At 41.9% G+C, this 144,179-nt stretch overlaps 1 protein-coding gene across 1 annotated transcript; it reads left to right on the top strand.

Annotated features, from left to right (window-relative positions):
• Positions 1–49,099: 49,099 nt before the first annotated feature.
• Positions 49,100–140,049, top strand: LOC121611046 (glutamate receptor ionotropic, kainate 3). The gene is made up of 16 exons (XM_041943411.1): positions 49,100–49,214; positions 98,988–99,161; positions 99,383–99,640; positions 99,748–99,929; positions 102,560–102,613; positions 106,029–106,199; positions 108,185–108,328; positions 112,252–112,359; positions 114,509–114,622; positions 118,572–118,775; positions 124,937–125,160; positions 129,135–129,253; positions 134,542–134,759; positions 138,380–138,605; positions 138,853–139,103; positions 139,851–140,049. The coding sequence occupies exons 1-16, from the start codon at positions 49,100–49,102 to the stop codon at positions 140,043–140,045; spliced, it is 2,757 nt and encodes a 918-aa protein (XP_041799345.1). The 3' UTR covers positions 140,046–140,049.
• The last annotated feature ends 4,130 nt before the right edge of the window (positions 140,050–144,179 follow it).

Here is a 144,179-nt window from a genome sequence, read left to right as displayed (position 1 = left end):
GGTTTTATAATGTTGCACTTGAAAGGGTTTTTTCTGATATACACACGCCACAAGAGTGATAATAAATGCCAAGCGCATAAGAGTGGATGTGTGAGTTTAAGCACCGCATGTTCTCATGCGTGAATTCATTTGTTCACATGCCGCCTTCAAACGGAGCTGTTGTATTCTTGACATTTGGAGCCCTCGATGCGATGTGCCAGGCATTCAGGTGGTAAGTGGCAGGGACACCGTTGCTACATGACAACAAAAACTGGTCCCGTTTCGTAAAAGGTGAGTGATTTGTGATTGTCGTGGTTTTCCGCAATTCAGCGTCAAGCTGGGATCAAGAAGAAATAGAAAGTAACGTCTCTAGGGTGGGTTTCTCAGAACTCCTGAACCGGGAGCTAGAAGAAAGTCCACTTCACTCAGAAAAAGTTAATATCTGTTGAAGTTCAAAAGGACAACAGTTCAACATCACCCTACTGTGTACATAGAGGCTCCATTAGCATCTGTGCAACAAGCATCCGAATGGATAAACTACTGAAAAATCTTGCAATATAATCCAATGGCCCCACAACAACACTTGTTATCAAGATGTATATAGATAAATGTTAAAGATGTCTTTAACGTGGACTCCGTCCTCGTCACACTCCCTTCGCCCGTTTGTGACAGATACGTCATGCCCACAAGGCTCTAAAGTTGTGGTTGAGTCAAAGGGAGTCCACACAAGATAATTTCTGGCAGAGTTTATGAAAACTAAAGTTATATATAGATGTGCTGTGAAGGTGTTGAAGCTGCGAACGAAGGTGATACAGAGTGGATGTCAGCTGTAGGAAGGGAGAGACGGAGTGAGCACTCTGGACTGCTTTTATAGCCTGGAAGGCCCAGGTGAACCAGATCAGCCGTTAACACTTCCATAATAGCCTTGATGCTGAAGTTGGCCAGGACCGCCTCCAAGACAATGGGAGGGGCCTCACTTATCTACTTACATACATCCACTGGTCTCACACTGGAAGATACAAGAACCCTCAAACCTTGTGCACACGTATAAGGACATTTTCGTCCGTGTTTGGACCTCTCGTTCACACATAAATGGCATTTTAAGTCACTAAAATGCCTCAATTTGTGCATGCCCATTGCTGTTTTGTGTAATGAGCATGAGTCCGAGACAACAACAATGGTGGACGACCAGTTCATTTATGTTTGACTAGCACCAGTGTAAGTCCTTTGTCAGCACTGTTAGGTCGAATTACAAGTTTACAACTCAACTTAGCAGGTTTTGGACCATTTTCTTTCAACAGAATAAGCTCACGTTACATAATAAGGATGTTCTTCTCTGTTTGACAAATCATTGATGCAGACTTTCTTTTAAATAAAGGGGAAAATATCCGTAGTGGACAGGGCCTAAGAGAAACCCTCTGTCTCTGTGTGCATACGTAGCTACCACATCCGAGTGACAGTTGCAGAGTCATGGAAAGGTAGTGGCCAGTTCTCCACTCTGGGCCCCTCTCATTAGACTGCAGCTGCAGCACATTAAGAGCAGATAAATTACTCATCTGCCATGTGGTGAGATCTAATCACGACCACGCATCCTCTGGAAGCCTTTCTATCGTTAGCTCTCCCCGGGTTCTTCCTCACACCTTGTTTGGCTCATCATCCCATCATAAACCTAAATTTACTATCCTTAGCCGCACTTAGAGAAGTTACCTTGCAGCAACTGATCCTTTAACCCAGTTGGGTTTAAATTCTTTTCTTTTATGTCTCACCATTCCTGTATTCAAAATATTGCGATCACCTTGCAGTGATGAATGCGATTCTTAATATATTGCAGTTAAGGTCCACAAGGGACGGTGCTAAAGGTGATATTCCCAGGCGCACACGTTCACTTAATGCCACTAAAAGTGACTGCTGTGCAGGTAGGAGCCATGATGCGAAGCAGATAAACAGTGATTACGCTCAATGTGATAAATGAAAGGGCAGCTCGCCAATGTGAGGAGTTTTACTCACCATAGATCACAATTTGTAAGTGCTGCTTGTTCTGGATGCCAGTGTAGAGTGGAAGCCAGCTCTTTCTCATTCAATCAATACGATTTTATGCAGTTGTATGCTACATTTAATAGGCGACTGCAAAGCAAAACACCTGGATTCTGAGGACATACGAAACATTTTCAGGACGCACTACCTTAATGATGGCATCTGTCATATCATGGCGTAGGACGGGAGGATATTGTGTGTTTTTCATCTCTCATGGGTGATCAAACACTTTGACCTCTTTACCTCCTTTCAAGTAAAACCACATCATTTATCTGACCTTGTTGCTTTTGATTTCATTGTATGCATGTATGCATAATAAAATGTGGTACATTTGTTACAGATTAAACTCACAAGGGTATTTGTAACTTAACCCCCACCAGCCACAAAGAAATACGCTATACATGTGTCTGGGTCTGTATGTATGCCTTTTTTACTCAATGTTACTCAAAGATAGCTAACCAAGCTGCTCCTGACTTGAATAATGAATTTTTATGTGGAGCAGAAAAAGCACTCAACTGGATGCAGCCACAAGGACTTGAATTCCTACATTTTTCAGTTACTGCAGCTAATCTTGATTGACAAGATAGATGTTTAACAAATAATGAGTGCTTGGTTGTAAAGGGTGCCTTAAAAAAACATAAGCCTTCACCTCAAATTATTCTTTTTTAGCTGTGTGCGATAATGTAGTTATGTACAACATGTGTTTCTCATTTAGAAACATGGCCATGACATGTCTGCATGGCAGATATGAAGAGAGAGCCAGGAGATGGTTAGCTTAGCTATGATCATGTTTCTAAGCTAACCGGCTACTATCTGCAGACCCCATCGTGTCCCAGTGTCCCTTCTTCCATATTTCATTATAGCATCATCATGCCCATGATACCCATCATTTAAAAGTTATTCTCAGTGTATCAAAAAGCAGAAAATAAAGTCCTGAGCTTTTTGTTGAAGATGCTTCAAGTTGCCATCGCGGGGTTCCACCTGTGTTCTGCCTAAATGCAAATCTAAAGATGGCTCAGCCGACTCAGCGTCTCCGTCTTCGTAAAGTTATGAATGCAGTAAGATTATGTTGTGTGAGAGATCCTGACCCGCCGTGCATCGTGGAATGAGACATAGACATTGTGAGTTCACGTTTTTGCTTGAAATCACATCACATTAACACCATCAGCAAACAGCGGGACGCACCCGGCTCTCACTGCTGGACACGGATGCTGTTTTCCTGGGGCAGTGCTCCAAAGAGTCGTTAGCGAGGACTGACCTGATCATCTGGTTTTTCCATCTATTCATTTAGGGACTTCTTCTCTATTTTTCCCGAAAACACTACCTACCACCATATGACTCTTGTTTGTTTGACAACTTAAAGTTTCTACAAAACAATGCTCAGAAACAAAAAGAGGAAAAGTTAATTTCCCAAAATGTCTAAGTATCACTTTAACAAAGCAGCAATCAAAATGACAAACCACCTCAGAATCCAACAACAGGTGAAAGGAAATCCCTGCTTTGATCCAGTGAATAATCACATTTACATTACAGGTGAGCGTTCCAACTGAGGAATGAGAACCTTTGAAAAGATTCAACCACTTGAGGTCAATGCCACATAAATACCTCATTTGTATCAGTTTAGTGGGAGGGTTCAGCCGTCACCCACTTTTCTATCTGTCGTATCTGCTCGTCATCGGAGGAATGCAAAGTCGGCGCCTTCGCGATTCCACCTGGAATCATAATTTAATTTATTCTCTTTTTCATGCACCTTAAAGATCTGTATGAAAGAAAGGAGTAAGTGTTGAGGCCGGTGATGATCAGAGAGAAATCCCCCACCAGTGCCGTACTGTTTACTCTGCCTGGCCATAACCAGAGCCCTTCCCTCCAGAGAAGGAAAGAGGCTGTGAATCCTCTTTGATGTAGCTGACAAGTCTGAGTCAGTAATGAGGCTGATTTTGTCCTTACGGGAACACCACCTGTTTGAATTCAGCCAACGTGGGTCAGCCGTAGCTCCGGATGCCCCTCTCTGAATTCACAATATTTACTTGAGTAATTATTAATACCTCACAGAGGTGGGGGAATCTAACAAAAACACATCCTTTCTTCACTCAGGCGACAATTTGAAGTATTAAATGCTGGGTTTTCAGCTGACGGTTCAGTAAAATGTTAGAAACAAGAACAAACCCGCACTTCAAATGTATTCTTTGTACTTCTTATCTTTCTGCTTCCAGGATTCTTTGTTTGTTTCTGACAACTGCAGTATCATTTGTTGTTTTATTTCAATAATTGTTGGATTGGGGAGGGGTGGGGGTGCATGAAAGGCGTCTTTGTATGTTGCGAAGATATTCCAAAATAATCTCAAACAAGACAGGAACCATTAGACATTGTTTGCCATGGAAATTAATCAGGCTTTGTTTATCGAAAGAACATCTTAATGTCTTATTCTCTTTGAAATAATGAACTGAAACAAGATGAAAACAAGTTAATTTCTAATCCATTCCCCGTTTCGCATTGCCCTATTACCCTTGAGTATTAGCAAGTTTTTTGTTCTTGTAATTCCAGAAAACAACAAAACTGCTTTTGCTACTTTCAATTATTTCTGTGCTTATTTTTATTTATTTATTTTTTTTGTTGGTTTATATTGTTACAGTGCACCAGTGATATATATGCTAATATATTTCAGATACTGAATTATGAGCATTACAGTGTACCACAGAAACATGGTGTTTTATTAGACTGTAGCCTTGACTTCTGTATTGTGGATTTCTTGGAATACAACCACCAGCCTGACATTAAACTCACATTAAAGGTGATCAGGTGACTTTTATTTGTTAACACCTGTGGGTTATTTGGTTTAGTTCTCACATTTTATTATCTTTTTTCTGGATTGTGCCTCACCGTGTATCAATTCATCGCATAAATGTGTTTTGGAAAACTACTTTCACACCGTCACCTACCCCCAATATGTCCAAAAGTACAAAAAGATGGATTTTGACAGGTGCGTTTTTAAAATTGATTTATTTGACTAGACACAATGGGCTTTGTGCCAGAACCATGTGTAGAAGACTTCTGCATTCAGGCAAACACTGAGGGTTCGTCTTAAGAGTTCTTGTGTCTCCCATGAGGGACACGGAGCATTGCAGTCCTATAACACTGCAGGGCTCAGGATGGATATTTTACAAAAAAAAAAAAGATGAAATTCATGCAGCAGAGCCACAGATATCGCCTTTTGTATGTCATGCATACTTCTTCTCCAGTCGTCAACAGTTTGGTCCCTTTCTGTCCTTTTTAAGCATTCATACATTTTATTTCACATGTGTTATTTAATATGCACTGTTCTACGGAACAGAGGGATAAATTGAAGACGTTGCATTTGCCATTGCTAACCATGCATTTTCAGTCCCATTTGTCCTTTTACTACAAAATACATTTTGAGAGGTTACGATTCAGGTGTGTTATTCTAGTATTCTGTTAGTGTGGCCTTGAGCCGCCTGCATCAAGCAAACATGAGGAGTTATAGAGGTGTAGTGAACGCCACTCTCTCGAGCTCTAGTTCTTCAGTTCTTCAGTTCCAAAATTGAATAAGCATTTCATCGTGCATCTGCAGAATGAGACTGCATTGCTATGGTATCTCAGGTGACCCACACCAGGTAACTCACCGTTTAAAAAAACGTGGCCCGTGTGCAGAGGGAGTTGTGTCAGCACTTTGGCTTTGGCTTTGCCAAACTGTTGAGCTGCAATGACACAATGGATGTAAGAAATTGCCATTGACTGCTCTCAACCAAAATAGCGAAATGTCTCTTCATAAAAGGCTACTTGGCATTATGAGTCGAACCATATCTGCAGGTATACGTCCACTCACCTTTCGTTAACCTTCCGTCATTGTTTTATGACAGTGGCTTTTAGTGGGTAAGCTTGACATGAAAAAAAGCTGAAGTGACATCTCGGCAGCATAAAGGTGTTCTGCTTAAATGAAAGCTGACTGCTCATATTCACTTATTGTGCTGTCAGAAAGAGGTTTGTTTTGTTTCCTTTTTCCTGTCAGTGCCTTTGGTTTCCTGTGTGCTTCATCTCTGCACTGTCACCTGGTTGTTGGGGGGTTTTTAGCTGATATAAATAGCTGCACTTTCTGCAGCTGTGTGTATTGTTACTCAGTGTTGCTGTCAGAGCCTGTTTACGCCACAAAAAGCCTCCTCCTAAGGTCTGCGGTCCTCATACTGTCACATGTGATTGGCCGTCTACTGCTCGATGGCCCATTCTGCCAACATGCTGCGGAGGGAGGGAGGAGCCGCGAAACCCCAGAAGCACCAGCAGTCACTGTCATCTGCGGGCCTGACTCTGGGCTTAGTGAATAACCGAAGGTAAAGATTGATAGATGACATGAACAGAATGTTGTAGGGGAGATGGGGGTTGCTGACAGAATATGCTTCAGATTGGAGAGGTCCTGAGAGGGCTAGCTTGACTTCAACCACACATGACTAACTGCCCCGAAGGCAGGTAGAGAAAAGGCCCTGTCATAGTCTATTACTGTATCTCGGCTCTCGAGGCAACATTACAGCTACACAGCAAACACATCTGCGCCTCCTGCACTGGGCTGAGGAGAGAGAGCTTGAAGTATCTGTGCTAGTTCAACTAAAATATGAGTTGTACTGCTTGTTAAATCACATGCAACACGCGTTCACTTGCATCCCATGAGTAAAGTGTGTGACTCTGCTCTGCCTAAGACACGTTTATCATGAAAATCAATAGGGCGCACTGTTAAAACCACTGGGAGTGAAAGCAATCACATCATCACCCTGAAGAATTCAACATAACAATGGTGCCAAGCTAGACGTGGCAACGGTGGAAAGAAAAGGACAGTTTACTACAGGTCGGACCAATATGTTGGGATGCACAGCTGAAATAAAAAGGCACATTTTCACAGGATTTTATTCATACGAGCCAATCTGCTTCAAGAGATGCGCCCTACGATGCTGTGAGCTGCATCAACAGCACTCAGCTGAGCTCCACTGCAACAACCCCGCTGACAGCACTTACGCACTCATCTCGCTGCAAGGTGCATGTGTAATCCGTGTTCAGTGACGGCATTAGTCACATTTTAATCTTTGCTGTATGAATGAGGAAGCGCATGTTTGTGTGTGTGTGTGTGTGTGTGTGTGTTTTCCCTAATCTCCCTCTTTGACTCCTACTACTATGTTAATTGAAAGAATGCAACTTTGGCAAAAATAAGGGTTTTTGGCAGAATATGTTTGTACATTGTTAAGATGTCCAATACGATAGGGCTCTCCAATTACCGTGGCTCTGGCCCAGGAAAATGGATCTTTAGTTGTTTGGAAATATTCCAGGATCTTCATTATGTAAATTTGTCACATCTGGATTCTAGCACCATCTATTGGCGGCTATGTGGGTTACAACGTCTCTTAAACGTATTTCCTGGTGCGTGCAGACTGAATTGATCATCCATGACCATTCGATTGTGGCTCACTGCAACTACTAAGCGAATACATTTGTCTATCAAAGACAGCTGACTTACAAAACCCCACATGGGCACTATTACAGGACCAGTCAGCTGTCTGCCTGAGGGTGTGCCTCAGGTGTAGCTCTCGGTGAAAATGAAGACCCTTCTGATAGTGATGCTCTGACTGACTAGTCGCCAATCAAAACGGGTTGATTTTATCTAAATGATGGGACTGAGGGTCTCCCCGAACTCTGATCTGCCGTCTTGTCAAGCAGAACGAGAGGCTGGCATCAGCATGAAACACTTTACCTCAGCTGGCTGTAGCATGTGTGCTGCACAGCCTGTCATGAAAAAGCTACTGACAGCTGCTGAGGTCCAGAAGTTGTGAATAACCTCATAATAAATCAAATGGGCTAATATCATTATGATATGTTAAGAAACTGATCTACTATAAGCACCGTTTTGTGCATTAATGCAATGTTGCACATGCAATGTGTTTATTATTTGCGAAGGAGGACTGTATGCATGCTCAGCAGTAACGTAATGTAATTGACCATTGATTGTGACCATTGTTCTACAAAACTGATACCCCAGAGGTATCAATCAGAAGTCACAACAGGTTTTTAATGAGATGTGGCTGAAACCTCTGGACCTCTGCACTTTGAGCTCAGATTTTTTTCAATCAAACTGCTGCTTCTAAGGTTTTGAACATTCACACTCAAACTAAGAAGCTGACTATGAATTTTCAATACATTAAGTCAGTCATTATCAATCGCTATGTTGATTAGTTGTAATCGTTAGGATTTCAGTCCTGGTTGATTTGGTGACACCTGTGGTTACTGGTCGTAACAGCAAGTGTGGTTTAATACTACAGCAAACACACGTTGAGCAGCTACTTTGTCAGAGGTACAACAGCAGACTGCGGAGCCACAGAGGGAGAAAAAACACACAGAGAGCTTGAAATGCTTACACTTGCACACAAGATACGATTCATTCCCACGTTTCGGTTAATTCGTGGCTATAAGATAAGTGAATATACTATCTACCAGCTGTTTATAAAATCAACCTGACATAAATTCTTCATCAAACGAACACTCAGGCTGTCAACACACAGTCTGCCCAACATTAGTAACATGGCACATATTCACTGAAGAGTTTGCTGAAAGACCTGTTTTCTGACAACTTGCCAGACAGTCATATACTGATTATACTGACCTTCTGCCTTAGAGGTAAATTAGGGATAGTTAAAAATGATGCAAAGTTACGGTAAAGGTCCAAGATTAATGCATGGACATGATTAATTTAGAAAGTAGCAGGCCAAATCCATAGACAAAGGCTAAGAGTGAGTGAATGCTGTTCTATTTAAAGGATAACTTTAGTTTTTTACAACCTGGACCTTATTTGTAGCATTAAATACGACCATTTACTCACCCAGACAACTTTGGTGGCATTTGGAGTCGTTTTGAAGAAATTAGCCCCAGAGGAGCTCGGGGCTGAAGAATGAGCCCGTGGTGGCATGTTATCGATATCTGGCGTCTCTAGACAACTACCTCTGACGTGGATGATGTCATTACCGAACGCCGGGCGCTGCGAGCAGCCAGCCACAACACGGCTAACTCTGCTGCGGTCGGCTACAAATACGCAATAACGAACCAGATCTGTGCCAAACTACAGCTAAACTAGCCAACCGCCGGCTCAGAGGGGAATTGCACCAGCATATCATAACAAAATATTGGAATATGAACGAGTTTCGAGGCTGCGCATGGATGCCCCAAGTACTCGCATTATACGGATATACGTGCCACTCCTCTGGGCTAATTTCTTCAAAACGACTCCAAATGCCACCAAAGTTGACTGAGTAAGTGGTCGTATTTAATGCTACAAATAAGGTCAAGGTTGTAAAAAAACGAAAGTTATCCTTTAAGTAGCTAACAGTGTTCAGTGAATCTGTGGGCATACTGTAGTTGCGTGTTGCTATTCTACACATGCGTTCAATGTAGTGTTATCTTGTGCAAACAAATTAACGAAAAAGAAGCAACTAAATAGCAATTGGAGCGCTCAACATGGCCTCGATATTTATTTATTCCCCCTCAACAGCCACTCCAGGGCCTCGCAGCAGAGCAACGAATGAATCTGCTGACAGCCTAGCCAAACAAACTCATGTTGTGTAGTCAGGAAACCAGTGAAAAAAAATAATTGCAACCACAATCTGATTTCATGCTGGCATTAGTAGTTTTCCACACAACAGGAGAACACAATAACAGGAGCTAAGAATGGCCATTTCTTGATTTGTGGGACGTTTTTAAAGTTTTGCTTCGCAGTCACACACACGTTACACTTCTTGCGACTGCTTCATAATAGGGGACTCCCTGTGTCTTGCGAGTTAAATACTTTTATTGTGAACAGTAATTTAATACAGCTGTAATTCGGCTGTAGGAGAGCGAAGCTGCTCATGCGGTGTGCCATGGGTGCAGACATGACGAGAACTTCGCAAGCTCATGAACAAGGAACAAAAAGGAACAAAAAAAAATCCTGCAAGACTTCTCAGAAACCTGATTCTTTGTTGTTTGACATATCATGATAAATGTATTCGACAGGCACCGATCCAGTTTGACCTCGAGGCTACAGTGCCCTCACGTGTGGACCAGTTCGTCTTCCTCAGTCAGTCAACAGATGAATCTTTTTCAAACTGATTTAAAGAGTAACGAGACAGAACGGAAACTTTTTGGGGGGAGTTTAAAAGTGATCGATGTCTCCGTGATCATCGTTATTACACCTCCACGTATTTCTTTATCCGCATGGGTGCGTTTCACTGATCCATGAAGTGGTCATTCAAGTGTCACTCCATGAATAGGAGGCTGATCAAGCGGAGGCTGTTGTCATGGCAACTACCAGGGGAACACAGGTAAGGGCATGGATGATTGCCTGAACTGAAGAGTGCTTGATGAGAGGTAGGGGCCACTGTACAATCACGGCTCAGTGAGTCAGGTTTTATGTGACAGAAAAAAAAGGACATTTGGGATGGTGCAGGAGCAATTCCCAAATGTCTAAAAATCACTGGTGATTTGTCTGATTGACCAACCAGATCTGCCTGTCTTCACACCTTTTGACAGTTCTATCTGTACTCTCACAGGACTTGGACATTGATGGTTTGATGTGCAGGTCTTGCTGGATAGTCAGCAGAAGCTGTTGAAAACACTGCGCGGCTGCCGCATAGATCTTTAACGGTGGCCCTCTGTTTCAAGCCGTGATATTTTCTCTCCTCTGATGCCTATTTTGAAGTGTTAGATTTTTCTTTCCACTCTTGACATTAACCTTGCACAAGGTGTTCCTCTAGACTTTGTGTGAATCATGAGGATGCTGCCTCATGTAAGATTATGGCTCTAATAGTCCTCTACAGATGCCCCATTATTGATTCTCACATAGGGCAAATAGTCAGCTTAATGTACCAAGCCAGTGGAGCAAAACTGACATCATCCAGCCGTGGCCCCCTTTCCCAGCATGGCACATAGAGATAAATGTTCTTCTAAACAAAGCAGCTTATTTTTGAGCCTTACCCCCTGGCTGATGGATTAATTGTAGTAAATAAAATTGTCTTTCTTCTTGGTATTGATTGCACAGAGTGTTTTCACAGAGGCTGTACGTGTGAGCTCCAGCATCTGTTAGCATCTGCATGCCCAAATGCCAAGAAATGAAGCTTTTATCTTTTTTTTTTTTTTTTTTTTTTTGCAGGGCCCTGCGTGAAGTCTTATGATCATGCTGCGGTGTCAGGTGTTGTCTTGGTGAAAACTGTACAACAGGCACTTAAAGTCAAAGGCAGCCTTGTGAGAAAGAAAAGAGATCAGTGGCTGAAATAAAGAGCGAGACAGCTGCGTTTGTCACAAGGGGTGTGAAAGATTTGGAGTGTCCATGGAAATTGGGGTCTCACTTTAATGCCATCAGCTCACTGAAAGCTGCGAAGGAGGTTTCCATGTTAGTCCTCGTCCATCTACGTTTACATAGAATAATATTCCGCTTTTAATCGGATAAATATTCCCTGTCATTTGTCCTCGTTGAGCTGTATGCCTTTTTTTTCCTGTGCAACTACACTGATGTTTAAACTGGAGTCAAGTTCCTTGTGTGTCCACACATACTTATCCATTAAAGCCAATTTTGATTCTGATATAAACACCTCATACAGAATAAGCATGCCCAAACCAATTGCAGAGAGTAAACGTAAAATGCGTGGGGACACTTCCAAAAAAATGGCGGTTTCCAAGCTGAACTGGACCTCTGTGGACAGTTTTTGTACAAACTCTTAAAGAATGAATGAGTGTCATTAGGGGCCTGGATGGCAGGAAAATACTACGTTACACCTGTTCAAACAAGAACACAAAAAAATGAACGACTTGGGAAAGACGGAAGCGTTGAGTAAGGCGACTTCCTACTTTTGTGTATGTCACGCAGCTGTTCCCATAAAATACGTCAGAGTGTGCAAACATCAGAGCGTATTACATCACATCCCATGTAAGCAGTTCTTTGCAGAGCAACAAAAGTGTGCATGTGTCTATTAATAATGATGTGCCCATCCACTGCATCGCTGCGTTTATTTGCACTCAAGTGACCAGGTTACTCAAAGAAATAAGGTTCTGCATGTAGCTGGGGAAAGCACTTACTGTATTAACCTGGTTACCATCAATCAGAGCTTTGCCCCTCCCCCGACCTTACTTTGAAAACATCACTTTTTTAAAACTGTGTTTCTGTTAAAGACGCAGCTTCCTGCCTTTTCTTTTTCTTTTTCGAAGGCAGGGTTTTTGTGTCGTGTCGGAGCGGACCGACAAATGTTCAGCGGTGGAAACAGACTTCTTCTTATTTAGACTTCTGGAAGCTGCTTTGTGGCACTCTCAGTTCCGGATGGAATCTTTTTAAATACAAGGACCTATTGCATCGTGAAATGATCTCTTCCTTCATCCACCTGCTCCTCTATTACTTTCTCCGTCTGCGGTCTTTTGCCATGCTTGTGCATTGTTGTAAAAAGCCAATTAGAAACCTGGTTACCTGTACTGTGTACTCAGCCAAGGACTCTGCTTTGTTCAGGAGAATTCAGGTTTTTCTGACCCTCATTGCAGAAACCACGTTTCTTGTTTACATGACATTTAAGAAATCAGCTTACTGGAGAAAGCAGATTTAAACATTATTACTTAAGTGCTTGCAAAAACACTGCATGTATGGATATATCTATGCACGCTATCTACTGTATCTTACTTTTTCTTTCTCATTATATGTTCTGTAGCTCACTAAATCTCTTATTCCCTCTCTTCCTGTCTCTGTATCTATTTATCTAAATGAGTGTAGGCAGAAGATGTCCAGTATACATTATTCAGTAATTCATTTTGTAAATGATCTTTCAGCAGTGTACAGTATTCACATATTATTTTGTCCCCCTTGGGAAATGTGCTTTAACCTCATACACATAAGCTTTCCACCTACTGCTCCTAACCTAGTAAAGCAGGAAATCTAATCATGGCTCCCCATACTGGGAGGTCTTTCCATTAAACTATTGACAATACTATCATCCAATTAGTGCTTACATTTAATTATCGATTTCACATTACAAATACCCTAACCTTCCATTTACATGTAAACAAATGGGGCTCACAGAACATATTTCATCAGCGCTGGAGAGCCGTGGATCATTTAAGTAATATAAATATTAACGACGCAGTTTCTATTTTAAGCATCAACAAGTGCACGCTAAGTGCACACAATGGTAAATACACACATCCAGAAGCGGCCATGCATATTCATGTCATCCCGCTGGGCATTCATTACTAGTCCTGCTAGATATGTATTCATAAGCGGGAGATGCATAGAGGCATGTATGTGTGCTTATATGAGTGAGGGTGTGTTCGTGAAGAACAAATGATACGAATCCCCGAATCAGTTTAGTTTAAAATGTGCTGTGGAAACACTTCTTTTAAAATAAGCAGTTTTGTTATTTTATAGCTGAGAATAAAACTGCCAGATAATCATCTTTTTCTCATATTTTGAAAATACTGAATTGCCTTTAGGCAAACATCTTAACAAATCCAACGTCTTGACTCCTCTACACTGCAGAGCAGCATCCAGAAAATCTCATGCCTTTCCCATATAACCAGACATCCAGTATATATGGATGCTGTGACTCAGCATGAACCTATAATCAATATTTTTATAATAACAGTGTATGAAATGCCAGTGGAAAAGCAATGTGACAAACATAGATAAACATAGAATTACAACCTGAGTGTGCAGCTTCCCTCAGCTTGAATTGGTTCACTCTCACCACTGTGGAGCATTTAGCAGCTAAATAGCCACACATTTCCCTCAGGAGTTGGTAGAGACCAAAAGCAGAGCTAAAAGCGATTGAGTACTGGACTTAAATTCACCAGCTGGTGAGCAACACGATGCCAAATGGATGTTAACGTTGCCTCCATCCAGTAGTGAGCTTCGGCCCTCGTTGTCAATCTTCCTGCCTTGTTTATTCTCTCAGGGTCTGGAAATGCGTGAATCTATTTTCCTTTCTCCATTCAATGATCCTCCATTATGTTCCCTCTTTTAACTCAAGGATTACGCTGTAGCTTCTCTGAGTCATTTCTCACATCACGCTGTATAGAACAGTCAGCCAGGAACAATACTCATAAGTAATTTTTTTTGTTTGTTTGCAGCATCAGAGGACATGTTTCAGCAACAATTGCCGGTGCTGATGTCAGTGGATGAATCTAACCGCACATTTTCAGCGTGGGCAAACGCAGTCGGCTCTGCTCAGCCGGCTCCCGTCGACACTTGTCTTTCTAAATGGTTTCAGCGACGGGGGCTACATTTGACTCTGCTTTGCTTGCCCCTTCATTCACTTTTACAGTTACTGCTGGAGAGTTGGGGTCCCACTGTGCGCTCGGTCCTGGCATGACATGATTTCTTCCACTTCAGGGGCACTGGCGCAGTTAAAGAGGATTTAGCATTTGGCGTGGTGTTGCATTTAGTGTCCACAGGTGAGAAAAGAAGCTGTGTGACATCTGTCTGTCCCCCTTTTGGTGAGATGGAAGCTTGTGTTGTTTTACAGTGTATTTCTTTGCTTCTTCTTGGCCCTCACACGGGTGTGCAGTGACATCAGCACTGTTGCATCCGGACACCTACTTGCTTTTCAGCATGATTGTGTGACACCTGCAGACTCATTTGGGTTAGAGTCTCTCCTAAATAGTCAAGGGTTGTGGTGTCATAGCCTGATGCTTTCATTCTAAGTAAAAGTGGGTGCCATCATTGTGTGTGAGCCTAAGAATCAATAGAGATGTGATGATTGGCCCAAGCCTACATGATGAAAGAGACGAATGATTAAACACTATGTTTCTCCTTCTGGTATTGACTTGATGCTGGCTAGGGCTGGATCTTGTGTAAAAAAATACAATACCAGTACCAGTCAGTTTTTTCAGTTTTAACACAAAGAAGATGAGCAATTTAGCCTAGTTCCCTTTTATCTTGCGTGAAGACATCAACAGCTGTGCCTTGTCCGCTTGAGCAGAAGACGCTGGTGTCCTTGTGAACAAGATGCAGCTGTCCATCCTGATATTGATCAAGATCCTTTATCCTGTTGCTTGTATCCACAGTTTTTTTTCCCAGAATAAACCCTCTGCATGTTATGAATGCATTTTTACATGCCAAAGGCGAGTAGTGTAACAATACATTCAAACTTTTTGGTGGCATCTCGGCACACTGAACGGACAATTTGCCGCGCTCGACTTCACCACACCACGGACTGTATGGGTTGTAGCTGCTGCAGGACTGGCCCAATCACACATTGCATTAATTAAAGAACACCTGCAGCGATTGGCTGACTTCTAGATTTGCGTACGAAAAGGGTCAAGGTATCGTTTGACTGGAGAAGTTTTGATACTAATGGGTGCTGATGGTATTTTGGTGGATACCTTAAAGGTTTGGGATGAATCTACAGCTGGTACAAGCAGACAGGCTAGCCACCGTAATGACTGATCAACTTTTCTTTTGTGTTGTACAGTAGAAAGTGGTTCGGTCTGCACAGCCTGTCAGGTAACCACAGCCATGCTCATAGAAGTATGATTACACTGTGTAACATTTGTTCTTTTTTAGTTGCAATTTCCTGCACCAGATATTGACTTCCTCTACTCAATCACTCATCCACGCTTTCATCCATTTATCACTTTTTTGTTAATTAGAAAAAAAAGATCATAGTGTGATATATAATTCTATTAGACACATCACGAGCCTTGTTTGAAAGCAATTAGAAACAAACAAATGTTAAGGTTTTGATGTTTACTTTCTGAGCATGTGATATCTAAGTATTAAGCAATAAGAAAAACATACTATTTTTACAATTTTTTAATGAAATACATGACAGCCTCTTTGACTTTCTTTCACAGGCAAGATCATACTATACTATGGAATTTCTACTGTATGATCTATTTTCTACAGCTAGACATGCAAGCTAAGGAGTCAAAACAATGCAAATTGGAATTGGAATTGTCTGGAATTGCATCCTCTGTTATTTTGCATATATCAATGTTAATATCCACCATGCAGAATAGTAAATAAATAGTAACTATTTCTGTGGATCTGTGCCGTAGCCCTGTGAATGTGCAGACCAGTGTTTCAATGGGCGAAAAGGGAGGGCGGGAAGAAGAAATGTCTGTTTGCGTGACAGGGTAGCAGTAGATCTCCTGACTATTCATTTGTTATCATTTGTAAGTCCAGTTTAATGAAAGTGGTCGTAATCCCGTGGTTATGCTTGGAGCTAATGCATCCCGTTTGGCCTCCTTCTCTCCAGGCAAACCCGGAGGTGTCAGACTTCATCCACTCCCGTCCTGCCGGAGGGGATATCACCCAGTTTGATAAATGATGAATTCCTGAAGGATCGCCTCCAGTCAGTCAGCAGACAGAAAATAGCTCACAGCTCACATGACAAATGTTACCCTACCCACACTCTCTATTTGACCCTAGGAAAGATGGACAGCCTGCCTTGTTATTTTTCCTCTATATTTCTTAAACAACACGCTCAACCGTCAGTAATGCTAACAATTACCATGTCCACCCACCAAATGGGTACATTTGCAGGGGACAGATTTAATTCCTTTAACATACGCGTGAATTGATTGTTAGCTGCAGAATCATTAATTAAAGCACGGGACATTTCCTGGCAAGCTGCACATTGATGGAGAGCAGATCATTAGTGGCCCTTTGGGTCCTTTTAATATACTCTTCTGACAGTGGGCAATTCAGCTGTGACTTGAGTAGGAGGACCCAACCCGCAAATCAACCTTGTTGACCTGTAATTTGCTGTGGGTTGGGTATCAGCGCCACTAGATATAAGGATACACCCTCTGGTTTTTCCTGTAAGCTAGTTGCAACTGTTGTGAAATTGTTGGAAGCCTTTATGCAGTATAATTACAATCCACATTTATAATTATTCTTAAAACTCTGGAGAAATCAACATATAACTGATTTCTGTATTTCTAATTTAAATGAGCAGAATGAACTATAAGCAAGCACAATACAATCTCGATGCAACTGAATTACTCATATCTCATTATCTGCCTGCATTTCCTCAGCCCAAGTTGCGTTGGAAACAAGTTGGTTTTGACAGGCGAGTCGCTGTGTTAGTTCAACAGCAACGATCACCAATCCTGAAATCAATTGTGTCCTTATCTTCCCGCTTGTAAGTATCAGCAACTTGATAGATTTTCAGGGTATTTCTTGTAATTAAAAGGTGTGAACAGGACCCTTACGCTGGCAAGGTTTTGCATTTCTAACGACCTCCTTTTTCAGAGCTCACCTCCTGGTGGCAAGCCGCAGTGTCGAACTCACCTTGATCACATAAAACAACAGGCTAGTAAGATGCCACATTAAAGCGAGTGCTGCCACACATAGCACATTGTAAAAGGCCAGTGATCTTTGCAAGAAGGAAGTGCTCACACTCCACTGGCTGTGAACTCAGAATGATGGGGAAAATGACATGCTTTCTGAAAGCACCATCTTTGAACGCTCACAAAAAGGGAAAAGAAGCGATGAATCAATAGGTTGCTTATTCTTAAGGGGATGTCTCTGTGGGGCAAACATTTGGTGGCGGCTGCTCCCTCGTGGCTTCGAGGCTTTGGGTCACAAATCAAATTAAGCTCTCGATTGCATCTTCAACCAGCATTGATTTCCCCGGGTCCTCGGATGACCACAATTCAATGCCTGGTCCCTGATTAAACATCGGTGGCATGTTTGACAAAGTAGTGGAGGTTATCTCCTGATCACCACTGGCACCGCTGGGATCCAAAGCTGATTTTTAAGTGGTGAGTTGACCGAGAAGCTTCTTATTAACCAGCCAACCTCTGACATACAGTAGAGGGTGAGGACTTCCAGTGATCTTGATACAATTACAGTCAGAATCAAATGATGAACGGGATGAAGAATCCTAATTTATGCCTCCAGAAAAATGAATTTGAAACTACTGTTGCAGATTAAAGTTTAAGTGACCAGTGACCCTGATCAGTCACATCCATCACACATAATGGATTGAGATAACATTTAAGGTAGGAGCCTTTGATGGTCAAATAAGGGGGGGAAATGTACTTTGGTGTCCATTCTATGCATAATCACATAATACCAGATCATAAAAAGCCTGTGGGCTAGTTTTACATCATGAAGGCAACGATTTGCCTTCAATGATTTTTCTCCAGCTCAAATGATGTTGGTCAAACCTGGTTTCTGTCCATGGCTTTGAACACTCACGGGTGAAGCCAAAACAGCAGGTCACCCAGGCTTTTGGCCCATTTCGTCCTGAACGGAAGAGCCATTTTATCCTTTGAAGCCAAATTAAAACACCAGTTAAAAGTACTGTGAAATATTTGAGAGCAGCTTCAGTAGACAGCATTATTTGTTCCTATCACCTGCCCACGACAGGTGCTTCTGATCCCAGAATTTCAGTCCAAGCCTGCTGTGGACGAGGTTTAAACACTGAAACGCTGAGGCGGAAATTTGATTCATTAATATGATGCCATTTTTATTGCTACTGCCTTTTGAAAAAAGAATGAAACACATATAGATCGACCAGAACAGAAGAGGCTTGCACCATTTAGCATTTCACAGCCAGGCCAGCGTCCAGTATTATTTGGTATCTTGCTGAACACCCAAATAAAATGTGCAGTAAGGAGTTTTTCCCCTCAAGGAGGATGTAAACGGATGGGGTGCTCTGGTAGAGTGGATTTGGGGGAGCCAGCCGAGGCTGACTAATCAGAGGGTGCTTGGGAGAGCATTAAGACAGACGTGTGGAGGGGAAATGTGACACCTGGAAATTACACAATGTAATGGAATCAGCCAAGTGGTAAATGTAGCTTTTAAATAGGTTTTGTGTTCTCCATTAACTTGCCAGACACTGATTGGTCCTGACAGCAAGGGAAAGTGACGGTCAGCATGCTGCCCCCTCCCTCCAGTACAGCCTCTGCTGCATGTGCGCACTGTAGTGCAGACACGCACACACCTCTCGCTGAGGGACACAAAGTTCTTTGTAGTTAGCGATGGCTTCTGGAGCCAAATGGAAATCTGGCAGGAGCTGGGAACAGGTGACCACGGCACGGCGGCTGCAGTTACGCTCAGTTGCATCCTTTTGTGGTTATGGCTGTACATGCAGGGTTGTAGCCAAATCAGCTCCATCTCCACTTCCTCCACTTCTATTTGAAGTGATCGCTTTGTGTTTGAATTATATCTGTTTGAACTGGATTCGCGTATAGTGTAGCACTGGTTCAAATTACATTTAACACATTTTTACATAATATATAAATATAATGAATCATGCTTTTGGGTGTTTTGTGGCCATTCTGTTTACAGATTACATTTCTCAGGCAAAGGAATAATGTTTTGTTATGTATCAGTACTGCAGAACTCTAATTTCTTAATGAGTTTTCTGATTTAATTTCCTGCCAGGGATGGATTGGATGGATTGGCGTCGGCTGAGTTTGATCATATTTCATTGTTAGAACAAAGAGGAATGATATGACTAACATTCTGGTATCATTTCATAGACTTATTATAAAAATATTTGCGGAGTAATGTCTTGCTTTTGATCTTGCACGGAAGACATTTGAATTCTCATCACTTTTTACAAAAGGAAATATGAACTTTAATGACATCACAGGTAGTGGATATTTTCCATTTTCAAGAGAGAAGAAAGCTGTTTTAAGCTACAAGCACCTTGTTGAGCGTTACCCAGGGCAGCACCTGATATTTGAGAGCCTGGGTGCCCGCTGTCAACATCTGTGGTGACTCAAAGCCATGCTTAGCCTACATGTGATGATGTTATCAACTTAAGATGTTTGTCCTTTTACAATCCAGCTTTTTCAAGTTTGTGTTCCACTTAAAGTGGAAGCTAGCAAGTAATAATAATTACATATAATTTCATCAGCACTTGCATAGATGTTTATCATGATGTGCCATTTATTATTACCAAACCAAATATAAAACCGTGCCCCACGTGTCTGAATTCAGTACTGATTTGTCTATATGCATCAGTTTGTCGTCTTTAAGGCTGATGTTTAGGCTGAGGCCTATGAGTCATAGGCTGTAACGCTTGCAGCTCTTTCTGACAGATCTGCAAGAAAAATGCTGCATCCGTGGCATCCATGGTGTTGAACGGCGGCCTCGGTAGGTGTGCACGTGCGTGGGCGTGCGGTCCATTGAAGGTTTTGGGGTTTTGGAAATATGGTCACCCGAAAGTTAGGCTAATTAGTTTCCATTCAGAACGAAGGGAGTTAGCTTAGCTTCCTAAAATTAGCACTGATTGAACTAGATGCTACCTATTAATGTCATTTCAATGCCTGCTGAGTCATGTGAGGCAGTTCCTATACACTCAGTGCTATTTCTTAGATGGGTTGCAATCATTGCAGAAAAAACAACTAAAAGTTGGAAAAACAACCAGCATATAAAGACTACACACTGATTTCTTCTCAAAAATAAATATTAATTCCAGTTTGGCTCTCATAGACAGAGGCCCCACCTAGAAACTGCTGTTTTATTATGCCATGTTCAATGCAAATTGACTTAATGAGTCTACCAAAGGCAGACAGTAAAACACTTAGCATGTAAAACGGCACACAACACATTAAGATACGCTATACTTGGTTATTTACCTAAGTTTCTATGTCATTATTATGCACAACTGCCAAAAATGTAAGTGGGGGCAGTGAGTGCTGTTTGCCTTGCCTTTGCTCTGAGCTCTTACATGTTCACCAACATGTGGGAGTATGAACTGGCTCAAGGGGGCCCACACAGTGCCATGAAGCTCATAAGCCTCAGCCTTCATACGAACCCTGCAGTCCTTTCAATGCAAATGAGAGAGGAGAAGAGAGGAGGGCTTAGTTGGGTATGTTCAGTATCTGCCTCCCTGCTTTTGCATTTCAAATGAATAAATGATAAAAGCCCACTTTTTAGTCAGTCGGTGACTGTCCTCTCTCACTCTCTTTCCCTTTTCATTTACTGAGCTGAGCTCCCTCACTCTCTCCACCCCTCATCCCATCCTTCCTCTCATTCTGAGTTTACTGTGACTTTCCCTCTACTGCTTGGTTTTCCTCCCTCTTTTGAATCTGAAGTTGTTTTTGCATAATATCTAAAGCTCATATTAAACAGCTAATTTGACCAGTCGTCGGAATCTTTATTCTAGCAATTAACTGCATTTATTTGAGGGCCTCTGAGGTTTACAGCTAGCCATCAAAGAAAGAAAGAAAAAACTGCGAAAGTAAATCCTCACTGAAGCTAACAGTGGTCTGTTCAGCTGAGCCATTCTTAGAAAAGTAGGTTTTCACTGTGGATCCGTTGCAACAGGCATGAGCTGCCCTTTCTAGCATCGTTTCCACCTCTGCTCTTTTGACTTTGCAGCCCTGTGATAAATGCTATAGTTGGTGTGCATCGAAATAATGGGCCATTACTACTTCTCTTTCTGAGGAACACTGGAGGCCCGTAATGCTAGAATAGTGGGAGGGTATGATAGAAAGCGTCCCCAACCTCATGGGATGTGGGGGTGGAAAAGAGTATGTTGAAGTCAAACACCAATTACTGCAGGCACTGAACTCTGGATAATCCACAGTGAAAGAAATACTTGTAAAAAGTGCAGCAAATCTGTAGCCTCTAATATCATCGCATCATTGGTGAGTATTGCAAGATTTGCAGATTACCACAAATAAAACTGCTGTGTAAGAATTACTGTACAGTTAGTAATCCAAGTCGCTGTGACTTTTTGAGGCTTGTTCTTGTGGTGGAATTCGTTTATGCACTATGCACTGAGGATTTTGGAAAGTTCCTGGCACTGACACCATTGCAATAACAGGATACTTTAATAGTGTGTGTCCCGAGAATACTCAGGTCATGGATAAATATCAGGAAATCTTAGGTCACATGTCATGCCACATTCGCAAGAAGAACACCATGCAAGGAACATGACCTCAGGTGAACTGATGGGAGCCGTTATAATGTTGAGAGTGATAAATGTCCCTGACTGGGCATCTTCCCAAAATGAGTGGGTGTCGGTCACGTCTGCACAGTGTGAGTATAAACATGTCTGCAAAAGTATGTAATCGAATGAAGACGAGATAGGTCTGCTACATCTTCTCACATTCAGTAACATTCTCCATCTTACTGTGAGTTTGATGAGGGTTAAAATCAGTTCAGCCTCAGCGGAGAGACTCGTCCAGTGTGTATGAAGGTGTGGGCAGGAGGTTACCAAAAGAGGAGGGGAGGAGGAGTTGCCTTATTTACATGTCATGTCTTGTTAGCTGGCTTGCTAATGTTAGTCTCAGGTGAGCCTTCAGGATGTGTGATTCCTGCACCTACGCTGTGAGGACGGGGCCACTGAAGTGCACCTGCAGTCACAGGTGCTAACGTCACGCCAGCTGTTTAAGGTGGCTTTTTATGGTCCTCCGGCTCGCTCGGCCTCCAAAATGTCGGCCTGTCAATGCATAATGTCTCAAATTGTATTTCTGCTTGTATATAGAAGATGTGACATGTGGAAGCTTTGGAGCTGTTTAAAGCATCTTTTCGCAGAGGTAGGCTGAGTAACAAAACTGATGCCACCAGTAACTTAACTAATTACTTTTCGTGCTGAGTAATTAGAAATGCCAGCAGTCTTATAAATGACTAATATGTAATAAAAAAAAATAAAATAACTGACACTACCATGTGAGTCGGCCCCGGGCAGACTGAGGCAAAAACAGGACTGTGCAAACTGAGAGACTGGAGGGGAATAATAGAAAGGACTGGAGTTGCTGTTGAGTTCAGAGATCAAGACACACACACACACATTCGCTGCATATGTTGCTGTCAAATTCATGCAAGTCTAAAATTCACCTCACATTCTGACTGAACACTCCTGTGGGGCACTGTGGGCACAATGAGACCACTATGTACATTCTTCCAATGCCAACACTGTGTAGAATGTAAAAAAAATATTAGCAGTAAGACCAGTTGGAGCACACCCTGAGAAACACTTCTATTTTCTTTTCTACTGAAATCTTGAGCCTCGGTTGCGTGAAGGTGACACTGAAAAGAAGCTGCATCGCTGTGAATCCTTGGTGATACTTTATTTACAGTTCATCCCCCAGAGACTCAATGAACACTTACAGCATGACATTCTCTGTACTCGTAACCCGAGACGCTGCTCTGTATAAAACATTACTTTTTGATGATTTCCTCCATTTCTAGTGAAATGGAAATGTATGATAGTGCGCTGATAAACCACTCCTGACTCTGTGCGTACCAGTTGAGAAAGCTTGGAAAATTATTCAGAATTTGAAAAAAAAAAACAAAAAATTGAAGCAACTCAGATATTTTTGCGGACCAGAGAGTCGACAATAAGAGCATAAAGTCAGATATTGCACTCTAAAATGCAAAACAAGACTTCAGAATCTGACTTTTTTCACTGGCGTCAACACGAGAATGAACACAGTAAGAGTTCTAAACTACTTGTTACGCTCATGGTGAAGTTAAGACTTTAACTTTTTGCGACACGAGAAATTTAATTTCGGCTGCAGACGGGGTTTTGCGAGCAGAAAAATCTGGGACAAATTCATCCATTATTAATCCGGCTTTTATTTCCACACTTTCTCATTTGATTATCTGCTTTCTGAAATGGCAGCGCTCATTTGCCTTCATATATCAATAATTCAGAATCCATCCTGGTGTTCAGACACAGATACTTTCACCCTCGCGGTGTTGCGTAACAGCAGCTTTGTTTCACTGTCGCATTCGGAGTCCACAAGCGTATTTCCTGTCCAAATCCTCTGTGTGTTGTTCTCAGGATTTTCTTTTTTTTTTTTTTTGGAAACAACCGATTGCACTAAAATATAGAAAATGTTCACGTCGGAGGCGACGTCGTGTTCATGACTGAAACACATTAAAGCATTATGAGCGTGTAGAGAGGAAAGGGTCTGACTCATCCTGAGCGGAGACGGTTCTGAAGACAGAACACAAACAGTGATGCATTAGTCAAAGGTATTTCGCTTTAAAGAGAGACTTGTCTTGTTTTGCTGCATCTTACAGTATTTTCAGGATTCAGGAGTTCTTTAGGTCTGAGGCAGCTGCATTATTGTACAAAAACATCTGTGGCCTCGCAAAACTCGAGCTCGCCGCACTCAACCCACAGTCTCAGCTGCGGCTGCTCGTGTTTTCTGCCCTCACAATGCTATGTGAGTAGAAATTCTATTAGGCTCAACATTTACCGCATTTAATCTTTAATGAGACTGGTTCAAATTTTATCACATTTCCCTTTTCCCGAGCATCAGTCAGAATCGTTCACGCCTTGTGGAAATTCTGAAGCCACGATGCGAGACGGGTCTTATCGGGGAAGACAGATGGGATTGTTGATAGTTGACAGACATGCTGATATCGGATTTTGGTTTTATCTCCAATCACTTCATAGGGTGGAAAGCCTGACAGCGTGCATCTTCAAAGCGACCAAAGGCCAGAAACACACGCCGCGCGCAGGCAGATGGAGAGGCTGTGTTTTTAATAACCTCAGTGCCACCGCGGCCCGGCAATGATGCCAGACACAGGGGTGCCAGCGAGGGACGCCGCACTGTGGTGCCTTCTTGGCTCGCACATCTGTAAGGCGGCAAATGTGATAACGGCTTTTCTAGCATTAAAAAAATGACAGTATGGTAGGAGGGGCACTCGTGCTTTGGAACTTGCTCTTTTTGTTTGCTTTGAAATGTTAATGTCTCCTTTACATGTCGGCAGATTTAAATGCAACAGTCAGATACGGGGTCGCGAGTTTGCGTGCCTTTGAGGTTTCTTAATTTGACCACAGCTAAATGCAGCATTCCTGAAGGCTACAGTATGGGTGAAGTTCATATAGTAAGGCAGGCTCCTTTGTTTATTATTCACTCACATGCTGCCGCCTACAAGTAAACACAGTCAACGTCAGGTCAGAGCCAGTTATCTTAAGCAGCAAAGCTCAATCCACGAGACGTCCCCGCAGCTGGACTTGACATCTCACGAGCTTCGGCAAAGCTGCTTTGACTGTCTCCCTGACAGTTACAGTAAGAGCCACAGCTGACCGCAGAGCATTAATGTGAACTGATCTGGTCTCTTAGCGGCGCCCTGGATTCTGTCAGCAGTCATGCTCGCTCTTCATTAGCATTATGAATCACTGCCTAGGTTCGTCACACTGGTGCTCTAATGACTCACTGCTGCGGAGGTTAGCCTACGTTAGCACAACTGATCGTTGCCTCAACGAAACCTGGAAGCTTCCTCTGCTGCGCTTTTTAAAAAAGATAATACAATAAATCACACACGCTGAGACACTTGTGCTCCACCGTGCAGCATATTGCAGTTAAGGATTGAAATGAAGAGAACTGTAGAGAAAAGAACTGACTATTGACTGGCCATTGATAAATAATGTATTACTCTACAGCGCAATTTGATGTGAATTGCAGAATGGCCGTGATGAGGTTCTCAATGTTTAATGGGAACAGTGTTTAAAAGTGTTGATAGAGTACAGCTACACAAATGGTCTGGTAATTATTTGCAGCCATTGGCACTGAGCTCTGCATTAATTTGAGAGACAAACTGAGAGCATGAGAGCTCTCCCTCATGCTCTCAGTTTGTCTACGGTATGGTAAAAGTACACATACTACAGTTTAGAGTGTTGAACTCAGCCCGAGGCATCTGCAACAGGTCTACATGTTTGTATATATAATTGCACTTTAGTGCTAAATTTCTCATATATTCTTTTTTTTTCATTGCCGGTTCTGATCATGCCGCAACACACTCAAAGCTTGGAGTGCATAAAACATTTAATATATACCCACGGCGGCTCTCAGGTGTAGCTGAATACAAACTATGATACAGTATGTCTGTCATACATATAATATACTGTATAATACAGAATGTTCTGCATTAGTTTTATACATGAACCATATCGACATCCTGCAGCATCTCTGTCAAATGGGACGTGAGCAGGATGTGTCATGCACACTGCAGACCTGAGCGTCAGAATGGTAGCTTTCTTCTCCACTTTTTTTTTTGCTTTTCATTTTATCATTATTAAATGTAGACTCATCGTAGAAAGATAGGGCTGGCAGGAGCAGTGCCGCAGTGAATGAAGGAGAAAGGTAGTGTGTCCCGGGCGTTAGCTCATTTCAGAAAGCTAACATTGGCTAATTAGCACTACATACAAACTGCAGCTGAGGCTGATGGGACTTTCATTCGTGTTGCATGCACTTGGTCATGAAGACTTGAAATCTTGACTTGATGATGATGCTCTAGGAAGGATCACCAAAGGGTCACAAACCACAAACATCAACCCCTCAGATGCATCGGGGGAAAACAAGTCATGGGATCCCCGTAGTTACTACAATTCATCCTTTGGTGATCGTGAACATCGTGAACAATCCATCTAATAGCGGTTAAGATATTTCACTTGTGTGGGCATCCTCAGAGCCATACCGCCTTTGTGGCTAAATACGAGTAGGTGTGACATTCAGGAAGATAACTTAATATTATCGTCTTTCCTTCATCTAGTATGTCTCTCACACAGGTTTCTGCTCGCCCACTGCTGCCTGAATCCCCAGCGCAGTGGGGGAAGCGACAAATTTGCCAGCTCCATTGTTTTGACCGAGTCACCCCTACCTAAAAAACACAGTGAACGACTGCAGTACAACCTACCCCTAAATATAACAGAAGACTGTTGACGAGCAGCGGGGAACCTCAGGCTCAATCCATGCACATCTGTCAGGCAGGTTTGAGCAAATGCACGCTGCATTATTAATGACGTAGCGCTTAGGGAAAAGCTGGAGGCCAAGCCTAGGGACGACATCTGTCAAAGAGTAGCACATCTCTTTCTAGGCTAAGGTACTTCAGTCCAGACTGGCTTGAGGGGATGACAAGTGTGTGTGGGTGTGTTGTGTGGGCGCACGAGAGGGATTTCTTCTAAGTTGACCTTCAATTTCCATAACCTTTATTTATCACCCATTCTTCCTGCTAATTTTCTTACATTACTATTCTTTCTCATAGTGCGGTTGTACGCAGCTTTGTTAGACAACACACTTGAGGCTATTTTAGAGCTCATTAGTTTAATTGGCAATAAACTGCAATTATTTCTGCAGCTGCAAACTGCATTTCTGAGCTACTACAAACAGCGAATTGAAAAGAACGTTGGACCAGAGAATGAAAAGAACGCCAGCGCCGGCTTCCCTGGATTTCTCCCTCTCCGTCCTGCATGGCTGTAAGAAGAGATAATAATTACTGCTGAGGGGGTTGGCAAGTTCACCTTAAAAGTTCCCCTGCACCAAAGGAGTCAATTTCTTCTCCCCTGCTTTAATAATAATGCATTTGTGGACTTGTCTGTGGCTTTCCATGACTCAATAAAAAATAGATGAATAAATAATAAGCTCAATTGAAAGCACTTGGTAGACATTCATGCTCCAGCTTCTTCTCCCTTACACAGAAACCTCCCTATTCCCTGCTCACATGCATTATTCATGCGTTTAGGAATGCAAGTGTGTGGTTGGAAGCCTGAATGATGATAGGGAATTGTACACACAAATAAATCACAACAGGTATACAGAAAGCACACTATTTTCTTAGATTTCGGGGCTTTATCTGTTTAATCTTATCATTACGACCTTTTGAAAATCCGGAGTCAAAAACAGTACACATGCGGTATGGTGCATGATAACATCTAGCGTAGAAGCAGTGCTTGTACTTACAATACAGATCTTCACCAGCACTTAACAGAAAGCTGGGAAATGGTAGCATATTATCTCAAGGAAAAATGAAGGTGGAAAGAGGCAATCACATTAGTGGCGAAGGTGGACTAACTAAAAGATCAAAACTCATTTGAGGCCGGTTAATAGCCACCTACCCAACTGTATAATGTACCACAAAGAAGTACAAGGTCTGGTTCAAGCCTGGTGTGTCAGAGGCTGTGCAATTAACCTCCGTGAATGAGTGTTTACTAAGAAGGGATGAATGGGTTTTGTGTGTGTGTGTGTGCGGGTGTGTGCATTTTTCTCAGCACTTGTTTTTCATGTGCGCATGTGTGAGTCTATCTCTCAGGCAATGGGACCTTGGACAGCAGAGTAATTGATTCAGAGAATCTTCAAATCAATTCTTGGACAGCTGGGGCCAAGGAGATTAGAAGTGAAGCACAGGCGGCCCAGAGTGCAGTCAGACAGGCCCCAGAGCAAACAGTAATCTCAGGATTATAGACCTGGGGGAGATGTACCTGTTTTCTCTCATTTCGTTCCCTCTTGCTCTCCCAGCAGTGACAGTCTATATTCACCGCTAACCGCTTTCCCCTAAAAGGCTGCACTCCCTTCTTCCATCTGTAGGGCTTCACAATAAAAAGGTGGCTAAAAGCTCGCGCTGACGTCGAAGGTAAGATTTCAATTTGAGTATGTGAACACAAGGCGATTGGGGGTGGATGCAGACTGGCTGATATACATTGCCAGATGACTTTTGACCTTTCTATTCTCTGCATTTTCCTCAGATGGAGCTCATTGCAAAAGTAGCCAAGTCAGAGGCAAGTGGAGATTATCTGGCCCTGTGGCCCAAAGGAACCACTTAACCTAATGAAGTAAATAAGGTAATGCGTTCAAAGGTCATTTGTATAATTGTTTTGGTCGGACTGAGCGCAGACGAATGATGCAGACCTTTGTCCCGTGGCTGAAATATATCTCACTGCTCCTTCCAATTGATTGGATTAAATCACAAGAGTAAATCTGTCAGCTTAATGGTGGAAAAATTGGCCTTAGAAAGAGGTAAAGAGGAGTAATTTTAAAAAGAGCTCGAGAACAGACAGCACCACAGGCTGCAGCTGACACAAAATAAACCCTTATAACTTGCTCTATGTGTCATATTTACTGTTTGACTTCTGGCTGCTTTTGTAATTCTGCCTCTGAGCAGCCATGAGAAATACAGTATAGAAACCCCTAATTAACTGGAGCTCGCAAGGTCCTCTGAATGCATCTTTGCGTTCACAAAATATGTGTTAATATGAGAGGGAAAGAAAACCCAAATCCATTATGCCATCTGCAGTATTTTCCAAAACTTTAATTGTTTCTCAGGGGATTTTAATGAACAATGCCACAGCTGAAGATAACGTGGTGGGGCAGCGCACACTCACCAATCACTCACGCAAGGTATTCTCAGACTGAAATGAAACAGCCATGCGTTTTTTCCCCTCATTACCAAGTTTAATATTCAGGGAATCCGCACTGTCTGAGCGAAAGTATTTAAAACTTTAGGTATTAAAAATGTTGCTTAATATCTCCGACAAATGAGGAGTAAATACACTTTGACAATGACTCACAGCGTATTTTGCTTATGACCATTTTAATAAGCTGTAGGACAACTGTTTACTTCCAAGACATGGGGGCAGCTCTGGAATAAAGAGATAACATGTTTGCAAAACAACAGAATGCACAGCGGTACAATTGAGCTGACACTACCAAATGAGCGGTTACCATAATGTCGTATACTCTTCTGGGAACAGTGAGTCACTCATGCTTGACTTATCAGTCTGTTCATCAAGCCACCTCATGTTACCCGTCCATTTGGCGCCACACCATCAAAAACAGCTTTTATTTTGACATGTTGGACATTAATTCTGAAAAGAGGCTTTGGAGATCTCTTGTCTTTACCAGCGCTGAAACGATTAGCTGATAAATCAAACAGTTGATCAGCAGGAAAAACAACAATCTAGTGACAGAATAATTCAATCATTTGCCGGTTTCAGCTTCTCAAATGAGAGGATTTTCTGTGTTTCTCTATTTTTCTATCAGTATTAAGTGAGTATCTTGATTTTTGACTCTTCTTTGTTAGTAATTTGAAGTTGCCACCAGCTCTGGCACAACAGCCAAAAAAACTAATCCATCTGGTAACATTAGTGGCAGCCGCAATCTACATATATCTGAAACTGCCTTTTCTTTGAGAAATTTGAGATCAGACCCGGGGTCCTCGGAGTAGCTTCTGTGAAAAGCTCAAATTGAAAATGTTCTGTGTGAGGAGATTAGAAGAGGAACAATAGCTGGAGGACGGATATCTCAGTCAGCATATTCCTGCTGGAGGGAGTTCAAATGATGCCCTGTAACGGGATGAGACTTCTGTCAGCTGTGTGGTCACATTGATGAGAACGGTGGCTCACAAAACACTCCGTCAAGGGCTTGACAGGCTCTTAAGGTGATTACCGGCTGATTAGCATTACAGTAATCACGAGATGATTCCTGATATGGAGGCGACTGTTGCCCCGCAGTTCACCACCTCAGCAGAAGCCTCGTTTGTGGCCAGTGAGCGAGATGAAGCCGGGCAGATGAGAAATCCTCTGACCGTGTTCATTGCGGGACGGAACATGATGAACTCAACTTACTTCGAAGCACTGTCATAATGCATTCTGAAGCCTGTCCCTCAGGCTGACATTAGAGCCTACTGAATTACTGATCCTGGCTAATTTACTGTTGCTATGTTTATAAGCAGGAAGCAGATCTTTCAAAGCAATAGTTGTCATTGGTTTTACCTAAGATTGCTTCGCTCGGGGCTCTGTGAGGATGCGATGAGGCACAGTTGTGCTTTGAGCTAAATGCTATTGTTAGCATGATAACATGCTCAGAATGACAATGCTAAAAAACTGATGTTTAGCAGCTATGTTGACCATATTTGTGTGTTAGCATGATAATAAAGACTAAACACAAAGTACAGCTGAGGCTGATCATCCATCCAATTGTTTTCGTGACACATTTCTCAGTACCTAACAGTACCTAATAACCAAAGCCATTAGGATACATCCTCTAGGGACCATGAATGTGTGTACAACATTTTACGCCAATGCATCAAATAGTCATTGAGATATTATAGTTGTATAGTTGTGGTCCGTGCAACTGACCGGCACTGCCATCCCGAGAGCCACTTGACAATGCCCGACATGTCTGTGAGATCGAAACATTGCCCGGCTAAATTAAATTTGCTTGGAGCTTTCAGTGCAGTGTGCAGATCTTTTGTCTGTCTTTTGCATCCCTAGAGCCACGCCACTGGCATGGCTAAGAAAACAGATGATGTCTCACCTTTAACTCAGTGTAAGACTCAAGCAACAGAAAACTACATGCCTCACACACACACAGAGCATGACAATATATGCAAATCTCCTTGCAGATTGTACTGTTGGAATGGTAATATCCTGCAGTCTGAAGACAGCCAGGAGTCCTCGGATTGGCATTTTCCATTTGTGTGGTGGTGAAAGGGGGGAATCAAGAGATGATGGTGCAGTGGTAGAGTCTTTGAGGGGCATTTGCTTGGATTATTCCAGAAATCAGATGTAGAAAAAGCGGGGAAAGAAGGGCAGCAGGGGGTTGCGAGTGGGCACTGGTTGCAATGCACCACTGTGTCTGCGCAGTGATCCAAAACCGGGAGGGATCGGATCAGGAGGAGAAATTAGAAGAGCTCCTCGCAAAGCTTTCCACTGGGAGCCTGAGGTTTGACACAACCATGCGATTTTTATACTTGTCAGAATGCGTAGCAGATGCATGACATGTAAATCAAACTGGCAACGAAACACAGCCAGTGGGCAGTGAAGGCAAGTGAGGTCTGGAGTTACCCTAAAATATCTGAAAGTGTTATCAGGGAATAGATTTTGAATGAGTGTGCCATTGTGGCTGCTGGAGGAGCTCTATTACTCTCCACAAGAAAAAAAAACTGTCGGGGGGTTGAAATTCCTGCCTCACTTCTCTAACATTGCCAGTGGCAGTGAAAAAATCAATAACTCCAAAATAAGACTGCTGTTCCTCCAAATCCTCTATTATTACTCCCACGTCACCAATAACTACTGCAATCACTGTCCTTAGCCACACTGCCTCGGATAATCTGATATACTGTCCAAAATAACCCACAACTGCACATGTACTCTTTTTAGACCCAGGGAGGAGTTCACTCAGGGAAAACAGTGTTATCTACAGTACACTACTCATTCACTTCCCTGGGAACATGCTGAAACACAAACAGAGCAAAAGTACAGTAAATCTTGTAAATCTGATTGCTGCTGAGTGTTCTCTGGCTGACATTCGCCGTCTTTAATCAGGGTCCTGGAGCAGAGCGACCGCTTGGCCCCGGCTGGAGCTGTTTCAGTCACATCACATTGTGCAGGAGTGTGGCGGCCCCGGTTTTCACCATGCATATGCTCGCTGGCAGAACCTCCACAGCGGAAATCTGCGAGGATTTCTGCTGGAGCCGAGAAGTGGAAGCAGTTCAAACAATGTGGACAAAAACTGCTCTGCGCCCTCTCATGCTCATCATAACTCCATCTCCCAGCTATAATGTATACCGTGAAAGAACTCTAAGATATGATAGCAAATTCAGTGCATCATTTTGTGCCAGTCTTTTAACTTTTTTTTCCTCGTCCGCGTTCTCCCAACCTCCTGTCTGCAGCGCTGTTTTTATACAGCATGTATCCCAGAATGACTTTCTACATGGCCAGACAAGACACCTGAACTTTTATTCAGTCGGTGTGGTTGAAAAGAGTGATAGCAAAACAGCAAAAGTAATAAAGTGAAAATGTTTCAGGTCACAACAAGGTGAGTTGCACCCATTACTCAAAGACCTGCCCTTCATCTGTAATGGATTTCTTCCTGAATAATTGCTGAACATGGAGCAACAAGGTACATCTAGAAAGAGACCCTTGCTCGCCAACAACAAAACCTGATGTTTACATTTCTGTTTTTTTTTTTTTTTTATTATCCAACTCCAATGTAGCTGCACTCAGTGTGATGTCACATGGTCCATGGTTGACCAGTTAGCCACAACCAGGCAAGAAAAGTGACACAAATAGCATGACTGATACACTAAAAGGATTTTTAGATGGATTTTATTTGGAAAAAAAGATCAAATATACTTGATTAACGAGAAAATGATTTGTTCATTTGATACTGCCCCCTTTGTTCTGGAAATATGCCTTGTTTGTTTGACAAATCCTCTCAGAAATACGCATGCCTGTGAGATCTGAACGCTCCTCGCCACATTTGATTTCAGGAGTTCCTTATGCATTCATGCAGCCCCTTTTCCAATTTTCAGGACAGGGAGCACATTAGCGTGATTAGCAGGTGGCCCCAAATGTTGATTAATGTGATTTGATACAGGGAGACAATCCTGCCTGACGCCTAATATTTAGCTGATCCAAAAGACAATGGACATTAATTATCGTCGCTGCTAATGCTTCTGGCATGAAATGTTCTCATTACCTTATTCCCATCTAATTTAACACCAGGAAAGGCAGAGAGAGGGGGACAGATTTAGTGAGCATGAGAAAATATTATTAGATAGATAGATAGATAGATAGATAGATAGATAGATAGATAGATAGATAGATAGATAGATAGATAGATTGGCTGCAGTATTAGCTGTGTTAGCAATTTCTTCATGTTTTCTGGAAGCCCATCACATCAAACATGCTCCATTATAACTTCAACAAGGTAGAATTACTACACCTGCTGACTACAGGCACTCACTGAAATAACATTAGCTCTGTGACTTGGTTAAAAAAATCATCTTCTTAATGTTTCCAGCTGACTCTTATTAAAATCAAAACCCTGCAAGATAATCTTAATATTCGCTCAGAAAAGACTCAGTGCTTTAGCTATATGTACCAGGTAAAAAGACAAAAGTATCCTCTGTGTCGGATGAAACTTACAGACGACATTGAAATCAAGGAGCAGCATTGTTCTTGTATTCCAAGGTGGAGCTAGTTAGCCCTAGTATCCAAAGCTAGTAAATAGTAAAGAGCATTACCCTGATGCCCTAAGCTGATACAGTGCTACCTGGGAACGGTGTTACGCTCACTCTCATGCAGATGATGTGTCATTCACTGAGCGAGGAAGGTCACCTGTAACCCTACATACTGCATTGACCTGAATATAAGGGGATACTTTTTTTTCTGGGGAGCTTTGAAACAGCGAGGATCATCTTTTATGCAAGGACTGGACAAATACACGTTCACACGATCAAATATTCTTTTTGAATGGAGACAAAGTGCTGGTGTAACAACAGCTGCAACGGAGAATGCTGCATTATGGGTTGTTTGCAGCCTTGATATTACTATGCTCGCATCTGTTTTGCATAGACATTTTTTTAATATTAAGTCAGCCCGAAAAGTGTTTCGTTTGCCCATTTTAACCTACAGAGGAGAAACACACTGAATCATCCAGCAGCCGAGGATCATCACAGATGATGAGGAGCTCAAAAAGACAAAAATGCATCAGGGTTGTCTCATATACGGGCTGATACGGTAGTATATGGTGGTGTTAAAGGCTCATTTCTTTAACTTTTAGCTCTATTTTTGTTATTTTAAGGTGATACAAAAGGCACAAGCTCTTTGGATAGTGAGTCTTGGTAGAACTCCATCAACATGTGGACAAATCTGAAGCTTGACAGACCTCTGTGCCTCATTATGTCAGCAAAGCAAAGATTGGACAATCAGTGCTTGGGGGAGGGGTTTGATTAACTGCTGACTAACAAAACCTGGGTTTTTTTTCGTTTTTTTTTTTTGCTGATGAGGAGAGAAACTGATGGACATTTGTCCATTATGATATAAAACACTGACACTGAAAGGCTTCAGGTAACATTCTTTGCTGTCTTTGAACAGACTCATTGCTCAGACCTGGTGCTTACACAGCCTGCATTGAGATTCTTCACACCACACCGCTAAGAGAAATTTCAAACACTTGCACCATTTTTACTCTATGAAGGCTTCAATTTAGTGATCGAGGACATATTTTGAGCCTGTAACACAAGACCTTTTGTTCTGTTGAAGTGAGATAACCGATCCTTAGGCAGAGCTCAGAAACTGCCTCTCCTCAAGATGATAGAAGAGCTGCGCAATGCCTCCCTATCCAGCATTCAATGGGAAAACAATAAACAAGCCTGGGGGGGGGGGGGGACAGAGAGATTGATAGGCGTGCAGTTCTGATCACTCAACCAACAGAAGCTCACTTTACCGGTTCTGCGCTTTATGCACATTTGTGTTTATGAAATTGCGATCGATTGTTTCAATTACATGCACGGTTAGACCATGGCGTTGTCACAATTGATGTGCTACTCTGAGTCAACCTTTGTAAAAAATCATTCAAGTTGTAAGTGGTGTAAAAACTTCTTTTTCAGACTATTTTTTTTTTCCATTGCATCCCACTGCAGTCTGAAACTCTGCAGCAACACAACCTCTGCATTAGACTACGGTGGAAAATATGGAAACGTACCCGACAACAAAGCTTTAATCTTCGTCCGACTCTCATCTATGGACACAAGCTTTGGGTAGTGACCATGAGAAAAAGACCACGGGTGAGAAGAAGCTGAAATTAGGTTTCTCTGAAGGGTGGCCTGGCTCTTTCCCCATGTCAGAGAAACAAGTTCAGTGATCTGAAAAGACCTTTGAGTCAAACCACTATTTCTCCACATTGAAAGCAGCCACCTAATGTAGCACCTGGTAAAAAAGTATCAGTGGTCGGCCACCTCTTGTAAGAGGTGTTACTGGAGCTCATGACTCACCGGAGAGACTATATGTCATGGAACTAACAGTGTTCAGAACATGAACAACACAGGATCCTGAAGATGAAATCAGTGAATAACTAGCAGCATTGATTGGATGAGTTGCTTTTAGAGCTGGAGCTCTCCTTACTGGGGATTTAAAGCAGCATCGCGAGCTAAGCCATGATAAGACCGCTCATTGAGTCCCCAAAGGCCACAGAAACAGTCATGACGCTAATTTGTTGCAGATAGGTGGGTGTTGTGGGACAAACCTCATAAACATAAACAGTGCTTTCTGGCCACCTTGTTACAGAACAGAACAAACTGCCGACCCCGGTCTTAACATCCCAGTGTAATGGATGTAATGCAGCAGATTACTGATGGCAGTTTGGACCACCTCAGTATTTCTAGGAGTTATGGTGGAATTGAATGAATCTGCAACACAAAACACAATCTATGTCCAGTGGAAACTTTCAGTGTCAATGCAAGAAGCGGTTTTCCTTTACGTAGCACTCAGCACGTCATCGCTCAATGTTGTGGCTACAGGGTTGGCGATTGAACAGTGATCAAAATCTTTGAACTAAACCAAATAAAAGATTCAAAGTTTTTCTTCTACTTGGTATCCACTTTCTACCACAGGCCCAGATCATTGTTTTAGTTTTTTTTTAGTCTCGATCACTGTTTTTTGGACTTTTTTTATCCATTATATTTATTTCATTTTGTGTTATTTTTAACATTTTATTGTTTAACGGGTGCAATTCGTGCAAATTACGATTTATTGCAGTCTATTTTCATTTTTACTTTTTATTTGTGCTGTTTTCATCTTGCTCCATGAAGCACTTTGTGCTGCATATTTGTATGAAAATTAGAAATAAAGTCGGGTTGAGTTGCCATTGAAAACAGAAGACAGTTGACTTGGGGAAAGGCCCGACTGGGATGAACACCAAAAACAGATGTCCTGCTTTGGCTGTGGATGATTCAGATGTGATGATTCAAAGTGCGATATGCCTAATAAGTTTAAAGCCTCCTCTACGAGTGTTTTCCCAAATTCTGCTGTTGCCATTTTATCGCTCTCCACACAGTGGTTGATGGCATTTGAGTAAAGCAATGCCATCCCTTCTCAAATTAAGCTTGAAGAGACAAATGTTTAGTGTTGTGTCTCCCTACAGAGCTAAACTAAGTGCTGCTGCTTTCTGTGTGAGCGCACACTTAAATGTAATCATTGCACCCTCCAACATGGCCACACATCTTCAAACACTACCAACAGCAGGAAGACAAAGAGAATTTTAATTACACACAATAAAACCAATGCATTTTGTCGAGTTGCTCAGGTAACAGGTAATCTGCTGTTAATTGTCAACAAATATATAACACAGAACACAACATAATGCATAAGAAATACATACACATTTACATTTATCTCCCTTTTTTAAACCTTTATATATTTTCTGCTGTTGTGATGCTTTATGTGCAGCCCTTTGAGACATACTTGAGAGATATCAGGCTATAATAAACTGTGACTTGACTTGACTTACGCTAACCCAACATGACCTCACATAAAACGATGTATATCAGTGACAGCGGGACATATAACCCGGAATCTCTCAGACTGGCTTTGGGTGGTAATAATGAGAATGATGACTGTAACAGACTTTGGGTTAATGCATCGCTCGTTGAGCATTCTTTCATTTTTTTTGTCTGTTTTCTGTATGTACTTGTTGTTTTTAAGCCATTTTAAATAAACAAAATAATCAGCTTTTGTGCAGGACTTCTTGTTTCATTATTTAGTAGCTGGAGAGACCTTTGAGACTCTACGTGTAATTAAGGCCAATAAATTAAACTCGACTAGATGGGAAAGCCCTCCTGGGCCACCTTGATGTTCGGCATGCTGTGATCTCTCCCCTGCTGCCCTGTTTCTTTACATAGTTATAGTGCACAGACAAAAAAGTTAAACATCACATGCATCCCATGAGGAAAATAAAGTTGCTGCCAACTCATTTGTCCTTTCCCACAGCATACAACCCACCCTCCCTTGCCCCCTCCCTCCATTTACTGAGGTAGCGCTGAGGTGTTGATTGAAATTCCATTGACTGTACAGTACACAAATCCCTGGCCTCTAATCCCCATAATTCCACCATATTGTATTGTCATTAACCACTCACTGGCTGGTAAATACAAATCCTTTCACCTTTCGCTTTGCAGTCCATGGATAATTGCTGTATCCTTTCCTCAGAAGCGTTCCCATGGGGAGAACCGAGCTTCACACAGGAAACAGGCGCACTTGTGCTTGACACTGTAATACGGAGCTGCAGCATGCTGGAGCTTGCTTGGCAGCGCCTTGTACAGGTCTGCCATCGCTGACAGTGCAGACACAGTGGCTAATTAGACCTTTGCAACCTCCCACTGGTGAAACACTTAAACGTCTGGTCTTTGAGTTGAGGCTCCGATCTTTAAGGCTGCTCTCTGGTGGAGCCGCTGTTTGGTGCTCTGTGGTTATTTAACAAAATGCTCACTTGAAACTGAGGCTCCACCAGTCTGACAGTAGAGACATACAGCACATACAAATACAACATGGGGAAAGAAAAAAAAAATGATGGATTGTTAAATTAATGCTTGAGAAGGTGAAAAATGTGCTCACAACAAACCACTAGAGAAGTGGTTTAGAGTCTTCTTGTCAACAGCAATAAACCAGTTACTATGTCATTTCACAGGATATCAGCGATTGGGTAAGAAAAGGAATGAGCAACATCGTGCATCATCAACAAATTTACATTCTTGTCAGGTCACTCCCTCTTATTGACTATGCAAGTAAAGGAGGAGCACTCGGTTGAACTATTTCCCACAGGGCTTTCAGGGGATGTCGCCATGAACAATATAGGTTAATTAATTCTCATGAGACTTGTGCTGGTCTCTGATAGCTGTTCAGAGGGATTTATGTAACAGCAGAGCATAGATATGAGGACCAGATCTCCAGCAACAGGAGCATTAGCAGAAGCAACTCCTTTCATCTCCTGTCTAGATGACACAGAAATATTCTTAAATTCCATGTTCTTTACATCCTGCAGTAATTTGTCTGTAAGCTTATTGATCTGTTGTGGCAGGAAGGTTTGGAGCACATTCAGACAGCCTCCCTGAAATGAACAAATTATAGCTCAAATGCAGCTTTCAACCATCAGCGGCGCTTAAAAAAAAAGTGGTTTTGTCTTGAGTGACAACTCTGCGCTGTCAGTGTAATTGTAACGATGACTGAAGTAACCTGCTGTTTTCACACTGTCACGCTGTTTCTCTGACAAAGCGTCATATGGTGCTTTCAAGATGTGATTCACAATGCTGCAAGGGCATTATGAAAGTTGCATAAAAGTGTAATTAAATATGACTGTAATGCTGCGATTTTATTGGCCAAACTACGCATGTATTTGATGCATAAAGTACATCCTCGATTCCAAAAACATGGAGACGCTGTGAGAAACATAAATAATACAGAATGTGATAATTTGTTAATCCTTTATGACATGTATGCAATTGAAAACAGCAAAGAGACAGTATATTTAATGTTCTTCCTCATCAGCTTCATTGATTTTTATAAATATATGTTTTTTTCTGAATTTGATGCAGCAACACATTGCAAAGAAGTTGGGACAGGAGCAACAAAAGACTGGGAAAGTTGTGGAACGCTCCAAAAACACCTGTTTGGATCATTCCACAGGTAAACAGGTTGATTGGTAACACGTGATAGTATCATGATTGAGTATGAAAGGAGCATCCTGGAAAGGCTCAGCTGTTCACAAGCGAGCATGGAGCGAGGGTCACCACTTTGGGAACACATGATTACGTTGCTGGTAAACACAGTTTACCAGTTTGTTTGCAAATGATATTTACATGATTTCTAATCATTCTTTTTAAAAATGAATGAACTCAAACCTGATGCCTGTCCTATAGGTGTCCTCTGGCTGCAGGACTGCACTGCTATCAGTACATAAGCTTTTTAGTGATGCTGTAGCTTAGTTGTTTCTGATTTGCCTTCAGGTCAGTCGTCTTGCAGATTCAGATCCGTTTCACTCTCAACAGTCTTTCTAATAAAAGGCAATCCAAGTAAGGACTTCCACTGGAAATCGACTCCTGTATTTAAACCCTCTATAGTGATTTTTTTTCTGGTCATTGAAACCGATGGAGCTGATTTAACTCACCATCATCAACTCACTGGGGTGTTTGGATGGACGCTGTTTGGTTCCTCCTCTTGGTCTTGATTACAGTAAAGTCTAATATAACTGCTTTTCTCTCCTGTCATTCACCTTGTGGCCCCTTAGATTTCTCTTGCAAACCCCAAGCTGGGAAACGCTGGCTTGCACTATAGCTATAATGTACTTCATTAGAGGCAAACAGAGACAAGACATACAACATTAGTGATTATACAAAGGTCCATTAATTAACCATTGATCACATGTTAGCACTTTCCCATCATAGCTGCACAAGTACACTTTCAAACTAACACATAAAGCAGTGACATTTTCCACGTCGGCTTCAATGAGATCACCGTAACTCTGTAATGGATTTGGAATTACATTCCAGCCCTCCATTAAACAGAATCAACGTCAAACGATAACCACACTGATGTGTGGAAAATGATTTGAAGAAAGTGCTTTTGATGTTTTCAGCACCACGCAGATAACATCACATGCAGTGATCCGGCAGATAGAGTCTGAGTGAGACTGACTCCTGTAACTCAATATATGCAAATGTCAGCCAGGCAAGGTTCACTTGTAGCGATTATCCATGTACAAGATCTTTGATTAAGCCAGCACAGTGCAGTGTGCATTGATTGTAAAGAGCACGTTCCCAACGACCCCTGTCTCTCATTACAGTTTTTTTTAAAACCCAGTCTGTGATTACTTCAGCGAGTGCCGTGGTCATTTCTCCTCTGTGTTTATTGTATCCAGTCATAATCAGTCAAGCAATAAATAGGTGTTCCATACCTAAACACGTGCATGCCTTGTAACACTTAGATGTCGAATAAATCTTCTATGAGTGATGTTTTGATGGTAAGTGTAAAACAAACAACAAAAAAAAGCAATATTTCTAAACTTCTTATCGAAACCTCACTACACCTTCATTGTTTCATCGCCATCCTGTTATCTCAACAGATGTATCCCAAAGGTCTCTTTAATCCGCTCTGGAAAATTGGTCTCATATCACTCAGGATATTAAGAAATTCTGGAGGGAAGAAAGTGAGCGAATGGGAAACCTGTTGGTGCAACGCTGCACATTCTTGAGCTCATTCTTTGCATTATCCACCCTCGTGCGGATCTGATAAACCGGCGAAATAACTGAGCTCCTCTTGCAACATTTTTAATTGAGCAGAATCTGGCGTGTGCATGTTTCCCGACGTGAGCGGCGTAATAAAACTGATTCGAAAGAGGATAAATACAAACTTATGTGTATTCTTTAAATACCAATAAAATGTTGCTTTCTGCTTGCTCATCTGCAGTGTTTTCTTAAAAAAAATATATATATATAGATTTATGTTTTAGATCTTGACATGTTGGTCAAAGCCGGCTGTGAAGCAATCGCGCCTCGACATGTTCCTCGACTCGAGTGTGACAAGAGGGACTTGCCCAACACGAAACTGCGAGTGACATGCTGCTGGTCGGTGTGTGTGCTTCACTTCACACTCATCTGCTCCCACGATGATGGACAGCGCGCACACACATTCGTCTCCACGGGGAGGGATGTTCCAGGCATAGGCCGTACAAGACATAAATGATCCACGGTGCCCGAGGAATATGTTAGAGTGGGTTCATTCATTCATGTTGTCAGCGCTCAATCTCTGCTATTCTCTTTCTTCAAAAAAAAAAAGAAAAAAGAAAAAGGCTTCAGCTCCCCTGCTGCCTTTCAGCTTCTGTAAGCATTCCACGGCTTTGCTGCACATTATTTTTAAACTCCTTATCGTACATAACACAAAGGATAATCCCTGACTCACATCAACAAATACCATAGTGTGAGTTTATCTCGTAAGATTAATAAACATGTTTTTTTTTTCTTTATGATTTGGGGAAGCTGGTTCCTTGTACAACACCGGAGTGAATGTAATCGCTCAAGACTCCAGCAGAGACATTAATGCAGGAGAGCATGTGCACTTTGTAACATAATTAAAAGTTGTCGAGGGGTAGGGACTGCTGCAGGGTGCAATTACTCATAACTGCCAATGTGATAACATGAAAGTCTGCGGATCGCTGTATTGTGCACAAACGCAAACACGTTTCAAATTAGCGAGACGCTCGCTTTCACAGGTCGTCTGGGTGCGCGTGCTCGTGTGTCCGCTTGTTTCTGCACACGCATACGAAGGCGGCACCTAGGGGGGGGGGCACTCCTGTTTTTAGGCTGCGATCCTGCGTGACCCTCCTGACCCTCCCTCTCCTCTTTGACCAACTCCTGTGGCGTTGTCAACCAAGAATCAGAAACTCAAGGTCCCTCTCGCCACACACAAAAACACAGGAAATATATCGTGCTCGCTCTTGTTTCAAAATATTTGACAAGCGTATGTGTCTGCAGCATCAAAGTTAAACCAATGGCAAGCCCACGAGAGTATAATCGTGTACAAAAATCGCTGATTCTCAGAGCTCGCACGCTCTGCAAACACCTGTGCTTTCATGATATCCACTTTATGTTGCGGCAGATTTTTTAACGGGCCATTGATTTGGCCGACGCAAACGAAAACAAGGTGTAAATGCATTCTAAACCATTTATAATGCAGTTTTGAAGCCACTAAGCCTGTCTGGATTGGATGCTGCATATAATTAATTTCTCATTGTTTGTGTTAGACAGGGGTCATCGAGGTTAATTGAGTCTTACTTCAAAATTCTGGCTGGGAGCCACACGTGCAGTCTTTAATGTATATTCATTTTAATTAATATAAAGGGAGTATGCAGCCAGCCTCGCAAAGCCTAATGATGGGCAAACGCTGTGTAAACAACAACAAAGGCTGGCCCGGTTCAACTGCCTGCACAATTTTAGCTGACATAGCGTCTAATCGCGCTGAGCCTGTCACCGCCGCTCCCTTTTCGTCACTGATAGATAGGCTACTCGTGTGAACTGAGTGGAGAGTGAAGATAACCTCCGAAGCGAAGCCTTGTGGGGATTGGCTGCTGGAGTGTTCGCGAGGCATGTCATGATACCGGCCTCTCACTCCGCCTCCTTTGAAGCACTGAACGAACTCTCCGGAGATGGTAAACATACTTAAAGGATGCTTTCGCTGATGGCTGACCAATAGTTCTGCTCTAAAACCACCATAATTATGTTTTTATTTACACATATTCACATTATGCAACCTTGCAAACCCGATACTCTGCATGAAGCGCAGCACAGCCGTGAGTCCACCTCTCAGGAAGAAAATCTGCATGAGTTTGTTCCAGATGATAAAGAAACATATCAGCTCCGTGTGACATCAGTGTTTGATGCCTTTTTAATGTTGACCGAAGGGTTACAGTCATGCTTTAAATCATTTTTCCAGCAAAGCTACAAACTTCCTGCAACTCCAGCTTCTCAAATGTGGAGACTTGCAGCTTTACTTCGTCTTATATGATAGAAAGGTAAATATGATTGTGTTCTGGAGTGTCACCTTGGAGTTTTTCAGGTGTAAATGTGTAAAACCTTATAAATACATGCAAATGTCACGTTCAGCTGCTACATACCGCCGGATGAAGCAAGAGCTCAAACAAACCAAAAAAAGAAAACCAACACATCCAAGGCATGACAACAGCTATGCAAATAATATGACCTCAGCGCGGGAGAACGACAGCGTCCTGGTCGCGACTGCGTTCTGATGACAGCCTGAGTGTAGGTCAGGACCAGCGATGCACACGGTGCACGCAGGGTCAAGAACAATCAGAGAGTTTTGCGAGAAAATTAATCACTCCTTGATTGCACTCCATAGGTTCTCCAACAGAAGCGTTCAAGTGAGACTGTAATCCGCCAGCTTGTCTGCTTGACCTTAAAGGTTTGCTTGGACGTGAAGGACCCGTCACTCGAGAGCTGAGCGACGTTGGATTTGGTTGTGGCGGCAGCGATGTTCTCGATTTGACAGGCTCACGTTAGCATCTTTGGAATCATCGTGTTTTTTTTTTTTTTCACTCCAAATATAGAAGTGTTGATTTAAAGGTCACAAACTGTGGCTTGGATTTTTTTTTCTTTATTCATGCAGACAAACTGCTTCATAATGTCAAGCTGGCATTCAGTAGTTACTGAAGGTAGACGGTGGGAATGACGAGGGCCATAACTCTAATAATTCAATTGATGAATCAGGTTGGTCGGGAATCTATTATTACCCTGCACCTTTCTCATCTATAACCAGTGGCTGAACCCCGCTAGCAGTCATTTCCCATCTCACAGACTGTCTGGATGACTGATCAGGGTTGTGATTGTCTACCCTCTCCCCAACATACCGCCGCCACATACGTCAGCAGCAGCACATACATCTTGAGCAGTCTCTAACTCCGAGCCACGGCAGCATAGAGCCCCAGTAAACGTTGCAATCAGCGCCGGAATTGGGCCAATTCCTCATAACCTTGTCTGCACATGGCACCTCGCCTTGAATCATAAGAGCGCAGGGGCTGTAGCGAGTGTTCAATCTGTCAGCAAAGCAGCTATGTTGCCCCAGTGCAGCTGAAGAGGGTAAATCGACATTTAATTATCTGTGTCTAACCACAAACGCTGCATGGGCGTTGTAGACCTGACGTAATGGAGTCGCCACAAACCCTGTCATGGCAGCTATGTGTACAACCAGCAGCTATATGACGCTGCAGCTTGTTTCATGAGGTGTGAGGCATTCTGTGCTCTGCCTGACAGCGGACAGGTATTCTGAGCAGCTTTGAGAAATGTTTTAATGCGATGAAGACACAGGGGCCTAAACGAAAGAGCAAAATATAAAATAAGACATCTCAAGTGTCCTTTATTCGGCTCACAATGCATTTTTTTTTATCCCGAACATCAAGCTTCTCTACCTCCAAACCCATTTTTGATTTCTCACTCTTTTCTCTTCTAAGAAATCAATGCAAGTCCCTCATAGTTTGAAAAGTTGACTCTGTGGCCTTTTGATGAAACAATCATCTGTTCCCTTAACAAAGCTAAAGCTCCGCCATCAAAAAAGTGAACCCCATCAGAAAGGCTTGAAAAAGGGCTTCTAATTTATAACCACAGACTGAGACTCAGAGATGGGTTCCTATTGACCCATTGTTGAGGGGAGACGTTCGATCTTCGGCATTATATTCAGTCTGGTGGCAGAGTTCTTTATGTTTCTCTTGAAGAGAAAAGCAAAATCAATGGTGAAAATGTTTCACATGATTCATTTTTAAGGCTCAATCGAAGCGCCGCAATTTTTCCAAATAATTATGAACAATCTTACATCTTGGATTGCACATCTTCTCCAGCCAATCAGAGGTGTGTAAGCAAGTCGTGAAAGGCGCCGTGTGGAAATTGATTGTCCTCTTTCTCCTCTCTCACAATCCTCAAAAAAATAAATAAATAAAAAAATGCACTGATCAATCCCGTCAACTAAGTACACAGCTTGTCAGTGTCTCCAGCTCCGCAGTGGAGGCTTCGTTTTTTTTTTTTTGTTGGAGCTATTAGTTATGACCAACTTGCCAGACGAGGCATTGATCACTGACCGGCTGTAAATGCAACAGCAATCATTTCACGGGGGAAAAGAATGGCTGATGGTGCTGCTGTAAATGTGCGACCTGCTTAAAAAGTGAATTACTTTTTAATTTACTCAAGTAGAGACTCAGTTATTTCAGCAGCGATTTGATGCTGTTAACAATAGACCTCTGCCTCTGTCCTTCTGTGGGTCTTTCTGCTTCAGCTAGGCCTTGCAGAGCCACATCAGCGGCATATGAAGAAGATTTTACAACCATTACTACCATGCTTTTTTTTTTTTTTTTTTTTTCAATGGGAAAGCTATTCGAACGTATCCTGGAAGAAGTGTGTGGCCTGTTTCGTTCAGATGAAAGTGATGCTGCAGTTGTTTTTCTGAGCTGAATTTTGATTCATGTTGCGCAGCTGGTGACTGACATCAGTTCAAAATTTGAGTGTCAGTGTGCAAACACGCCTACTTTTGCTGTTGAATAAGAACAAAAAGATTCTGTCTTTTTATTTCAGACAGTGGTGGAAAGTACCTAAGTACATTTACTCAAGTGTTGTGCTGTGTAGGCGCAGAATTCAAGGTACCATTTGATGCTCCTCTTAACCTGCATGACAATTCTGAAAGAAATACAAAGAAATACTATAAGACTTACTCACAGCTGGAGTTAATGCTTACATTTCAGATTGACTTCAGGTTTTTACATTCAAAACACTGGATACGCTTAAAGAAACACAAAAATGCATTGTTACATATTAAATATGTGTCCCCAGTCTTTTGGCCTCTTCCATTCTCATCGAATTTTGGTTGTATATTTTTTTCCGGCAATATGTTTTTTTTAATTCTATTGCGGCAATATATATTTTTCTTTTATATTTTTTTATAGCTGTTGTATAAAATGTACATATATATAGTCAACTTTTATTTTGTATTTTTCTATTCTGTTGTTATTCCTACTGCTATTGTCTGCTGCACTGTAACACTCCAATTTCCCCGGCTGGGGATGAATAAAGTCTTATCTTATCTTATCTTACATGGGGGACTGTTTCAGAAGTCTGTGAGCTGTTATCAATTCCAACAAAGAGACATTTCTCCTCTAAACTTGTCAAATAGTTTAATTTAAATAACCGCTTGAGGCTCAAAGAGGTCAAATTTTCCAATATTTAAAAAAAGCAAAAGACTGAAAAGGAAGAATTTAAATTTGTGCAGCAGAACCATCCTCGCCCATTAATCGCCTCACGACCAGTCAGATTTATCTTGTGACCCTTTGGAGGGGGCTGACCCCTCGGCTGGTAACCTCTGAACTAAACTGCTGTTATTAAAGTAGTTAAAACTAGCTCCACCTTGAGCAGGTACAATAATAATCTAACCATGTATTATGTAATAAAATAACACTCATATGGCGTATTTTTCTGCAGAATGAGTCAGTTTACTGATGGTTGATGATTATACTTATGTATGTTTTTGAATGCAGGACTTTCACTTTTAATTTGATGATTTAACATTGTTTTATTAGTACTTCCTCCTGACTGAAGGGTCTGAATACTTCTTCCAGATTTCAGACTGTAGGTACATGACATGTTGATGACGTGACACAAACGCTGCTCTGGTCTCTTCTAATAACCGTCCTGGCTCCACTTCCTGCCGCTGCCAAAGTGCATCTCTGCTGTTTCTTGTAATGGCGGGAGACATCGTAACATATGGCACTTCTTACAATGACAAAGAGTGAACGGGAGGCGAAGCTGATGGCTGCATGGCGACTGAATGCCAGCTGCTGTAAGAAACACAAACAATTAAAATCCAGTTTGCTGTAGCAGCGACTCAAAATGTAGAAACTTAACTGAGACACTACATCTTGTGCTTCACATTTCCTCCCTTCGTGTCACAGTGGGGAACTCTTCCTGCTCCGGGGCCTGACTCCCTCCAGTTATCAGCCCAGGTGATTGAGAGCACAGACCGCCATCTCTCTATAGAGGGCACCCACAGACCCAGAATGTCTTGTTTGCTAGAGCTGTGTACATTTTGTATTTGAAAGAGCAGCAAGTCAATGAATCTCGATAATGCGAGAGCCGGGCCACATAACTCACGTTGATAGTCCTTACATTGTGCCAAGAGGCGATAAATCTGCTCTGGGAGACATGAATATGCAGTGGCAGTCAGTCTGGCTTGTTCTTGCTCGCATGCCCCCTGATGCACAGTTTATTCCTCTCCCCCATTCTAAACAGAAAAATAAAACCAATGAGCCGCTGCGGTATCTCATCAACGGTGTTCTATTAAGCACAAAGAAAAGTAGCAGTGCATTTTTCAGAATATGCTTAAAAATTGCGAATCATTAATGTAAAACAAAAATATTACAATTTGTGGTGTTGGCTTAGGAATATAAAATCGAACGTGCCACTACTCTTATTATTATTTGTGATATCTATCTATCTATCTATCTATCTATCTATCTATCTATCTATCTGCATACTAGAAATGTTTCAAAGAGTTACAAATGATCCCAGAGGCTGCAGCTTTCATCTTTCCAAAGTTAATTTCAGCCTTTTGATGATGCCACAAGTTTCAGTTGTGGGTTTAAGGCCAAATGCATGAAATCTGTACCATAAACAGGTGATCCGATACCTCCAGCCTGTGCTGTGCCTCCTCCACTGCAGTGGTGAGAGAGAGCCACGAGCAGCACTCCCTCCATGTGATTGTATGTGTAACCTGCAGCTTGTATTTGACGGCTCTTGGTAAAGGCGTGAAAAATGAACAGCCAGATTCCAGGCAGCGAGCAGTTACGGGGGGTTTAATGTACTCATTGACACAGACGGAATGTCTCAAATAACAGCGATAAGAAGTCTGCTTTGTCAATGGCCCAATCCTCAGCTGACACTTATTTCCCTCGTGCAAATAATTCATCCCATTCACAACATTGTAGGCAGCCGGGGGGGTGGGGGGCTTGCCATCTTTTTCTGCTTGAGGCAAAGAAAAAAATTGCAAATTTCCATCGCAGCGCAGTAAATCAGAAAGAAATCTGCATCTGTAACACCGCTGAGGACACAAAAAACGCAAAAATCGTGATACAAAATGTTATGAAATTAACGGACAACATAATGCACGTGTGTGTGCCACAGCAGCGGGAAAAGTGGAGAACCAGGTCATTACTCGGATCCCTCTCACCTGCATAAAATACTTCTTGGACATAGTTGACAAGTATGCGTAACGACGCGTGCCTCTAGTGGCACCGTGGAAGGAGGGTCGTCAGACGCACGCAGATGCGCGGCTTTCCATCCAGAGCAAACTAGGAGATTTTTTAAATGAACACTGTCTGACAAAGAGGCTTTTTTTGGGGACAGATTTGGACGTTCTTCAACAACCAGCCTCGTGCCATCGCCGTGCGCAACTGGAGAGGAGCGTCGCGGAGCGGCTTTTCCACCTTCACAAAGTATCTCAGTGCCATTTGAACAGTTTTCACGACCGGAACGAGGGGCTGGAGTGGTTCAACTGCAATAAGCATTTTCTGAATGTCTCAAGTGCGCCTTTCCTCTGCACCCATCGCGCAACGCGTTTCTCTGTGTGTCTTACGGGCGACAGGATCGTTCGAGGCGACCCAAAGTTCCGCAGGCGCAGTTCTCCTCCTCCACAGCGGTGCGGGAGTCAGGCTCGGCTGTTGCCGTGGTGCTTGCCAGTAGACAGATAGCATCGGCGGTAGGAGGGGATACAGAGACTCCTGCAGGCTAATTGTAGCAGCCTGCGTTCGCAGGTGTATCACCGATCCGCCTGTGAGGGACTGGGGGGCTTCATCCTGATCGAGCGGCGCTCAGACTTGTGAGTAACAAATAAAATAAAATAAACAAGAGAGAAAAACCCGGAGAGAATGTTGCACCAACTACAATGAGCGCAAATTTGTCGCAGACGCCAAAATCCATATATGCTCCGCCGAATCCAGTTTTGATGAGCAATTCTGAGCCGTCTTTGGAATTTTAAAAAGTGGATCCCGCGACTTTACAACCATGCGAAACACTTGGCTGTCTCCCCGGAGTGCGATTTGGGAATACTGGACATCGCTGATTGCGTGTCTCTTTTGGATTCACTACTCTTACGGGATGCCTCATGTTATTCGAATAGGTAAGTTGCCCACATTTCCATTTACATTCACGCACGCACGCACACACGTTTGTATCATAACCTTGAAAGTTGCTCCAGCATCCCGCGCGTTCCCAGCGGCAGCCGCGAGTTTTGGGGGTAAATGAGCAGTCCCTTTCATTTTCGCCTCATCCGGGCGGTGTGTGAATGTGACTTAAACGAGGGGCAAAGCGGCGGGCGACAAGAGCGCCGTGCATTATCGCAGACGATTGCCTGTAAAATTGAGGATGCCTCCTCCACTCAGAGAGCGCGCAATGAAATACTGCGGGTCAGCGTGACCTCCATGCACTCTGCTTTGTCTGTTCCATTTTCTGCAGCCGGCATGTTGAGTCACCAGCTGAATTCAGGCTCGCTGCCATGCCTTCTGGGAGGAAGTTTGAGCTTTTAAGGACGGTCTGTTCAATTAAAAGCAACAGCATCGAATTAAGAGGCAGAAAGTTTCAACGCAATGCTCCACTTTGTCCAGGGGATGTAAGCTCATGTTATCACGGCAAGCAGAGCAAAGCGCACACACGCAGCCTGCTCAAAGTTGCCTTCCTCCTCGCCTTCCACATATGTGAGACGCAAAAAGCAGGAGCGGCGTTCGTGCCGCCTTGTTCCAACCTCTGCGACGTGAGAATTGTCATTCCGGGGGGGGGGGGGGGGGTGCTGGCGATGCGATGAAACATTTTGCGCCGCCAAGAGACAGGAGCAGAATGAAGATCAATAAGGTTTTTGTCATGAGGCAAATCGTTTTTGACATTTGGCGGAGTGCCATGCAGGACAATTGCTCAAAATGGCACTGGCCCCACATTAACATACCTACAACGGCCGGAGTGCAGGCGGGGAGCGAGAGCGTCTTAATGGCACAGAGCTTTTTGTCTTCTCGGTCTAAATGATGGCTGAAAGTGGATGAATGGTAGAAAATTGCATGTTCTATATGCTGCAGCCGTCTAACAGAGGCAAATGGCCATTCCCCAAAACCAGGTGTCTCCTGGAGGACATATCTGCAAATCCCCCACATGCCACTTTGATTTTGTAGCACATAATTCCCGTCCAGCTCAGTGGGTGGTCATCGAGAAGCTGCATCAATTCAAATTAAAGTTGTGAGACTTTGGTGAAGTCTAGAGCTCTGTAACCTTGACTGACAGGCTGCCGAGCCTTTTGGATATTTGACATGAATTCTAAAAGAGAGATTGAACAGAAAGAGAATAAAGGCTGCATGAGGATGTTTAGTGCTGAGCATCGACGCAGCTGTCCGGCAGGCCCAGGATGTCCCTGTGATTGACTGCTGCGCTCTGAGGGGCCCTGACTTCTCTGACATTGCTTTGTGTGGACTTTGGTGATGTCTTAGAAACTGCATAAATCCTCTCTAAAGCTCTCTTTCTGCTGATGTGAACTGATATCGTTTGGTCAAAGGGACATCTTTTCCCTTTTTCTTTTTTTTTTTTCACTGTGGCAGCAGCTCAGATGAAGACCTGAAATAGACTTGACAGGCTTTGTTTTTAAAAATGTCAAAGTGCTGAGACAAATTTACCTTGAAATGTGCTACAGTCGCACTATTGCTTTTTATAGAATCTATCATTGCTTGTGGTGCAGGAGCAGTTTTTTGGTTTTTGAGTGTGTGTGTGTGTGTGTGTGTGTTCCTGAGATTGTATTTTGACAAGCTGAGAAGAGGGACATGCAGGAGAGGGCTGCTGAATTTGCCTCAATGGCAAAAAAAAAATAAAGATAAAATCAAAATCAAAAGGCTTGCATCTTCATGTGATCTTTTGAAGCTGAGTGTTCATGTAAAACGGCCATGTGTGCGCCCCTTTTACTTCACCCGCTTACAAAATAGGCTTGTGTGAAAATAAGAAATATGTCATAATGTGCTGTAAAAGGCCAAAATTTCATTTTGTTTTAATCATGAATAAGCTGCATAAAATATGCAGTGTGTGTATTATCGAAGGCATACTGTAGTATTCTCCGTCAGAGGATGTCGTTATTCAAAGTGTGTTGACTCGTTTAGGGACGAGCGCTCTTTTGAGTGGGTGTGTAGTGGACATTTTTGTCCCCCTTTTGTTTTGTTTTTTTTTGTAATTTGGTACTTGGTGTGCAAGTGAGTGTGCGCTCTGTGTCACAGCCACCCCGCTAAAAACCAACAGAGGGCTCTCTTATAGTCTGTGCACGGCGGCCAACGTCGCTCCTCAGCGCTGGTTACCAACACAAACAAACCAGTGAGGATCATCGAGGTGGGCGGTGGTATTCGAGCATGGCGCTCTCTGTGTCTGCTCTTGGTTTGGTGGCCTGTGCACTTCTCCAAGCACACCATCTGGGTAATGGTGGGCATCCAAGGTAGAGTTGTTGCCATTGATTTTAGTGCTTTTACAGTGCGCTGCTCTAAGTTGAGGCCAGATGGTCGCGCCGTCTCATTCTGCAGCTTTTATTTGTTGGAGGGAATAAAAGACTACTCCTCCTGTATTTGTCCTCTTACCCGCTGTGCTTCTCTTTAGTCTCCCTCCGCCTGCCTTTCGTAATTTTTTTTTTTTCCACCTGACATGTTTTTGCAACCTCTCATCTCATCTAGGAGCCATTTCAGCTGATAATGCCCTGTTGTTATAATAAAGATGAAAGTGCTGGAGGATGTGGACGGGATTTTTCTCTCAGAAGATAGCATGCGTCCACCAGCGCACTCTGTATGTTTGCCAACATGGAGATCAGATGCATATTGCAGCATTTCATCGAATGTGATAATTGCTTTTTGTGCTTTGTTCTGTACATTGACATGAGCTCTTTTTAATGTGTCATGCGTTTTGGGTTTACTAACTGCTTGTCTGTTTCCTGCGTCGTTGTCTCTTAAATGTCCTCTCTGGTGGAGGATAAACATACTGTCTACTATAATCCTGGCGTGCAGCATTCTATCTGCACAAATCATTCATTTCCCTACATGCGTTGCTTTCTTCTCCCTCAGATAGGGAGCGCCCGATTTGGAAATTTGATCAGGTGAAAACGCATTCACACAGGTGCATAATATATCTGTCATTAAAGCATTCAGTAATGACAGATTATTGTGCGTTTTCTCTTTCATCTGTGGATTGATGAAACTAATTCATCATTTGTTGTCTCTCCTCTGCCTCAGCGAGGTTATTCACTGCCTGACAGGGATTTATTGAATAATCAATTACTTTATCTACCTAATACTTAAAGCACTTAATCAGTGCCAGTTAATCAATCTCCCTCATGATTTCATGTTGATTTCATTTCCTTAGCTCCACGCTCGGCCCCTACAGCACCTGGTCACATGCCTTTCTCATTTAGCTCTCCCTAAAATGCTTTGGGCGGCCACGACTGCAGACTTAATTATTGTGCGTGAAACAGCGTGGACGCTCAAACGTGAGCTGACAAACGTGCAGCACTCGGAGCTGCATGCAGTGTGACCACTCATGAGCTTCAGCGGGATAAATCAGGTTTGTGGTCACCACTTTGGTGGGAGTCTGGGAGCGCAGAGCCACTTCAGAGGCTTGTCTTTATCCCCACGCCAGCAGCAGAGAGAGACTGAGAAGTTTTCATGTGATTAGCTCTTCTAGCGAGCTACAGAGAGTGCATTCGCCCCGAGATCCTCCTCGCCGGCGTTTGTGCAAATGTCTCATCTGAAATGACTCAGACATATTTCAAGAGGCCGCAAAAAGCTGTAATGGTACTTTGCAGTTCTGCTTTTAACAAAGTCAAACCCAAAGGAGCGCTTGTATTGAGAATCACCCACAGGAGGATGGTGTGGCTGGCAGAGAGAGGGAAGGGGAGGACATTTGGATAAAAAGAGTTGATGGCAAACAACAATGTGGAGAGATGTTGCATCAAAAGTTGGATCAAATTAAGATGGCCATCAGTTGCTGAGTGCAAATGAATATTTCATTTTCATCTAAATTTAATCTCTCCCCAGACGGAGAGAGGAAGCAGGGAGAAGCCTGCTGGTGGAGGTTTGGGTCCGGGGAGTTGTCGTGGTGAATATGAACAAAGGCTGGTAGAGGTCGCAGAAGAATTGGACACAGGGAGAAGCCTCTTTGATGTGTAATTCCATTATCTGTTAGCGAAGGCAGAGATTGAAGGGGGAGGAACGCAGCGGCTGTTTTACCTGCGCCGACACACTCCCCTTCATCCACTTCTATAAACATGAGCGGATAAATGTGCAGCAAGAGAAGCTGCAGAGCTGTCTTAGCTTCCACACACACGCACACACACATACGGACACACACTGAAGCCATACTCCATCCACAACATTTTCCAAAACATATGTCTGGTCTCACTGGGCCTCTTGTACACAATCCAATTCCATTCTCTCTGTCAGCACACTCACGGCTCGTCATTAGCTTCAATCTCGCTGATGAGAAACGGCAGATGTTCGTTTTGTTGAGCAGGGAGGCCCGTCTCCGAACGTGCCGTCCTCCGTGCTCGCCTGTGATCCTCTTTCGACGCGTCGGAAAGGAACACTACTTCCACAAACAAATACGTGCTCCGGGCGCGCCACACTCTGCCTTTTCTGAGGCCCGCTTTTAAATGAAGTCAGCAAAGCCCGTCAACACGTATTCAACCCAGCGTGAGTGGAAGTCAGAGTGTGTTAAATAAACAGTGTGTTTGTGTCTCAGACAAGCTGTAAGAAATGTGCTCATAATGTGTCTGATCACTAACACTAACAAGACTTAACTGCGTCAAGGAAGTGCAGGTACTTAGCTCCTTGTTCAGTCACACATAATAATGATCATCCAATAATCCAAGCCACTAGGGGCTAATAGAGCGGATCTACCAACCAGTAAGATAATCCTGTGACACAGCAGGGCCCTATCTAGCCCCAGCTAGCCTAGCCTAGCCGCTGCTAACACACCAGATGGTGTTTTCATATCGTACTACAAAGTGGGTGCTCCGCAGTGAAAGGTCTGCTGCAAGCATATGCTTCTGATGCCTATTGAAATAAATAAGGTGCTGAGTTCCTTATGACTATGAATGCCATCTTTTTCATTCAAAAAATGAGGAAATCACTTTGCTGTACAGATGCCAGATGTTATTTTGCAGGCAGTATTTTATTGGCTGTCTTTTGTGACCGTTCGGGGATGGGACAGGAGCTTAAAGGATCAGTTTACCCAAATTACAAAAGAAACCCACCATGTTTTCTTATTTATCAGTGCTACAACGCCTGCATGGCCTTTGTGGCACAACATGTGCTTTGGTTTGGAGGTATCGCCTCTGAGATTTATGCTTCCACCCCAGAACAATGGAGGTGAGTGGAATTTTGAACATTTTGCACATAAGACACTTTAAACAGTTTCCATACGGACAGTTTCTATGCTGGAAAAATGTTCCAATAAAAACTGTTTGCAGTGATTATCCAGAGTGTTTCTTCGTCATTTTTTAATTATGTCACCAAATTCCCTCTTTTTTCCTCCTTTATGTTGGGATGTGGAGGCAGAGATCTCATAGGTTCATGATAATCTATTTATTTATTCAGCACTTTTTCAGAACAGTCAACAAAGTGCTTTAAATATGAGGATTCAGAGAGACCAAAACAATAAGAAAATGACAACAGACAAACAACACTGACATAAAATCAATACAGGAAATGATAAGAAATGAAAAAGGGAGGAAACTAGAAAGCCAAATTAAAAAAAAGTAAACAACAACAAGTGAGGCTCTTCTCGAAAGTGTGTCAAACACTTTGAGATTGGAAGACGCAGGGAAAACAAAAATGATCTGCACGGCTCCACACCATGAGAGCGACCCTTCAACTATCTCCCCACAACTCAACGTAGAGATGTCCGTCAGAAACAGCGGCCTGATTGATCCGGTCCGGCGTCCCCCCTGCAGCCCCCGGGGGGACTCGGCGTCATTAAAGCAGGACGTGCGCCTTTCGGATTTGACAGCGTTTTGAAATTCATGGCATATCAACAGCGGCCATTTCCCTGTGAATGTTTCTGTACCAAGGCAATGAATCAAATTTCATGCTCGAGCCATTTGTCTTTATTATGTGCCCTTGTCCTTTCCATTTGACTCTCCCATCTCAGCCCTCCTCGGGGCTCTGCAGGGAAAGTGGAATAACACCGAAACAGAACAAAGCCTGATCATCTCTCGCTCAGGTTCATGCTAGCAATATAACATTGTTAATTAGACTGATTTTGTCGGCGGCAATTTGGTGATTATTTTTTTTACATTTCAGCACGGGGCGTAATTTGTCTTCGCTTTTACACGCACACGCTGTGTACAGTATGATGGCAAACCACGCACATGCACACACACACACACACACACACACCACGGGCGCTGCAAGCACCGCAGCAAAAGAGACAGAGTGAGGGAGAAAGAGCGAGGGCGGTTACATAGACGAAGCTAGGGGACTCTTATTTAGCTTGTTAATTAGCTTGAACCTTTTGATCCCAATTTTAAAACCCGCCACGTTGCAATGCTGGTGCCTTTTGTGTGTTGCCCCAAGCCAGATAAAACTAAGCTTTATTCCTGCGCCTTTCAAACACTGTGGCATTCACCGGAGCGGCATTAGCTCTGCTTTCCCACCCTGCGTTAGCGTCGCCCTTATCTGTTCCCAGGCGCTCCGTGTAAACTTGGTCACCTCTGACACCTCGGTTACATACTGTTACGCACTTGCATTATAATAACAAGACCTTTTTCTTCTCGCTGCTTCAGAGCGATCGGGAATTGGCAGTGGAGGTATCAGCTGCAATGCACAGGTTTAAATCCTATTTAACTTGGGCTAAGGACAATGAATGGAGGGTGACACCGTTTCATTCTGCCCTTTTAATCAAGCTCTCATTGTTATAAATGTCAGGTCTTGGTTGTGTGATTCCCCTCAAATTGCTGTTCCATGACTGTGTGCGCATGAGTGCGAGGGAGAGAAGAGAGGAAGCGCGAGTACGTGCATGACAAGGGGATGTATAAGGGGAGCTGGCATAGAATCCCTGGAGCGTAGGGGTAGAGCAGGAGTTACTAATCAACTGTGAGAGAGTAGGCTGAAGAAGACTCACCCTCTATTTTCCCCCCGGAGAGACGAAGGAGGAACAGATAAGACAAACCTCTTCAGGCCAAAACCACTACAAATGAATGGCTATCACCAAAAATATCAGGGGGGGAAACAGAGATCTTTTCCTCTACACTCTGCCTCACACATCTTCCTCCCCCCTCCCCTCTTTCTTTCTCACCCCGGCAGTAACAAATGCGACCGCAGGAAGTGCATAAGACTCGGGGGTTACCTCTCTAGCCCGTGTGCTCATCCCTCCACTGATGGAAAGCCAGGAGGTCGAAAGCCAATGTCAATTTAGTTAACACGGCCAATACCCAGAAGATTCCACTCAGCGCTCGCGCCGCGTGCGGGCGGGGCTGCACAGGGCGGCCCCTCCTGTCTCAGCGAGTGTTTTACCGGCTGCCGATCTACCGTCCAGGTCGCCCCCGGAGAGCAGCGCGGTTAGCCGCAAAACGCTCCCCCGTGACTCATCCCGAAGACAGCTTGTCTGCATGTGACCAGCTTCAGATATATGGAACAAGGCAGAGATTATCAGACGGGGCGGCGAGGGGAGGGGAGGATGTGGGCGGTTTGAGGCCGGCACTACATCTTTTAGCAAAGCTATTAGTGATGCTTGTATGAATTAGGGCCTCAAATGTGGAGCCAGGCAAGGTGGCAGCATAATGTCCTGCAGGTTTTCACCCTTCCAGATGACTGGCTGTCATAGTAACCAGAGCTCACGTCGCTGGCGAACTGGACCGCGATTGGTGGAGATTACAGCGTGTGATTAGTCTATCATCCAAGCAGCAGGCTTTTTTTTTTTTAAAGCAGTTCTCTATCACAGAAAGTTAATGAAAAATTAGGCCTCTGATTTTGTTCCTAAATCATGTTTTCCACTCTCAAGTGCCTGTTTCTTCACTGCCAGCCTCAAGTGGTTTTTCCTTATTTCAGTGATCAGCCTTGTGTGTTTTTTTTTTCACATTGTGACTGAAAACTTTTTAAAAACTTCAATATTTTTCCAGAATGTGGGAATTTCTTAGAGCTCACACATCATCATTTAATCATACATTTAACCATACCTCTGTTAACCATAAATTAGAATATAATTAGATTGCTGATTATAATTATAAATCGAGTATATACGTTTTCCAGACATCATGAGGCTAAATCAGCCACTGTACTTTTTTCCTTGTCCTCCTTAGTATTAATTGTGTTAGTTTATCAATGTTTACAGGCCAAAACTCGAGATGCAACACTTCTGGAGAGAAAAAGAAAATGGAACTTCACATAATCCCTCCTTCTTTAACCCCTCAGCCCCAGAGTTGTGTTTACACTTGTCCAGAGAAAGAAAGGAGAATTAATTCTGTGAAAGCCGAATAACACCGGGCAGACTACGAGCGGTGCTCCTAATTGCTTTTTCACCAAGAGTGAAAATAATACCATGAAATTTGCCTGCGCCAAAATAATCTGCAATCAGCAAGTATTATCTGGTTTGATGAAAAGGATCAACTGAAGTAACGCTGCAATAATCATATGCAAATTTAATGAGACATCTGCAGCGTATTAGGCTGATTATTTTCATTGGCAAAGCAAACAATGCATGTCCTCCTTGCCTGCCGTTTTAGTCAGAAATCCCACAAGACATTAACATCAGATATCATCGAGCGTCTTTAAAAACACATTAGCAGTATCCATCTATAATATTTTCAACCTGCAGACTGTTTAATGTCTGCAGCAGTTAACAGTGGTTGGGTGTGTGGGAGTCTGCAAAACCTCATCGCCTGTAATAGATGCTAATGTGACTGCAGGTAAAACAAAAATGTTAAAGTCTTTAGTGAGTCACAACAAGGAGGAGAAAAATATCCTGTCATTGTAATTACACGTCTAGACTTGAAAGTCTATTAAGAAAATTTAGAGTGCAACACAGTTAAGAAATGTCAATATTGTAAATGCCTTGAAAGGTCAATTAGAAATGTCACAAACTGTCTGCAAGTGGGACCACAGTTTCTAATGGTGGTAAATAAAGACATCTAGAACTATCATGCAGCTATTACACCTCTTACATTCATTTCTACCGTACATATATGATGCAAATTTCAATTCCCAGATTTTCTCTTCTTTTGGTTTTGTTTAAACAGCCAAATTGCTGTTCACACTTTCGCTCAAGACTTTCATTTCTGAGCTTATTTTCAATTTACACCAGGGAGCATTTGTCGGCTTGACTGGTGCTCGGAGAAATTGATAGCCATCAGAACATTGACCACATTTAAGATAATTGGCATCACGCTGGCATCAGAGAATTAATGCTCAGTTAATGTCCTGCTCAGCCTCCCTCCGCACTGTTCACATATGGATCGCCTGTCTGCCGGAGGGGTAATTACTCCAAATGTGGTTAAATGTTCCCACTGTATGGCGAGCGCAGGCTGCAATACACTGAATTTAAAAAAAAAAAAAGAGCAATCTCTTAATGAAGCAATTTAAAATAGTATAGACAAGTCAGTCAACAGGAAATGCTTCTTTTAAGACATCAGTTCAGGAAAAATATCAGAGTTTATTGCTACAGCGTCATTCACGTCATCATAAACTGAATCCTGTTTCTGGCTGTTGGTCACTATACGTCTTACAGCGGGTATTTGACATTTATTGTAACATTATTATACATGAATTAACCAATTTGTCAAAACAAAGATATCTAGAGAGGAAAGAGTTGGTGTTTTAATCGATTAGCCAACAGAAAATGTGGCTAATCAATTTTGCTGTGTGTCTTCTAACATTTTGGGGGTTTTGGACCATTGATTGGACAAAGAAAGTCATCAGGAAATTTAGGAAATTCCAATGGGAACTGACATTTTATAATCAATAACCGAGAAAATAACAGCTACTTAAAAAAACAAACAAACAATGAAAATAATCTTTGCTGCCCAAAAGATCAACGATAAAGCTATTTGTTTACTTGCAGCTCTAATTTTAAAATTAAAGTAGAGCATCACTTTGATTCAGAATCCAACACAAAGGCTTGGAAGTGTCTCAATAGAGCGTTTTATATTGTGAGAATTCAGTGTTTTCCTTTGTTAGATGTGCGTACAGTATGTCTGTGTACTCAGCGTGGTGGAAAATCAGAGATTTAACCACAGGAGAAGGAGGGATGACTTTAAAAGGGAGGAATATTATCTTTTCTTTGCCTCTATCGGGGCCTTGAGGAGACCAATGGGCAATCAGCAGGGTTTGTGAAATGGATTTCCAGTCTGTAATGATGGCTGGCCCAGACAGATCAGAGACGGTCTTTGTCAATATTCTGCCTATGCACTGGAGGACAGTACGAGATGACAGCATGAGCCTGGTGTGTGTGTGTGTGTTGCTTTACAAGTGCAGCCTATTAGTGTATGGAGCCTCTCTAGCCACTGTCAAACTTAAAACAGAGGACAGGGGGAGGTATTACGTCCAATTACGTGCTGTGGTGCATCTGTGAAGTCTGAGCACTATCAAGCTGCCAGGCTGTCAGACTTTAGTCTGTTTATTAATTCATTTTTGTTTCACATTATACGTGGCGTGGCGATAGAAAGGGAGCCCCCTCTTCCCTGTTTCTTGTCTCCTACGTCTATTACCCGTCATCCTATCCTTGAAAAAAGAAATAACCATTTATTCGAAGTCGTGTTCTTTTAAGAGGGTAAAAGATAAGCTTTTGTTTGGTTTTCATTCACTTGCTCTTCCTCTTTTCTTACCAGACAGAAGATGTGACTCCGCTAACATATGCTCATTGTGTTAATCCCTCGCCACGGTAAAATGAGAACTCCCTTCTCTCACCTTTCTTGACCCGTACCCCTTCTGTCTCCTCAGCACGCTGTATTACAAGACTTACATTTCAATTTCCAAGCCCAATCACAGGGGTCTCACGAGGTGCTGGCTGGAAAGCAATTGAGCCTCATTCAATCCGTTCCCCCCGTGTTTCCAATCCATTTATGATTTTTTTTAGGGATTTTAAATGGCTTGAATAAACCGCTTGCAGGACCAAAAGTTTTTTCTTTCTTTTCCTTTCTTTTGTCTTTTTTCACACCTCATTTGATTGCACCCACCAGCCACCTTTGCCTCCATCCAGTGCTTCCCTGGTCATCTATGCACCTTGATTTGAGAGTCGAACATGGGGGCTGGGGGTGGAAATAACAGCACATGGAAATGGGCTGGTGATTGCCTTCCTCCCAGCATGGTGATGGAGGGCTTGAGTGATCGCGCCCCTCAAGCCCCTCCTTGGTGGTTGATTAGCTGTGGAGCCCTGGAGCTCCGGAGTGACACACTAGCTCATCAGACCGCACTCAGCCTGTGAGGAACCCCCTTGATTGCGCAGTGCTTCATAATTGTCCCCCATTCTGTGTCAGTGTCCGGTGCCGCCTCATCTTCGTGTCAGAAAATGTGCCACGCAATGCTCGACTTTTCCTGTCGCTTTTCAGAATGCACACACTTGAAATGTTTCCACATGAAAGGGATATGTCACAGAAATTTCATTCATCGGGGAGATTCAAATTACTAACAGGTGACAACATGTAATGCTCTTCGAGGCGTTCAGTGCATCGCATTCAACATACAGCTTGAATATTCTTAAAATGTGCCATCTCTTTCAGGCAAAAAATGATGTCTTTGTCACAATTTACAATGAGTGGAAAATGAAAAGGTCCATTATAGATGCTGGTCAAAGGAATGCTGTATTGTATGAATGCAAAGTTGAACTGAATTGGCGACTGCAGAAATGCGAGACAACATTTATGTCAAGGAGTGTCTCTTCTTTCTCCCTCTCTCTGTCTGCCAGCACTAGCAGCTGCAAATGGGCCCAGTGTAATGTCTTTTTTAGTAAGGCAATTGGAAAAGAATTGCCATCATGGCATTTATAATCATTGAGTTGGTAGACATGATTGAAAGTTAAAGCAGTCAGAATGGAGAACTCTGAGGGTTCTGGCTGGGATATTGATTCATATAGCTTATGTGGGTGAGCTTCCAGAGGTGTGGAACTCATCAAATCATAAACTGTATTAATTATTTTTATGTCCTAGCAGCAGCCTCTGGTGACACTTGGATTTCTTCAAGTTGAGGCTCATGCCCTCGCCGTGCTGATCAGCCTGCAAAAAACACTGGCTGACGTTAGTTTGAAGTGTTTGGGATGGACAGCTGAGGCTTAGCACCCAACATGTTCTGGAATCAAAGCTTGATACATACATGTAAACATGCAAAATGTACATATGTCACAAATTCAAGAGAAAAGCAAAACAAAAGCATTTTGTACACACTCGAGTGCAAATATGCAGGAAAGTGCAAAGCGTTCACAGAGGACACGGTGCTTGACAGGACCAAAGAGGTCAGGACAGAATCCAGCATCCTGATAGACTGAGGCAAGATCTTCCAGAGTCTCTCTGTGCTGGACTTGCAGCTACAGAGGTGTTTGCCTGAAACTTGAATAGTCTGTTCTGGGGTACGGGTGTAAGTCCTCCTGAGTGAGGAGTGGAGATCCGATGGAAGGCTCGGCCGAGTGTGCCGCCCTCTGTAGGCATCTAGGCTCCTGAACTGAGCAATTCCCATACTGGCCGTAATGCCCCCCCCCCCCCCGTTAGGATGATCCCACAGCACCAGAGCAGAAGGTGGTTAGGACCCCAAGAGAAACCTGAATTTCTTAAACTGTCCAAGGTGGTGAAGGTGTTTCCTTTCTCTCAGTATATGTGGACGATGCCAGATTCTCGTTGATGTAGACTCCAAGGTACCTGAAGGTGCTCGCCTTCTCCACGAGTGCTTCTTCAATTGTTAGGGGTGTAAAGCTTATCTGCTGAGCTTCAGTCAGAGTTGGTTGGCAACAGCCACCTCTTCCATATAGGCCTTCTCATCATCGCAGATCCAGCCTATCACTATTGTGTCATCAGCAAACTTGACGATGGAGTTGGATCCGTGTCCTGACCACACGGCCGTGTATGTATGGGGTTAAGTACACAACCTTGAGGGGTACCTATTTTTTATTTTTGCCTCTGGTGAAAGGCCCAGCACGTCTGCCATGTCTGTTCCGCTCACCAGATAGCTGAGATGACCTCCAGCCACTCAGCTCAGCAGCTTCCTTTCACTCATCCAAGACACATGAAATGACATCTCTCTGCTGGCTCGGCTCCTAGAAGCCATTCCCCGCCTTCAAGGCGCATGCAGCACCTACGGAGTAAAACATCAAATGTAAAAGACGAACGCTGTGTTTTATAGAATAACTTGACCGGTGTCTGTGATGTGTGCAATTGCATTTAACCGCATGCCAGCTTTTATCTTTTTTTTTTTTTTTTTTTACCAAAGAACTGGTGACTGCAGCCACAGGCCTATTCATGTCCAGACTTTCTACTCACCAAATAGGCTTTTTCCTGTTGTCAAGCTTTGGATAAAATCACTCACTAGTGTCTGTTGGGGCATTCGCCTTCTTTTATTCTTATTTCCCTAATGCCACAAGTAAAAGCATGGCATTTGATAGCTTACTTTCGCTCTGGGTTTGTGGAATTTTCTTTCTATTTTAGCATATTTGCTTTATTCAACCATTACAGTTTCAGTGATTCCACCTGCCTCGTGTTTACCAGACTTGAAGCATAAAACAAGACTTCCCTTTGTGTTTCTTTGATAGAGATTATAGTGTCACAGCTCTCGATTGAAATAGGACTCAGTGTCACCCTTGTGCAGGGTGATAGACTTTACAGTGCTGCAGGAGACTTGTTTTGAAAAGTAAATCCTCCATCATATTCAGCTCAAGCATTTACATAAGAAGTAGAGGGCTGAAGCAGATGAGTGGCTTGTCGTACCGTTACACATTTGTTCAGTCAGGAAATGAGTCAAAGTGTTCGCGGCGCGTCAAACGGGACGCCTCAGAGAAAATATTGGCTTTGTCAAGGGTCCCTGAAGAGTGCTGTAACCAGGGTAAAAATTACATGTTGGTTTACACCAGCTCTCCTTAGGTGTCTGTGTTTGTAATGGTCTGAGCATGCAACAGGAAGACAATGTAGATAGAGTAAGTGATAGTGCTGCATTTTTGCACAAACTGGCTGCGGAACTCCTATTTTTCTTCGTATTAGTCAAATGATTTAGGTCACGTCAATGATGCCTGGGGATCAATTTAACAGCTTTTTGTTTGATTCCGTTGCCCTTTTCATACCTACCTCTTTGTGTGACACATCTGAACGTGTGCTGTTTAATTGGCAGGGGACGCGTCAGAGCACACCTTTGTGATCTCAGGGCTCCTGATGATTCTGATGAAAATCTTTTAACAACTGAATCACTTGCACTCATGTTGCACAAAGTCAGTATACGGCCTCCATTTTGGGTTATTGCCGGGGCGGAGACGCGTCAAGGTGAGGTCAAGAGGCGAAAGTTGAGCTCGAGTGCGCGGACAGCTGCTGATCAATCTGAGCCTCTGCACGCTCTGTTTGAACAGCCGAGCAAATTGAGGGTAAACTTTTAACTTTTAGTGCAGTACATTGTGAAGTGTTGACCAAAGGGAATGAGGGAAACTTCCTGCAAATCCAGATAAGACAAGCGATGCCTTTTGCACTTTATCACAAACTGGGACAGAAGAGCAGTGTTCACAGAGTCTTATCACATCCTCAAGCCTCAGCACCTCGTCTGGTCCGTGTTGGTGTAGAACAGCACAAAATAAGGTTGGTATTTAAAATCGGTTTGGAGATTAATTAACAAACATGCTTTGTCGATTCCAGTTACTGATTCTTTGTGGAGTACGATGGCTCTTCATCATGCATGCTGGAAGCTGGATGGCATAGTGACGACTTGCATATGATGCAGTTCTTATTGTTGTTGGTTGTGGCTGCTGCCATTCATGGCAAAAATGGACATAAAGAATAAAGCTCTATTCATGTTGCTTCTCATTTTATTTACTGTATATAAATTTGGATGGTGTGCCATAGCTGATATGATTCCTTGCCTTATTTTGGACTCTCCAGTTCTGTCTGTTCCCTCAAGGGTCAGAACTATTCACAGCTGGTACAGATTGCCAAATTGGCACAAACGTGAAAATTTGCCACCTTGAGCAAATGGCCTGATGCATTGAAACGAACTGATTTTGGAACTCTGGTTTTAAATGCTGGCGTAACTGAGCCCAGAGAGGGGTTATCTTGATAACGCGCCGGACAATTTGCGTTTTCATGCAAACTGCAGAAAGGGTCGCGTGTCACATTCATCTCAACAGATCAGCTCAGTGCGGGTGCTGCTGTTAAATCATTCCCCCTCTATGTGGATGCATTAAACTGCAGAGTGAGCAGTCACTAACGTAGATGACTACAAGGAGCTGCGACAGGAAGTATTGTGTTTGCATTAACATATGCTCAACTGCATCAGACCTCATTACAGCTCTGAGCAGAGCAGATGTGAAAACATTAAGCCTGCTTCCTCTAGAAATGCTGCCTGATTGTTGATGGGTATTAGTCGGCATTTGGTTGATATGATAGGGGAATCACAAAATATCTTGTTATCTATGTCGAACTGTCTGCTCAACATGACTATGATTTGTGTTTTTAACTTATTTGGCTTTATTTTATGGCTCAAACACAGTGGAACTAATAAGCATAATAAGAGGTGCTGCTTAGCTTGGTAACATGTTGGATATTTGAAATGTTTGCTTAATTGATTCATACTTGCGAAAATATCAATAATATCCGGCCTTGATTTTTGAAACATTGCTCTATGCTTGTTTGAATACACGTTTTCGTTTTCAGTTATAATGGATGCAGTGGAACAGGATGAAACATGACTCCTAAGCCCCATGTTCACCCTCAGAGTATTCCTCCTTTATGGGCTGAATAATATGTAATACCTTGAAAAGCTGCACACCTTCCTGGTAATGTGTCACCGCTGGAGACAGATACACTAACCTCAGTTCAAAGTAAGGCATGTCATTTTGTTGACAAGCTCTAGCTGGCTGCCGGTGAGCATGCATGTGCCTGGGAAGACATGCGATTCCGCATTCTCTCTCAGAAAAATCAGCATTGTGACAGGGGGTCTGTCAGCACCGTGTGCTCGGCTCGCTTAAGTGGAGCATCTAGATGTGGCGGAAATCAAAGGCCAAGTAATGACAGAGCTGATGCAACGTTGAAAACAGAAACAGTTGCTTATGCACACTAATATTACAGACGCAGTGAAGAAGACGCTTGGTTTCTCGACAAAATGTATTGCGTGAGTCCTTGAGAAAAAAGTGTTGAATGCACTTCCTCATAGATACACCTGTTCACCAAAGTACAGGCACACTGGGTGATTTGACCTGCAGGCCTAGCTGGCAACTGATGGTGATATTTTCAAAAAATGATAACCATCTTTGCTATATTAACCTAAACGTACTCTTTTTTTATGGTTTCATGCTTGGCTTCTCCTTTATGTTTTATGGCTTAAGTGCATTAACATTTGAATCCTACCTCTTGAATTAAGCAGGAGCGTGTATTGTGTCACAAAAATCACAAAAAAATATCTCTAGGATCATCTTAATTACTTTGCCCAAGGGCGTTGTGTTTTTTTGCAAGTGAAATTACAACTCCTTCAGGCTACATCAGTGACCTCCTGGTTGCAAACCCACTTGGCTGACCTCATCTCCAGGCGTTAAGCCACATGAATGTTGAGCGGCAAAGCACTGCCTGGTGGTGATACTGTGCATTATGGCCTTGCCCCTTCCAATGCAAAAGGTCAGCGTTGACGCACATGCGGCGTTACCCTACCTAGCGTTTCCCAGACAACATTCTAATTTCATAAACTCTCTGGAGCTACAAGGAATGCGGGAATCAATAGATGCTGCTATCGGCGTGTTGGCATTGTGATTAACTCGTCCAGAGGCCCGAGATACCACACACTGAATATGTGTGTGTATGCTGCAGGTCAGGAAAATATGGGGGCCATTTGTTTCCTGCGCTGAATTTGGTTCAGGAGCAGGAAGCCAGCGCTGCAGCTGCTGGTTATTAACTTGTTGCAACTCAACATCTTTTTAAAGCTGAACCTGACTTTACGCCCCTTGCAGCCACTTTCAGTTAAAGCCCCCCTGGTGCTTTGTCGTTCATCATCCAGCAGAGTGTAAACATTATCACTTGAACGTATTTATTATTAAAGTCTAATTACACCCACTGTTTCAGCCTGCATATCTCCACCGAATGCACAATTTTTAGAAATGACCTTCAATTAAATTCCTGCCCGTAATGTCAATGTATCTCCAAATGTAATCAGTGTAAAGTTTGCTCAAATATAAGAGGGAAGTGATAGTCCTCTTCACTCTGCTTTCTCCCTAATTAACAAAGGGGGTGTGCATTACATTCGCTCTCATATCACCTCATGGTTGTCATGCTCTTTGACAGTGTTTAATTGAAAAAGGCTGCCTGTAAACTTCTTACCAACTTTATGATCAGCATTGATCATAGAGTGTGTTGATGTGAAGTGAAACCAAAAATTACACACTATACTCACACAGTATGAGAGTGTCCATTACTGATCTCTCTCTCTCTCTTTCCTCTCCTTCTTTAAAACACACACACACACACACACACACACACACACTCATTCAGATAAGACATTTGTGTTTTCCAGGCTATATTCTCACATCAGGCAAGGATGAATATGAGACAAGTCATCCATTATAAGAACTTGATTGGTTCTGTAGTGGCAAATATCACAGCCCCGTTTAATACTATCACCACACACTCTCATGCGCGCGCACACACACACACACACACCTCAGTGCTGCCTGGCCCAGCCTCTTTCATAATTTTCTTGTCAAGCATGGCAGACAGACTAATGTGAGAGGGCAAGCACAGAGTAAACAGTGGACAGATTTTAGATGTATCGCTGTAATGGAGTAATTACCCGTCAGTGAGTGACTGCACAGGCCTGGTTGAACAGAATCAAAAGGAATCTTCAAATAAGGTATTAAATTTTAATTACTTGCATCATTTGGAAGCTAAGTTTGTTAAAGCACAAGTAAGTTCTTTTTTTTTTCACCTTGATGCTCTCCCACCATCTATCCCCAAAATGACTATTACATAAGGTTATGAATACACACATCCTAATATTTTAATGCATCAGCTGACAATACAGTGACGAACATTAAATTTTTTGATTAATTAACTGTTAAAACCAATTCGGGCTTTTGATCCGGAGACGGTTCAGCCCAAGTGACATCTCGTCTTGTAAGTAATTTAATTGGGAGATGAGGGTCGCAGTGATAGTCAAACTCATGAAAGAGCAACTTAGCAGCCCATTTTTAATGGAAAAAATGCATCCAAACTGTCATTGTAACAACATATATCTTCAGATGATAATACATTTATCTACCATACCATTTGTCTGGCCGACTGTTTGTATCATGTTAACTATCCCTATAATATTTTGGGGCAAATGAATGAATTGGAAATTGGATTTTTTTTTATGACATTAGATCTTTGTGATCAAGTACTTTGGCTTCAGGTGTTTCATTTTCTGGATGAAACAATTCTGTCTGGTGGTTTTTTCAGTGAATTTATTATTTCACTATTTATATGGTTTTAATGTGATAAAAGAATATGACACACTGTTATAGAGAGTTTTACAGGCCCACACAGGCCACGAAGCAAGTACCCCCATAGCAAAGCAGTTGTCAGGATTTTGGTCAAAACCACTGATGGAAAATTATTGCAAAATAGAATCCATGATGAAAACGATGGAGTCAGTAACCGTGTGGCAGATTTTCATCTGTGTTTTTCTTTTCGTTGGGAGGCACGCACTGGGAAGCATGGAATCACTCTGATGTTCACAGTTTGTGGCTGCCGCTGTACTGCAAAAAGAATTATTAGATTTAATAGTATGTAGGGGAGAGAAAAGCAATGAATAAATAAGAGGTTATACAGTGGTGCAATTCAAATTAGCCTTGGATTCAATTTGTCGATGGAATGGTAATAGCGAGGCCACAGAGAGGAGGCTGGAAATGGTGTGTGATTTGATTTCCCTCACTCGCTTGCGTCACACCATGCTAATTTGTGTTTCATGCTCTGCAAATGCAAACCGCAAATTTTCTCCCTCTCAAACCTGGTGCAGAATTTGATGTTTTTGTTTGTGAGTGCTTAATTTATTTTTTTATTTGGTTACTATAAAAGCATTAACCTGAAATGCTGGTTTTGGTAATAATGGCGAGAGCTGAACAGCTGTTTAGTAGTCCTTCACAAGAGGCACTTCCAGCCCAAGTGATGGCTCACGTTTTATTTTCAGGATGTCCGCGTAGCCTTGTGGCTCTCTTCAAAGACAACAACAAAAAAAGTGTGAGAATAAAAAAAGCACCGTGTAAATGGCCCGCCTAATGACTCTCAGCAGGACTACTCCTTGTATCTTTTATGAGCCAGGAAGAAAGGCGTGCATCATTATACAGTGCCCATCTGAAATCCACCAGCAGCGTGATGCTCAACGAAAAAGAATCCCCTCCTGGCAAATTGGGCATAATGGGACACATTAGCGTATCGTTAGCCTGTTAGCGTGCCTGGAGGTCAGACGCTGGCTGCCAAATTCCTGCTGCTGTCGAAAAAGAAGAGCTGGCTCTGGACGTCTTTTCATTCATTTGTGAACAGATAAAACACTGCAGACATGCCGATGTGAGATTCTGGGCATTTCATCTGGATTCAGTAGAGATAGGGAATAATAAATGCATTCACATTTATTGTGTCAAGAATAGACAATTGACCAGCTCAGCGCCGATATTCAGAAACGTCTCTCGAGCTAATTGCTCATTCCTCGGAGAAGCAGCTTAGTTCCTCACACTTAAATTTATGCAATGGAAAAGTCTCCTGTATGCATTAGGAGCAAATGTATTACTTGGTCTCTCACCTGGAATAGACAGTATTCAGTATGAAGAAAATCAGTGTAAGTCTTTGGCAATAATGTTAGGTGATGGAAAAGGTAACTGGAGCAAGATGACTGTGTTAAGGAGGAATATGCTTCTTGCTGCATCTATTCTTGGACTCCCTTGCGGAGACACACTACAGGTGTGCTTTGTTTAAAATGTCACCATTTAGAGCTCAGCAAATGTGAGTCTATTGCAGAACAAGAGAGGCTGTTGAAGATGCCCATCCCATCAATCAAAGCAAATAATATATATTCAGAGGTGCTAGTGGGGAGTTCAGTGTACGTCCTGAATAAGTTTGCTTTTTTTTTTGCATTTAGCCTTCTCATAAGGTTATAAGATAAAAATCCTCATGCTGTAAAGTCAAGCAGAGTGAAGGGTGGGAACTACACCTTAAAACTGTCAGTAATTTGTGACGGAGCACAAAGGATTTACATCACCAACGTCGATTATGGGACAGATAGGCAGAGATTTATCGGACGATGGATGGAAGCCACAGCAACAGATGATGTGGATGACGGTGGAGAAAGAGAGAGGGAGACATAGCTGTGGTCAGGGGGAGGTTAATAAGGAGAAAGAGAGAAAAAAGTAATGAGAGCTGTCACAGTAGCAGTCACCTAGTGTCATCTGTCACTCACTGTATGGTGCAACGTTGATGGGACTGAATCCCAAAACATCATCTAATTTGACTCACCTTCAAAATGATCTGCGCCATCAGAGGCATCCTACGCGGCATTAAGGGAAAATGATTCCTGAATGGTAAAACAAATGACCTGCAGCAGCACCGTAAGGCGGTACAGAGAAGGAGACGCTTTGATTTCCAAGGAGTGGCAAGAAGCGTTTCTATGCATCGCTGTGCAATCTAGTCAGGGGTGAAAGGTGGGAGAGTGGGGGATTGTAAGCCTAACAAGTGCAGGGGCTCGTCAGCAAATAATGGGAAAGTCATCTGTGAGAGATGACTATCAATTAAAGGCACTTAAGGCGGTAATGATCAGCAAAGAGATCCTAATGAGGATATGTGAAGGTGGGATCACATCTCTGGAAGTCAAGTGCGGTGTTAAGATTCCAGCGGTACGCTAAAAGCCATGAATGCACACAGGCCCACTCATCACACTATCGAGGTCATTAGACGCTGTAATCAACTTAGCTAGCACTATTTCAGGGAGAAACAAAGTTGCTTTGCTTTAAAGCGGCAATGGGAAGCCATGTGCCGTGGTACAGCAGGTGATTACACTAATTAGTTCCTTCTGTCAGCTAGAAGGCATGCTAATCAGTGAAATCGCCCCGCGTCGTGTTTTGCTGGAATGAATACCTGCACACTCTCGGCCATTCCCTGTCACACGGTTGCTTATCCCTGCCTCTAATAAAGATTTGGAGGCAATGATCGGTTTACTTTTGGCTGCTGCAGCATCTACTGATTCAAAACAATGGTGCATTCAAAAATGCATGGACCACCACCAAACAATAAACCTAGGATCTAGATATCATATCTGCTGTGCACAATATGCTTCAAGCTTTAATAAAGCCTTTAAAAAAAGAACCATTTTTCATGAGTCTTAGCCACAGAAGCGTTGCCAAAGCCTAATGGGAATATTGAACACTAACAACTGTTTAATATCTGTTAACACTTCAGGAATCAATATTTATTACGTGAAAGTGGTCGCTCACAAGGCTGAACTCCAAATGTACTTGTTTAGTTCCTTTTAGCTCATTGTTTTGCGATCAGCCCTTTTATTGTGCAGCCCCCTCTAACTGCTCTCAGCAAACCAATTCCAGGATAATAATCAGCTGTTCTCTTCAAAAAGAAAAGGGCAAGCTAACTCTGCACCAACATGACAACGCTAGCAACCAGCTAGCATCTAGCGAGTGAAGGGCTTTAATCAGATACTTCTCTCAGGCCAAAGAAGAAAGAAAATAGCAAGAAACATTACTATAAATGCTTTGCTCCGTGTTTGCTGGATGTGAAAAGCAATTGTTTGCACATTAGCTTCAAGATTTATGACATTGGGGACCTCTTGTGGTAACAGCAAGAAGACACTGTGGTCGACAGCAATGCATGCCACCACTGCACCTCCCTAACTACCTACCTAGATTTGGTGGAGGTGGACAACTTTTAACATAATGTTAGTAGTGTTTTCAGGTTTGGATTGCCCCTTAAAATTGCTTGTTGTTGCATTCCAGATGTGTGATTTTAGTTGCCTAACTGCCTTTTCCTTTCCTTCTTTTGACAATAATAATGTGATGTATATAAACACATTTATTTCAGTTAGAAACCTGCATCAGTAAATGAGTGGTGTAGACACTGGCCCGGCTCTGTCTTGGCTTCAGGAAGAGAACATTGTCTGGGCAGGAAAGAGCATGATACCTCTGACACCGCAAACCCTCTCAGCACCTCTGGATATTTGATTATCTCCGTAGAAACTTGCTCACTGATGACCCCCATTACCTACCTGGCACACAGGTCAGGCACATATTGCGTCAAATAAAATGTACTTCCTGACAATCTCACACACAAGGCCACAGAAAAGAGAGAGAGCAGAGAGGCTGGAAGAGGGTCCTCGACAACAATGCAACCATCTGTGCATCCATAGCTCGATTCAATCATGGGCTGCACTGCTACATAGTCTATTATCCCAGATTTATCTCCACACACATCTGTGTAATAAATCTGTGTCATAAATTTTTTGAAATATTTATTTGTACTTCGGGCATTGGAAGCAGCTGACATCCTGAATTGCAAATGTAATTTCCTCCCCACTTCACTCGGCTCTCCACTCGATCACATTCGGTATTGAAAAGTTCTAAAAACATACAAGGATTTCTAATAATACACATCTTTATTATGCAAAGGGATGTCGCCACATGGTTTTTGACACTGCAGGAGGTAAACAGTGGATTTATAGACGCAATGGTGTGTTCCGCTGCAATGATCCTGCATAATCTACTTTAATACAGACCACACATACAGCCCAAAGCTAAACCAAGCTTGAATGGTGCATTCAGGCATCCCTGTAAGTAATACATCTTACAGCATGGTCAGGACGTTACTCAACCTGAGACAGAATGAAAAAACCATTGGAGCAAACAGTACAGTGAGTTTTTAAGTTTGTTTTTTTTATTAACTTTTACCAAGTTAATGTCCATTACTTTGATAGCAAATGTGTTTTTCTGTTGTGCCTGGGTTGTTCCCTGCGGTGGCTTTTTTCCAGTGGTCGGATTTGGGCTTTAGACTCGATTTCCAAGTGACTGATGACCTCCTGAAAATCAAAAACCGTGTAAAGACAACGTGGCCAAGCGATTTCTGTGAATTTGCGACTGAAGCAATGGAGCATGGGATCCTGAGGAGTGCAAATTATTCCGCTTGTGTCCTCCAAATCCGGGCAAAGCACAGCTCCATTTGCATTGGAGGATCGATACTGACAGATGCTGGAGTTTGGAGGCTGAGACTGAAATTGATATTTGAGATTTTAAATAATCTAATAAGGACTGATACACTCATTGTTTTTACATGAACGCATAAACATTTTTTTAATGAGAATCCCAGAAATTTGTTTTTTAAAAGCAGCGTGACCAAGATACATAATAAGTAACTGATATGATAACTATGGTAACTGATGTATCTGTTAAGCTAATATTATTAGCTGTGTTATTGGGTGTACTGTCTCTTCTAAGGATTTTGTAGCAGACTACACACTGCACATACTGTTTTTCCTATCAAGCTCGATATTTCATGCTTTGTTTCCAGCAACCACTACAGTTGTTTTGCCAAATTGACCAGAACAGAAATTTCCAGGATAAACGCTAAATACTAATCTAAATACAGAGGACAGCTCTACTTACACTGTCCACATGACTCATTAGACTGCATATTTCTAACCTGCAGTGTCGCCCCATTTGTGAAATTTGGGTCACACTGGACACAGGCAACAGCATGCTGGCATGTAATTGGCCGGACCTGTGAGGGCGGCGTCTGCGATCAAGAGCTGATTGTGTCCATGTGAGAAAATGCTCTCCTCTTGGTTTTTCATCTGATGTATCAGCAGGCGTGAGCTTCTGCCATGCGCAGACAACAGTACGTCAAATGCCAACGCTTTGCTCTTCGAGGTATGGATTGTAAATCTATAGGAAACCTTGTGTGGATGCTGGCATCATTTCAGGCAGTTCGTTTTCAAGACCAATACTTGTGTTAATGAGAGCGAGCCCCCCTGAGAAAAATAGAAAGCGTGATTTCGTAGATGCCAGAAACTGTAATTTCTCAACCACGAATATCATTTTAATAGTGGTGTTTTTCACCCCGTTTCCCTTGGCAAAGCAGAAGCGTGACTGAGTATGTCTGTGTCATTTGGCCACGTGGGTGTTTTGGAATAGAGTGCAAGCTTTCACATACTTTGCAGGTTATTTTTTCATTCGCTCAGCTGTGTCAAGAAAATGGTGAAAACACATGCTGTACATCAGTCGGGCTATTATGCTTCTCCCGTAACAAAAATATTTTGGGCACGGCCCTCCACGGCTCACAGTAAAGCTCATTGTCATTCTCATCTGCCTGTCATCTTAATGGTAAATAAGACTTTTCTGTTCAGCTCAGTTTGCTTCGCATCCATGTTAGCTCCCCAGTCATCATTCATCAAACAAAAGCTCAAGCCATGCTGTGTATCATTCTGTTGCATGCTGCATGATACAGTCCCACACAATTGCAAAACTTAAAGGGCCAGTATGAAGGATTTAAGGGCGATCTTTTGGCAGAAATGCGATATAATGTCCATAATTATGTTTTCACTGGTGTATAATCACCTGAAAATAAGAGTTGAGGTGTTTTCATTACCTTAGAATGAGCTCTTTGTATCTACAGAGGGAGCGGGTCATCTTCTACATTGTCTGCCATGTTGCACCAAACACTGGCTCTAGAGGGCACCATCATGTTTTTGAGGCATGCTTGGAAAAGGAGGGGTTAGGGGTATTCAGATGGTTGCAATCTGCAACCTCACAGCTAGTTGCAACTCAATCGTGCACACAGGTTCTTTGAGGTATTGTGTGGTGTGAATGATGGCACAGCAAATGTTGAAATAGCAGAAAAAAAGAATCATGCTGGATTGGATGAGTTCCTGAACACAGCTTCATAGCATTTGTTATGTACAGCTGGTGGTTTAAGACATTTGTCCCTTAAGGTGGAAGCCAGTTAGCTTTGCTTGTGAATACACTTGCCGTTATTGGCAGCACCAGCACACTCACTTCGTCCCACATCTGTGAAAGGAGGGGGTCCAGTCTCTTTTCAAGGGTCCAGTGGTGAAGATGGAAAATGACCAGACTGTCAAAGCTCACAGCAATGAGTAGCTCTGTAACCTCAACGCTCTGTACATCACCCAATGGTTCTAATCGAGAGCAGAGACTCAGGAAGTCATGTAGGGAGTGCTCAAATCACAGATGAGACTAAGCAATGGCTAACAATGTCGACAGCACCCAACCTGCTTCACCGTTTATGTGTTACTACAAAGAACTTCTACTGCATGAAATGAACATCAGGATGAATCTTTCCTGCATGTAGCTTGGCAGAGTAAACAGTATGGTGGCCTACGGAGACTTCAAATCCCCTAACAGGACTCCAGTGGTATCATACACTGTCCAAGAAACTGAACTGCAGTCGTGGCCCCCGCATCAGGCTCTCTACAGAAGTCCCCAGCACCGTCCCACACCTGCCAGGGACAGGCCTTCCTGCGGTTGCCTCTCCTCTTCCTCCTCCCACTGGCAGCAGAGCAGGCGGTAATTAATTTCAACATTTTAACTGGGAGGCAAAACGCTAGCGTCCTGGGACCGAGGCGTGTGCCACCAGCCTACATTCTGGATTCAAGGGATTAGGATAATTAGCCCCCGAAAGAGTGGGCAGACAGATGGAGAGAGGAGATGGTGGCACCTCGTGGCCAGGGAGGCTGATCCTTTCTGTTCTTTCCCCTAGTTCTGGAAGCAAAGAAGCTGTAAACAATAGTTTTCTTACCGAGAAAGAGTAAAAAGGAAAAAAAAAACAAAGAAAGAAAAAACCTAAACACAAACAGATTGCCAAATACTTTTGCCTCAGGATAATCCATCTGAAATGTCTTTTTTTTTCCATACAGCACATCGCTTTGGAAACATTTCAAACTGGACTCCTCTGCCGTGGAAAACTTTCTGTGCGAACTCCGAACACACAAGAATGCGGCGTATGCGATGTTTGCTTGCGATCGTGGGCGTCCGCTTATGTGCGCAAATGTAAGAAAGCCCTGCTATTTCTCAAAACGGGTGGCTGCTAATGTGTGTGATGGCTGGCCAGGGTGTTTTGACAGCAGCTCTGCTCTCTGCTCTGCTCAGCCTCCAGGATCCCTCAGTCACTTAATGAAAAAGAGAGTGGACTTGTTGCAAGTCACTGATGCAGAAAACAGATTAACTCAGCTGGGCTGTACTTTCCCAATATCATGTACAACAAAAGCATCAACTGAAGTGGTGGGCATGAGGGGGGGAAAGCACTAGAGGGGTCGAGGACAGGAAGGGGAGTTGATGCAAGGAAGGTATGGCTACATACTGGATACTGGATCCTGGATATAGTATATACTGGATATTTGGGTTGGCCGATCCAATTGAAATGGATATCAAACATGAAGTTAACACAGGTTTTATTCAGTTATAGTTTAAATTGGCTCAGAGTCACTCACTGCCATGTACCACAGCATTTGTAGTATTAGTGGATTTGTAATTCCTGTCCTTGGACGACCTTTTATACAAATACATACAGCTCAGGAAAGCACACACAAAACAACAGACCCTACTGCTCACCAATGACTACATGCCGGATTTCTGTTTTAAAATCGTTTCAGCTTGAGTTTAAATTGATCCCATGATCTGTCCAGAGGAGGTTTTACTGAAGGGCACCTTCAGTTCCCCTTTGGGTTACTCAGCCAGAAGCCTGAAGAGGGTTCATCATGTCACTGCAGTACCTTCGGAGCTTGGCTGTGTTTATTTATGAAAGTTCGAACCTGCATTATTTTTTTTACCCACAGGGGGCAGCGCAACAAGCTGCAAACACTAACACAGAGTTGCGTATTTACACGTCCGGCAGCAGCATAAACATTCACGTCACGTTTCTCGTCACTTGGAGAAAGTAAATGCCCTAATGAGTGATATGATCAGAGTGATGAGTGATTATTCTCTGGGTTTATCATTACTAGCAATACCTTTTACATTACACATAGTAATCTGATACACTGGAAATATAGAAATATTGATTAGTGCAGCTAAAGCACCTGAGAAAACGTTAGCTTCCTATCTAAAATATTGACTCATGGCCCATTCCTTGTATATAAATGATAGAGTATAACATAGAAGGGATAGTAATGCACACTCACAGCCCTTGTCTTTGCCTTCAAATTCTCCCTTGGCATACTGTTGCAGCATCACTGACAACACTAATGTTACACACCTCCCAACATGCCTTAATGATTTCTTGCACTAAGAGCTTTGGCTATATCTTTCCTCCCCGAGTGTAGTGCTTTTTTTTGTTTTCTCTCACTCTCTCTCTCTCTCCTCATGAGAAGCACAAGGAAAAATAAGTGACAGTTAGCTCCGGAGACTCCAGCACAGTGGTGCACTATGTCTGAGGCTGGCATCTGACAGACCGCAATAGGGGGTCTGCAATTGTGAATAGGCTCGACTTGTGAGTGGGGCTGGCAGTGAAGGAGGGGAGTAGCAGTACAGTGAAGGCTTTTGACAGGTAGACAGCAGGTGTGAGTAAAAAGGATATACTTGTTCCCGCGCAGAGTGGGCTGCATCGCTCCAAGTGCTACTGATCTTGTTTTCTTTTTAATTGGCGGGCTGTTTGTGAATCAGTCACGTGGGCCGTGACGTGCGCACTGTGGCCCGGCCCTCGCTCTGCTCCATTCATAATAAGGTGATAAATCCACGTGTTCTTCCGGTTGCAGTGGTGTGCTTTGTAGACTTCAAGTTGCACTTTTAAAATGTCAGAGTTTGATGTTCAGCAGTAATTGTGGCAACACGGTGCAATCACTCCCAGTCTTTCAACTGTATTGGAAAAAGCAGTGAATGAAAAACTGCCTTTGAGGTCACCTCATTGAAGTGCTACTGTTTCCATTCTGTAGACTCGTGTAATTAGAGTTCACTCCAGAGTTAACAGCTTCACATGAATTAATTCCTGTCCAACTTTACTCTTAATCACGCTGACCTTCAGTTTGAAATGAATTCATGAGCACAGCAGCTACTTCAGTGTAAAATAGCACTTAATTGTCAGTCTTGAGAATGTGACAGGCATTTTGAGAGAGCTACAAGGATTATGTGTTAACCCATTTACAGTAAGAATATGTCTCATAGATAAACTGCGCTTTGATTTGTACAACAATGCTGAACATGGCATGAATATTCACTCTCTTTAAGTGCAAAATAAGTGCTGACCCAAGCGTTTTCCTGTCTTAATTTTGTTTTGCACGACTACTCTCAAAGGCAAATAAAATCTGCTGTTCGTGTCAAATTTCATAGAGTAAGTTTGCAGGAGATACTAAGGCTAAATGTGGGTCACCAGAAGGCGAGAGAGGTGCATGCTGAGTCAGCTTAATTGTTCAGCATCTCTTAAGGTTTGACGAGGAAGAAGGTAAAACTTTTCATGCCTGTGTACACAAGATTTAAGTCAGATAGACTCGTAGGGAAAGATGGCAACACTAGATTTTTATCAGGACACGTGGCGAAAACATGATCATTTAACATGCAGTGTAACATACCAATCATAAATCACCTGCAGGGAGATGAACAACATCTAGAGAGCATGCATCATTTTCATATGCTCTAGCCTAAATTTAGTTATTTTCATCTTTTGGGAAATGCATAGAGGCTGCTTCTTTGTCTTAACAACAACACCTGGCAGAACAAGATAGACCCTGCAGATTTTCCACAGCAGACCATAGTTTGAAAGAAGAATAATTATGTCCAAATTACCTGGTAAGCAATCATTTAATTCTCCTTGTCACATTGAATAAGGATTAATTTGCGGGCAAATATTACACAATGAATTATTGAATAACTCATCTCCCAAGCCGAATTAATCTTGAGGATTGATGGCGTGGATGTAACCTGCGATCGGGGTAACATATTTCACGAGTCGTTGGTGGCGCGCTACGCATTCACAAGGGCATTACCGTTACAGGAGACGACTTGATTTCGACTGACTGTCCCCGTTTGAATCCAGGTTATGTAAACAAACAGGCGAGTAAGCGGAATTATGATTGCACAGTCAGTCAGCTTTTTAATTAGGTCTGTTAACGGATTATGACAGTGCCTGAAACATTACGCATCACATGTAATGACTCATGAACGATTCCTTCTGGATTCCCCCAGACGCCCGGAATGATTTAGAGCGGCGTCCTTTAAAAGTTGACAGTGAGGCTCCCTTGATGTTTGGGATCTGGACGCGGTGATGCACAGCAGTTACGCATCTGTACAACTTGATTTTCTGCGGTCTGCCACGGCCCCTCAGAAAACTGTAACAGGATATTACGGACAAGGTAGAGCAGTTCATATTTAAGTTTCCTGAAACATCTTAGCGCTTCGGGCTGTCTCTGCTTTGAATGACAAAATAGGTCCTTGACTGCATCCGCTCACTGGCTTTACAGTATCTCCGCTTTCACGTTTCAAGTACTGCCGGTGGAGTGACTGTTACTAAACTAGTGCCGCGTGAAAGTCTTTAAGGATGCAAGTGTATTACGGTTGTTTCTCTGTGTGCTCGTCTCTCTTCTCGCCACACTGTTGGCTCTCTTTAGGCCTGGCGTTATGCTTGCTTTGGTCTCTTGATCCCATGAGTACCCTTGAGATTGGCTAGGCGGATTTAGTAGTTGCCTTCTGGCATATGGCCTTTATTATACTGTGTTAGATTGGCAGAAGAAAACAATTGCACTTTTCTCTTTGTGTGTTGCAGGCTATAGGGCAGGGTCCCACCAAGTTTGAAGGGTGTCAGCAATAAATACCAGCAGCATTCACCATCCTCCCACAGTACAACCCTGTGCTCTGGAAATGACTTCTATATTCTACTAATGCGTGTTGCCAAACATGCTTTGAGGAGAAATGTTATAGTGCCTGGATTAAGTTCCCTGGCAACGTTATTTTAATATAGGAGGTGCTACATTTATGGTGGGCGTGTAAAGCCAAGACATTAATCCTGCCTGTGGTTAGATTTCTGCAACAAAAGCACTTAGATTGTATCCTGGGAGTTTTTGACCACTGATAGCGCCACGGAGCCACCGTCTTGTTTGCGTCGTGCATGTGCACGAGGACACAAATGCACACATGCAAGCACGCCGGCGGCGCGTATCACATTGGTTGAATGCAATATAGTTTTTGGTGGCGACGAGCCAAACAATGTACAGAATCCTTTTTCATGAGGAAAGAAAAGCTTTAGACCTCAAGGATAAACAAATAGAAGTTGTTTACAGGAAAACTCCTCAGGACACCCTTAAGTTTAGTGGCAAACTACGGTTTGGATTAGATTTTAATTAACACGTGTTTTGTGCTTGAAGTCACTATTGACTTTTTCAGTATTTAAATGAAACATAGATCCTTCCCTAACCTTCACCAAGCGCTTAGAGCGCCTAAACGTAAGCACAAAACGTTGAATTAACCTTTAATTTCTGCCGCCGCAAAACAAACGATAAATGTTTCAGGTGATTTCGGTGACTTGGCAGATACTTTGCAGGCTGATAAAAAATGTTGCTGCATCACATTTCATGAAAACGAATTTGCTGCTGCACATTAGTGCATATAAATGTAATTTTCATGGAAGAGGGCTACTGTGGCGTCTGCTCTCGTGCTCCTGTAACTTCATCCTGTCTCTTAGTAGCATTAATATTTCTATTCTATCTAATCTTTGTAATTATTAAAAATATCTGGATTAAGCTCTCCTTCCTTTTCATCGTGATGCATTCTGTACGACCTGGACAAGCTGCAGCCTCTGCAGTTCAAATAATGGCACAAATACATACTCGGTTTGTCGAGTAACAGCAGCTATAGAAAAGCTTGAGTGTGAGAAGGGGAAGTATGAGATTAAAAACATGACCTTGATTTGACACCAAGCCACAAGGATTGTGGTGGCCAGACAGAAATCGCAGCGTGTGCAGTTATTTTTGAAACCTTTTATTAGCAAGAGCCTCATAAGGAAAAGCTGCGAGCCAGGTGGTTTCAGCGGGTAATGAACTTGTCAGCTCTGAGGTTTAAGAGTTTGTTGGCTTTGTCGTTTTTTGTTGTTATTCAATTCAGCACCTTGGTCGCTCTTCCCTCCCGACTGATTTCTCAAGTCTCCGCTCGGCCGCTTGTTTTGCACCAGGAACACATTTTAGCTTCTCCCATTGGGCCCAAGCTATCGAATTGCCTCTCGTTCAAAATAAATAATCTGCTCCCATAATGCTCCTAGTGTGTATTCCCACAAATGCTAAGCAGCCAAAATGCCGTTGTAGCGAGGGGATTTTCTATTCTTTTTCAACAGCCCATCAATAGTATTAGGCCTGCCAGATAAAAGCACTGAGACTTGACTGCATAAGAAGGTGAGGTTAGTACGAGGTATGGATTTGCCTCAGTCCTTTTTCACTTCATTTGAGATTTTGTGCCTTTTTCATTTGGCTGAGGAAAATGCCATCGGCTCAGGTAGCATACATCGCTCTGCAGCGGGAGGGATGGAGTTTCATGACACCTATGTGACTGTAAGTGCCCGATCATGTAGAAACAACCCAATGTACTACCATTTCACTCTGAAGGGGCTGAAAATAAAGGAACACTATTACACCTACAATACACGGCACCATTAAAACATTGTTAATAATACTGACTAATATGGTAATTATGTAAAGTACATTAAAGATATCATGAGCAGGTATGTACAGTACATGCTTCTAAATGGAGTTTATTGTTATTATTACATGACTTATTAATTAGCATATATTTTAATGATCAATAGAATAGTTGAATTAACTCTTTTAGGGCACATCCTTATTGTTGTATCATTCTAAACTGAATATATTTGGGTTTTGGACTGTTGGTTGGACACAACAAGGTATTTGATGATCACCTGTAGCTCCAGAGATTAGTAATGGAAGTTTTTCATTATTTTTCGACATTTTATTGGCCCAACGAATAAGAAATTAATCAACAGAATAATTAAATTTAATAATGCAAAATAATTATTAGCTGCAACTTCATTCACATCACCTTTCCTGCTTATTAAACAACAACAAACTAAATTTACTGTGTATGGAATTAAACAAAACGCTGGCTCAGGTGAGAAACAGTTGCAACGTTATGATCAGAAATGATGGACAGCCCTAAGTGAGCACTTAGACAAGGTCATGAACATAATAACGGCTTTGGAGCAAAATAAAAATCATAGTACAGAATCAGGTTTATTAAAAGTTATCATACTCATGTTCCAAAAATTATAAGAGAATATGTAGAGCTCAAATGCCTTATAAACATCCAAGGGCAAGGCAGTTCAGACCTCCCTCTCCCCAGCAAACATTTTCCAGCTCCTCCTGCGGGATCCTGCGGCGTTCCCAGGCCAGATACGATATATAATCCCTCCAGCATGTTCTGGGGCTGCCCTGGGGTGTCGTACCAGTTGGACGTGCCCGGAAAACCTCCAAGGGGAAGCGCCAAGGAGGCCTCCCGATTGGATGCCTGAACCACCTCAACCGGCTCCTTTCAATGCGAAGGAGCAGCGCTCCGAGCTCCCTCCGGATGTCTCCTCACCCTATCTCTAAGGGTGAGCGCAGCCACCCCGTGGAGGGAACTCATTTCAGCCGCTTGAATCCGGATCTTGCTCTTTCAGTCACTGCCCATCGGTAAGGGTTGGGATATTGATTGACTGGTAAATCGACAGCTTTGCCTTCTGGCTCAGCTCTCTCTTCACCACGCATTCTTGCTCGTGACTTCTGACGCCACGCCATCATGCTCCAAGACCCCAAGATACTTGAACTCCTTTGCATGGGGCAGCAGCTCACTCCGAAACCCGGGAGGAGCAATCCACCGTTTTCCTGCAGGGAACCATGGCCTCAGATTTAGAGGTGCCGCAACAATAAACAGCCATTCTAAATGTATATATCATAGTAAATGTATTCAGCATACAGTTTCTAGGCTCAAAGTTTTCTGAGGTCTGATGGAAAATCATTATTTCTCTTCAGACAGGTTGGTATTTCCCCTGCGTTTTTCAGGCGAATGACCAGACATGATGCACCGCCTGTTTTACAGGCGATTCACAAGCTGCACACATGTTACGTGTTCTTTCAGCAGCAAAGCGTTGGCTGATTGTCAGTGCTCCACACGGAGCTGCTTTAGCGGGGTGCCGTGTCCATGTCAGGGATCAAAGCAAGCAGTGAAGACAAGTTATGCTGGGCAACGTGTGTGACCATCGCTCGGAGGGCGAGGGTGGAGGAAGCGATGTGAGGAAAGAAAGCTGCTGCGGCGGTCAGGAAACGTCTGCGAAGACCCGGCGCCGCTGTCGGGATTCCAGCCCTCGACTCTGCCTTTCCAATCAAACATCATCCGTGTTAATTTGCAAAAGTTCGGTCTGATAAGGATGGACATCAACAGGAAAACGCTTTACAATTTCATCTCTCAGGTTATCCAACACAAACAGAGGTTTGTCAAGAGAGTCTGACCTTCATAAACATGTCACACAAGGTTGTTTTGACACATGAGCTGCTCGGAGAAAAAGGCTCCTGAATTATTGTTTTGGGAAGATGGACTGTCTTCAATTCCAGATAACTTCAGTGACCTTCAGGCTAGAACTGGATATGTAATGTAGTAAAAAAAAAAAAAAAAAATGAAGTATGACTTGTAAGGGGGTTTCCGTGTATATGAAGTAGAGATGAATACACGGGATGCTAAAAGGCTATAAAGCATATAGTGCAGCATCTCGGTTTCAAGGACACACTCAGCTGACAATCTGATATTTTTGGTGTATTTAATACGGGAAAACAAATGAAAAATCTTTTTTCCACAGCATTGCTTTAGGACTTTATCAGTGCCTGTGTAATGAAACACATGCTTAATGGGTTTGTTTAAAATGTCCTAATGGTGTTCTTGGTCTGTGTCCAAAGATACTCAGAAAGGCAATACAGGAATAATTTAGACATTTAACTTTGGGCCGTATATTTTTGTCAAGGGCACTGATCTCATTAGAATTATTCCCTTATGCCGCTGACTGACGTTTCTTTTCCTGCTTTGGCTTTTTGACTCACACGTGTTTCTTTGATTTCGATTCCACCGCGATCGATGGCGCGAGGGAACTTGGCACCGCGAACAAAGATCAGCGATGAGACTCGTTGCACCTGTCAGAGTTGACCAGATCAGGTAATGAGGAAAGTCCCACAGGATGTTAACGAAGCCATTAAGCACTCGTGTGTGAAAGTGTGAGGAAGCCGGCGCGTTAAATCGTAGGGGCCGAATTAAAATTCACTGCACATGGCACTGAAATGTAAATATCCTGCCTTTGCGAGGATGAGCTGGCCTCCTTCTCCGTGCTCTAATCGGCTTTGAAAAGACGGTGCAAAGTGCTGAGGAATAATGCTTGTGCTCTGTGATAAAACAGGCAGCTTTTATTATAAACCTACAATAGTCGAGCCATGTTTGAAAAAGAACTAAAATATAAGCCGCGCGCATTTTGTTCTCCACACTGAGAATAAATGGCTCTCAGTCAGGACACGGCGCGTACGCAACAGTTTTATCACACAATGTCTCTCGTCTTATCGTTTCATTTTGTCTTAACAAACCCCCAGAACGACTCTGATGTGTTGGAAGCTGTAGACTGGGATGTTTATTTTAACAAGTAGGATGTGAAAAAGAGATCATCTCTATCTGTGTGACTCAAATACAGACCTATCTCGCCTTATCTGTTTCATGAAACTACATGACCGGCCACGGGATGGGTGTTTATAGTGTAGGCTGTCAATCACATTAATGCAGTCAAACGTGTTTATTTACATGCGCTCATGAGGGAACGTGCTTTGTAGTTGATCATTAGGGTTATTTTCTTGCAGTCTGGGGCTTTAAATATGACAGATTTCGGTGTCTTAAAATGAAAAAAAATAGTCCCCCTGTCGTAACTTAAATTTAGATTCTATGAATGTCGAATTTCGTTCAGAAGGTATCAGTTAATGTCCCTCGGTTGACTGGTCCCAGACATTCATTGCTCCGCGCTCTCCGCTAATCCTCATGAGTACATGGCCCTTGTACGTGCCCTGAGGGGAGTAATCTCCCTCCTCATACCACCAGAAAAGTTGGAGAACGTGGATAAAAACCAGGCCGCCCAGGGCTTCAATTCAGATTGGTCTTGTTCCAGGGGATGGGAGCGCTCCCGCGGACACGGCAAATTTCCGTTTGAGTGCCTCCTCTTCCAGAAAGTAGCCAGAGGTGTCCCAAATGATCCGACCTGCACCTCCCCCTCATTTGTCTACATTAACTTTGCATGTGTGGTCCGTCCAACAATAAGTGGGGCAGATTTATATTTAGCCACGTCTGCAATGACTTTGAAAAAAAAGGGTGACGCTTGTCTTCAGACCTTTATCGACCCCTCAGCTCGAGGTCCTTCTTCCTCTCTGTAGCATACATTTGAGCTCTATTTTTATTGTTGACATTGATCAAGTTTATTGCAAATTTTGAAATATCTTCCTGTTTGTCAGTATTTGGGTTACAGTCGAGCTCCATGTGGCGTTTCCGTCTTGCAGCCGAAACTGCAAGAACAGCCTTAGATGTTTACTGCCTTTTACAAAAGTAAGACAAGAGATCATAAAAGATACTTATGTCCTGTTTTCATTACGCCTTTGGCAAAAGACACTAATTTCTGTGGGTGGGGGACGATAATAGCACTGTCAAAGAGTTTTATACGTAGCTGAACTCAAACTCTTGTTCTAATTATGTTAAGCATTAAAGCAACTAAGTGGTTGTCAAAACTGCACAGTAATAAGGTGGCCTAAATTAAACAACGTCTTTCCATTTTAGTATGGACTTTGAAGCAGCTTGCAGGGGTAAACACAAGCCTTGATATTAATTGCACCTTTGGTTGTAAAATCGATGTCAATTACGCCGCGCGGTTTTTGTGACACGCAGTCGTTATCTAACCTTTCACATCCGACTGTGGCGCTTTCACCCTCGGGATAAGTCAATCGCTCGGCAACAGGTTTGTGACAGTAAAATTAAAAGGCCCTTCCAAAGTGCCACTAATGAAAATGAAGCCCTGGAGCGCCCGAGTGACTCGTCACGAGGATTATGAACATAAAACTCTACGGTGAAGCCTCGCGGTGGAAGAATATTCCACTCAGCCGTCAGTGCCGCTGTTTCACTGACACTCATCACAATGTATTGATTGCGACATAAAATGCAGGATGCCGTAAAGAATGAATGAAAGACTTCAAAGTGATGCTTCAAATTGTTCCTCGGATAAATTCCTTTTTCAGGGACTTCAAGCTTTAATTACCGGCTATTTCTGATCAGAACGACAAACTAAGATGGAAAGATATTAAACTCTGATGGACGTTTGAGAATAAAAAGTAATGTTTGATAAGTGTGTTTTGCATAGAACAGCGAACAGGTTGAAAACTGTCCTGCATTAAGAAACACAAGCGGCTGCGCTTGATGAGATGCAACCCAGGCCAGTTAGCAGAGGCGTTGCACTGGGTCGTGTCTACATGGAAACTCTAGATTTGAGAAAGCTGACTTATTATTTTGAGGTGTTTCATCATTTTCAGTTTCCGGTTGCAGCTTTAGGCAACAAAATTACTTGGTTGAGTTTAGGAAAAGATTGTGGTTTTGGGTCAAAATGATAAGTCAACGTTCGCTAAGGGTTTCACATGGGACACAAACAGCATCTTTCTGGCAGGAAGGCCTGAAGGCAGATGCTTCAAAATATGATGTAAAAATGTGTACAAATCTGGCTGGAGTTTCACAAATCTAGGGTTACCATCTATATATGAGTCCTTATCAACCGCCAAAACACTGCAAATATATATATATATATATATATATATAAAGATGTTACAACTATGTAAAGTTACCACAGCAACAGTCATTTTATCATCTGTTCCTTGGAAATGCCCTGTTCATGCTACAGTGTAATCTACCAGGAAGCTGAGCTTGCATGTATTTAATTGGCCAGCGTGGCACGTTTCCATATATTTGTCATATTACGATGCAAAAAAAAAGTGGAGCCACGTTCTTCTTTTTTGCTCAGCAGCTCTGTGTGTTTTTATTGTTCATTCTTATGTTTTTTTTTTTTGCCAAAGCCCTCTGTGGTGGCACCCCCGCTGTGACAACACCGTGGTCTCGCTGGAATGAAGGAAGGTGCTGCATTTTTCCACACAGCGCTGTTGACTGTGTGAGCAGGGTCTCGCTCTGCTGAGACGCTCAGCGAGATCTCGGCGTTTCGCCTGCCCAGCAGATCGAGCCCGCTTTGGGGGTGTCGGCTGGGAAAGAGGGACACAGCCGTTTGTTTTATGGTGTTTTCAGACCAATCTTAAACAAATAATACTGCACTGTCCTGCAAAGACTATCGTTTGTTTAACGTCTGCTTGATGGTTTGTTGTTGTTTTTTTTGCACATTGTGAGGATTTGAGTGCACAGAGTGAAGAATAAAATGTTTCGTGCTTCGATTTGTGTTTTCTTTAGAAGCCCAGGGGAAAGCCCTCAGTCATTAGTCGCTTGCTAAAATAGTCCTGCCAGTTTCTGAGAACATACTGTATTTAGCCTTATCAAGCATAATAATGGTCTGTCACTCTTTCTTCATGTTATGTAAGGTTTTCTCAGTGTTGTTGCACAAATAATGTTGTCATGCATAAATTATTGATTTGACTGGCGTTTTTTTTTCTTCCCCCCATTCATAGCTGATGAAAAACAGTGACATCACTTCCATTGTGGCCAGAGGTGCTTGAAAGTGTCCACACATGCAACAGAGAGCCAGCAGGTTTCTGCGCTGTGTGATTTAGTGCTGAGTTACCATTTAAAAGTCAACTGTTGCAAGGTCAGGTTTTTAAAAAAGTTCGAGGGCTTTTACAATTTTTGGCCATGAATATTACTGACAGTATTATGGTGTGTTGAGACAGCAGGACAGGGTATACATGGCTCCACAGCTGGTATGTGTGAACAAGGCACAATATCATGCTGCAGTGAGATAAAAGAGATTTTTTGTAGTTAATTAGCCTGATTAGATGTTCAGTTGTATTACATATCCAAGTTGGGAATGTGGGTTCAACATATATACTCATTAAACACAATTTAGCTTACTTGTACACAAGTTTAGAGGCATTGTATTGCATTTTGATAAGACAAAACGTGCACAGCAAAGTATGTGTACTGTATTTTGAAACCAGAGAAAGAAGAGGCAGTCATAGCGTAGCTGTGAGTGAGCTTATTTGGGGTCAAATCAAATCAAATAGCTTATTGACAAATGTAGCCAACAAGAAATATTTTAGTCTTTTTTTTTTTTATGTAAGTCCGCTTCATAGTCCACACACGCATTAGTGAAGATGCACCTTCGGCTGTTATTTATGTGCCGCGTGGAGCTTTTCCCTGCCGTTGGCCACCTTTATGTCCCACTATGACAAAGTGCCAGGGCTGCAGGTCTGCATATTCTCCGCCACCATATGGGGACAAAGAAGGTGGCAGCGGGTGAGGAGATAGATGGGGAGGGGATGGTGATGGACACAGGTAGCTTGGCACAGCTCAGAGCCCCCGTCCACCTGGCATTAGTCACCATTGTCTCGCTCCCTGTTTTCCTGGCACAGCCTGTGATTGAACTGGCGGTGAGGTGAGGATTTGGCATAGGGAGGGTTTTACCTCCGTGATCACAATAGGCTACAGACGGGGGAGGTGGCTGTTTGTATCATGCATTGTGAAACAGGATTGTCTAATGAAGGTTCACTGTGCATTGTGCAAGGTTTCTGGAAAGGGATTTGTGGTTTGTAAAAGGGCATCTGAGTCCCGCTGCTTGGTTCGGCTAATCAATTCTGTGTCCTCGCTGGGTTGTCCCACAATTGTCCTCATACAGTAGGAGGCAGTTTCTCTTTTCTGGAGGATCTAATTGACACAGTTTTTATAGCATACAGGGAGAAAGACATACCCATTATTTCTAGTTTAGTTTAGAAGGGGAAAAAAGGGTATTTTCATTGCAAGCACGCCCCGACACCCCTAATCATGACCGGGGTGCCCTGTATGGTGCAGAGCACAGGCTCCCGCCCTGACAGATTATCCGGTGTGAATGTTTGGGAATGATAATGAGATCAAAACACCTCACTAAGCTGGGAAGAGAGGGTGGAGACTGGAGAGGGAGAGGGAGCGAGGCAAAGCGTGCAGGGGAGAGGGTGAGCGATAGCTGCGATAAATTGCAGAAGCAGAACCACTTGAGCATAAAATTAGATTTTACAAATGTGTTGTTACCTGACAGTCCTCTGACAGAGGAGATATCACAACATTATAGGGCTGCATGAGTACTACTAATCGTATCAAATAAATAAGAATGCCTCTCAGCTGTGATCGAGCTGGATGGAGATTCAATGTGGACAGTGAGTTAGAGGGAGAAATAACATAATTAAAACAGCCTTTCTCATTATGGACTCAAACATTAGAAGCCCAAATTCAATTTATATGATAATACATTATGCTCTGTAAAAGCTGTACACATTACGACACATTTATCTAAATGCAATGACACTTAAAACACTGTCACTGGTTGCTGATTTCACGTTTTGAGAAAAGCTTTTGCAGTTTGTGAATAACCATTTTCTAATGTCTAATATTTCTCTCCTCGATGGGTATTTTCTGTAATATTTACATGGTAAAGCTTCAGGAACAAAACAGCGGGTCAAGGACACTTTTGCAGGACAAATACTTGATGCTAAGTTGGCTTGAACCTGCATTATCTGCCCCGTCTACTGCTAGAAGCTCCTGCTGCTATCAATTACCGCTACGTGATATCGATACGGATCTCTTTGCTTTGTATCCAGGAAAATACACTGACGCCTTAAACATACATTTACTATACGCACAACTCGTCAGAGTAATCAACATAAACAGCCATTCTACGTAATGGATTGCTACGAGGCTGAGCTTTTAAGGAAACAATTCCTTGCCATGTTACTGGTGGTACAAATAGTAAGTTAAATACATCATTAAGAGAACAATGAATCAGTCTGAATGATGAATGGAAGCTCTAATTCCAGTCGGCTTAGCAGAGAGACAGCGTGTGTGAGAGACAAGCCACCGAGGCAAGCTTTATCTACAGTAAGCTCCAAGAAGAAATACAGTTGTGTGTGTGTGTGTGTGTGCGCGCAAGTGTGTGTGTGAACCTGCTGCAGATGTGTTGCACTGTGAATAAATATACAGGGGGTTTTATTCCCCGAGGTGCTAAATCTACGGGGAACTATTATTTTACCTGATGTTTATTGCTTGAGATTTCAAATAGATGACGATGGTCATACCTGTTATCGTGCAATGGTCCTCACACTAATAACGTCAATAATAATCTGTTGTGAGACACTTTCATGTGTGCAGGATGGTAGCAGTTGGTGTCATGTTTTTTCAAGTGCTGAATCTTGCATTTGGAATAAGTTTTTCACATACTATGAGCGCACCACCAGTCATTTCAACCTTCGGAAATTAAGACCAGATGCCACAAATCTTGATAAATTTGCGTGTGTTTGCGTCAAAAAGCTAAACTTAGAGTGTTTTTCTGTATCATTTGAGGCTGTGAGTTGTAATTTATAAATGGTTTTGATTTTTAATGTTTGTGCCACTATCAAAGATGAGGTTCAGGCCACTGTTCAGTGTTTTTACACTCCAATCTTTAAGTATAGACTAGATATTGTGAAGATCAATTAGATAACACAAACCAAAATGCACATTTTTCATAGTTTAATTGCCCAAACAGTCATTGAGGAGCCGTAAAAGCAACTGCTCAACCCCTGGTTACACAGAGTCACAACTAAACCCTGTTTTTCTCAGCAGATCTCTGGTACAGTAGGCCTCAGTGATCCATACACTGTCAAGGTTATGAATAATAATAACAACCAAAGTAACCTATAACCCTTTTTCTCACTGCCGTGGTTCAAGCTGCTAATATGAAGGGCCGTTTGTCACGGCTAATTTGACTTTTAATATTCCCGTTCAGGTTTCATTAGCCCATTTGACCATTAGCCCATGAAAAATAGGATCTTAGATGAATTAAATGAGACTTTTGGTATCAATTGAATTAATCAGCTGCTATATTAACTGTATTTACCAGGTATCAGTAAATAGTAACACATTTATTAAATCTAAATCGACTAAAGTAAACAGATAATAGTTAACAAGCTGAATGAAAACTGGTGGAAAGTGATATCTGACGATTTTAAATTAAAAAAAGACGTATTATAGAATTATATGGCAGAGTGCTATTGACATTTAATATTGTGAGCAGAATCCAGCAGTGCTGTTACAGCATGTTCCCTCTGACTTTTAAATGTGTCACTTTTAAAGCAGAATTCCTATGTACAGCTCTGTTTAGAGCTTGATATGAAGGTTTAATTATTTTAACAGGGATTAAACAGCATTAATAAGACCTGAACATTAAGTCATCGCTGACAGTTTTTTTCTTAATGTGATGTGTTTTGTTTGGCTTAAACTAAATAAACCAACAGTGCATGCTTTCAGTACTTCAGCAATGCAAGAAGAACACACATACAAACAAATGAAATTAAAATGTAATTATTCATTTCATTTAAAAGGTCATTCACACTCTTAATATTCATTTGTGGCTTTTTGCAATTAACGTGTGTGCAAACATTAGCGTGAGCACGGACCCGTCAGCGGCTATCACCCTCATCACACCTTCAACCAGTGTCAGCAGCAGAGACGTTTAGAATCCAGCAGGTAACGCTTTGATCGAGCCAGTAAACACAGCCGGGTGTGTACATATACCACACTAACATACAGCTGATCACACAACCTACAGGCCTGAGTGGCAACATAAGTTAAATTTCCATTCATTTTTCCCCCAGACAGTGCAAGGCGTGGATAGTTAAGGAGCTCTCCTGGTTGAACGGCTGTGTTGGAAAGCATCTGGCTGTACATTTGAGATAGAAGTTAACTACAACTCCCAAGGTGCATTACAGCAATATTCATCCAATCAGCTAGATCAAAACTCTGTGACTCTGGGCATTGCTAACAGAGGCTAACGATGACAGTGTCGAGGAAGCTAAACTACAACGATGAGGCGCTTTGATTCAAGCCTCTGCCTGGCTTCTTCTCTATGGCGATGGAGGCTGAGGCTCATGGGTAGTGTAGTACTTTGACCTGTCCATCATACCAAAATGAATGATTAAAACTGGTGCCCATAACATGAACCTTTGCGATTGTTGCATTATAGAGGGGAGCCTATGTTAAGCAATACTGAAGATATTGTTGAGAGAATACTAAATGGGAAAAAACAGAAGCTGTTCCCAACACACAACTATATGTAGGTGTTTCATTTCTGCATGCACGCCTCATATGTGTTCAACTATAATCTTCTTCTGAGATTTAAACATTAATCTGTTAAGATTTTAGATCATTAGTTTAGCAGACTATTCACCGGAGTGATTAATTATCCAATCATCTATGCTCCTTTCTTCATGATCGGGGTTACAGGCTGATTGGAGCAATAGGAGAGAGACATGGAAACAGCCTGAGCAGGTCGCCGATCCTCTGCGAAGCTACAGCAACACGCAGACAAACACATTCACACCAACACCTACAGGGAATTCTAGAGGCTTAGATTCACATGACCTGCATGTGTTTGAACTGAGGAAACAAGCGGTGGGGAACCAAAGCGCATATGGGAAGACGAACCACAGCTAAGATCAAACCAAGTACCTTCTTGCTGTGAGGTGACTTTGCTAACTAATGAGCCAACATGCTGCCAGACACCATTAATTAAGCCGCACCGTCAATTTCCTCCCATGATTCTTATCATTGATTAAATGTAACAGATTCCTGGCTTGCTTCTTTTGCTACATGTGGCACAAAATGCAGTATTGGCCAGCTTAACCACTGGTCTCGGTATTGTATAACAGTCCCATGTGTTGTGTTGTTACCCGTAATTATGGAGGAACATATTCTTCCCGAAATTGGCTGCGTTTCCGAATGTTCATGGTGGTTTGTGCGTGTGCTTTGTGCAGGTCATTGTTTGCTGCCATCATTGTGAAACTGAGTGCTGTTGCACATCCAGGGAGACAGGAAGCTATTCACAGGGAGATTGGGAATCCCACCAGTGAAAAGAAAGTACAAAAGAGCAACGCTCAGAAATGCAGTGGGCGAGCACACATGTATCCAAGAGCATAATGAGCTACTTTCATTGTTGGGCTTCTGCAATGGTTTGTCTGGCAGCAAGGACTTTTTTTTAACAAGCTCAATGTATCATACGATGGAGGGCAATAAAAATAAAATATGCATGTACTCCTTCTACCTCTCAACCTACCTGGTGGGTTATGGGTCTATATTGTATTTATATGCAGATAATTATTATCTTTTTTGGAGCTTGAAATGTCGTTTTTATCATATTTAGCCAATCACATCTTGTTTGTTTTTTTTTTCTTTTTAAATCAGGTTTTAGTCGATTTAAAGTTTGGGCATTTTGATCTTTAAAGAAAACTGTGGCTGTTTTAGTCTAGTTTTAGTCAATTTAAACTGCTGACATTTTAGCATTTTCAGTCAGATTATATTGAATATTTCAGTCAATCTGGTCGAGCCAAAACCAATAATAAAAGCAATGCATTTGTTTTGCATCGTCTCCGTCGTCTCAGTGATGGAAAAAAAAAGTAGTTTTTGTTAAACGAAGTCAACACCACTTGGTGCTATGGGAAAGTATTTTCATTAAACAGCACGTCCCATTTGTTGCTGATTTCAACTAAAACAGGCCACCCAAAACATTGGGTTACACAGGTGAAGACAGACGAGTAATGAAATCATATTCTGTGTTGTTGTGAAGCTGTTCGCGACTACAAGGTCAGGTTCTTGCTTAGCAGAAAATAACAGAGAGGTCATTGATCTTACCTGTCTCCTGTACAAATTCCATGTTCCACAAGGGCAATGGAATCACAGTTCTTGCCTCAGTGAGAGACGATACCAAAAAAAAAGGACCTTGCTTTGCTTTTAAATTGTAAGTACTGCATTTATTTTGAGCGTGCATATACTTGGGAAGGAGGAATGCAAAGTAGGACGTGAGAAGGGATCTTTCAGTTAAAAATCAAAACCTTGATGCATTCCCTGAGACAATCGATGCCTATCTGCTAATGTTGTGTGATTAACACATGATATTAAGTTACACATCTTCACCATCAACTAGTTGCTTATTAGCTTGCATGTTAGTAGCATATCGGCTCTTTATTAGTCATTACAAAGCACTTATTAATGCCTTACTCTGCAGGACCTTAACCTACAATGCATGATGCTGCATTAAGAGTTTTCTTTCAATTCTCTCCTAATTACTGCTTATTGATAGTAAGTAAGGAAGTCATTGTACATGATTTACCATCATAAGAACATAACCCTTAATAACCCCTTAACCCCCAGAACAAGGCATTAAAAAGTGCTTCATCATGGCTAATAAATAATTAGTGATTATAAAGCACTTATGGATGCTAATAAAGCAGCTAGTTGATGGTGTGCATGTAAAGTGTGAGCTTTCATTCTTAGCAACATTACATGGCAAAAAAACAGACTTCTTCAATCTTGGATTCAAGCCCAAAGAATCACAGTTGGCAGTGACAATCGTGGTTATAAAAACAACATCCTCGATCCGACCACACAGTCGCTTTGAGAGTCAAAGTTAAGTTCAATTAAATTAAAGTTCAATTCAACACTGCCTACATTCAGTTTGGATAAAGACTTAATTCAGACAATGAGAGGAAAATGCAATGTGTTTCTCCAACTGTTGAATGAACTTCACACATCTCATACAGCAGGGATTAAATCTCCTCACTGTCTCGTCTTCTTTCGCAAAACAGGAAATCAGAAAATCAGTATGTGTGCGGCAAAGCAGAGCTTGGCAGCGTTAACCGCAGTCTGACTTCCACGCTGGGCAACGTATACGTGTAGCATAATGTTAAAGTCATCGAATCAAAACAACAGAAATAGCAAAAACAAGCCTGGCGTCATTCTATTTTAACGTTGCTTTGTCTTGGCAGACTGTCATCCTGTCACTCAGATCACACTCTTTGAAGTCAGTAAATGCAGGAGATGTTAAAAATAAGTATTTCCAGTGGTACCCTGATGATTGCAGCCGAACCAACGAAGCTGGCTGGCAGGCAGTCTGCCACCACGTAACAGCAGAGGGTGTGTTGATGCTTGTGCACTTGCCCACGTTGTCAGTGGGTACATAACATGTAGGGCTTTCATGCTACAACATGGATTTTTGCAAGGGCACGCAGAGCTGAAATGTGAAACCTCTGATTTTGACTCGGCGCAGCACGTCTCCGTCGGCTCCTCGAGGCCTCGCAGACCCCTCTGCACTCGCAGCTTCTGTTTAAGACTAAAATTCAGCTTGATTGTCATTCACACCACAGATCACTAAAGGCGGCCATTAACATGCAGGCCAAATATTTTATTAAGGTGTAATTTATTATCTTAAATAACAACACTTTTGCACTTGTAATTGGCACTTTGGGCACATTAGTTGAACTGTTTTTAAATTTTTCTGAATGTGTTTTTGTTCCAATATCATTATTAAGGCATTTGATATATAATTTGTATGGCATTTGTTGCTAGGTTCACTGCTCTCATATATCCTGTCTGTGTACTTTTATGACGCCTTACTTTGTGCGACTAGACAAAATATAGGAATCTTAACATACATGATCATAGACGGACGATGTGTCTCCACTAAAAATCGATCCAAAATATCCCACATGCAAACGCTGCCGTCATGTGCTGGTGACATCATTTGGACTTCAAGTCTGCGCAGTAGTGATCAGAGAGTGGAGCTGCGGTACCGATGTCCCACCCAACTCAATTGCGAGCATGCATGAGCTGCCAATCATGACATCATACCCCCTTTTTTATAGGCTCAAATAATTGACAAAAAGCACACTTATCACTTAAGCATATATCAATGTGATAAGAACTACGTAGAATTACAGAAACCATCTTTGGGAAAAATGTATTTGATGTGTAACATGGAGGAGGCAGGGTTTATGACCTGTACTGCAGGCAGCCACCAGGGGGCGATTGAAATGTTTTGGTTGGGATGAGGTTTATCAGCTTTAGACTCAGCTACAGTTGGTTAACTGTACACGAACCTTCCAGTTAAATCAGCAGTGCAGATTTGGTGAGAAAATTGGGAATTGCTTCTGCACGATGCAGCATAACAGTGTAATATTTCATCATATTTGCTTGCTACTAGTGGTCCCTGCTGCCTCTGTTAATATTTCTGCTCAGTTTGGGTGTTCAGGTTTCTGCAGTTTCAGGTTTGTATTTGAATCGTCCTCTCTTCACATACATCAGTCTGTGGCTTTTGAATGCAGCTGATCCACAAACTCCTCAAAGGACAAATTATGGAAACAGCTACAATTAGTGGCTGATTTATATATTGTGGTAGGACCTTGGAGACTAATTAAAGGCCTTTGTGTTCTTGTCTACTAGAGACATGCTAATTGAAGCCTTTTGACTGAGATTCACAAGAACAAGTCTGAAATTCATGCATCTCAATTTGCACCCGCCCGCCGCCATAACGAACATTCAGTGTAGTTGTTGAAATGGGAACTTGTAAACATGTTCCATGATATTCCTATCTCTCCATCATTAGAGTGAATTTTGTGTGATGCTGAAAAGAACTGCTTATCCCTTATTCGATGGAGGTGCGGGAGCTCTTGTACATTAAGCTTTGCGACTTTGCTTATGGCAGAATTCTGAAAACGGCGATGCAGGATCTGCAGGATTTTCCTCCCGAGGAGCAGGTCTCCCTCTGTTTATTAAATTTGTTAAAGTGCTTCTGAGCAATGCACATTTTATCCTCTTAACAGTCAAATTACTATACACTCCAGCAATTACTTAATGTACTCTAATGAGATTTCCCCATGAAATGGAAGGATTCATTTATTTTAATGTGGCGCATTCCACCGGGCGGTTTATGCATCACATCCCCTTTGCAATCCAGGGAGGCTTTGAGTCATAAATAGCAAGATGAGCTTGGCTTCCAGAATTGCCACTCTGCCCACAGCAACGGCAGATATGTGACTCTGTGATCCAGGCACTGAGGGTCTGTTCAGGTGCATCAGCAGGTCACAGGCGCTATTTCGAAGCTCAGCTCTCTGCAACCAGGTATGCTCTCGGATTAGCCAAATAATACCGGAGTGGCAGGCAGTATATGAGTGCAAGGCCGCCAGAACACTGAAAGCAAATAAAACAAAATCACTTTGTGCTCTTTAAATCCCATTGGTCCAAATTCAATTAAATTCTTTTTGATTTTTGTTGTGCCCTTTATTACATAATAATGGTAACAGCATGTGTATGAAACCAGTAACTGTTTGATAATGTATTGGCTGGTAAAATGTACCGAAATCAACATTTTTAAAGATTTTACAACTGAAGTTAAAACATAGAAATCTTACAGTAAAATGTACCAAAAGCAGATTTTTCTACAACAGAATTAGCTGAATAATTGATTAGTTGATCATCAGAAAATGGATTGGCAACAATAAATGATCACATTCATGTCAATCATCAAGTCAAAATGCCAAACACTGTCATTGTTCCAGCCTCTTAAAGGAGAGGATGTTCTGCTCTGCTCTTTGTTATGTTTGTTAAGTTGAACATCTGTAGGTTGGAAAGTGTTGGACAAAACAAGCAGTTTGAAGACGTCATCTTGGAAAATGCAAACATAATCAACCAGTGGACAGACCATGTAAATAATCCTTAAAAATGACAAACAAAGTCATAAAAGCAGGCGATTTATTAAAGCTTGTTCAGTGTCAAGGCTGGAATGGCTGGAACCTGACTAATAAATTTAATTTAACCAAAAACAAAAACTGCCATAAAGTCTTTAAGTTTCCCTGAAAGGAATTGGAGGGTGGAACTGATTATCAAATCCTAAAGAGAGATCTGACTCAAGCATCAGCTTCAACGAGCCTTAACAGGCAGCAGAAATAACTTTAAAGACTCCTGCTGCGGTGATTTAGTGTTTCGAAATGTTGTGATCTCAGTGCAGAAAGAGCAGGTTTGAAAAGGTTGTCTCTATAGCTGCTGTTGAAAGTTAAACTTAAGTAAAGACATTTGTAACTTTTGATGACAGTGGACTTTTTTTTTTATTGCAGAATTGACGGAGAATGGCAGAGACGTTTTGCTTTGTTATTGAAATGGATAGTATGATGAGAGTGGAGGTGGAGGAGCCAGTCTCTCCATAAGCCGATGCTCCTACAGGCGTCTTTTAAGAAGCTGTCTAAACTGTCTTCTTAAAGGCTGCAGCTGAGCCACAAAGACACTTTGTTGTCTTACATTTGACAGTACATGTAATGTTTGTTGCTTTGCCAATTACACACAAATAGTGGAACTTAAGACTATTTTAATGTGAGGACATGACAGTGAAACAATGTCAAAGAAAGTGCTCTGACTTTTTAATATTTTGTGTTAAAATGAAGCAAAAATAACTGGATTTTTGTGTGTAAGATTGCTTGAAGACCACACCAAGTTACAATGTAACATAATTAAGATTAATCACATGTTAGAGTCCATGAAGATATGGATGCATATGTCACTTATTCAGGGCTCTCATGTAAACCTGCATACACAGATTAGTGTCCATTCACACCATGCAACTTTTTTGCTCTGGGCTTCCCCTGTAAGGACAGTTTTCTGTAGCATTTGAAGTGGTGACATAGCGATTTAGCGTTGCACATCCACGACAAGAGACATGACAAGGAATCGATTCAGGAAAGTCAAAATCAGAAGCAGCGGAGGCCCAGATATCCTGTGTTTTGGTCCCCTAGCATGGTGTAAGCTCCAAAAACACTGGATCAACATTTCCTATAATGCAACTTACAGCATCGTTTCATTCACTCCCTCCCTGCCTGTTCAATATGTGCTCCTTTCGGGCTCCATGGCAGCAGTTTGTAACACAGGCTTTCTGTTGTAATGTCATAAATTTGAAGTCTCCAGGCGACCATCGCTCTGCCATGATCGGGGTTTTCTTCTCAGACCTTAGAAAGCTCTTTTTATAGCTGCAGAGGATGTCGTACAATTGTGCTCACAGATTGAGTTGTGCTCTCCATAACAACTAAACTGGTGTATAAGATCTGCACTATTCCCTTAAACAACCTAAATTGAACTTACAATACATTATTTTGGTTATTTAAGCTTATTTGTCTGTCCTGTCGGCCCAGTATATCATGAAAAACCCTCTGCAGTGCCCTGCTGGGCTGATACACCATCAAGCGATGCTCTACTTTGATGTGCATGTAGACATGTTTTGTTAGTTTTGAGCAGTGTTCGAGCTCATCTAAAAAGTAGGAAAATCCTTTGAATTTTCATGTAAAAGGAGGCGGCCGAAGTCAAGATATCTGCTCCACCAATGTGGTGTTCTTGTGAAATAAAAGGACATCTTAATGGAGAGACAGGGGCCTGAGATATTGTGTGTGGTGGAGCAGACACACACACACACTCTTTAAATCCATTATGGCTTTAGACTTCAAAGCTGATATTGGTTTTTTTCTGCATTCCCTGAAAATGGAGAGGGTTGCTCCATGTTTGCTGAGTAAATTTAATACCTCGTGTACTGTGCACTGCTCCCCTCACTGCTAGTCCTGAGTGCAAATGCTTCTCAATATTTTTCTCCATTTAGCCCTACCTGGATTTGTGCGTGTTTCTTCTTCTGCTTGTGATTATGTTTGAGAGCTACTGTCATGGGCCTTATGTCTGCTTCTCTTTTGTTTTTCAGGAGGGATTTTCGAACAAACAGATGGACCTGTTTCACTCGTTAGCGCCGAGGAGCTTGCCTTTAAGTTTGCTGTCAATAACATTAACAGAAACAGGACTTTGTTGCCAAACACAACACTAACATATGACATACAGAGGATTAATATCTACGACAGTTTTGAGGCGTCGAGGAAAGGTGAGTGGCTTGTTCTGTGTTTATTCAAGGATTGTGATTACAGTGTGGAGGAAGGCAAGAATCAGCTCAGTGAAAAACAACAAAACAAAATGTCATTCGATGATAATTTCTTTTGGCTCACAAATCAAAATCTTGTATTCAGGGGAATCCTTACCACATGAACTGTGACTGAAGAGGCAGTACGCTGTCTTCTCAAGCTTTCCTCTCTTGATCCTCTCCAGCTTGTGACCAGCTGTCTTTAGGTGTGGTCGCGATATTTGGGCCCTCGCACAGTTCATCGTCGAACGCTGTGCAGTCCATCTGCAACGCGCTGGAGGTGCCGCACATCCAGGTGCGGTGGAAACATCACCCCATGGACAACCGGGACACCTTTTATGCCAATTTATACCCGGATTATTCTTCACTAAGCTATGCTATCCTGGACCTGGTGCAGTTTCTCAAATGGAAAACAGCCACCGTCGTGTACGACGACAGCACAGGTGACTATCATATGATGTGGGAGCCTAAACCATCCACCTCTTTGTCACTGCATTTTCTGTCATACTGTTGGCACTGCCTTCATTAGTGCTGTTTTTTTCTTCTTCAGGTCTTATAAGACTACAGGAGCTGATCATGGCCCCCTCCAGGTACAACATCAGGCTAAAGATCCGTCAGCTCCCTCTTGACACGCAGGACACGAGACCCCTTCTCAAAGAAATGAAGAGAAGCCGGGAGTTCCGCATCATCTTCGACTGCAGCCACCACATGGCTGCACAGGTTCTCAAGCAGGTCAGTGAGAGAGCCCGCACCCGTCCTAATGTCTGTGTGTCTGCCACACAGCTGTCACCACTGCCAGCTGATGTCATCAGATTAGCTGCGAATGGAAATACGGAGGCTTCGACTTGCCCAGAACTTGGCGGTGGCTTTGTGGCCAGAGCAGCAGACGGTGTGTCAGTAAAAATTAAGCAGGAGTGAAATTTGGATGTCAGAGAGAATGGGATTTCCACTCCTGCCACCTGCCTCCTCAGAATACCTTAAAAGTGAGACGACAGCGTCTGACAGTAGATATCAAATCTAAAGCTGAGAACTTGTGCTGGATATATTTCTTGGAGTGAGCAATCGTCTTATGATCTTAAGCAGAGAAACATGTTAGAGCTGTGATCAGCTGTGATGCGCAGATGTTCATTTTTGCATCTGTTACAACGTGCTTTGTATCGCAGACTGTAAAGCCACTGATGTAATGCTTAGCTCTTACAATGGAGCTTGGGCATTCGCCATCCGTTGGTCTCGGGTTTGCCACTTAAATATTTGACAATAAAATCAAATAGAGAAGATGGGAGACAACGCAAAAATGATTCTGTTTTTAGTGTCTGGCACATTCTGATCTTGTTCAAAAAGACACAGTTAAAGGACGAATTGTTGGCCGGTTTGACTTTAATAAACATCCCACAAGCTGGGATAAGATCCTGAATGTTTCATGATCAAAACTATACATACACATGTTTTGATATAAATGATCATCAGCCAACAAAGAACTGTCAGTGTGATGCCCAGAGTAGAGATCGTGTAGGTGGTCTGATGCTCTATAGTTGTCAGGAACAGGCGGGTGTAACCCCCCCCTCCATTCAATGAGCTGTCAGCCTCTGTTAACATGTTTACCAAATGCATCATCTCCTCCCAAGTTATTTAAATAACTCAGTCCTCCCGAGTTATGTTGATCTAAGGTGACACATATCCGCTTGTGGCCAGTCTGCACATCTCACACCGAGGAATCGCTGTCCTCCGGAGAGATGAAGTGGGAGAAGGTTGCGAGCCCCCCCCCCTTCCAGGGCCAACTTGTCAGGGTGCAACAGCACAGACCACAGCTCTTAAAAGATGGGAAAACAGGCGATGTGAGTGATGCCAAGAATACCACAACCACTGCGATCGGCTACAAAACTATGTTACTTCATACTGTACAGCATCGTCTTGTTGTGCCACACATCGTGCAGACAGGAATGTAGTTTTGAAAGCAACTGGGACATATTACCCATTCGTAACACTCAGAAAAACAGTAAATATTCACATTTGAGAGACTAAAAATAGACAATTTTTTGTCATTTCTTTGCTTAAAATAAGAAAATAAAAACTAAAATACAGGACAATACATTCTTACAAGGTCTATTAAAACTGCAGCATGCAAAGAAAGAAAATTCAGTCTGACGCCGTTCTTTCCAAAGGCAAATTTGGACTAAATATGGTTGAATGATCAGTTTGATTTATTTGCAGGCAGCGGCGACAAAATGTACCCGCTACAGTATCTTAAGGTTTGCAGTATGCTCCATTTACAGCTCCAGAAAGGTTGGTCCTCTTCCCAAGAGGAAGAGAGAGGAATTCATGTGGAATGTGACTGGACTGCAGGTGTATGAAGGAGGATCTGACGCGACTATTTTAAAAAGGTTTAAATATCACCTCTAAAGTACCGCGCTGTACTGTGTCACGGCTCTCATCCTTCCGCCCGTCCTTTCTTCAGCTGCATTCAGCGCGCCTCTGTCAGGTTATGCTCCCTCTCGAATTGGATGAGAGAAAATAGGAAGCGCGTCCCTTGCGTCTTTTAAAATAATTGCGTGCCATATGCTTTTATTTTCAGTTTTGAGCTGTGACCCGACTGTATGGCTGGGAACATGAACATATGGAGGTTTACAAAAATAAAGAGGCTGATGAAGAATAGGAATGCTAACAGGTTTATATTATGTGTAAATTCATCGTGCAGCAGCGGGGGGAAAAAAAAAACTTCAATTAATGAAACCTCTCATCGCTCACGGTAGAAAATATGACACGAAGTTTCAATGTCATGTATTTGGCTTGATGTCTATAGATGGAGAAGTGAGTTTGCCTCCACATAAGCATAGCATCTTATTTACATAACCTTGGCTTTTTTTTTTTCCACGACAGATGGTACAATTAAACGGGAAGCACAGCCGCCATGAGAATGCTGTGCCTTTGAATGTAGATTGAGTGAAACAAGTGGCGGTGATGGAGTGTTCGGATGTGGGGCAAAAATTACTGAGCTCTTTTGACTGAAGCCTCTCTTCTCTGCTGGAATAACGTCACATGCCCTGAGCCATTGCAAACCATTTAAATGCATAGAAAGGCATCAAGCGCTGTGGCTATTCTGTGATTCTGCAGACCACGTATGGTTCAGAAATCCCAGCAAACGATGGCAGCAGCAGAATGAACAGCGGGTTAATCAGTATGTGCTTGTTAAAAACTTTTTTTTTTTTATTCGCAGACGAGGGTCTTCTGGTGCATCTCTTTAGCTTTGTTTGTTCAGACTGTGCTGTTGATTCTGAAATGCCCTGACATGTCAGAATGACCATTTTCTCTTCGCTGTCTCTATTCATTCACACCTTTCTTTCCCATCTCCCGTCTCCCTGCAGGCCCAGACCATGGGGATGATGACAGAGTACTACCACTATATCTTCACCACTCTGGTAATGTACCATGCTTGTTAATGCAAATAGAGTCTCGTTTGTTCTCATCTCCCCACCGCTTGAGTTTTTGATGAATAGCGGCTAATTGCCAATGGGGTTTGGATCCAGTCCATAATATCAATTTTGTTTGACAAGCCGGAGGCATAATGGAGTCTTCAGTGTGCTGTAGTAAACACTCGGCTTTATAGGAGAGTCAACAGAAGTCTTTGAGGTGGCAGCATAAAAAAACAACAGCTTGAGATTCGAGACTGACTTCCAAGTTTGAAGAAGAGTAAAGTTGCTCCTGTGTGCTAAATGATATATAACTAAATGCCACATATTTTTGAGGTGAAAATGATCAAAATGTGAGCACCAGCATTATAAACCCCTCCCCTCTGAATATAATCCAATATCACATCAATTCATTTTAAATGCTTCTGTTAAACAGATTAAATCTAAATTTTTAGGTAGGTGTACTTAATACGTGTGTGTGCATGTCTTCAGTAGACGCTTAGGCCTTGACCACACTTGCGTGGACATTTCGCAAAACTAGCATTTTCCTCTGCATTCACACGCAAACAGCTGTTAGGTCACTATAACGAAGAGTTTTCAAAACTGAAACAACAACAATGGCGGACCACCGGTTAGTTCACACCTGGTTAGCACTGCTAGGCCGCGTGCCAGAAAGGTGTGAAGTGACTACAAATAAATGAAAAAATTAGCTACCAGAGAAAAATCCGCTCATGAATATGCTAACTATGCACGTTCTGAATGATCCTTTTTTGATATTAGCTCTATTGATGCAGAATGCATGGCCACCTGCAGGCCTGGCATGCTTGTTGGAAGTGGTTTCTTGTTCCTGTGTGTGTATGAAGATATTTTGTAAATCAAAGGTCATGTGGACAGAATTTTATCTCTTTTTTTTATGTGTGGTCAAGACATTGAAAATATTGGGTAAAAATGGACCTAGTGTGGGGTCAATATAGCACATATAACACAATACTGGGTTAAATTCACCAAGTATCAATTGGTAGAAAAGGCAGAAGGATTGTTTTGATCCAGTAACCCAACAGTAATGTAAGAATTACACCAACACTGGGTCAAAACACCCCATTGGGACTGGGTCATGTCAACCCACTACAGTCTTTGTGCTATATTGTTTTTTTTAGTGTGTAGGAACAAATGAGCTTGGGGCTGAGTGCCACAGACAGGATAGGGAGGACAGAAAATATTGAGAATCTAACATATTTTTGGCTTCTCATGAGATTTGTTCACACTAAAATATATATATATCCTTTAAATTTGGGAATGATTTGGGCTCGAACATTTCTTTCAGTATCCGATTTGTTTAAGATAACCTGGGTATGCTTCAGTTTCGTTCCCATCGTGATCACTCTCAGTTCCCACTCTGATGAAATGATCTCGTCTGACTAATACAAGCAGACCCAGCAGGGCGCCGTGGCTGCTCTTCACTGAGACGCTGGCTATCTGGTGACAAACAGACTGAATGGGAATGAATACCAGCATGATCTGTGCTGTTCCTTTCACTCTCTGTTATTGTCTCTGTTTCTGCCTCTCCTGTGCAAACACACACACACACACACACACTCCCTGTCTCTCCGGACTCGGCCGGCCTGTTGTGATAATGTGATCTGACACCGAGGTCCAGGCATGATGTGTGTCATATTTCACGCTTGACGGCGTGGCGATGACATTGGTCTGCCACGCGTCGTGTTCGCGCAGCATTCTTTTAATAGAGAAATCCAAAACTCCTCTTCATCGCTAGTGTTCGGCTGTATGTGTTTAAGTCTAACAGTTTGCTGGCAGACGGAATGGAAAAATATATACTTGAGGATTAAGTTAAAAACTTTTATTTGATGTGATTTTCCGCAGCAACAATATTTTTTCACACCAAGGCGGGACATCTTTATAGAATCAGAGTGTGGTATCTATCTAAAGCTGCAATATGCTGTCATATTGATAGACACACCATTAAGAAGATTATACCTGGCGGCTTGATTTGATCCAAAATGATGAATACTTGCATAGTATACACGGCAATACAATTTCCTCTCGATGGAAACCACTGATGTCTGTGTTTTATCTTCTGAGGTGAAGGAAATGCCGACTTATTAGAGCGTGAAAAGGCAACGGCAGAGTGGTATGGGGTAATAACTTCCTTGTCCTTTGAAATGAGTCTGTCATAGCTCCCGCCTTGCCGTAGCCGTCTAAAGCTGAGAACTTTGTTATGTTCGCCACGTCCATAACACTTCTAAATGCACTCAGACACATGCAGCATGTTCTCCAGGTAAAGATTTCAGCCGTACGCTGCTGTCGGATTATGTTGATTTTGTGTTTTAGATGTGTGTACACGGCAGCGCCGCAAAAAGTAAACTTATAATTGGAACAAGTTGCTTTTCTGACATCCCCAAATGCCCTAATAGAAATGAGGATGTCACAAAAGATGAATTATATTTTTTTCTTACAAACAATCCTGTCCCAGTTAGTTTGTATTCTTAGCTTCAAAGCGAAGAAACTTGTAACCCGATCTACTTTTCCGAGCAATTTTGAATGTCATATAGAACAACAGTTATTTACTTTGATCTCGGTTCATAAAAGAGAGTACTGTACTGCATTCTAGTGGGAAAGAAAAAAAAAGGAGGAGAAATATTTCAGTGGCTGGTGGCGACTGTTCTTTAGTAAGTGTCTTACACGCTCTCGTTCCCCCAGCACTAACCCCACAGGGTGCTAATGAAATATCTATGTTCATCCAAATGTCTTTTCCAAGCCCCCTGGTCCATTCCGACACGACATGTGTCAACATGTGACTTCACACTTCAGCTACAATGGCTGCCCCAGAAATTACAGCGGCTCAAATTGAATTGCTTTTTGCTTAGAAGTTGCCATTGGGAATGCAAGTCTTGAATTATTAATATGAGCCAACAGAATTGGTGTTTTTCTTAAATTTTTCTGCGCTCCAAACAATAATTAGAATATTCCCAGACAAGAAATTTGCACCGACAAAGACTCTTTCACGTAAACATGATTAAGAAAGACAAATATATCACAGTCTTGTAGTCTGTGCAGTGTAATTCATTATTATGTACTGTAGGTACAAAAACAATAACAATTTGTCAATTCTAAAAGGATTTGCCAGCAGAAAAGCGACTGCAACCGGAGCCTTTTTAGATTTAATTTACTACACAGACACTGCTTCAGACTCATGCTTAAATCTCCTGATTTGACATTGAAAACTACTGTATTCCTCCTTCTATTCACCCTCTTTGGTCTTAATATAGCATCTCTTTAATCAGCAGCTGCGTCATCCCCTTTTCATGTGAGGAGAAAGCATCCAGGACGAATACTTGAAACAAAGATGCTCAGTGTTGGCAGACTGAATGAGAATCCATCCTTCAATACCGTTGTCTCTCAACAGGACTTGATGGCCATTGACCTGGAGCCGTATCGCTTCTGTGGTGTCAACATGACCGGCTTCCGCATCCTCAATGTGGATAATCCTCAGGTCGCATCTATTGTGGAGAAATGGTCGATGGAAAGGCAGATACCACCTAAACCTGACTCAGGCCTGCTGGAGGGCATCATGACGGTATGTTTTATTGCTTCTGTGTTGCTCCATTTAAGGTCAGTCATCAAAATGTCAAAAAAAGGTACCACGGTTATCTGTCTGTCTATCGTGGATTTTAACCATGGTAAGAAATGGTTTTAACTATAAATAGTGACCAATAAAAACTACTGTATTTTACCTCAGCAGCCATCACTATATACAGTTATCACTTTATCACCTTCTGATCTGACTCTTTCAGTTTCTCATGTATGAATAAAACATAAATACTGTATGAAGTATCTAAACAGATTTTAGAGACCCAGCTACAGTTCAACTAAATGTTGAGTGGAAAATATGCATATTTTGAGTGTTTTTGAACGTGGTGCGACAATTTACTGAGTGTTTCCAGCCTCTTATAAATGGCCATTGTCCTGAGATTGTGTGTAGCTCAATCAATCTCAATCAAGCTCAATCTCCTGTTTACTCAACAATTTCTTAATTATTAATTTCTTAATTAGAGGGGTTAGAAGACAAAAATCAGTCAAGCTTACACATACGTAAGTATTCAAGGTATGTAAATAACTAAGTAAAGCATTCAGGTAGACAATAAGTGTCAGAAAAGTCAACCTGTCTTGCATTGAACCCATGAAGTACACTCTTCAAACCCATTATCCAAGCGAAAAGCTGAAGCCACCGTGTGAGCTAAGATCTCTGAACCTGAATGACTGAAGAGGAGAAAAATGCCGCCTTGTCAGAAAAATTCCCTGTTCTGTTCCCGCATGTTGATGGCAGGGTCAGATATTGGCAAGAATAGCAAACGCACAGGGTTATCTTGGGTTATCTCTTATGCTTTCAACAGCGCAGATGGGGGTGATATAATGGTTCGGAGAACAGTCATTAAGCCCTTTCACACCAATTATCCTTGAACGCGCCAGTCTCCCTAAACATTGTTTCTGACCAGGTGCATCCCTTTACAGCCAATCTTTCTGAAATGGATAGTTTATAATGGACAATGCACCATTGTCTCAGTATGTTTATAGAACAATGATAGAGACTTTGGCTTTCTCCAATGGGCCAGGCAGTCCAGATGTGAAACGTTTGAGATACGATTGAGCAACTCGTTCAGAGCATGAACGTGCTACCAAAAAATAAGCAGAAACCCTCTCATGACAGAACGATCTCTCTGGAAGGTTTCCAGTCCATGTTGAATCCATATTTCAGGCTGTTCTGGAGGAGAATTCGCAGATTGTGCATCTCCTGTAGTGTTGTCAGTAAACAGTGGTAGAATGTAACGAAGTACATTTACTGAAGTGCCCCTCTTAAGTATTTTGAAGTACTAGTACTTGAGTATTTCCACTTTCAGCTACTTTGTAATCTCCAGTACATTTTCGAGGCAAATATTGTACTTTCTAAACCACTACATTTACTTGATAACTATAGTTACTCTGCAGATTGAGATTATTATTATAAAATAAGCAAATAATTTAATTGATGTGTCATTAAAGATTAAGCTAGCAGCAGTATATACAGCTATAGAAATAAGTCCCACCTTTACTAGCTGCAACATTGAGGTCAATGCATTAATCATTATAATCCAGTATTGTATATTATTCTGAAATGGGGCATTCGGCACTTTCACTTTTGGTACTTGAAGTATATTTTGATGCAAATACTTTTGTACTTTATATAAGTTAAGTATAACTATATATAAGTATTTTATCATGCGGTCTTGCTACTTTTACTTAAAGATTTAAGTCCTTCTTTCCCCACTGTCAGTAAATGGGTGCATAAAGTGAATGTGAATCATTGATCTGAAAATTGAATGTCTACAATAAAAGTGCATATAAAATTTTATGAAATACTAAATTTATGAGTGTCAAAGCAAAGATCTGAGAACAAAAAGGATTTGTCGGAGGGCTTTTGTCCTTTGAATCTTTCCGTGTCAACGAAGGTTAGATTGATGGTGACCCAACTATTTATGTCTTTCCACAGGCCTCAGCTGAAATAATGTTCACCCCTTATTCCAGACAGATGCAGCTCTGACCTATGATGCAGTCCACATTGTATCCGTGTCGTACCAGCACGCGCCACAGATGACGGTGAACTCGCTGCAGTGCCACCGCCACAAACCCTGGAGATTTGGAGGGCGCTTCATGAGTTTCATCAAAGAGGTGATGGCACACCTTTGGCCTGTTGCTATTTGATCTGAGTATTATTGATATTAGAGGGTATTGACTGAATGGCGACTATGACAATAGGAGTGCAGTGAGGACTGTGCAGTCATTTGGGACTATTTACCCGGCAAATCAATCATATCCACATGCAGAGCAAACCAAGCCTTGATAGACACATCAAAGCAGCGTTGTTGTCAGCTTTATAAATTCCCTGTATTCATAACCTATTTTCCGGAAAGCGCGTACCATAACCTTTTGAAAACACAACTAGTGTAATCGACTCTTATTTAATCTAGCATGAGAGTCTGACAGGGCCTCAGAATACACAAACAAGCCTGTGGAAAATGGCAAATTAAGGGTGTGCAGAGATGCTACTATTTGTATCCTGATTTGTTCAAACAACAAAATCGTTTGTATTTGTCCGGGGTGTGGTTTTGAAATGTTTAAAATTGCAGGGATTCCATTTATTTTTTCCCATCTCATAATTGCCCCCATTATTGGTAAATTAAAGCATTAACCTCCTGGATCGACTGTATTTTACACAGGCTTCGCCCTCTAACCAGGATCCCTCATCTGTGGTAACTGCCCAATAAATTTGCATATACCCACAGAGCAATCAGAATGATGGCTACTGGGGGCTGTCCATATAAAAGGGCAGAACTAAACCTCCTTCCTCATCCACTTTTCATTAGCAAAATGGATGACAACTTCTGTTCAGTACCAATCTTTTCATCCAAAGATTTTCTGCAAGCACAGCCAAGGTGGTTGACAACACTGTCTGTGCTTTATGCTCCAGAGTGCTAAGCATCCTGACAGCATTTGTGACTGGTTTCAAGCATGCGTTTTGGCCAGTTTGGCAATATTTTCCAGTGATGACCTCTCTCCAGCTTTACTGTGATGACAGTGAGAGAGAGAGTGTGGATAGATCTGTTGAGCCCGACTTGCCCATCCACAGCATCCTTCTCCATCAAGATATTAAAAACACAAATGAGCAAAACTGCTCCAGCACTGAGGCCCCAGGGCCAAAGTCAGAGTAGGCTGCCATTGTGGCTGAGGCTGGCACAAAAACATAATGCCTTTGTCATACTGTGCCGCTGCCTGGCCTTCACTGTGCATACAATGAGAGAGGCAAAGGAGCAGTAGGTAAACTGTCGTTCCATCAACCAGACGTGTGTGTGGTTCCTCATGTGGTCCTTCCAGTCTTGGGGACCAGGATGTGGGGAGCTAAGTAAGGGGTAACTGTTGACCTGGCTTTCAGCTTAGTTCAGTAGTAAGCAGGGGCAGAGTACGGACTCAAAAGCAGAAAAAGTATAACCTTTTGTTTCCCCGAAAGCATCTGCTTTGAAAGAAAGTGTGGTTGTGTGGGAGGCTTGAAATGGCCACCGCTTGTGGCTCCTCCAAAGGTTTTCTTCACCAGCAGGCAGCGTCCTTGAGAGAGCAAAGACTGATCTTCCCTTATGGAATCAGGCTCTTTCTCTCCTCCGGTTTTCAAAGACGGCGCTCACAATTCGCACAGCCTGAATCCTCAGCTCACTTCTGTGATGAGGTAGGGACTAGCCTCTTTTTTTCCTGCAAAATAACCCTCTTGGTTTCCCTCCTCCTCTTGCTTAGCAGCGAGGATGACAGTCAATGTGTATTAAGGACTTTCATGAGGTCTCTGCATTGCACTAAAAAGGGACCTTACGGGATTAAAGACTGGTGCTTGTGTTTTCAGTCAATGCACTACGACCAGCGAGGTATTGGCATGTTTACCCACCGCCATCTACAGTTTTATTAGTTGTGTATCTCGTGTCTTATCACCTCCCACTAAAGTGGTCTCACTTGGCCACTCCAGTGAGACAAATTGACCTGAGTTTTGTCAGCATCAAAGAAGGCGGTACAGTTATCATGCATTGCCCATTAAGTCTACAGGCTTGTTAGATAGAGGAACCTGTGTGAAATCACTTGATTGATTATTTGAACCCTTTCTTTAGTTTCTTGGTAAATCAGGGAGAGACTCAGTGGTGAACTAAAGGAGTTGTTGGGGGCTGTGTCTATAGGAATGAATTAAAAGTGCATGTAATCTGATTCTTTGTATGTAGTTTAGCAAAAATACAGTGTAGAGGCCTGCTGGAGTGCTCTGCCTCTATTTATAGAACTAGAGTTACAATATGTAACCATCCATCCGTAATGTTATCCGTCGCTGATTACTACATTGTCATTGTGAGTGCTTTGTTGGAAGCAATATGTTTCACCTTGGCTGAGAGAATGCAATTAATCTCCTTCCGCTCTGTTTTCAACCATTTCTACAATAGCAAGAACTGATAGTGTGAAATGTGCTCTGAAATCTGACGCCCCATATTATAATGTCTGTCAGCTACACATCCCCAACTGGCGCAGCATCCATGGATACTATTGTTTGTGTCTGAGGTGTAGTAACAATTTCTGCCTGTCTGCCAAATGTACAAACACAATATTGCAAAGGCCTATATCATTATAATGCAGCCAACAATGTCTAGTGCGTCTCTCTTTGTGTCCGTGTTTATGTTAAATTGGATCAGTTGAATGAAACAGTGATCATTGTCAGCTATCCTAGCAAGCTCTAGCGTCAGCAGCAATGTTAGTGACTTGTCATGATTGTGACCAAAAGCCAATGAAATACTATCACATTGTCCTTATACAAACATACTGTAGTGTTCGGTTATAAAAGCACTTGCTCAGGCATGATTTACACTCGCTTCAAGACAGGCGTCTGACATGTTCTGAAGGTCGAATTGACCCTACGGAGTGTGATGTGGCTGTGGCATTAATGTCACTCTCTGAATTAGAGCTGTTTGAACATGCCACCCACCTCGGTGGCGAGAGGCCAGATGGAATGAGGCATGAGGGGGTTTAGAAAAGGAGAGTGCCACAAATTTCCCCTTGAAGCTTCGATCTTCTCACAAGTTCTGGCAAGCTACAGGGAAGACAGGGGAGAGCTATAGCCTGCAGGGTTGCTTCAGTTTTAAATATAAGAAAAGTGCTGCACCTAAGATCTAGTGCCTGCATCAGGCTGTCGCTGAATGAAAGTGACACCAATAGACAATTTAAAATCTGTTTTTGCAGACACAGAGTAAATAAATACAATAAATCCCACCCTGGTATTTTAGAAAAGGACCCCCCACAATGGCTGAGCATGCCATTACATACATAGGAAGATTAAGCTAAATAGACAAGGACAAAGACAGGTAAGAAGAGTTAGCATTATGAGTGCTGAAAGATGGTAAGCCCCAAGTGTGAGAAGAAGAAGACTGTAGCAGAGTTTGTTGCCTATAACCACGTTTGTGGAGGTGGCGGGTATCGGGGAATCATAATAGGGGGCAGTTATGTGTTTTTCCCCCTCATGGGGAATCAAGCAAAAGGAGACGGTTGTTAATTAACTCCGCAGTCTGGAGGGAAAATGCGTCGGAGGCGTTGAGATGTAAAATGTAATAAAAAAAAAAAAAAGGAAATGCAGCCTGTATGGTGTGTGTTTGGACTTTTGGTCTGTGTGTGTGTGTGTGTGTGTGTGGGTGTGAATTTACTCAGTGAAACATAGAGGGTGTTGGAGTGTTTGGTGCGTGTGTGTGTGCACGTATTGTCGACAGCCATTTCTCTGTGCTTATTTGTTCATTACGGTTGTCATATTGCAATGCGTACCAAATATTTAGTTACGTGCCACACAATATGTGTGACCAAATATTGGGTACATGATATACTGCAATGTTAACTGCAGTCTCAACACTTATTGGACATTACACTCCCCTAAAAAGAGAGTATTTCTCACAGGATTATTGATTGCATTAGATTGTACAGGGGTTTAATATGCAGTATTTACAAGCTAAATAGGGCTGGTAATGTAAACTTACTACATGAAATGTGTTTGAATGTGAGCATAAATAGGTAGATGTGTTATCTTTCAGTCCCACTGGGACGGTTTGACGGGGAGACTGTCATTCAACAAGACAAGCGGTCTACGCACAGACTTCGACCTGGACATCATCAGTCTGAAGGAGGATGGACTTGAAAAGGTAACTCTTTCTTTTCAGTGTGTTCTTTGCTGAGATGCAATGAAAGCACACACACACAAAAAAGATCATAAAATTTGAACTTCCGTGATGACTATACCATAAAAAATAATTTAAAGGAGTATTGATTTCGGAAATAAGTTTCACAATATCCTCTTGATGTGGAACAGATAATGCAGATTTGACAGTATCATTTACCTCCTAACAAGGAAGCAAATTGGCTGTTTCAACATAAGCATAAGTTAGTGGATCATAAAGCAAATTGGATTAGGGTACACATTAGGGTGTTAATTGCAGCCTCTCTTAATGATAATTTGAGGTGATGCCCAAAATGCTGTTTGGTGGTAATGAGCTGTATAAACACGATATAAAAAAAAAAGGAAAAAACAACTAAAAGGTTGGTAATGTGGAACTTATTTTATTATACTGGAAGGCAAAGTACCCTCTGGACTATAACAGCTTTTCTCTACTAGAGGGCTTTCATACATTATGAATACATCAAATAGGGATAAGTCCCATTATGACTTCCTCAAGTACTCCCTAAAGGCTGAACACTATACATGTAATAGCGGGGGCTTTTCAGCTTCTAACCCTTCTGTTCAAGAATGGAGCTTCTAACACTACTGCTTTGAAATGAGCCCTCCTCTCCCTTTCACTGGCATCTCGTCCTGCGTGTGGTCAATTAAGTCGAAGCACACTCATCTTGCAAAACTATTTGATGCCATATTAGCATCTTCTCATTGTGTGAGCCGTCAAATCCTGCGCTCAAGCATGTTAACGTTGATCCGGATTGCTAGGGTTTGTTTTTTTTTCTCTCTCTCTTTCCTTGTATATCCATGGAATCGGCTTTAACTGTTTGAGCCGGTTAAGATGTGGACTTTTCTCAACTAATCCACTGTAATTGAATATTAGCCCAAGTTTGAGCTTGCGCTGGAATTATGAACAGGTTCTCACCGTGCCATTTTCACTCAACGTCTGCATGCTCGCGAGGGTGGAATAAATGTAATGCTCTCCGTGTGGTTGCAGGAGTAAATAACTTTTGAATCAAGCCTTTTGCTAATCATGTTTAATGAATTGAGCTAATTGTAATTGGGTACAATTAGAAAGAATTTTGCAAAGCGGAAAGTATTCACAGATATTTTTAAATCTCTCTCCTGGAGTCTTCCTTGGTTGTGTGACAAGCTGTAACTAATGTGCTTTTCAAATTAGAGCATATGCCTCTCTCTGGATTAGGCAGGGAGGACATTAACAGACGTTTTTCATGCCTTTTGTGGGGGGCTGTATGTCTTTAAATGGATCCACCTCAAGCACAAACCCCAGTGAATATTGAAAGCTGTCTCTGTTGTAACAGAGAAAGCACGAGTGATGGGAGGAGGGTTTGGTGGAGGGCCCGACTTGCAAACAGAGATTGTTACCGACAGCCACAGGACTATTTGTGCTAATGATATGTTCCAGAGTGTGTCTCTACAATATGCAGAGCTTTTTGCCTGAGGGCTTCTCGCATGTATAACTCCTTTTATTTGTTCAAATCTCTTGGCTTATCTCACTGAGACTGCAGAGAAAAATTACTTTCACAGTGAAATCATTCAAATGAACTGTAACCTGTTTGCAGTATTTGCTGTTTTTAATAATGATCTGTTCATTTTAGCCCGATTATTTAGCATGTGCATTAACACACACTGTTAAAGTTCACAGCAACAATATACCAATATAATAGAATGAATCATTCCATTTTTTTTTTGTCATCTGTGGGATAGACGATTTAAACAGAATTTATTATTTCTACATTCTCTTGCACCTGTTTTCACTGTTTTTGCCATAGCTTAGTTTAAAGGTGATACAAAAGGGTTTACATCTTTTGAAAAGTGTTAGTCTGATACTCAGAAATATAGAGTATGTCCATTGTTTTGACATGCAATTCATCAAGTGTTCCAGATTCTTTGATTTGTCTGTCGTGCTTGAACCACCCCGTGCTTTCCCAAACGCCCTGGCCTGCAGATACAAAGGTGCCTCAGCCAATCATCTAATGCTGCCGGAGATGTGTTCAACCTGGCACTAATGTGGGAGACTGGTTGGCGGGGGAGTCTGCTGAGGTCACGGCCCACCAACACACACACAGAACACTTAGCTACATGCTTTTCATCTTCCGCAGGTGGGGAAGTGGAGTGCGTCAGGAGGTCTTAACATCACAGAAGTGCCGAAGCGAAAAGGGATGAACATCACTGATTCTCTGGCTAACCGCTCCCTCGTCATCTCCACCATCCTGGTAGGTCACCTGTGTAGCCTGGCGGAAAAGACGTCCTACCCTTCGCGTCTCCTCGGTTTTCTGTCCAGATAATGCACTGAAATTCAAGCATGACAATAGGGTCTTACACTCAGCTCTGTCCGGCACTGATATTTACTGCAGCCTAGAAAGCATCAGCCGCGTTTTATTCCAAATTTGTGTGTGCAGTTTGCATTTCATTTCTCTGTGACTGACAAGATATTTGCAAAATGTAAACATAGTGCAAAACTAGATAGATTTCACTTTAGATACTGTATTATAATTGACTGTTAGTTCAGCAAAATATACACAGCAGGCCTGTCAAGTTTTGCATTTCCCCACATATTGAAGTGGTGCACATGTTCCATGGTATGAGTGATAGTCAGCATTGTTATTTCAGTCTGCCTCCATCAAATTAGACAAACCTGACACACAAAACTACCTTATTGAAACTTAGGGGAATGTATTTCTGTGACTTTTTCTGGAGTCTTTATTTTACTGTTTTGGTCGTCGGTCCAATGTGACTTTATCGTAAACTATTTATATCACTGTGGCTATTTCGTCTATTCTATTTTGATAGCCTTTTGTGCTTTTCATGTGACTTTTTGCTACGAGCGGAGAAAAGCTGGGAGTATCTTGTTTACTTCATGCTGTTTGCAAGGTCCATGATTAAAAGGGAGGTCAGGTCAATTTTTGTGAATTATTAACGTTTAAATACCATCTGTTCCCAGCGCCCTTTCAAGGTGACAGATTGTTTAAGCAAACTTTCATTTTTTTTACTGTTTGACATGCGACAGCTTTTAGACATGGTGCCACTATTTTTTTTTTTTTTTTTTTAGTTTGGTGAACGCTTGTTTTCTCCCAAAAGAGGGTGAGATGTTTCTGACAACAAGCGACTAATGCCTAGCTAGCTTACCTTTTTTCCCCCTGTAGGGAAGCGGCTATATTAGAGTTTAGGCTAATGCTTGTGGCTCTGTTCTCCTCTTTATTGTGTTTTCAGGGGTTTATACTCCAAAGATAGCTTTATACTCATCTAAATTTACTACCTAATCCTGAATGGAGGTTTTTCTTGTAATGTTTAAAAGTGAAAAATAAGCTGGTGATTTGGAACATGACCTATAAAGTGTATATCTAACCCTGTCTTGTCCAAGCCTGTCAGCTAACATTACATATTTCCTCATACTTAGGATGAACTATGTGTTTTAACCTCAGTCTTTTAGCATGTAGCCATCTTGTGCATATTTAAGAACTCTTTTTTTTTTGGAAACCTCAGAAGTCACAGACGGAGACAGTGTTTCAACCACCTCATGCCGCTAACGTTAGCTTTATTCGCTAGCTAGCTAGCTAATAAATAATAACTTTTGTCAGTTGTAGGTAGCTAGCTAGCTAGATAGAACTGACAAAATCCAGAGACGGTTACCGTTTTAGCTAAACACCGGTTAGAGATGATAAGCCATCTTTTCTCTGCTACTGTCTAAAATGAAGGGCCCATTGTTTAAAAAAAAATATTTAACATGTTAAATCTGCCGCCATCTTTATAAACTGCATAATGTATGAGTGCTGCATGAGGAGGGGAAGCTTATTCACGGCAAATGAAGGGCAGGGGTTAGCAAACAGTCAGCTATCAGTGATTCAGATGAGATTTTAACATTGCATCATGATCGTCATTGTGAGTGCAATGAGAATACAGTGTTAAGATTGTTGCTGAGAATGCATTAATTGCATGTGCAGATAGAAAGAAGCATCCTCCAGCTCCACGTTGCATTCATTCGCAGATGCACAGTTGTATGTACTTAACACTGTCACTGGATGCTTGGGTGTCTTTGTGGAGCTATCACAGAGGCGCTGACAAAACGTCCGCCCGTGCTCCCTTTTCAGGACAGATACACAAGCTACAACGATAAACACTATCATTACGCCTATATTGGACCACGAGACTGTAATTATGACAAGTGAGGTCAAGGCGAGACATAATTAATGTCTATCAGGTGCCATTTATGTTAATTCTGTCTCAAAGAGGAGAAATGGAACAAGGATTTAAGTGGTGTAATGTTTAACCACTGCACTAGGAAGGGCCACTATTTGCCGATTTTATGTTGTAGCTAAAGTGGTATTAATGGAGAGGAGTTTCTTACCAAGGAGTTCAAGTATTTCAGTTGCATTTTACATTAAAAACATTTTTTTTTTTTTGGATAATTATCGCCTTGAAGTGCATTTGAATATTTCTGACGTGTTCCTTGATTTGCTATTTTGTTGGGAATCATTAGTTTAAGATGATAAAACTGCCTACTTTCAAATTTGCTGAAGACAGTTTCAACTTTAATATCAATCGCCCCTCTTAGTGTAATGACATTGCATCAAACTGATTCCAGTGATGCATGAACAAGACGTCTGACAGCTTTATAGTGATAACTTTGTCGAAGAGATTAAGGCACTTAATGTGTTTTCCCACTTACATTAATTGTTTGCACTCCATTGCCTGTGATGTCTCTGCGCAAGCCCACCTCCCTCCTCTTTCTGTTATGCACGCCCATGCTGCGACTGTGAGGGTAGAACTGGTATAAACACTTTGATTTGAGTCCAAACCTTAGGGAATAGCAAGAATTGGAAGGCTAGAAACAGATGGTAATGACTTTTTCCCTTAACATGCAAACTTTTTGATCAAGTTAATTGGACAACTTGAGCAAACTTCATGACTATGTACTTGCTCCCTAAATGCATTGTCATCAAGTATTCATAACTTATTATTTATTTAAGAGGCCATCTTAATTGTAATGTGCAAGTGGATTCATATTTTTGATAGCAAACAATTACTGTATTACTACATTTACTGTATCTTTTTCTATGCATTTGAATTTATGGAATAATTTGCGCCCTGCTTGATGTTAGTTTGGTTTACTGGGCTTTTCTTTACAGGCAGCTTAACAAAAAGTGTAACTGCGTCCACATGCCACCAGCACATGATGCTATTTTTTGTTGCCCCCACCTCCATCCCTGTCACTTCCACTTCCCCCATGAGAAACAATTTCCTGAGGGAATAAATAGTGCTTTGACAGCCTATTTTCTACTCTATGACTGTATGTTTACTTAGTGTCGTGCAAGCTACAGTTGAAAAAACACACAAAACAAGGTGTCACCTTCACTAGAGAATCAATTACCGTGCTTCTGAGCTCAGTTTGTAAATTATACATCTGGCTATTGGAGGCAATAAATTGTATTACAGCCCTTGCATAAATGGAGCACCATGTTTTGAAATGCACAGCGGGATATGCAAGTCTATCTGGCAGGGAAATGGTAACATGCACTAAATAAAGGAAATCATTTATGAGCTATTCTGTGTTAGTCATTGTCACTGCAGGCATGAGCTCAGTTGCTCTCCCTTGGAGGTTGGTGTCAATTGATGAAGGCAACGTTGTGGGCATGTTCCATTTCACTGCGGTATTCTGTTCCTAATCAAGCTTTTATAGAGCCCAAATTATGAGCAGCCAGGCAGGATATTACAGGCCAGTAAAGAGTGTCAGCCACCTGACCATAAAATGAACCGACCTGTGCACCAGCTATATAGGTCAATGCACAGCAGCGTGGGGGAGACAGAAGGTTTAGTTAGCTCAAGATTACAGGCACACTGCATAGCATAAACATTCTTTCTGTGTGTGGTACCATCACTGGTCACAGCTTTGCAATTTACAAGACATTTACTTACAATGCGGTTTTTAATCAGCTCAGGTCTCCTATCGTTAAGACATCAATGCAGGAAAAAGCCCAGCCTTCTTTCATATTTAAACACTCCCTGTATCCGCACACTGAACTTGAATCTGCTGTCAGTGCCTGTTAAACGCAACAGCGACTCATCAGCTCAGATCACTTTGCTTCAATTAGATGCATGTGCTGAAACAAATTGAAAAAGCTGACCTCACCATTGCTTCTCATTTGATCTTTTGGGTCTGTGCAGGAGGAGCCATATGTCATGCTTAAGAAGTCTGACAAGGCGCTGGTCGGGAACGACCGTTTTGAAGGATTCTGCATCGACTTACTCAAAGAGCTGGCGAACATCCTGGGCTTCACGTACGAGATCCGTCTTGTGCCTGATGGGAAATACGGCTCCCAGGACGAGAAGGGCCAGTGGAATGGCATGATCAGGGAACTCATTGAACACGTAAGTCGTGCTTCATATTGTCTGCTTCACAACATCATGAGAAGCTTACTTTCTTGTCAAGCATTAGCTGAGATCAATGCCACTCTCATGTCTGTACGCTAAATATGTAGCTGCTGGAGCCAGCTGGTTAGCTTAGCTTAGCAGTTGCCAGGCAACAGATCCCAGCTAAGGAACAGTTCCCCTGAACAGAAATAACCCCCTGATAAAGGCGAATTTTTGTTAATGCAGTGATTAAACAAATGAGGTATAACGTGTTATTTAGTGAGCTGCAGAGGTGCTGGTAAGAGGATTTTGTTAGCTTTGGACAGAGCCAGGAAAGCTGTTTCCCCCTGTTTCCAGTCTGTGTGCTAAGCTAAGCTAATCGACTGCTGGCTCCAGCTCCATATTTATTGTGCAAATAAATATGAGAGTGTTATCAATCCTCTGATCTAACTCCTTAGCAATAAAGTGAATGAGTGTATATCCCAACATGTCATTTATTCATTTATTATCTGATGCGACTGTACAATTATGCAGCTACATATACTGTAAGTGTTTTACAGCGTCACGCAACTAAAACAACAACAAAGGCATGTCATTGAACTGAATGCAGGTGGCATCCTCTGTGCGGGTGGTGATATAGTTATGATTGAGTACAAGTCAGGAAGAGCCTGCAAAGCTGTCAGTTACATTTATGGCACAATTATGTCAAGGTTGCCTAAAAGTTACAAGTGTGTTGATGCCATTCAGCGAGACAAACCACTTCCTTTAGCTGGATGAACCAGACATCCAGGTGGAACATGTGATACCTGCATGTATTGTAAGGGTGCAGGGGGACACACCGGCAATCATCTTGCTTAGGCATGGCGGGCAATCGCAGCTGTCTGTGTCCAAGTCAAAGCTTCAGCAGCCATGAAACAGCCTCACATCCAAGTGATGGTGGCAATTCTCTCCTGGCATTTCATAAGTGTCCCTGTCACTGCTCTCTCTTTGTCCTCAGCCCCATCGGGTCAGCGCTGTACTCAGCTGAAAACTTGTAATAGCTTAAGTGGCATTTAGTGCAGGGAATCGTATGGCAGGAGTCAATGGCTCGGTGCTGAAAGGGTTGGGAAAGGTGGGCTCCCACTGCAGCACTTTATTTCTCCATCCAAGCTTTTTGCTAGATCCATGTTAATACCAATAACCTTGAGGGGAACAAATGGATTACTAAAGGCAGAGAATGCTGGCACGAAATGGAGATGCATGACTCCTTCATTAAACAGCACATGCTCTTTGTATTAGTCCCTTCTTGGTTTAAAGGAGAATGTGCAGGTGGCCACAGAGAGTCTTTTCATTATCTTACAGCCAAATAAAAAAAGTGTTGTTGTTGATTGTGGCATAAGGTTTACATGTGTTTTGTGAAGCTCTAGCATCTAGTGAAGGAGACCTTTGGAGTGAGGTCCATATGAATGTAAGCTGTTGAACATACGCACACACGAGTAGCTCCATTTGCTTGTGTTTTGTAGAAGTGCTATTATAAATTCGATAAATACAGTTAAAGCATGCATTTAAGCATGAGTTTTAGAATGTGGGCATTTATTTGAGCTTTTTTTTTTTTTTTTTTTAGGTCTATTGCCTTTGTGAATAGCAGCAGGAGGGAAGATTAGAATCTATATTGCTAGTTATTGCTTTTACTGCTCCTTATCGCATGACCAAGGGTGCACGAAGTCATCTTTGTGGATTTTTAGTTGGTTCTATTTTGTGGTCTAGTGCTTTCCTTACCCCTGTCCGTATGGATAAGCTGATCGTGATTCAGCAGACCTGAAACGTAAACTTTAAGGCAAGCTCAAGAGATCTGACCCTGGAATGATATGAGGGGCCGGTTTGGCAACATATTTCTTGAGAGTAAACCTCCAACTGCCACATCTCCTTCACTGAGGTAATAAGTTTGGACTGTATTTCTTTCCAACTCTAACAAGAACTGTTATATGTACTGCAAAGTCCTACTTTCTTATATATCTATTCTATACAAGATGCTCTTAATGAAACGTGCTGTATGCGTGAATTGCAGTCATTATGTACACCGAAGAAATAAAGAAGGAAGAGTAAGTGGTTGCTGTCATAGTTGTTATCTGCTCAGTTTGTGTTCATGACTACTTTTATTAACCTCTTAAAAACCCATTGCCGTCTCATTGTAATACAGATAGATAAGATGTATAACAGCTGACTGGGGATCAGCGCTTTCAATAAAAGAAAGGGTCACAGAGTTAGATAAGGTCTGAGGTAAAAAACGGGGGGAAGCGGTTGGTTTTAGCTGATAAACTGCTGCTGAAACACATGGCTCATGCATTTATGCTATCAGCTCACATAGTGCAGCCTCATAAATCATAGTTGCATTGCAGAATCACACAAAACCGTTTGACAGACATTGTTTTAAGAGGACAAGACTTGAGTTTTTAGAAATCACTTGCCAGCTTCATTTATCTTATTGTCGCACCGAGAAGGTGCCGTGACACAAAAAGCAGTTTGCCTTCTTATATATTGTTGGATGAATATGATACTATTGTGCGACTTACTCCCCATGTAACCGACGCTTCTGATGGAGAAGCTGCAACAATGCCAAGTTCAATGATTTAGCATTGTGGAACATACCGCCCTTTATTTTCCTCTGTGCAGTCACAAAGCTCACTGCAGTGCCAAAGGGCATTGTTTGGTAGGTGCTAAATGATGCAACAGGCCTTGTTAAACTTGATTTAGTCACAACAGATGATCACTTTAATCATGCTGTGATGCAAATGTTAATAGCATGCTTAGCACATCATTTGTTTCTGTCATGGCAATTAATATTTGGTCTGACAGATACACAGGAAGGTTGTAGCTAGCCTATATCCTCTGAATGAAAAGCTATACTACTTTTACTACATGTTTTGTGTTTTTATGCTCATCTAAGGTGTTTTTTTTTTTTTTTTAATTGAGGGAAGTGCGTGACTGCAAGTGGTTGGACAAGTGTATTTTTTTTTTCAGAGACAGCAGGATGACCTGGTGGTGAAAGTGGCTGACCCATAGCTGCAAGGCCAAAAGTTCAACTGCCTCAGCAGCAAACATGTCTGTCTCGCCTGCCAAAGCCCCCTTGAGTAAACCAGGCTCTGAACATGCTGCTTATGCAAAACAACAATTTCTTGATTACATAGCGTATGCTTCATCATTAGCCCTTTACATTTCTTAACGTGCAACTGCATTATATATGAGGGTTCATGCATGCCTATACTGTTGTGCAGGGAAGGGTCACGCTGTGCGTTCATTCCTCACTCTGGGCTTTGTAAAACCGACAACCGGGCAATCAGACGTTTTTATATTCCCTCAGCATCCCTACAGTAAAAATTGCTGTTTGTTATCTGCAGTGGCCATTGCATAGTTCAGCAAAGTGTATTCCTGCAATTGTAACACATTCCACTGAAGCAAATTTTGCTTTTGTATCTGCTTTAAATGTTCATAAAAAGGAACTCAACAGCACTATCTGCAAGTGCTATAAAAGTCTTATATCAGCATTGAGATTGAAAGCTGTAAAATGCGTATACATAGTGAACTGTATAGCAGAGTGTGTAAATATTTGTTGAGGGATAAAAAGCCTTAGGTGTAAGCAGTATGTAATTAATGTATGTTTGGAGCTGGAGCCAGTGCATTAATGTCCTATGCTGTCTTCAACCATTTCACAGAAAAAGAATAAAACACAGCTCACAGGTAGAAAAGTGTTCAGCATACAGTCAGTAGATATGCGTGGACGACGGGCGTTGTAACTTTGTGAATCCTCCAGGCTGTCATCAGGTGAGGAGGTCCGGAGGGAGAACACCACTAAGCCCACCATCTGCAAACCCAGATAACACTGAGCCATGTGGCACGCAGCGGGGCACTATCAGGTTATCTTGCTTGTGCCCAGTTTGTGTGCCTAAGCAGTGAGCAGAACAAGGACATGCAGCATGTATATTAGTCCTCCGAAGGGATGTCTGGAATCGCATGCTGGTTGATCTTCCGGCTGAGTGGCAGGTTGGTTCAAAGCTGCAGTTGGCAGCAGAGAACAGAGGGAGCAGTATGTGATGTACAGATTTGAATAGCTTACGAGAGACAGCAGATGCACCGCAGGATGCATTGGTTTTCCCATATTTCCATCCCTTCCGAGGCCACCGTGTATTTAGCCACCATGGTGCTGACCACAGGAGTACTTAATCCGCAGTGCCGCACTCAAAGTGGAAATGTGTTTTTCTGACCTTTGTTTACTGCTATGTAGTTGTTATCGTGTGAATCTGGGGGAAAAGCTGTCCAAACCACAGGGAGAGTTACATTTCTGTTAAGAGTCGCCTCAGGCTCTAGATTATTTTTTGCTAAAGAAAAAAAACAAAAAAACAAAACACAAATGTATTAAGGTGTAAAAAAACAAATAGTTTGCAGTTCACAGGAAGAGTACAGGACATGGCTGCATCATTCAGCTGAATTTCCCTTGATCTTATTAAGATTGTGTGTGTTTCTGGAACCAGCTGACTGTGGGGTCATGTCTTTGTCTTTGTATAAAGTTCCAAAACAAACATGAGATCTCATTTAACTCGGTGAGAATGCTGTAATGGTGAATTGCTGTATGAACAATCCCTGTTCTCCTCTCACCGCTCTGTACGTCGGAAGAAGAAAAAAAAAAAAGCCTTGCTTTGTGAGTTGTGTCGTTTCTTGGAGGAAAGAGGTATCCGAGCGTGAACCAGGCAGCTGGTTTCATTAACCTCCTGTCCGGCCATGGTGCAGGGGAGTTGTGGGGGCCGCCAATATAAATGGTAACCTTATGAATATGCAGTCATACGCAAATAATAGGGGACTGCAACGTATCTGTCATGCTCAGCCGTGTCCGATGCATAAAGCTGCACGGTGTCATATGTCATTCTAGTGACACTACATAATGGTTTTATAGATGGAGATGCATCTCATACTCTGGAACCATGTCTCTACTATTTCCAATAGACATCATCAAAGAGACAGAAACATATTTCATGTTCGCATTATCAAATACACACATATTAAGTTTTACAGAGAATGTCACAGCCATACATTATTGTGTGTCTCCAAACTTTAAATAAAGGCAAATGTTATATAGTCCTGTTGCAGTTGATTCACAGTATCAACGATGTAACATGAGCTTTGAGCTAAATGCCGATGTCAACACACTCAAAACGTTAATAAATGTTAATATTTACCATCTTCACCATGTTATATTAGCATGTTAGGATGTTGACATTTGCTAATTAGCCATAAAAACAAAGAACAGTGGAGGCTGATTGGAATGTCGTTCATTTTTCAGGTATTTGGTAAAATATTAGTTGGAATTGTAGTAGTTATAGTAGAGTAGAGTACAGTTATAGTTTAGTATTTGATCTGATGGTGGTGCTGGATGAAAAGTAAGGTAGGGAACATTAATGTATATACCAGACTACATGGTAATTCATCCAACAGTTGAGACATTTTACTCAAAGCCACAAATGTCCGCCTCATGGAAGGGCCTTCTGATTTCAACTGTGCAGAAAACCCAGCCGCAATCGTGAAACTTGATAATGTAACCAACTGTAAAATGTGGAATATCACAGAAATTGGCAAATTGTCGGAAGAACTGAAGAAGCTACGCACGTAAACAAGCATTGTAAACGAGGAAGAGTTGCTCGGACGTGAGAGTAGCCTGCGTCAGACCCACTTACCCTGCTGTGTTCGAGCTGCATATGGAGGCTGCTCAAGATCCATTTGATAAAAAATAGTGCAATGTTACATGAAATTAACTGACATCCACTCCAAGTTTTATTCATCCGCCACATGATTTGACACTCTTTCTGATGAAGTGTGCTTACATCGTACGACACAGAATTCAGAAAGAAAAAACCCAGCAAACACAACACAACATTAAATCAGATTCAAAGGGCACTGTCATGGTGGCGCTGGAGGAAAAGTCAGGGTGTCACCAAACTCATTTCGATTCATCTTCGGGGACTTTGTGGCAGTCCTTCCAAAAGTTGCAGAGATATTTCATTCTGAACCAAGGTGGTGGATCGACAGCCAATCAACAGCTGGACGATGTTACCTCGAGAGCCCAGCTGCTAGCTTTACAAAAAAAAAAACCAAAAAAAAACTGCCAATATGAAAAAAGGATTCAAAGTAATAATGTTCTTTTATTACAGAGAGCAGACCTGGCAGTGGCTCCTCTGACCATCACCTACATGCGTGAAAAGGTCATCGACTTCTCCAAGCCCTTCATGAGCATGGGCATCAGCATCCTGTACCGCAAACCCAACGCCACCAACAACGGCTTCTTCTCCTTCCTGAACCCCATGACTCCCGACATCTGGGTCTACATCCTCTTGGCCTACCTGGGCGTTAGCTGTGTCCTTTTTGTCATTGCCAGGTGAGTCGACATGTTCCATACCATTCGTCCTGTCAGTCCTTCATACATTTTCCATTAGGTCTTTCAATAGACATAGTAATTTACTGTGTTATAGTACACCAGACAGTTTCTCACACTGTGTTTGCTGCTGGGTAGTGATCAAGGCAGTTTATGTCTACATGGGCTCTCAACAGCCCAGCAATGGGAGGAGGAATAGAAAAAAAGCCTTCAGTTGAGTTGCAAAGTCCCATTCAGTGTGCAATTTCTTCTTTCCTGTGTGATGTCTTTGAAAGTGGCAGTGCAGCTTTAAATGATCTACCTTAAAACGGTCGTTTGAAAAGAATGAATACTTGCTGAGGCGAAAAATGATAAGTTCTCTAATTATCACCCTTAGCAGTGCAAAGAGGAAAAAATATACACACCTGATGTGATGCTATTTATAGTCGATCAACAGCATTTACATAGAAAATGAAATTGCTGGCAGTAATAAGTCCTAAAATTATTACGGATGGAGATGATCTGTTTGATTAGCTGTTTTTTTTTTTTTTTTGGTCATGAATATGATGAATATCCTGTTAGCATCATTGTCAGTATTTCCTGCAGCTTCTCATGCAAAGTGGTGCTTGAGGAAGTTCTAGAAAAGAGAGCTTCGAGAGGAGTTATGAGGCTTGAGAGCAAACAGCTGCACTCCTCTATCCTCATTGGTTGTTCTGAGACCAAACTAATTCTGGAGTGGCTTCACACAAGTACAAAATCATCTTAAATTGTTGCATTGGATTTTTTTTTTTTTTTTTTTTTTGTGGGAGGCAGGCCTAGATAGCTGGAAAAGCTGCATCCCTTAAAGTACATCATGTGAGCATAAAACAGACAGCGGTGAACAATAAGAGGGCCACTTCAGCACAAGTAGGTAATTTTAAAAGCTGGACAGAGGTGTCAAGGCATTACCAACAATATTAGGCAGGAAGCTCTTTGGCTTTCAAATGCTCTGCTGCACTGTAATAATTGGAGTATGTTGCAGGGTACCCTATATTTATTTGCACAAAGGTACATTTTAGTCCACAGCTGTAGATAAATTACATGTAAAATATACTGTAATGCTTATTTGCCTGTGAAAACAAACCGCTGCCCATTATTTTCATAAATCAACCTGTACCGTAAAGCTAAGGATGATTTAAGAGGATGTAAGGAAAGGGTATATTTGCCTTTTCATTCAATTCTTGACTCAAAATGCATTAAAAAAAATTAAAAAATACATAGCTGCTGAGCACAAATTATGGGAAGATTTCCTGAATGTGTCGATGCGGATAAGAATTTACGTTCCACATAGTTTGTAATGATGGAGGTTTCTTCATGTGCATGTTTATTTTCTACAGTTGAAACACAGGGACCTGGTTTCAGTTTTCATAGAGTTCAGTCTGTCTATGACTGTAAGATGTGTGTGTATTCTCAATACAGTGTGCAATTTGCAATACAGTGTGTGGATTTGCAGTATTTTTTGTTTAGTTATTCTCTGAGTGATTTGATGTATGTAGTTTTTCAAAGTGCTAAATAATAATTTCAAGTGTTTGACTGTAATAATGTGCAGAGATATAAAAGCAGGTACACTGTTTTGTTGGAGAAAATAGGTGTTGCTCTTCAAATAACTATAACACATTAAATCAGTTCAGGGGACCAAGATATATTGCTTTTATGCCCATCTATAGCTCGTTTCAGCCATTGTTATTTGAAATAACTTTAACTCTGTGTTTCTGTAATGTATTGGTGACTTGAAATTCTTCATAATAGACAGAACAGTTACAGCGTTATCCATGTGTGACAATAAATGTCAACTGCTAATGATTGGAGGGACTTCAACATTAGATGAAAGAACATGATACATCACAGGGCTGAAGGAGGTTCAAATGCACTACGATATTTGCTTCATGTTATGTCTGCACGCCAAACTCCTTTAATGTGCAGGATGTACTTGGCCGACAGCTAATAATGTTGTTTTGCATGCAGTTTTGTATATGGTTGTTCGGCGCGCCTTCTGAAGCAAGCTTATGGCTCCACTTGCCGGCACAACCTTTTAAGAAATTAGCAGGGGAATTGAATCAGCGCTGTCGCGTTGTCTGCGTAGAAACTGCACTCACTTTTCTTCATTTGTGGCCTGTTTAAGTCGAGTTCATGTGTAGTTTGGATGAAGCCTCTCCTTTTTTTCCCCCATGCCTCTTCGCTATCACATATTATTTGACCATGACTTTCAATTTAACATTAAAGCGAAACAAAATGAGACTGAAGGAATTAATAGAAATGGTAGGGGGGGACGACATTTTTACAACAGCTGCCCAAGGCCTCACATGATTTAAAAATATTAAGAGAAGCACGCTGAGATGAGTGTATTTGACAGTAGTTATTTTAATGCACAAGAAACAAAGGCTAGGCAAGCCAACATTAGGCAAAAACACCCTCTTATTGTCCATCAGTTCAGATGTCTGATTGCTTAATGAAGAAGAGAAATACTTGAATCATGGCTGGATAAGACTCCATTATAGAGCCGCTTCTTGATTAACCATCAGTCCTGTTCAGTGTCTGATTAAAATAGACTGCTGACATATTAGAAAATATTTCTGCAGCATATAATTAGATTGAAGTGTATCTATCTCTAGAACAATATAAATTTCAGGCAATTAAATCTTTCTGTGTTATTCTCACTGTGGTCCTTCTGAGCCGAGAATATGCACTTCAGGTTTCACCATTGTGGGTTCCACTGGACCCTCTTAGCTACTTATTTGGTTTTTGAAGAAAAAGGTTTTCTGCCCTTAGTCTCTCGTATCTCATCAAAGTAACTGATATGCCACATTTTGAGGAGATGCTATCTAGAGTCTAAGGGATCCAATTCTGCTCAGCACAACACCTGGAATAATCATTATATAAATGCGTTTTAAAAGAGGAAAGTAGTGACATTTAGCATGTTTTATCTCAACATCTGCCTCCGAAAACGACTTGCACAATAAAGGTGTTGCAGCATTTTCAGCAGGTGTCAAACTAAATGGCAGAGATATGGAAAGATGCATGCTTTATGGTTTCATGTGACTTTAAGAGGATCCTTCATGCCTGACGTTCTCAAACATGACATTTTATAAACATCCTTTGAAGAATTAGATGCTTGTGCCTCATCGGCCACCTTTAAGTACAGAGCATATGAGAAATAGTTGTGAGGATATCTGAAGGGAAGGCTAAAGCAAGATCAGTGGATTTTAAAAGGTTTTGATGTGATATGACAAACACATTGTGGGGTGGTTACATTACTCTCTACGTGTTATGACCACACACAAAATCACATGCACAAGTAAATGTCGTCCTGTTTGCTGCTACATCCAGATCAGATTCAGAAGACTTGCATAGCCGTGTATCTCTTCGCTTTTTGACACCAATGTTACTTGTGTGGAAAAACACTATCCTGGACCCAGAAGGGCTGTATTATTTCACAAGATCCATAGCAGTGCCCCCTACTGTATAGCAGTGAAAACAATGATTGATGGAATAACTCATCAATCTATTTTCCAGCAACAGCGGGCTTATATTTTAGTGGAAAATCTCTGATAAACCATGTAATATTTAGATGTTTCACAGATAAGTACTGTATTTGGATACCAAAACAGCGGAGAGGACGAGATTAGTGCTGCTCTGTATATGCATGATATATATATATATTTGCTGGTTAGGCAACTGTGTGTTAACATTTTTGCAAAACAACTTTATAAGGTTAACAGTTTGTTCTGCTGCCCCCAAGTGGCCAAAAAAATGCTGCTTCAACTACTGCTATGTAGAGCTGCGACTGGTGCAGTGATCAGTAGTTTTTTTTTTACTCCAAACCAAAGGTGGAACTCTGAAATAGATGTAACTCTCAGAATAGTTTCTGAGAATCTTCTTGAGAAGGGAGCGGTGTTCAAGAGGGATGCAAAAGATTGTCTCAGATCTCATGACTTTCCGACTTCCTGTCTCATCTCCAGGTTCAGCCCATATGAATGGTATGACGCCCATCCTTGTAACCCCGGATCAGACGTGGTGGAGAACAACTTCACCCTCCTCAACAGCTTCTGGTTTGGAGTCGGCTCTTTAATGCAACAAGGTGTGGCGGCACACGCACCCTCTTTCCTGTCAAAAACAATACTATCACACAGCCCCTCTTTTCCTGTGCACCGCTAGCTCCCACTTTCTGCCTCTTTACCTGACAAGCTCCATGATTTCCATTCCGTGACAGTTTCATAAGACATCTACCTGTCAAGAACAACTGCAGAGCTCAGTCTTACATGACAAAGGAAGGCTGTTGTCACCTACCTGCTGTTTAAAAAGGGAATAGTATAGGTGCCTGGCACTTGTCAGAGATTGTCAGCTAAGGATGGGAAACATTGCTGCATTTATATCCCCATAACGCAGGCGCTGGCCCTGCTCAAGAGCTTTCTGAGCATTGGGACGAAAAGGGTAAGCTGAGGAACATGTCTGACAAATACAAGCTGTCAGCCATGCTCAAACTGGCTGGTGTGACGTGCGACTTGCACTGAGAGTGACCCGCTGTAGAGGATCCATATGTCTTACTCCTAACTGTCCAACATGTAGCCTACCAATTAAATGCCACTGCGACTTTGAAACCAGTCAGAACAACCTGAGCCATTCCTTTTTTCAGCACATGAACTCAACACGTATGACTAAACCTCACACGGCAGATTTAATTCTACCTTTTGACAGACAAACCAAAGGGAAACAAAAGGGTTCACACTTGCTTGGTGTCCCTTAAAAGGGACCTAAAAGCAAATGAGGGCCCAGGAAAAAAAAAAAATGCAGCGTAAAAAGACCCGAGTAATAAAATGTTTAACCTCAATGTAACAAGACAAATCAAGGAGGCTTAGTGAGACTCGGCAGTGGATCTTTGCCCGTAAGGATAGCAAACACATTCAGCAATTCATTAAGCACAGAAGCTCGGCAGCACTCTTGTGAAACTGCATAGCAGCTCTGCCAATTTGCCGGTGCAGGCAGAGGGTTACGAGTGCAGAACCAGCATGCCGGGAGGGAGAGGAGAGAGAGAGAATCACAACAGAATGAGCTAGTTAGTTTCCTATATTATTAAACTAAACAGGGGAGAATTCCCCATTATAATTCGTATTGTGGCTCACAGTGTCTGTCAGTGCCTGAGCTCCAGTGTTTCTCGTATTTACAGTGGTGAACGGAAGCTGCTGCTTCTGCTGCTGCCAATTAGTTTTTATTCATACCTCCCTGAATACAGTTTTTCACGTCGTCATGTCGCAGTATATTGTGTTTTCTAACAGGTTTTTTTCTTTATCGGAATATGAACATATGATGCATAATTGATTGATTTTTCAATTGAGTGTTGTCAAAAATATCTTGACAGTGATCTTGAAGGTATAATTTGTGTGAGTTGAAAATTGAGACAGGCTGTTTCTGGCTTTCCGTGACACCCGCTTGTGCTACAGTACCTTGTAACACATGCTGCATGGTGCTATCTGCAGCGAGGTATATTTTGTCTGTGTCACATAAACAGACATCCCCTGCTTGTCTGCCAAACACAGTGACAGCAGCTGAGACGGAAGCCATTTCCTTGACATGTTTAAAATGCAAATGGACGTGTTTGAGGAGATCCAAAAAAAAAAAAAAAAGAAAAAAATCCACCAGCTTGTCTGTGGGAGGGAGGTGTCATAGACAACACAAAGAACACAAAATGTGAGGAGGTGCAAAAGCAAACACTTTGTGCACTTCAGAAGCGTTCTTGGGGGTCTCAGTAGGCTTTTGCTCACAACAAACATATGTCTGATCATTTCCCGTAAATTGTTTTCCCCACATAAAATCATTTTTGAAAGTATGTTTGATTTTTGAGTCGGCTTATTCCCAATTCTCTCACTCTTACTGACATTTTTCCTTGATTTTCTCAAGTTTCTACTCTAAATATTACCAAGATGCAAGGTTTTAAGCCTAGGTTATTGCATTATTTTGTTTATTTCCTGCATGAAGATGACTTCTTTATGCAAGAAATAATCTGCAGTGGCATTTTGTCTGCGATTAAGAGACCAAAGTTGCTGCTTTGCCCCTTCTTGAAATTCAGATCAAGATTTACTTGAAATAGAATAAACATTTCCATTCACAAGTGTCATTATTTAAAAGCAATTAACTACGGGTAAAGCCTGAAGCCCTGAACGGGAGTTTTTGTGCGATGACTCCACTGAGAGAATGCAGAGTGCAGGTAATCATTCTCATGGGAAAGCCTAGTTCACTCATGTTAAGTTGAGGCTCTGCTGGTTGGAAGAAACACTCCAGAAAACCGGGGCATCATGTTTAGCACGATGCACCACCGAGTCCACAGAGAACAGCTTTTTTTTTTTTTTCCCCCCAGACTGACATTTCAAAAAGCATCATTACAGACAAAACATTCGGTTCATTTATTCAAAGGAGACATGCAGTGTCAGGGTGACTTCATGAGGAATACATGTGCTGTCGTGTTAGTCGTGGCTATAAACACAGCGTATCCATGAATTCCTCCATTGTTTATAGTATTCACGGATGTCGCAAGAAGCAGCTCACACACAAGCAATGAATGGGCTACTGGAATTATTTCAACATCAGTCAACATTAAGTCTAAAAGCACAGACAGTTTCCCTGAGTGCTGGCTAAGAATATTTATGCACTACAGAGAAACTGTTGAAACATAGAATGGAAAAGGAGATCCTGGAGAACTCCATGTTCACTTTGATATATAAATCATAAGACTGGATGATAAAACAAATCTAAAAAGGAGTTAAAAATGCAAGAGTAAAGTTGTTTTTTCCCTCAGACCTCAACTAAAAGAATCTTCAAATTACTAAATTAAAGTCCACTTTTTGATATTATTAACAAATAAGATCCCTAAAGCCACTGTTAAAGCTAAAAAGTGGACCTTGAGTTAAGATTTTTCTTTGTCAAAGTGCATTTGAACTGTTTCTTGAGAATTTTTAAAATAAATAATAGCAAACAAATATTATCAGTATGCGCCATCAGTGAAATCTGGTGTTTTCTTATAAAAACAACAAAATGTCCTCTGCTGAGTATAGAGTAAAGGCTAAAAGTTAGCATATCTCATATCCAACATTTTATTTGTCTGTTTTTCTAGTGACAAATACACACTTTTGTTTTGTTTAAGGATTTTTTGTTACTACTGTAAGTTTATAAAATGTTGGCACTTGTTAACTGTGCAGGGCTAATGTTTGCAAGGCTGCATTAGCTTATGTAGCTAACATTAGCTACTTAGCTACTAGCCCAATAAATAAGACATTGTAAGCTCTATAGCTCAAAACAAAGTAGCTCAGAATTTCAGGAAATAGTCTTATTCACTGTCTGTCCGAGAGTTAGCTGAGACGATGAACCGCTCACATATCTGTCAGTTAATGCTAAGTATGGAGCTAGCCAGGCAATTAGCCTAGCTTAGGCTGAAAGCAGGGGGACACAGTTAGCCTGACTCCCTCTATGATGACTGTAAACTCATTTAAAGCTCTTTTGTTCACCTTACAGTACAAACACTCGTAATTCAAACAATATGGCACAAAAGGGCGTCATTTTTGATTGCAACAAATTAAAAAAATGTCTTTTTTGCCATAACACAAATCCCACCATTGGCACTTCAGTGCTCTGTAACAGTGTCGCGTTAGGCGACTATTTATAGCGTTCATGTGAATGAGCAGTGCAGCAGTCAGTGAGATAGATGCAATGTTTTGGCTACTGAAATAGCATCGTCCTCCCTGAAAGAACATTTATATTTCCTTGGTTTACAAGATATGAGTCCTTCCTCAAGGAAATGTATGGCATATTGACACCATTTTATTTCCCTGGCACCCTATGACTGATCTGCTTTTTGTATTTATTAGAGTGTTCTGATGCAGCGTCGTATACTGTTCCCTGCTGACAACAGCACTTTATAGTGTGGAATTCAATTGAGTTACCCGTTGCTTCACTTCATTTCTAGTGCAACCAGAGAATGCATCTGGATCGTCCCTCTCTGAAGTCATAGTGAATTAAAGAATGCTACTGTCTTCCTTTGTTTGTAACCATGTAGAGTCTTTGTCAAACCACAAAGGACAAATCCAATCAAATTTGGGAGGAGAGGTTAAAGAGCTGACCACTCTGTCCCCCCCTTCTGTGGGCTTGTTACTCTTTAGAATTGCCCTCATAAATCTTCTCAGTAAAGTAACAGAGTGTACAAAGCACAAGGGTATTTTAAAGGTTGTCAGAGATGAGATATAAAGTAACTTTAACACCAGTCAGTGAGCCATTGTAAACATAGTATTACTCAGCAGAGGACCACTCAAAGTCAAGGCTGATGCAGAGGTGTCCTGTCAGTCTGGATAGGTACTATATCTTGATTTTTCTTTTTCAATTTCTCGTACAGACTGTGATGATTTGTTTGCAAAATACATTAGTGTCTGCATGCGGTAAATCTGAAAAGCTATTAAAATGACACACAACTGTCTGAATCAAAGCTGTGTGAATTACACGTGATACGTCATAAAAAAAGACGTCCAGTGACATTGCATTGTTTGATTAACTGACCAATGCAATGTTTTGATTTTGCTTAATTATATTTGAACTGGCATCTCACTGATGCTGCGTTTGCAGATCGACTTGTTTGCCAACTGGTCCACCAAAACTCATGTCAGGCAAAAGATTCAGCAGCAGACTAGGATCAAGTGCAAATGCTATTAATCTTCACTAGATAAATCTAAATTGGTATCTTAATGCCTGCAGTGCTTTAGCAGTAGAAAGCTGTTAAGTGTGATTACAGTGGTGAACAGTTGCCTAATTGCAGATTATGAATCAGGCTGTTAGAGAGGATGTTTGAATGGTACAGGAAAGCTGTCTTCCATGTTGTATTGTTCAAATACTGCGACTACACCATACTAGAAAAATGCAATTAGGTGTGGGGATAGTGTTTATATGCCTTCATTAAAAGCATTTGACACATCTTATATTTTCAATGAAAACATGGTTTGCTATTGATATAAGTTAGATCTCAAAGCAACCATGAAATGATTGTCCACAGTGAAAGTTGCTGTCGACTCTAAAGGCTTACATGAAAGGCTTTTATACCTAACGGAGAAGCCTGAGGAACATAGAGTTTAGTGGTCTGATCTGCTGATTCTGAATTCGTAGCTTAGAGTTTGAGTAAACTGCCAAACTGGCTTGGTTTTCTGCTTCCTCACTGACAGTACCTTGACCAACACCAGCCGTACTGCCAAAAACATTTGCAGGCTAATTAACAAAAATGCAAGCGATCATGTTTCTGCCGACTGAATTTGTTTCATTCAGTTACAGTGCTGGCAGATGCAATTTTATCTGGTTAACTGCTTAATGCTCTCTCATATTCCCTCTTGCATACAGGTTCGGAGTTGATGCCCAAAGCCCTTTCGACCAGGATCATCGGTGGCATCTGGTGGTTCTTCACACTCATCATCATATCGTCCTATACGGCTAATTTAGCAGCTTTCCTCACTGTGGAGAGAATGGACTCGTCTGTGGACTCAGCCGACGACATCGCTAAGCAGACCAAGATCGAGTACGGCGTGGTCAAAGATGGCGCAACCATGTCTTTCTTCAAGGTACAGCACACGCGACAAAGAGTCGTCATGGTTGGGTCAAGCTATTTTATCATTCTGAAATGAATAAGTGAAGGTGCTACACAGATATAGAGTAAAATATGTAAACCACAAATTTAGAGCTGCAACTAATGATTATCATTATCTATTAATCTGCAGGATATTTTCAGGATTAATCACTGAATTAAAAATTGTTTCCCAGATCCCAAAGTGACATCTTTCAGATTGCTTCTCAGTCCACAGACTCTTCAGTTAAAAAAGAATAGAAGAAGAAGAAGAAAATTGCTTGGAAAATTCATGAAATGATTCATCATTTATCAAAAACATTGGGAATTAATCTTCTTTTGATGGACTAATCGATTGATCGACTAATCATTGCAGCGCTACACAATAGAGCGACTGAAATTGATTTCACTCATGTATTTTACAGTGCAATGCAGACATGTGCAGTAATAATTATGATAAAAACTTGATGTGTTGAGAAATGAGGCAAGATGTCGAACCCTTAGTTTTTAAATAAACTTCTCTAAAAACTTTTTTTTTCTATATAGTAGGCATATACAGTACACACACACACAGAGATATATATTTTACAGTTAGATCTTAATTCCCACAGCAAAGGCAAATTCTTCAGCTTCTCCGCTTCTCTACACTGTTTGATGTGTTCCTCCATAATGATTTTTTTATTCCGAAGTTTCAGCCTTTGCCTGCAGGGTCTTTGACTTTATTTTATTATTTTGAGCTTTGCTTTAGATGCTGCTGCTGCTGCTGTGGTGCTGAATAACACATGTAACAGAGTTACAGTTTCTCCGAAGAGGGAAAATGAAAACACTGCACATTTCTATTATTCCATAAGTTTATGTCATTCAGTAGCAAGAAAGAAAAAAAGAGTCTTCCAGGGCATCTGTCTGCCCTAGTTATGCCCCCCCTCAAAAAAAAAAAAAAAAAAAAAAAAGGCAGTTGAGCTCATAAATGCTGTATGCCTCATTGTTGAATCTGCTAACTGGTGTTTGTATACTGGATCCCCCAGTTTTGATAATGTGATTGGCTTCAGGGTTTTTGCTGATATCATGTATCATATATATATATATATATATATATATATATATATATATATATATATATATATATATAGTACACAATAGTTTAAGATTTTGCATTGCATCCCATGAATATGAAATGTTCAGTAATAATGATTAGTGTGTCTGCATCCAGCTGAACGCCTTGACCCTTGAATCAACCTTCCTCTGAATAATTTTGTAAATGAAATTTATTCTGGATCATTCTGTGTACTTTGATTAACCTAGTTGTGATTGTTGCATCACAAATAGAAGGAGACACAGGTGTTTCATTACCTCATCAGAGCTGCATAGCTCAAGTGCCCTCTGCTCCCTCCTCCTCTTACAGAAAGGCCTAATGATGTCGACTCAATGAGGCAGAGAAGCATGATAAATACAGAGGAGAGAGGGGAGCAGATGAAGGCTTTGCAGATGTATATACAAGCCAATTCCAAAAAAATTTGGATGCTGCGTAAATCATATATACTCAATTAAAAACAGTGCAAAGACAATATATTTAATGTTTTACCTCATCAGCTTCGCTGATTTTTTCTAAATATAAACTTATTCTGAAATTGATGCAGCAACACGTTTCAAACAAGTTGGGACAGGAGCAGAAAAGACTGGGAAAGATGTGGAACGCTCCAAAAACACCTGTTTGGAACATTCCACAGGTAAACAGGTTGATTGGTAACAGGTGATAGTATCATGATTGGGTATGAAAGGAGCATCCTGGAAAGGCTCAGTGGTTCACAAGCGAGGATAGAGGGAGGCTCACCACTTTGTGAACACATGATTGTATAAAGAATCTATTCTGTTTTGGATGGATTGTGTCCTAAACTTATGTCACGGTGACAAGCACACAGTTAGTTTAGAGTCAGATGTGGTTTTTAATTTGATTCATGAGCCCTAGCACCTTCACAGTGCAGTGGATTGGTGTAGAAACTTCTCCTTGGTTTGTCATTTCCTCTACTCAACAACCACTGCTGTGTACTGTAGCTGTCCCCACACATACACCTCTAAATATACCTCCTGGCCCCAAAAGACTAATACAGGATACAGCAGCCATAAGGCTCGGTCTGGCCGCCAGATGTTGCCATAAATATGTAAAAAAAAAAAAAAAAAAAAACTTTCAAGAAATTGTAATACAAATGGCTGTTTATGTTGTTTTATGTCTTATTATGAGTTAAAAACACTCCTCAAATATGTGCAGAGTGACACTTAGCACCGGAGTACCATTTTGCATCTTGATATAATACAATTCAATAGGTGTTTGCTTTTGCCCATGACTGACAGTTAATTTTCAGTTTAGGCCCTCCAAGGGAAAAAAGTTTTGCCCCCCCCCCAGTCAACAGTTACTTTTACCAGGGACATGGATTAATTAATCAGCGAGCAAATGTTTTAGTAATAGCTGGCCAGGTACTCTGATAGCTAACAGGAAGGCATTATCTGACCGCCATTACGACACTGTTGAAACAAACAGATTGCATTAGAAGCTTATCAGAGGTTTGTAGCCACTGTTGTCCAGGAGCTTGTCACGTCACCTGGAAGCCGTCCGTCTGATGAGGAGCTGTTGTTTTGTTAAATTGCACGTCGCGTCGAGAGCGTTGAAGGGCACACAAACGCAAATCAGCATCCTCTAAGGAAAGTAGCTTTCACCAGCTGTTAAAAGGTTGAAGGAAATAACTGGATGTGGTTTAATGCCATTTTGCACTCATAACAGAGATAAAGGATCTATAGGGAAGCATTCTCTATCATGAGACCAGCATGAGCTGTGTACTTAGTTGCCATATGGTCCATTTTCCTCCCTGACCTCACCTACTCATCTGCAAAATAAAAAGTGACAAACGCCCCACCTTGGCAACATTTGCAACACATCCTAATTGGTAGTTTTTAAGTTTTAATATCAGACTATCATATCTCAACTTGAAGCTACCAGGACTGTGCTTCTAGTGTAGTTACACATAATGGAGGGCTTCTTAAAATAGCATCTTTCACAATTTGAAATGGCTTATAGTCTTTAGACAGTAATTATCTGGGATTAGACATGGCATAAATGTGACCTCATATGAAATTGCATGAAATACCACATAGCCTGATGCAAGACTAATGGAGAGGCATTCTATTATTGCTGCTTCAGTAGCACTTAGGAGAATAGATGTGCACAAAGCTTCAATTTACTGTCCTTTAATCCTGTGACAATGGAGATCTGTAGGGCTAATCATATAAATCTATTTGGCGACTGGCTGAAGGATCTGTATTCTTAATGTGTGTGTGGTCTTTAAAATTTTCTGTTCAAGCCTACCAAAAAAAAAAAACCCACGGGTGTGAAGTTATTCTGCCATTCATCACAGGGACGAGCAAGATTTCATGGTTAGCTGTATTTCCGGCTTTAGCGCCCTGGGCTGTAATGTTAGAAAGTAATTTTGTTCAAGCTCAACGTTTTTTTGTGGTAAAAGCATTGTATATTTTTCAACTACTTTTCCCCTCACCTGCAGCAAGGGAGACTGTTCAAATGAGGTTCAAAGGCACATTTTTTAAACTGGCTCTTTCCATCCGTTACAGAAATCTAAGGTTTCTACTTTTGAGAAGATGTGGGCTTTTATGAGCAGCAAGCCAAGCACATCACTGGTGAAGTCTATTGAAGATGGGATTCAGAGGGTGCTGAAGTCTGACTATGCTCTCATTATGGAGTCCACAACTATCGATTACATCACTAGGAGGAACTGTAACCTGACACAGGTGGGAGGACTCATTGACAGCAAAGGCTACGGCATCGGCACTCCCCTCGGTAAGACCTGCGAATGACCAGAGAATACATTTTCGACCACCAAGTAATGAAAAATTCAAGCCTTTTTTGTGTGTTGCCTTTTGAAGGATGAGGGTCAGGGATTGCTTTTTAGACAGCGCAGAAGCACAAGACTTGTTTTTCTTAGCTACCAGTCAGACAGTATGCCACAACGTGTTTATGAACCTTATTATCACAGAATCCAGCTGGCGTTTCTTCCAAAGTAAAACAGGCCTTATGTTGCTTCCAGGCTCCCCGTACAGGGACAAAATCACCATAGCAATCCTAAGCATCTTGGAGGATGGGCGCCTACACATGCTGAAGGAGAAGTGGTGGAGTGGGAGCAGCTGCTTGGATGAAGACCGTCGCGAGACAGGCCCCATGGGTATCCAGAACCTGGGTGGTATATTCATTGTGCTGGCATCTGGCCTAGTGCTGTCTGTTTTTGTGGCAATCGCTGAATTCATCTACAAGCTAAGGAAGACTGCAGAACGTGAGCAGGTATGTGTCCCCATAAATCATCCAGAATTCCTTCATGTGATCTTCGCTCTGTGGTTCGGATTGGATGGAAAAAAAAAAATGAATCAAACATTAATTTAATTAACACCCCACTAGGATTTCAGTTTATTTCACCCTCAATTTTAGCAAGGAAGTTGCTAACCATGCCTATTTTGTTGTGTTACATAGAGCATCTAAATCAAAGCTGTGCTCAATTCATGGCTTTTAGTTCAAACATCTTATAAAAGGATTTGCATGCCTTCGGCTAATCCCTAGGAGTACTTGGCCATAACACCACAACATTTACTTATTTTAACAGGCATAATTGCAAATTGGAGCATAGAGAATTAATCCATTATTAGTCATTGGAGATGTCAGAATAGCATGAACCCTTTACTGCTGTAAATCACTAATTTGAGTCATGCTAAGTGAGTAGTTGCATGCATGCTCATGCGCCATACTTGCTCACTCTCTCTGACACAGCAGCAATAATGAACCGCGTGCAGGCTACATGTGGCGTTGGTGCGATTTGACATTGCTGACAGCCATGGATGCACGTGCACACACACACACACACACACACACAAGCAGTAACACAGCATGAATATTATGTTCTAATGCATTTTGTGCTCTTTAGACTGTCGACACTCTCTGCTGTCAGAACAATTTAAAGCTAAGGCATTTACCCCCCGTCCCTTTTCCCCTCTTCTCCTTCTTGCTCCCCTCCCCGCATCCTCCCTTTTCGCCCAGAGGTCTTTGTGCAGTGCCATGGTGGACGAGATCAGACTGTCGTTCACCTGCGAGAGGCGGGTGAAGCACAAGCCTCAGCCTCCAGTCATGGTGAAGACGGATGCAGTGATCAACATGCACGCCTACAACGACCGACGACTCCCAGGAAAGGACAACATGAGCTGCAGCACTGGGATGACTCCCGTGTTCCCATGACAATGTGTTCCCCCCAGGGCAAGAACCTCCTGAGCAACGTGTCAGGGGTGGTGCCAGAGACTAGAGACAATGGCATAGACGGACTCACCAGATTCACCATTAACCACAGTGACATGGGGACACTAACAAAACATGGGCAACTCAAAATGGCAGCATCAGCCACACAGGTATGACAGCATTCACCACTGTATTCCAAACCACAAGAGGTAAAAGAAATATTTGGGGGAGGTTCTGGGAAAACAGTATACCCAAATAATCAGTTTCAAGTCTGATGTTTACGTGCGCAACACAAAAACACAAGAAAATATACATCGTTCAAGAAACCCTCAATCAGTGAAAAGACTGAGAATTTTATTGGAAAAAAAGGACTTCAGCAAGAAGAAACGCTTTGTTAAGAATGGCAATAAATGGCAGATATACAAGGAGGAAAAGGAAAAGGAAGAGCAGTTTTCATTGGAGATCAGCTTTGCCACACATTAAAATTATATCAAGTTCTTACCTTTGTCCTGTAGATTTACACAAACTCCTAAATGGCCTTTGACAGCAGAAAATAATGTTACCTCAAACATGTTGTCTGGGCTCGAGTGGTTATCTCTGAGTGATGAGCTGCGGGATGTTATGACAGCATGGTTCAAGGGACACACGCCATGGTAACCTGCACGAATGCTCGTTCAGTATCGGCAGCGTTGTTGTTGGTGGAAACCCGTAGCGAGATGCAGCTGTTCAACAGTAAATATGCGTTTGTGGAAGTCGTGTGAAATTAACTAAACTGCTACACGGAAGCGAGGCTGGGATGTAGGGACGTCTTTGTGGACCATTATATCATGCTGTTATGGGATTCGATTTATTTGAGCAGAAGTACGTTTTATGTCCAAATCATTTTGTACGTGATTGAATTTTAATCAGTTAAATTGCCAAAGATATGACCATTTAACAGAACTATATACAGAACAGTACAGCCAGTTCCTGCTCACTTGGCACTTATTTTGTGTTCAATGCAAAGTCAATTGGAATGGTTTATATGGGACTATTAAAGGATCTTGCTATAACAGTTTTTCCAACCACGCAGGGTAACGTGTATTCAAAGTTAATCGTGTTCGGCGAAGTCACAGCATTGATTTTACTGGTTTTGTGAACCATTTCACCTCAAAATATTGTTATCACCACATTAATGGAAAACAATCACTGAATTAGAAGAATAGGAAAAAAGAACTGATGGATTTCCTGATGAAACGTCTCTCTGTCTCTATCTTACTTTAACAAACAACTGTACGTCACACACTCAAAGAGACTGTGACCTCCAAACTAAAATGCATTTTTGAGTGCTTTTAATTTTATCCATCGCACCACAAGCTGGACTTATTCCATGCGAGGCTACAGGACCATTGAATGTCCCAAGTACTTCTGAACACGTGTTTGAACAGTCACTTCATTCATCAGTTGTGATCTAGAGGCTTTTTGGCAGGAAACCTGATTGTTTTGCATTATGAGCGTCATGAAAACCGGGCAAGGGTTTGATTTGGAAATGTGAAAAGTTTTCGAAGGTCATCTCAGACTTGAAAGCCACAAGCTTTTTTTTTTTTTCTGTTTGATTACCCAATGTGGACAGAGTGTGAACATGCCGAAAGATAATGTGGTGAACAGAGACAGCAGGAGACAGACGATGATTTTGTGTGTTCGTGTTGACTTTGATGCCTGTTGCGTAAGTGTACATCTTCAGCGAGTGTCACGCCGTGGGAAGATTCGAAGAGTCTGTGAGCTGCTGTCACCTGGGGGAGCTGAACAAACAGCAAACCTCTGTGAGGTTTACGTTGTCGATAGGTCGAGACACAAGAAAAAAAAAAAAAAAAACGTAACTATCTAATTCAAGGAAACTCCAATCTGTAAAACTTAGCGTTGGTTTGGTAGAGATTCACTGTATAATTGTTTATCAATTCCCTTCTGCAAAGTAGAGTATGTAGATAAGATCAGCAGGAGAAAATGTATTTTGCTAAATTTATACGAAATGAATTCTGTTCACAGTCAAATATGTTAGATGCTATTTATTTCATTAGAGAGGTCACTTTAACCTACTTCCACACTTTACCCCAGTTCCACATCCCCAAACCTTGTTTATTTATTTAATGGAAATTAATTATATTATGGTATATTGGATTGCTATCATCCAGATGGGAAAATGTATGTAAATTTTCTTTTATGATGGCTAATATATTTCTAAAAGGTGAACATGAAATGGAAGTGTTGAGCTTAGAGTGGCGAGAGTAGAGTTTATCTTGTGTACCTGGACCTTTACTGCTCTTGAAATCCCAATTAGGACCTGGTCTAAAGTATGGCCGCGGCTGATACGTGGTTATACTGTATTACTGTTACCCTCACATGTACTGTAGCTTTCCATGCAGGTGATTCAAAGACTCAAGTTTGCTTGTATTTCACCTCTGTAATATGTGAAAATAATTGAAAATTTCATCATAATCAAAATTAGTTGGAATTTCAACAAGGTTTCTGATTTGGTTACTGAATATATACATCTTTTTTATAAATTAATGTGAATAATAATGTCATTTTACACAAAATTGTATGAAATGTGAGAGAAAAGTAATGCAAAATGTAAGCTACATAACCTGTGTTCCATTAGCAGTGTGTGATATGAGTTTTGATTTTCCAGCAGTCACAACGGTATGCCTTTTTATGTATACCTTTCTTTTGAGTTGCACAGCTTCTATCATTTGGCAGAAAACCTTTCAAACAATACGAAAAATATGTTGGTGCCAACCAGGGTTTTCTTTGTGGACATGCAGAATTTCTATGAATATAGTTTTTGTAAGGTTTTGTAAAAAAAAAAGGAAAAAAAAAAGATTTTGTTTTCCTAGTAACTGTATGTGTCAAGAGAACATTAGAATAACCGACATCCGAGTAAAACATGGGGAAATTCAATGAAATGTTATAGAAAAGCTATTGAATTATTTTCTTTTTAACACATTGTGAATAATTCAATTGTACAGTTTGCTGTATGGGTTATATGAAGTTTTAAATAAAAAATACAAACTATTTATATCTGCTGTTGAGCTACTGGTTGATTGATAAAAACATGTTATTTGCAATACTGTGGTGGTTCCTTGGTAACGAGCTGCTAACGCCTGTATGGAATAGTAAGGAAAAGTTCAGTATAGCCATTTTGAAAGTTCACACGAAGTAAAATATTGGCACTGACTCAATTCTAAAACCCAGTAGCAACCCAGTATTTTTTCTGATGTTTTTTCCAAAGTCCCAGCGACATAATTAGATTAGATGGCAATAGATTCGATTTTTTAGGATCCCACTGGGGGATCACAGCACTATATAAGAAGATGATATGACCAATATCAAAAGTACAGTGAATAAGTGACATAAACAACATATGAAAAAAATAATTTAAGCAAATAGAAATAAGAATATACCATAATCATTATTACGCTACTTCACCAGATGCCAGATGGGAGAACAAACAGATGTTTCCCTGCATGCAAATATGTATATATCACTCAATGAAATGAATCCATTTGCATGAGCAATTCTCAAATTATCATTTCCTTAGAGGGAAACAAAGAATCTTACCCACCTGCCACGAAGACTGTATGATGTCCCTTAGACTTTAATGTGTGCAAGAATCTTCCTGAAATTGCAATCCAACATTATTATTTCCCCCAAAAAAGGTTGCAGAGAGGTTTCAGCTGTGTTTTAAGCCAAACATCTCATACAATTATGTAAGAATTTGACTGAAGATCAGTGACAGATCATTCTGGTTCCAAATATCCTGCAGCTCCAAGGACTGAACAGCCAGCATTTAAGGATTTTCACAGCTGCAATTCGGGTCAAACCAAACGTAGCACTATAAAAATAAGATCTATCTCAAAATGAGATAGCTATTAGAGGATAGATGAGAAAACAGCTGCCTGGATAGTTAGCAAGATGCAGGTCAGTAACTGGCTTATGCATGTGGCAGCTCAGTGTGCTGAAACAAGAAAACCTTTGAAGACTAAACATCTGAAAATCCTTCAAAAGTGACTCAAGGTAATAGGAATTATTCAGTACCATTAAACCTTTCAGATGGAATAGGCTCCATTTTTCTTATCTCTTGTCTTATACTGATAAGAA

The sequence above is a fragment of the Chelmon rostratus genome, chromosome 8 (genome assembly GCF_017976325.1).
Source record: "Chelmon rostratus isolate fCheRos1 chromosome 8, fCheRos1.pri, whole genome shotgun sequence".
Classification (NCBI taxonomy): Eukaryota; Metazoa; Chordata; class Actinopteri; order Chaetodontiformes; family Chaetodontidae; genus Chelmon; species Chelmon rostratus.
This window is presented reverse-complemented; position numbering and strand designations above follow the sequence as displayed.

Excerpts from the sequence above, each read along its gene's own strand:
- LOC121611046 (XM_041943411.1), top strand. The coding sequence starts at position 49,100 with ATGCGAAACACTTGGCTGTCTCCCCGGAGTGCGATTTGGGAATACTGG. Across the intron at positions 112,360-114,508 it reads AGGAGGATGGACTTGAAAAG|GTGGGGAAGTGGAGTGCGTC; the intron begins GTAACTCTTTCT and ends CATCTTCCGCAG. Across the intron at positions 114,623-118,571 it reads TCGTCATCTCCACCATCCTG|GAGGAGCCATATGTCATGCT; the intron begins GTAGGTCACCTG and ends GGGTCTGTGCAG.